The 131,301-nt window shown below is 62.6% G+C and overlaps 13 protein-coding genes and 1 long non-coding RNA gene across 29 annotated transcripts in view; 8 read left to right on the top strand and 6 right to left on the bottom strand.

Moving 5' to 3' along the window:
• Window positions 1-13,190: 13,190 nt before the first annotated feature.
• Window positions 13,191-17,909, bottom strand: LCN10 (lipocalin 10). 2 transcript variants are annotated; one of them, XM_058693274.1, is made up of 6 exons: window positions 17,561-17,909; window positions 16,764-16,903; window positions 16,378-16,448; window positions 16,018-16,125; window positions 14,938-15,036; window positions 13,191-14,564 (listed from the first exon to the last, which is right to left on the bottom strand). In XM_058693274.1, exons 1-6 carry the CDS (start codon window positions 17,669-17,671, stop codon window positions 14,536-14,538), a joined length of 558 nt encoding a protein of 185 aa, XP_058549257.1. In that variant the 5' UTR covers window positions 17,672-17,909; the 3' UTR covers window positions 13,191-14,535. The 2 variants fall into 2 exon arrangements, with proteins under 2 accessions (XP_058549257.1, XP_058549256.1); XM_058693273.1 differs by having other exon boundaries at window positions 13,191-15,036.
• A 937-nt stretch (window positions 17,910-18,846) lies between these two features.
• Window positions 18,847-24,290, bottom strand: LCN6 (lipocalin 6). Its single transcript, XM_058693335.1, is given in 7 exon segments — window positions 18,847-19,184; window positions 19,397-19,498; window positions 19,750-19,761; window positions 19,764-19,859; window positions 20,145-20,198; window positions 23,345-23,495; window positions 23,728-24,290. Coding segments are annotated over 7 exon segments (843 nt in total). The 5' UTR covers window positions 23,818-24,290.
• Window positions 24,291-31,954: 7,664 nt separating this feature from the next.
• LCN8 (lipocalin 8) lies at window positions 31,955-34,729 on the bottom strand. The gene is made up of 5 exons (XM_058693334.1): window positions 34,688-34,729; window positions 33,683-33,813; window positions 33,140-33,205; window positions 32,573-32,853; window positions 31,955-32,474 (listed from the first exon to the last, which is right to left on the bottom strand). The coding sequence occupies exons 1-5, from the start codon at window positions 34,727-34,729 to the stop codon at window positions 32,410-32,412; spliced, it is 585 nt and encodes a 194-aa protein (XP_058549317.1). The 3' UTR covers window positions 31,955-32,409.
• Window positions 34,730-36,708: 1,979 nt separating this feature from the next.
• On the bottom strand, window positions 36,709-41,688 carry LCN15 (lipocalin 15). 2 transcript variants are annotated; one of them, XM_058693490.1, is made up of 8 exons: window positions 41,066-41,688; window positions 40,530-40,714; window positions 40,012-40,151; window positions 39,856-39,926; window positions 39,534-39,644; window positions 38,751-38,852; window positions 38,428-38,494; window positions 36,709-36,859 (listed from the first exon to the last, which is right to left on the bottom strand). In XM_058693490.1, exons 2-7 carry the CDS (start codon window positions 40,629-40,631, stop codon window positions 38,460-38,462), a joined length of 561 nt encoding a protein of 186 aa, XP_058549473.1. In that variant the 5' UTR covers window positions 40,632-40,714; window positions 41,066-41,688; the 3' UTR covers window positions 36,709-36,859; window positions 38,428-38,459. The 2 variants fall into 2 exon arrangements, with proteins under 2 accessions (XP_058549473.1, XP_058549474.1); XM_058693491.1 differs by lacking the exon at window positions 36,709-36,859 and adding an exon at window positions 36,868-38,228.
• Window positions 41,689-43,224: 1,536 nt separating this feature from the next.
• On the top strand, window positions 43,225-46,949 carry LOC131490932 (nascent polypeptide-associated complex subunit alpha, muscle-specific form-like). Its single transcript, XM_058693333.1, has 5 exons — window positions 43,225-43,423; window positions 43,497-43,910; window positions 45,094-45,484; window positions 45,909-46,041; window positions 46,463-46,949. The coding sequence occupies exons 1-5, from the start codon at window positions 43,225-43,227 to the stop codon at window positions 46,733-46,735; spliced, it is 1,410 nt and encodes a 469-aa protein (XP_058549316.1). The 3' UTR covers window positions 46,736-46,949.
• Window positions 46,950-48,550: 1,601 nt separating this feature from the next.
• Window positions 48,551-50,468, top strand: TMEM141 (transmembrane protein 141). The gene is made up of 5 exons (XM_058693494.1): window positions 48,551-48,684; window positions 49,003-49,069; window positions 49,231-49,314; window positions 49,538-49,645; window positions 50,024-50,468. Exons 1-5 carry the CDS (start codon window positions 48,631-48,633, stop codon window positions 50,035-50,037), a joined length of 327 nt encoding a protein of 108 aa, XP_058549477.1. The 5' UTR covers window positions 48,551-48,630; the 3' UTR covers window positions 50,038-50,468.
• A 2,436-nt stretch (window positions 50,469-52,904) lies between these two features.
• CCDC183 (coiled-coil domain containing 183) lies at window positions 52,905-61,651 on the top strand. 2 transcript variants are annotated; one of them, XM_058693489.1, is made up of 14 exons: window positions 52,905-53,018; window positions 53,448-53,569; window positions 54,036-54,113; window positions 54,331-54,498; window positions 54,717-54,821; window positions 56,719-56,841; window positions 58,124-58,249; window positions 58,342-58,396; window positions 58,945-59,045; window positions 59,657-59,817; window positions 60,092-60,260; window positions 60,349-60,456; window positions 60,527-60,623; window positions 61,379-61,651. In XM_058693489.1, exons 1-14 carry the CDS (start codon window positions 52,949-52,951, stop codon window positions 61,495-61,497), a joined length of 1,602 nt encoding a protein of 533 aa, XP_058549472.1. In that variant the 5' UTR covers window positions 52,905-52,948; the 3' UTR covers window positions 61,498-61,651. The 2 variants fall into 2 exon arrangements, with proteins under 2 accessions (XP_058549472.1, XP_058549471.1); XM_058693488.1 differs by having other exon boundaries at window positions 58,342-58,408; window positions 61,379-61,649.
• Window positions 61,652-61,958: 307 nt separating this feature from the next.
• On the top strand, window positions 61,959-86,421 carry RABL6 (RAB, member RAS oncogene family like 6). Of its 3 annotated transcripts, XM_058693486.1 has the most exons (15): window positions 61,961-62,328; window positions 70,388-70,522; window positions 72,225-72,272; window positions 74,193-74,245; window positions 75,173-75,264; window positions 77,015-77,155; window positions 77,514-77,619; window positions 80,693-80,796; window positions 82,733-83,037; window positions 83,251-83,401; window positions 84,279-84,473; window positions 84,543-84,771; window positions 85,076-85,247; window positions 85,596-85,654; window positions 85,742-86,421. In XM_058693486.1, exons 1-15 carry the CDS (start codon window positions 62,199-62,201, stop codon window positions 85,931-85,933), a joined length of 2,112 nt encoding a protein of 703 aa, XP_058549469.1. In that variant the 5' UTR covers window positions 61,961-62,198; the 3' UTR covers window positions 85,934-86,421. The 3 variants fall into 3 exon arrangements, with proteins under 3 accessions (XP_058549470.1, XP_058549468.1, XP_058549469.1); XM_058693487.1 differs by lacking the exon at window positions 70,388-70,522 and having other exon boundaries at window positions 61,959-62,328; XM_058693485.1 differs by having other exon boundaries at window positions 61,960-62,328; window positions 84,279-84,771.
• A 95-nt stretch (window positions 86,422-86,516) lies between these two features.
• AJM1 (apical junction component 1 homolog) lies at window positions 86,517-94,915 on the top strand. 7 transcript variants are annotated; one of them, XM_058693480.1, is made up of 3 exons: window positions 86,517-87,949; window positions 89,676-89,759; window positions 89,835-94,915. In XM_058693480.1, the coding sequence occupies exon 3, from the start codon at window positions 89,894-89,896 to the stop codon at window positions 92,840-92,842; it is 2,949 nt and encodes a 982-aa protein (XP_058549463.1). In that variant the 5' UTR covers window positions 86,517-87,949; window positions 89,676-89,759; window positions 89,835-89,893; the 3' UTR covers window positions 92,843-94,915. The 7 variants fall into 7 exon arrangements, with proteins under 7 accessions (XP_058549463.1, XP_058549464.1, XP_058549461.1 ...); XM_058693483.1 differs by lacking the exon at window positions 86,517-87,949 and adding an exon at window positions 87,968-88,459; XM_058693481.1 differs by lacking the exon at window positions 89,676-89,759.
• A 751-nt stretch (window positions 94,916-95,666) lies between these two features.
• PHPT1 (phosphohistidine phosphatase 1) lies at window positions 95,667-97,070 on the top strand. Of its 2 annotated transcripts, none has more exons than XM_058693492.1 (3): window positions 95,667-95,910; window positions 96,242-96,366; window positions 96,643-96,821. In XM_058693492.1, the coding sequence occupies exons 1-3, from the start codon at window positions 95,751-95,753 to the stop codon at window positions 96,760-96,762; spliced, it is 405 nt and encodes a 134-aa protein (XP_058549475.1). In that variant the 5' UTR covers window positions 95,667-95,750; the 3' UTR covers window positions 96,763-96,821. The 2 variants fall into 2 exon arrangements, with proteins under 2 accessions (XP_058549475.1, XP_058549476.1); XM_058693493.1 differs by lacking the exon at window positions 96,643-96,821 and adding an exon at window positions 96,837-97,070 and having other exon boundaries at window positions 95,684-95,910.
• LOC131491036 (uncharacterized) lies at window positions 96,890-100,867 on the bottom strand. The gene is made up of 3 exons (XR_009251279.1): window positions 100,731-100,867; window positions 99,659-99,807; window positions 96,890-98,236 (listed from the first exon to the last, which is right to left on the bottom strand). It is a non-coding gene; the product is annotated as an uncharacterized LOC131491036 (long non-coding RNA).
• MAMDC4 (MAM domain containing 4) lies at window positions 98,314-106,310 on the top strand. Of its 2 annotated transcripts, none has more exons than XM_058693477.1 (29): window positions 98,314-98,381; window positions 98,898-99,008; window positions 99,089-99,262; window positions 99,342-99,467; window positions 99,661-99,791; window positions 99,875-99,959; window positions 100,099-100,224; window positions 100,324-100,458; window positions 100,540-100,628; window positions 100,713-100,886; window positions 101,238-101,322; window positions 101,396-101,575; window positions 101,664-101,792; window positions 101,949-102,080; window positions 102,193-102,314; window positions 102,403-102,514; window positions 102,691-102,807; window positions 102,910-103,044; window positions 103,154-103,290; window positions 103,360-103,579; window positions 103,649-103,786; window positions 103,877-103,995; window positions 104,079-104,169; window positions 104,372-104,518; window positions 104,681-104,815; window positions 104,927-105,054; window positions 105,152-105,260; window positions 105,746-105,921; window positions 106,055-106,310. In XM_058693477.1, exons 1-29 carry the CDS (start codon window positions 98,342-98,344, stop codon window positions 106,094-106,096), a joined length of 3,645 nt encoding a protein of 1,214 aa, XP_058549460.1. In that variant the 5' UTR covers window positions 98,314-98,341; the 3' UTR covers window positions 106,097-106,310. The 2 variants fall into 2 exon arrangements, with proteins under 2 accessions (XP_058549460.1, XP_058549459.1); XM_058693476.1 differs by having other exon boundaries at window positions 102,886-103,044.
• Window positions 106,311-108,219: 1,909 nt separating this feature from the next.
• Window positions 108,220-111,967, bottom strand: EDF1 (endothelial differentiation related factor 1). The gene is made up of 5 exons (XM_058693475.1): window positions 111,788-111,967; window positions 110,172-110,223; window positions 109,654-109,814; window positions 109,261-109,354; window positions 108,220-108,630 (listed from the first exon to the last, which is right to left on the bottom strand). Exons 1-5 carry the CDS (start codon window positions 111,863-111,865, stop codon window positions 108,569-108,571), a joined length of 447 nt encoding a protein of 148 aa, XP_058549458.1. The 5' UTR covers window positions 111,866-111,967; the 3' UTR covers window positions 108,220-108,568.
• Window positions 111,968-124,602: 12,635 nt separating this feature from the next.
• TRAF2 (TNF receptor associated factor 2) overlaps window positions 124,603-131,301 on the top strand; it is a 22,943-nt gene continuing 16,244 nt past the window's right edge. Inside the window, exon 1 of one of the 3 annotated variants that reach the window (XM_058693472.1) lies at window positions 124,603-124,688. Coding sequence is in view for 2 of the 3 variants with exons in the window: in XM_058693471.1 (XP_058549454.1) it covers window positions 124,978-125,168 (191 nt within the window). In the remaining variant the exon portion in view is untranslated. Of the gene's footprint in view, window positions 124,689-124,917; window positions 125,169-131,301 lie in introns of those variants that run through there. The other 2 variants (XM_058693471.1, XM_058693470.1) reach the window with 2 other exon arrangements.

Here is a 131,301-nt window from a genome sequence, read left to right as displayed (position 1 = left end):
CGGTCCTCCAAGCCCGCAAGGCTGCCCTCCACTCAGAAGGACCCTGAGGGAGTAGGAAGTGTTTTCCCAGGAGGGGAGAACAGAGGGCCAGGGATGAAGATCCCAGGACACAGAGTCGTCTATGAGCCTGTGGGACACTTGAGACACTGTCTATGCAGCCCAGTTTAGGAGGAGGAAGCTGAGTCCTTCTGTGCTGTAGCCCCATCCGCACTTCCTAGCTCCAGGGGCCCAAGGTGTTGGACACAGGACCCCAGACCACATCCTCCTCTAGTTCCTGGCAATCCCCCCGGACACCTTGGGGACCTCCTGACCCTCAGCCGGCATGTCCTCCTCCCCATGCTGTGGGTCCCGGGCTATTGCCAAGAATCCTGATGTCCCTGCCCCATGGCCCCACTGCCTCCAGCCTTTCTCTTCTTTCCCCTGTATTACCCACCCCCTCCCAGTGTGGACTCCCCTCTGATCCCCAGCTGGGCAGTCAGTGTCAGCGTGTGCGTGTGTTTCTGTGCGTGTGAGCCTTTCTGGAGATGCCCAGAGGTCACAGCCTCACAAGGACGGGGTGGATAGGGAAGCCCCAGCCTCTCAGGGGCTCTCATTCCCAGGGGGAATGCCATGTGGGGGTAGAGGCTGGCCTAGGACTGGAGACCAGCCCTGCTCCTTGGACCATGCACACCTCGCATGTCCTGGGCCAGTCCTTGCCTCTCCTAACCTCAGTGTCCCCACTGTCCCTGAGGATCAGATGGGGAAGTGCATCAACATGCACCTGCACCTGGCAAGCTGCGATGACCCCGACTCCTTACCTGACATCCGGAGCCCCCTGAGAACTGGTCCAGATGCCCCCCCAGTGTGTTCCCCTCCCCCCTCCCTAGTGTTTTCCTCCCCCAGGGAGCCCACCATCCCTGGCCCCTCAGAGCCCCCTGCTACCACTGCCTCACTTCATGGCTCTTCTTGTTCCCTGAGCGCAGAAGGGACCTAAGGCTGTGAGTGGTCCAGGGAAGCCAAGTCAGCGTGATGTTGGCCGTCCGGCCAGGCAAAGGAGGGGTCCTGGACACAGCTGCAGTGTAGGGGTGGCCTGGGATGCCAGCTGAGGTAGAAATTGCCTGGAAGCCTCATCCACTCCTGTCTGTAGTTGCTTATCTACCCAACAACCCAGACCTGGACAGTGGCCCTGTGGATGGCTGGTGTCCACAACAGGTAGAAGGTTCCTCTGGGTAACTAGAAAAGAGATCAATGGCAACCTAAATATCTTAGATCGAAAGAAATTATAACGATAGAGGAAACAGAGGAGCCCTCGAGAAAATCGGTGAAAACAACATTCTTTCTTCTAGAGATTTACAAAATTGACAGAATAGACAAAAACTGAACAATTTCGTACCAGGAAATTGGCTGAGACGAAACGCATCAATTCTGAGACACACACAAACTACCAGAACTGACTCCAGAAGAAACGGAAACCGCGAGCAGACCTAGAATACGTGCAGAGACTGAAGCGGTACCAAGAGCTTTCCAACAAAGCCAACCCCAGAGCCTGACGCTCTCACTGGTGCTTTGGTCCACACGGTTCAAGAAGGATCCATCGTTGCAGGATGAGCTTTGACAAAATCTACAACCTTTCATGACAAGTGCTGCCAATGAAATAGAAATAGGAGATTGCATTATGACAAAGGGTATTTAGGAAAAAACTCACATGTGTGTCATTCTCAGTGGTTAAACACTGACCGTTCTCCCCTTATGATGGTGAATAAGGGAAGGATGCCCTCTTCCAACACCTCATTTCAACAGCGTAATGGAAGTTTGGTCACAGCTACTACACAAGATGGATAATTTAAAAATTCTCGAATGGACAAGAAGAAGGAAAATACATGTATATATTCCATGACCTTACGGGCAAAATATCATGGAATAAAAACATTCTGTGTGAGATTATAATACTTTCACCAAGCTATGGGCAGAGAAGTCCAACACATAGGGATCAATGGAATCCAACTGGGAATCAATGAATAAATCCGTACGGGTATGGTCACTTGTTTATGAACATGGGTGCCAAGACCGTTCCGTGCGGTAAAAACGGAGTATTCGCAAACGGTGTTGGGAAACCAGATTCCACACAGAAAAGCGTGAACTCAGAACATTACCTGACACCACGGAAAACAATGATCTCCAGGGGCACCTGGGTGGTTCAGGCAGTGAGTGGGTCATCCAACGTCAGCCCACGTCATACCTCCCAGTTCAGGAGTTTGAGCCTTGTAGCTGGCTCGTTGCCGTCATCATGGACCCCGCTTCGGATCCTCTGTCCTCCCCCCCACCGCCGCTTGCCCACTCATGCTCTCCCTCTCAAATATAAGGAAAACATTTTCTCAAGGGCAAAAATCTTAACGCCCCAGAAATCAATAAAGAGCACTTAGAGGGTAATCTTCATTCCCTTGGGTTTGGCAGTCGTGTCTCTAATGTAGCACCGGAGGCAAGGCAACCAAGGAGAAAAGAGACACACGGGACTTCATCATTGCCAAAACGTTTTGTGAATGCCTGACAATCTCAAACGAATGTAAAGAAAACCCAAAGAATGGTAGGAAATGTTGGCGCACCGTAATTCTGATAAGGGTATTGCATCTGGAATATACAAAAAAAGGGAAATGCAACCCGACACGGCACCACCACAGTAACCCGCCTTCCCACACCCACAAGGAGGGGCTCTACTGAATACACCGACATCACACCTGTTGGGGAGGATTTCGAGAACTCGGAACCTGCTTACGTAGCCGAGGGAGACGTAAAATGGTGGAGCCTCTGTAGCAGAACGTTTGGCACGTTCTCGAAGAGTCGGGCGTATGCGTATCATTTCACCCAAGTTGTCTATCGTATAACCAGAAGAATCGAGTTCGGGTGCTCTAACGAAAGCCTGTACGTAAATACTCATAGCAGCACCATTCACAATAGCCCTTTATTCGTTCGGGCACAAAGGACTGAAGTGTGGATACGGGCTACAGTGTGATGAACTCGGTGTTTGTTTCTTCAGAGAGAGAGAACGTACACAGAGTGTGAGGGGCAGAGGGAGAGGGAGAGAGAATCTGAAGCTGGGTCCACACCCAGCACAGAGCCCGTCTCTGGGTTCCACCTCGTGACCCTGAGATCATGACCTGCGCTGCAGTCAAGAGTCTGATGTGTAAGCAACTGAGCCTCCCAGGCGCCCCCGACGTAGGCGAACTAGAAAACGTTATACTAAGTGGCAGAAACCAGACACAAAATACCACACGCTGTAGGATCCCACCCGTGTGAAAAACTCATAATGAGAAGTAAAGAAATAGTGACGGGAGCCACGTCGCTGGTTGCCGGGGAGCACGGGGGGTCGGCAAGAGCAAGCACCTGACCCTCGGCGGGGACTGGTTTTCTGCCTGGGGTGATGGGGATGTTTGGAACTAGATAGCGGTGATGGCGCCCGGCAGAGGAAGCCTAGTTAAGGTCAGGGACTTGTACCATGTTAAATGTTTAAAAGGAGAAAGTCGAGGGGCACCTGGGGGGCTCAGTCAGTGAAACGTCCGACCTCGGCTCAGATCATGATCTCACGGTTCGTGAGTTCGAGCCCCGCGTCGGGCTCTGTGCTGACAGCTCGGAGCCTGGAGCCTGTTTCAGATTCTGTGTCTCCCTCCCTCTCTGCCCCTCCCCCGCTCACACTCTGTGTCTCTCTCTGTCTCAAAAATAGACATTCAAAAAGTTAAAGCGAGAAAGTCGATTTTATATTACATTTAAGACATCAATACACGTACTCATGAAAAGCAACAAACCAAGAAAAGAGAAAGAATGCCTTCCCGGATGAGGACGGGAAGACTCCGGTCTGGAGCTGGCACTGGCCGTGTCTCGTAAGCGGTGCCGAGGCAGGCGGGAGCCGGGTCTGGCTCTGGAGCTGGTGCTGGCGGGGGTCTCGCCGTGTCGAGGGCACCGGCTCCGCGTCAGGAGGGGATGCCAGAGCGAATGCGGGGCCGGCTCTAGTCTGGGCCTTTCGCCGGCTCTGTCTCCGCGAACGTGTCAGAGCGGGTCACGGCCCTGGAGCTGGGAGCCCAGCTGACACCGGGGCGGGTGACAGAGCGTCTCTGTCTCTGGAGTCTCCAGGCATGGTGGCGCTCGGGCTTCTGGGAGCTTCTGTGTTGGACCTAGAGCTTCTCTGGGGGCTGGTGTTGGCCCTGGAACTGGCCGGGCTCCAGCTTGGAACTGGGCCCGAGCTGGTTCCGGACCCGGCCCTGGCTCCAGATCTGGAGCCACCATGCCCGGAGACTCCAGAGCGGCTGGAGCACTCCCGGGGCCTGGCCATACACCTGCCTCTATTTCTGGCATTGGCGCTCGAACTGATGCTGGTGCCTTCTGCCTCCAGCTTTGGCGTCAGAGCTGACGCGGGAACTTCGTCTCGCTCTGGAGCTGGCACCGGAGACCCCCGTCCTCGGACGTCGGGCCCGGGACTGGTGCCGGCCCAGGTGGCGATGTTGGAGCTCCTGCTGGAGCCCGTGCTGTGGCCGGCCCGTCCTCTGAGCCTGGCTCTGAGGAGTCGTTGCGGAGCTGGTTCTGGCTCTAGGGCAGTCCTGCCTCAGTTTCCTGCTGTGTCCGGGGTGGGGCTAAGGCGTCCCTCCTCCCGGGGACGGGCATGCTGCCAGGAAGAACCGACTGGGCTCGGTCACGAGGAGCCCTTACAAAAGAGGACCGTACGGAGGGAGGAGGGCACCGAGAGGCCTCGCCGCCCGGGGGCGCCCCAGGCTGCTCTCGTGCAGGTGGCCGTTGTCCACATCCAGGGTGACGCAGGTGACCCCTTGTTGTCTCCGGACCTGTGGCTGCAGACCCCCGAGACAGAGCGTTTGCGGGTGCGTGTGGCAGGCAGGGCCTTGGTGGCAGCTGAAGACGAGGGGCTGCTTGAGGCTGACGGTGCAGAAACCACCGGGGACAGAGGTGGGCGCTTGGCGCGGTGGGGTGGGCGCGTCCGGCAGAGGACCGGACCCTGCAGGTCACTGCAGGCTGGGCTCCAGCTCCTGGGCCCCGGCGCCCTCGTGGGTGTGGGCTGGAGAACACGGCACCGGGAGGGGCTGTCCGGGAGAAGGGTGGGAGTCACCTTCTCCCCCAAGCTGTCCAAGGCAGACACCGTCCCGCGGCAGGACCTGGCCCGGGCGTGTGTTCTTTCGAAACCCCCGTGTTCGGTGGGCGCTGCCCTGTCTCCAGGGCTGAAAACCCCTCAGCCCCCAGAGCCCCCTGGGAGTGAGGGGCTGTCTCCAGCCCTGGCCCAGGATCCCGCCCCGGGAATGACCCTGTCTTTGGGAGGACAGGTCTCCATCAGGACCAGGGAGGGGACTGGCCCCACCCCCTCCCCACGTCCAGTAGGCTCAGGACCCTGCGAGAGCTCTCTGTTCGAGGAGTCCTTGAGAGCACGTGTGTCCCCTCAGCCTGGCAAGTGGAAGATCCAAGCCACAAAGCTCAGGTTCCAGCAGAAGCAGAATTTCAACCTAACAATCAAGTGTAGACTCACTGTTTACAGCCAGTCTACACCCGCTGGCCCCCAACCCCCGCCAGGGAAATAGTCACGGGGAAGAGCTCTCTGGGCTGGGGGAGCGCTCCTCCCATTTCTCCTGGCCTGGGGGGACCCCAGAGAACGTCTCCATTGTTCTCTTTCCCTCCGAGGGAGGAGCTGCCCCGAGCACCCCTGCACCCTGGGTGTCCCCGCCCCCGGGTCCCCACTGCTGAGAAAGAGGCCACAGTGACCTGTGTCCGGAGTCTGGTCGGCCACCGCTCCTGGGGCCATGCCAGGCCCTGGTGGCTGCATGGAAAGGCTGGATGGCTTTGGGGGCGGGGCCTCACTGGCGTCCCCTCTCCCCTTCCCCACTGCGGTCTGCGATCCGGGCCCTGTACGGGTGCTCCATCCGTCACCGGTACCTGCCTTGTTCCTGCCATGGGAGTGATCGCTCTGCATCACCCATTTCACAGAGCAGGAGAGTGAGGCCCAGAGAAGGGAGGCAGGTGTTTCTGGGCACAGGGCTGGTCAGCAGAGCGCTGGAATACCACCTCCAGAGCCCCCGCCAGCCCGGCAGGGACCCCCCGAGCCGAGGGCGAGCCTTCCCCTTCTGCCTGGCCACGCATTCTTCCCAGACCTCGACGGTGGCCTGTTCCTTTTGGCCACAGACATTGCTGGCCGAGCAGGAGGGAGTCCAGCTGGTAGGACAGGTGTAGCTGCAGGGCACAGGGACACCTGTGAGCTACCAGGAGCCACATTGTGGTCTCTGTCCCCGAGCCTGCCCGGCAGCCGGGGTCCAGGTGCCCTAGGGGTCAGCACACACCTGGGTCTGGGCTGAGCAGGAGGCCATGACCTCAAGGAGACTCCACTCGGCCCTCTCCTGGCTCCTGCCCGGTCTCCCCTGTCCTCCTGAGGGGCTCCAGGGCCCGGATCCAGGCCCCTGATGGCTGCTCGGGCTCCAGCCGCGAAAGATGTAGAGCCTCTGGAGCCGCGGAGTTCGTGGGGCTGGAGGGAGAGCCGGCCACCGACGGGGCCTCGGCTGGGGAGGATGCGGGCCTCGTGGGATGAAGAAGGGGCCGGGACTCGGTCCCGGGGTCACGGCTCATGTATACAAAGGGCTGACATCACCGAGTGCCCGGGAGATGGCCAGTTACAGTAGCCCCCTGACACTTGGTCATCCTGGAGGTGGCCCCCGGCCTCCCCGGGCAGCTTGCCACCCTCTGACTGCTCACGGGGCTGCCGCCAGGCACAGGCTGGACCTCTGTCCAAGGTCCTGCCAGGAAGACAAGGCGGAAGGAGGAAAGGAGAAGGGCAAGGGGCAGACCGACTTCTCCCTGCCCTGAGTCGGCCTCCACTGCTGCCTCCAGGAGCCCTGGCCCAGCCATGTCCCAGGGTCCATGCACCTGGACCCTGGGGTGGAGTCTGCGGTCCAGGCCAGCTGGGTGGGATGGGTGTAGTCACTGGCCATCGTGTCCCCAGATGTCCAACCCACCTTGCCTCGCACCCTGAGGCCTGCCTGGATGGGGCGGGCATGCTTTTGGAGCTGAGGAGAGGTTCGGTTCCCAGAGCAGTTGGCGGAGGTGGGAACATGGGGGACCAGCCAGGCGGGGAGCGATTGGATTCATGCACGTCAGCGTCACCTCTGGATCATCCACAGGTGCTGGGTGCAGGTCCCTGGGCACACGTGACCACCCCACGACCCAGACGGCCCTGGGGAGGGAGGCCTGTGTACCCAGGGCACCTCCCCTCCACTTACCCCTGGGGTGAGCCTGGGCCTTGGCCACACTGATGCACTTCCCCGTCTGACCCTCAGGGACAGTGGGGATCCTGAGGTTAGGAAAGGCAAGGACTGGCCCAGGACAAATGAGGTGTGCAGAGTCCAGGGAACAGGGCTGATCTCCAGTCCTAGGCCAGCCTCTACCCTCCCATGGGGTTCTCCCTGGGAATGAGAGCCCCTGAGATGCTCAGGCTTCCCTATCCACCCCATCCGTGTGAAGCTGTGACCTCTGGGCATCTCCAGAAAGGCGCATGTGCGCACACACACACTCTGACTGTCCAACTGGGGATCAGAGAGGAGTCCACACTGGGAGGGGGTGGGTAATACGGGGGAAAGAAGAGAAAAGCTGGAGGCAGTGGGGCCCGAGCCCAAATGCAACGGGGCCCCTGGCGTGCGTGTCCGGTGGGCCCAGGGTCTGAACGAGTTCACCTCCACCTTTCCCCGGGCCTGGGACCCAGGCAGGAGGGGTGGCTGTGCCTGGACCCGGAGAGGACCCAGGCCCACGTGAGTGTGTTCCGTGCCAGGCCCACCCCTTCCTCATCCTTCCACGGCCACGTGTGCCCACGAGCCTCATGGGATAGCAGGCACGGGACGTGTCTACAGGTGGCTCCCTGATGGCGCCCCTACAAGTAGATGCCAGAAGGACCCCACTGTGCAGACGGGGAGACCAAGGGGACCCAGGAGGCACAGGGTGTGTGCGGGGTCCCAGCACTGGTCAGGAGGAAAACCCAGGTCTGAACCCAGCTCTGTGGCCCCAAAGCCGCGGCCCCGGCCGCACCAGGCCTCGCGGGGACGTGTCTGGGCTGTGTTGGTGTCACTGTAGGGACAGGGCATGGGGTGGAGGGGAGCCCTTTGCAGCCTGGGAGGGGCTCTTGTAGGAGCAGGAAGCCGGGTAAGGGGACCCCAGGAAGTGACCTCACCTCCCTGGTAACAGAGCCCAACAGAACTCGGAACCCGGGTCACCAGGCACCCACGTTCTGGAGACAGCGTCCGACTGGGCTCATTCGTTGGGACACCTTTGCCTGACGAACATGTTGTCCTGTTGTGTGCCCGTGTCCCGCGGCTGCCGGCTCAGGGGAGCCCGCGGCCGCGACCCTTCCCGACCCTGGAGACAGTGGGTCGGGTCGTGCACAGGACGCCTCAGGTCTCTAGCTCGCGGGGACCCAAAGGTAACACAGGGAGACCCAGAGACAGCCAGTGCAGCCTGACACCGCTCTGATCTGACCTGTGTGGCCCCACGTCCCCTCCCGTGTGTGTGTGTGTGTGTGTGTGTGTGTGCGTGGAAGGAGGGGTCGTGTGTGGAGGGCCCACCTGAGCAGGTGCAGGCTGATGAAGGGGTCAGATGCCTGGTGGGCGGGTCAGGCTCACACCCGGTCAAGGCTGGAAGGCAGGGACAGGGTGTGCTGGGGTGGCCCTCTTGTCCTCGAGGTTCATCCCGAGCCCTGCTGGTGGATGTCACTGTGTCCCAGGGGCAGGTCTGTGCACATTCAGGTCTGTGTCCGATCTGGGAGCCGAAGGGGGAGAGGGCGGAAGGACTCATCTGAGGATGACTGGGCGGGGCTGTGATGTCTCCGGGACGGCCGCGGGTCACTGTCTTTACAGAAATCAACCGATGAAATCGGGAAACGTCTGGCCGAATCCCGATTCACCTGCCCTACAGAGTTGTGCGTGTGCCCCGTCGCCCAGGAGGGCCACCCTGGACCCAGGGAGAGAGTGGCCGCACGGAGGTCTCGGGAGGCAGGGCCTGGAGTTGGCCTGGGAAGGCCTCCTTCACCGCCGTGGCCCCTCCACAGGGTCCTGGTTCACCGGTCCTGGGATCAGGACCCGGGGCCCCCGGAGCCAGAGCCCGAGGGTGAGAAGGCTGGGGTGGCAGATGTGTGTTTATGGGACCAGGGCGGTGCTGGGCCTCCCAGGGAGAAGCCCCCAGGGGCTGGTGTGGGGCCGGGAGCAGAGACTGAGAGCCCAGGGCTGCGGCCTGCAGGGGGCAGAGGTCTTGGTGTGGGTTCCTGGCCGCAGCTTCTCGGGGAGGCTCTGGGGTGAGTTGTGTCTCTGCAAAGGCCCCTGGAGAGGCCCGCGCTGGGTGGGGGGGGGACCATCCCTCCTCTCACCCTGAGGCCTTGGAGCCGCTGCAACCGTCACTCTGTTTCCTTCTCAAGAGTCCGGGGCTGGAGCAGAAGCCGGTGCGGCTCCAGAGCCCGGCCCAACAGCATCGGGGTCCTCGGCGTCTCCGCAGGCAGGGGTGGAGTCTGGGGCGACTCCTGCTGGGGCCGGAGAGCCAGCAGGTGACCTGGGACCTGTGCTGGGACAGCGGGCACCTGAGCAGAGTCAGCTGGGTCCTGCTTCTGCTCCCGACACCGTTCCTGCCACCGCCCTTGCTCCCGCAGGGATGCCGGCCACAAATCAAGGGCCCGAAGGCCTTCGAGGGGTGTTTATTGTATTTCTAATTCTTGCTCCAGTCCCAGTCTCCGCCCCCCCACCAGAATGAGTCTTCCTCTTCTCCCTTATCCTCTCTCTCCTCTACTTTGTAGCTGTTACTTTATTTGCTCATGGTTTGCTTAAAATCCACATTAATCTTCAATAAAAATTTATTTATTTTACGTTGTGCAATTCCTGAGCACTGGGCACGCTCACGACACTGTGAACCACGCCACAGAATATTGTTGTAGAAAATCTCGGTCCCCAAGGGTCACCGTGTACCCCGAGCCCTCACTCCCGATTCGTCCCCCACCAGCCCCTGGGAACCCCCAGTCTGCTTTCTCTCCGTGTTCCGTTACCTACTCTGGAGGTTTCCTTCAAGTGGAATCTCGCCAGAGATACCTTTGGGTCTGCACCGACTTTTCAGACGAGACAGATTCATTTTTGTACTTTGTGGTCGTTTGAAATAGACTTTTTCTCGTTTGATATTGAAATCACAATGGATTAAAGATTAGGTGGGAAAAAAGAGGCCCCTTTGGTGACAACGGGCACAGTCTCGAGGTGGAGACCCCTGTTTGTGCCGTGACACCACAGCCTGACACGAGAGAGGACACGGCTGGTCCTCTGGTGGCCCAAACAGAAACTGGGAGATGCAGAAGGCTGGACGGTCACACCACAGAGGGGAGAGCATCCCTCACGACCCAGGGCCAGAAGGTTCACAGGCCTCTGGGCCAAATGCGCCAAAGCCAGTGCGTTCCCCGGGATGGAGGCCAGACCCGTCCCAGTCCAAGGGGAGGCGACCCCCATGGGAGCAGGCGTCAGAGATGCGGGGCGTCCCGGGGAGGGACTCGGGCAAGTGAGACCCGAGGGAGGCATTGGTGGTCTCTTCAGACGGGCAGGTTTCTGGTCTGGGGACCGGCCGCCCAGGTGACAAGGTGAGGAAGCACAGGTCCCCAGAGACAAGTGTGACGGAATCCCATCTCCGGGAGAGAGTCCTCAGGCAGAGAGGAGGGACCGGGGGCTCCAGGGGGACGCGGCCAGCCTGCCGGGAACCAGCCCCTTTGGCTGCAGGTGCACTCAGGTGGCAGAGGGACCTGAACGGGACAGCAGTGCGTGGCCGGCCTCGCTTTCCCCATCCAAGGCCAACGTCCTCTGCAGCCCTTGCCACTCCGCCCCTCGTCTCAAAGCAAAATGGTCTCTTCACTCAGGTTCCCTGGTGCCCGTTCAGGACAAGGATGCCTCCCGGCAAGAAAGAGGAGAGCCGGTGGGGCTCACCCAGCGCGGGGGCCCTGGCAGACAAGCCGGCACTGGGCCTGTGGGCCACGGCCCTCTCCTGCCCCCACCGGCACCGTCTACCCTCTGTCCGCTGACCCCCACCTCTCAGGAGACGAATCCAGCCCGAGGACCGCCTCGGGGTCGGCCTGGGAAGAGCTGGGTGGAAGGACAGGTGAGGGAAGACACAAGGGGTGTTCTCGACTCCCAAATCTAACGACCCAAGTCTGGGAGGCGAGAGGAAGATGGGAGGAAATTCAGGGTGTGCATTTGCACGTCTTCCTAAGAGTAGAGGTGGGTGGGTGACCCAGGGACTCGGGCGGAGACCTGACGCCTTCAAGGGAGCCGGGAGGAGGATCCGAGAGAACCAGAGCAAACCCACAAAAGCACAGGGGCGGCGGGAGGTGCCGGAGACATACGTGTGCGGGTCCTCCAGGGCCCCCACCATTAGCTCTATGTGTGTGTATGTGTGCATGTGTGTGTGTGTGTGTGTGTGTGTGTGTGTGTGTACGATGGTTAAAAACCTTGGTGAATATGGCTTACGTGTCTTCTTAGGGTGAGGAGGGCCATGGGGACGGCGCTCCCCTTGCTGGTTGACGGGTGAGAGGCCGTACCACCTCCTGGGTGGGGTCCGGGGCTCGCTTTTGGGATCCATGTGCGTGCACACAGCGGGGAGCAGACAGGGTGCTGAGGGCAGGCATGGACGCATCCACAAAGGAACAAGGACAGAAGTGGTTTCTGTCTGGGGGGTGGGGCAGAGGCTGTTAGGGTCTTGTGCTTGGATTTGGGGAACTGGGGCTGGCAAGGCACAGCTGTCCCGGTGACGCCCCCTCAGGGCGCCCGAGTCCACCTGCCCCTGGGGGAGCACCTGCGACCCTCCGCTCTGCCTGAGGGCTCTGCCCTGCCCCAGGGGCGCCTCCTCTCCTGCCAGCCGGGGCCAGCCTGCCACCTGGGAGCGCAGGTACCCCGAATGCCCTGGGGACAGGGCCGGTCCGGGTAGGATACCGTCTCCCAGCGGACTTGAGCGCCAGGCCGCCACGGTGCTCCCCCTCCTCCTCCGGGCTGCGTGGGCCCAGGTCCTCCTCTGCTCAGGGACCACCCTCTGTCCAGGCTCCACACGCTGGCACTTGGGGCAGGTCGTCTGGACCTTCTGGACTCGTGCTTCCTTGTCGGGAACGTGAGCAGAGGCCTCCCTCCCAGACTCGCCAGAAGGGACACGGCCAGGAACATTCAGACCCTGGAAAGGAAGATGCCACGTGGGGGACCTATCGGGTCGTGCTCACTGAAGAGGTCACGGTGCTCGGCACACGGCAGGGACCTGAGATCGCTGGCTGATTTAGGCACGGAGGGAGGGAAGGAGGGAGGGAGTGAAACCACAGAAGCGGGGTCCACACCAGGTCAGGTCAGAGGTCCGGTCAGAGGGCGTCACAGCTCGGGCCCTGGAAGGGGGCACGGGACACGTCCTTCTGTCCCTCCAGCGCTGACCTTCCTCCACGTGGGACCTGTTGACAACCTGGATCGTCTCCACCTCCTCCGCAAACAACGCTGAGTGTTCCCAGAAGGGGGACAGCGGGCAGGGGCCAAGGAGGGGCTTCCGGAATCCTGTGCCCTGAGGGACTCTGGGACAGCCTTCCAGGTGGCCCTTTATGTCCTCCAGGCACCAGGCCACGATTCCACCTGATGTCTCAGGGAATGCGCCAACCCATCTAGAAGGCCCGTTACGTCCCCATGTCACAGATGGGGACACCGAGGCTAATAGCACAGCCTGGGTCACTAGTAAGACGAGCTGGTCAGGAAGCCCATCTCCTTGACTTTGGATTGTCCTACCCGCAGGCGTGCATCTTGGCGTCCTGGGGCTCGGGGTCCCTCCTCCTGGGGGACCTCACCACCCGCCGAAGGCCCCCCCACACTGATCTCAGGGGAGCAGAGCTGACCAACCTGCCTGGGGCCCCACATGGGGCTGGGGAAGGGCCGACCAGGCTTCAGTGGGCTCTCCCAGTACTGGGCCGGCTGGTCCCCTGCAGGAGGAGGAATTCTCACTGGGGATCAGCTGGGGCCTCTGCTTCCTCACGTTGTCACCCGGGCTGCCGGTCCCCAGACCAGAAACCTGCCCGTCTGAAGGTGACCGCCACTGCCTCCCTCGGGTCTCACTTGCCCGAGTCCCACCCCAGGACACCCTGCATCTCTGACGCCTGCTCTCATGGGGGTCACCTCCCTTGGACTGGACGGGTCTGGCTTCCATCCCGGGGAAAGCACTGGCTTTGGCGCATTATTTGGCCCAGAGGCCTGTGAACCTTCTGGCCCTGGGTCGTGAGGGATGCTCTCCCCTCTGTGGTGTGACCGTCTGGCCTTCTGCATCTCCCGGTTTCTGTTTGGGCCACGGGAGGACCGGCTGTGTCCCTGCTGGCGTCAGGCTGTGGTGTCACAGCACAAACAAGGGTCTCTGTCTCCGACATGTGCCCACTTTTGCTAACACAGCCTCTTGTATCCTCGTGACATCCCCTCCCCTCGCCGGTGGAAGGCCCGTGTGATCGGTTCTGAGGGAGAGAATATAACGATGGGTGTCGCTTACAAGGTGGTTCATGAAAGCCTGTGGTTTCTCCGGGTTCCTTTTCTCCCGGGTCCGTTCTCTGTCTCTGTGTCAGTCTGTGTGTCTGTGTGTGTGTCTCTCTCTGACGAAGCAAGAGCAGACAATATGAGCTGCCCCAGGAGGCCCAGTGCCAAGAACCTGCAGAGGCTCCGGGCTGAGACACAGAAGTCCTGAGACCCCCCAGTCCCGGCTGAATCCTGCCAAGAGCACGTGCCCGGTCGCGGTCTTGGAGGCGGACCCTGCCCCAGTCGAGCCTCCGCTGAGGCTGCAGCCCTGGCTTCCTGGGTGACCGTGGGGCTGAGGCTCCCAGCCGAGCCGAGCCAGGAGACTGGCACAGAAAGTGTGAGGTGGTCAAAGCCTCTTCCTGCAGGCACCTCATTAGGGTAACGTCTTTGTGAAGACTCTGGAAGAATTATGGTGTGCGTAGTCCTTGTGCAGCTGTACAGAAGGCATCTAGGACTCTCGAGGCCCTCTCCCTCAGAGGCGGATAGTCCCCAAATTCTAATAAGCTATTGCCTGTTTTGCTCACTGCCCTCTCGCCAGCAGCAAGCACGTGCCTGGCGTGTCACGGGTGCTTATATGTGTTTCCCGAAGGAGTGAGCGGCTTCCTGGGGAAGTGTGGGGTGTCGGGGAGCCCGGGGAGCGGTGCGCAGACTCACTGCAGAGAAGACACGCGGCAAGGATTACACTGGACCGGTCCGAGGTCTATTTCCCAGCAGACAGGAGGTGACAGCCCCTCTCGGCCGTGGAACCTGGAGGGCACGAGCTGACGGGCCAGGACTGGACTCTCCCTGCCGGCCAGCACGTGCCCTCCTATCCCCAGCTCCTGAGGATCATCAAGGATCCCTCTTGGGCTAGAGCCACGGCCCTTGGACTTCACCCCATCAGCGGCCCGGGGTCACCAAACACCTCTCAGCGTGCGAACTCCCGGAACCGCGAAGAACGCTCCTGGGGTCTCGGAGGGCCACGAGCAGAGCCCCAAAGTAAAGGTGGTGGCCCTCAGGGCAGGATGGTGTGCGCACAGGAGGCTGTGGAGGCAGAGGGGCACTGAGGGGGCACTGCCCGGTGGGGGCCGGTCTGCCCACGAGCGTTCCCTTTCTCTCCCCGGTTTCTCGTGTGCTGGTGTGGGACACTGCCCGGGTCCTCCAGCCACGGCCACAGAGCCCAGACCAGACGGGCTGCCCGGTGCCACCCACCCACGCCCGTCGGCAGGACAAGCCTGGTGCTGATGCAGGACAGGGCCGTGGAAGGGGAGCACCTCCCACGGGGCTTGGAAGAGACCGCTGTCACCCCTCCTCTCTCTGCCCCCGGCGAGCCGACCCTAACAGGCGGACGGGGCCAGGCATGGCGCGGACCTGGACAGTGGTGGGGGTGGGGGGAGGGCTCTCGACCACGTGTTACCGTCTTTCGGAAGAACGGTCACACCATCGGCGAGCTCCAAAGTCTCACATATGTCTACGAATCTTTTCATGCTCGGGAAGCTGGACGTGTTCCGTCTGCCTGCGGTCAGGAAGCACAGTCACGTCAGTTACTAGTTCTGGCCGCCTGCACCCCGACCCCCACGGACACCGCCAGGCCCTGGCAGGACAGAGACGCGAGGGCGCTGCCACGGGAGGCAGCGGCAGACAGGTGATGGGGAAATGTCCTTCTGTCCCCTCTGTGCCCCGAGGCGGGCGGGTGTCCCCAGCGAGGCCCTGGAGACCGGCTCGGGCAGCCCCGTCTGCTCACCCAACCCCTCTGGCTGCAGCCCTTCCCCCCCCCCCGCCTCCCCCCCGTGCGTGCCCTGCGTGCCCCGCGTGCCCCGTGCCTGGAGGGGCCCTTTCCCGACCCCACTCCCTTCCGTACCGCCCCCGCCCAGCACAGAACCTCTCCCCATCTGCCTTCCCTTCACCACCTCCACCTGCCCTGCCCCCAACTCCCCCCATCCTGCCCTCAGCGCCAGGGCCTAAGCCTCCCGTGGATGGCCAGCCCGACGCCTGGCCTCTCCTCCTCCGGGCTCCCCGCCCCCGCACTGGACTCCCCCACTCACCCCTGCAGCAGCCACCTCAGAGACCTGCCCACGTGGTCTCCCGGCTCCGCCCTGCCACCTGCCACCAGCCTGCCCTGCAAGGGCTGCGACCCAAAGTATGGACTGCCCGTGTCCTCCCAGATTCATACACCAAAGCCCCAGTGTGACGGTGCGAGGGGTCGGGGCCTCCGGTGGTGCGCAGGGTTAGCTGGGGTCCTCGCGACAGGATCAGTGCCCTGGTAAGAAGAGGAAGGGACCGGAGCCCCCTCCCCAACACCTGACGCGGCGAGACGGCGGCCGCCTGCGGACCCCGGCCCTCCATCGGGTCCGCGCCCTGAGCCGTGAGGATCGGTGTCGGTCGCGGGCGCCCTGTCGCAGAGCCCGAGCTGCGGCAGAGGCCTCCCTCTGAGCCTGTGCCCCTGCGCGCCCCCCTTACCTGCCCCCGCACACCCCCTCCCCCAGATGTCACTCACTTAAGAACAGTAGCATCTTGGCGGTCCGGCCGGCGCGGCCCAGGTGCAGGTAGACCACGCCGAAGCTGTAGTCCGTGGACAGCACGTGGAAACCCTCCACCCCCTTCACTGGGCGGGAGAGAAGCAAGGCAGGGGCGTGCGGGAGGGGTCGAGAGCCCCCTGCTCCCCCCGGGGCCACGGCCCGCCTGACCGCCCCGTGTGCCTGGCGCCCATCCCGCCCCCCCCCTCCACGTTCCCCAGGACGGAGGGGCGGCCGGGGACGGCGCCGGCAGAGGCACCCTGTCCCGCGTCTGGGTGACGAAGCCGAGGGGCACTGCCACCCCAGGCCTCCCTCTCCTGGCCCCGGGCTATCATACGCACGTGTGTTCCTGAACACCGCCTTCTTCCCATCTTTCCGAAGAATTAACGTGTATGCCTGGCACCCTTGTGACCTAGGGGGACAAGGCGGGACGCCCATTTCTGGAATTTTCCAATTTGGACCGGGACCGGTCCCACAGCTTAAGGGAAACACTTCCAACACCCAGTGCCTGCTGAGTGACCCCGTGTAGCGTGGGGGCTTCTCCCAAAATCAGGCTTTTGAATTTTAGGGGCAGGAAGTGATGGGTTTCAGGGATGTGGGGACCGTCACTCTAGGCTTTCCCGGTGATCCGGCTCTGGCACCCCCACCCAGACAGGATGATGCCCCAGGCTGCCGTGGCCAGGGCTCTGGGGACGCTGTGCTGGGCCCCCCGCCCTGCTCCACTCACCGGCTAAAGGCCAGGACCACCTTCAGCTGGCCCACTTTGTGAACCTTCACCGTGGATGCCCCCAGCTTCCTCCTGTGTCTGCCAGGCAAGAACCCCTGGCCATCGGAGGCAACAGCCAGAATGTACCAGAACCCTGAAAACTGTGCAGAGGTGCTGAGGAAGGCACTCCTTCCCAGGCTCCCAGCCAGGCTCCCGGAACCCACCGGACAAGGGATGCCTCCCAGACACCCAGCCCACATCCAACACCCACAGACCTGCACGGCCCCTGGTTAGGAGCCCTGGTGGGCAGACTCCAGACTGTCCGGGGGTGTGGGGGCTGGGCAGTGGGAACCGTGTGCTGTAACTTTCTTTCCGTGCGGGGCCTCCGGGGGGAACCCATCCCTCTGATTTCCTGCCACGAGCCCACCGTCCCAGACACCGCCACAGCCCGCTCAGCCTGTGCCCACAGCCACCCCCGCTGGAGGGTTCCACCTGCCAGCGATCTCCTCGTTCCAGAACACGTCCTGCTGATTCCACCTCTGCCCACCTAGCATCTCTGGGTGCACCTGGCTGGGGCCCTGCGCCCTACCCACCCCCCATGGCCGGCAGCTGCTCTGGGAGACGCCAGGGGGCAGTCCCACTGGGCTGGCAGGGGCTTGTGCTGGAGACTCCTGCCAGCCTCGGGGCACTGCCCAGGGCCCCGGGAAGGCCCTTGGAAGATTTTTAGGGAGCGATCTTCCAGCTACCCACACTCGGACGACCCCTGGCCCCCACGGCCTGGGTGCCTGGCTCGGGGGACAGCAGGCCTACGGCTTTACCTTCTTCCAGTTGAGGCTGTGGGCCTCCCTGGGCAGCTGTTCCTGTGGCTGGGACCCCATGGCCAGCACAAGCGCCAGGACCAGCATGGGCACCAGCCTCCCCGGTCCCATCTTCAGCCTCCTTCTTCGGCCACCAGGGCACTGAGTTTAAATCTCCCCACCCATGGACCCTGCTGTGGCCGTCCAACCAACCCGGAGCCTTGAGCCGGCCTGGGGTGGGCCGATGGGGAGGCCGGGGGGCTGCGGGCCCTCTCCTGCCCTGGGCACAGAGGGCCGGCCCAGGTGCTCAGCCTGGTCGGTGCCGCCTGCCTGGGAGGCGTCAGACAAAGCCATCGCGTTCCCGAGGTCACTCCCCCCAGACCTCAGGTCACCACATGTCCCCTGGAGCCATCCCTCCTCACAGTGGGAGCCCTGGGCCTCTCACACTAGCTCCCCACCCCTGGAAGAGAGACAACAGCCAGCTGGTGTCACTATGAGTCACTTCATAAGGTTATCTGCGTGTGAGAAGGAGGACCTGACCGCAGGGTCGCCCTGAGCGGGTGCTGACGGGGGGTCTGCCCTGAGCGGGTGCTGATGGGGGGTCTGCCCTGAGCGGGTGCTGACGGGGGGTCTGCCCTGAGCAGGTGCTGACAGAGGGGGCAGCCGGTGTGCGTGCACAGGCACATGGGGTGCGTGTGCGTGTGCATGCAGCTCTCCTGTATGTGCCCACCTGCCCCCTTCCTGGCGTGCACCCCACCTCACCATGAGGGATGGGCAGCCCCCACCCCAGCTCCTGCCAAGACCTCAGGCAGGGCCCCACCGGACCACAGGAGGACCCACAGGCCAGGCCTCTGCAATCCTGGGCCCCTGGCCTTGCCCCAGAGCCCTGCCCCGGACCGAGGTGCCCCAGCCTGGCACCCCAGTGGGCACCAGTGCCCACCTCGTCGGCCCAGCACCCTGTCCGAACTCGAACCGCAGGCCTGCTCTCACTCAGGCAGACGACCCTCCCGTCGGCCCGGGGCTGTGTGATCCCTCCCCGGGGAGCGGCTGCCCCCGGCCCAGCCCCCACTCCCCAGCCAAGACCCGTGTGCGCGGGTCCCCCCACCCAGAGGGACTCTGCCGAGGGACACAAGTGCAGGCCGGCCCTCTTGCCCCCGAGCTGGCTCTGTGCCGTGTGGTTCAGCCCTAGGTGTGCCCACCGCACCCTATCCTCTCCCTGTGCGGCCCGCGCCCCACGAGAGTGGCGCCCCATCCATCTCTGTCCGCCCTCGACACCGAGCCCAGCCCAGCACACGAGTGAGAGGTAACTATAGCGGTTTGTGGAATCGCTTTATTTGGAAACGCAGCAAGATTCCCTGGGAGCACCTGCCCAGCACCCAGCACCCAGCACCCAGCACCCAGCACCCGGGTGGCTGAGCAGGTTGCCAGCGCCTGGCCGGCCTCGCCTGGACACGGTGGGCACTGTCCCCACTGGAGGCGAAGCATTCACTGAAAACCAGGAAGAGCACTGGAGGACCCCAGGTTCGAGGGGCGTCTGCCTCCACCCGGGTCCCCGGCCCCTCATGGCTGCAGAGCACTGGGGTGTAGGACGCGGGGTGATGCTCGGGAAGCCAGCTTACCTGGAAGGCCTTGTGCGCACAGGTGACTGGGGGGACAAGAGGAGCCGTGAGGTCAGGCCCACAGCCTCACCCGAGACGGGCCCTCCCCTGTCGGCCTGACTTCGGGCAGGGAGCAGGTGACTCCTTGAAGAACTCACCCCCCCTAGTCCTGCCTGACTCACTGAGGCCGGGAGGCTCCCCGAGACCAGCGGAAGTGAGCCGGTTCTTGGGCACGGGGGCGGCCCCAGGGGACACTCACGGTCCCGCTGCAGCGCGGCCTGCTGCTGGGACAGGAAGCCCAGGCCCCTGCTCCACCTGGTGAAGAGGCACACGGCCTCCTGGCTGGCCAGCTCCGTCCGACCTGCGGGGCAGGAGGGGACCCTCACACCTGTGCCCCCGCCCCAGCTGCCCCTCTTGCAGCAAGGGGAGTGCAGGGATGGGGCCCCAGGCAGAGAGGGCCATGGCGAGGCACCGGGTCCCTGGGGTCACAGGGGCCAGCCCAGGCGGCGGGCCCCTCTCTCTAGCCCCGACCCTGGGACGATGTGCTTCCCGCACAGCGTGGCTGCGGCCGGCAGGGAGTTTGTGGGCGGGCCCGGGGTCTCCTCCACTTACTGTATAGCTCCCGGTGTTGAAGGCCTCGTCCTTGAACTCCAGCTGGGTGAAAATGACAGCATAGTCCCTGAAGTCGGTGCCCAGCACCCAGTAGTCTGACACGCCCAGGGCAGGGAGACACGAGAGGCCCCCAGGCAAGCTCAGAGCCCCAGAGCACCGTGGTCCCCTGGTCCCCGGTGACGGATGGCCAGCTGGCGAGGGCCTGTCCCAGCTCATCCGGGGTCACACTCCCCCGGTCCTGTCCCCACGGGGGCGGAGGGCCACCCCCCTGCATACCACAGAGGGAGTCTGGGGGTGACCGATCCCCTCCCCTTCCCGCAGTGCTGGCCAGGCGAGCGAGCCCATCCCCACGCTGCCCCGCACCCCATGGGACACCGCGGAGGCTGCCGCCTTACAGGGGTTCACAAACACCCATCCAGAGTTCTGTCTCCACAGCAGCACCGTGCCCACTCAGGGTCCAGAGTCGGGACCACAGGACACAAGGGTCCTGTCGCCGGGGCCTGGCCTGCTACCAGCGGGGGGATCGCAGAGGGGATCCTGGCTTCCTCTGAAGGCCCCCGTTACCCAGAAACCTCGCTCTCCAGTGAATCCAGCCTGGCTCGGGAATGAGCCACAAGAGAGCCAAGTGCAGATCAGCTCCCTCCCCAGGGTGGTGGGGGCACAAAGGGCGCAAAATGAGCCTCAGACAGACGCTGGGCCCTCTGCAATTTTGGGTGAGGAGCCCCTGCATCACAAGGGACCAATCAGTCCCTAAAGTGAACGGACACAACAGACAGGCAGTTGGTCTTGGGGCGGCCGGGGGGCTCAGGGGGTTAAGGGTCCACTCCAGATTTCAGCTCAGGTCACGATCTCATGGTTTGCGGGATCGAGCCCCGTGTCAGGCTCTGTGCTGACAGCGTGGGACCTACTTGGGATTCTCTCTCTCTCCCTCTCTCTCTCTCTCTGACCCTCCCCACTCACAATTTCTCTCCCTCTCAAAATAAGTAAATAAACTTTAAAAAATTAAAATTAAAAAAATAAAACAAACAGAAACAACCCGTCTCAATGTTATAAGAAAAATTACAAACTGGGAAATATATTTGCAACTAACTTTTACCACAGATGAGAGGCTAATATCCCGAACACTCAAGGGTTCTTACAAACCGGTAAAAACACACCTGACAGAAAAATATGCCAAAGATACGAACAGGCAGGGGCGCCTGGGTGACTCAGTTGGTTAAGCGTCCGACTCTTGATCTCGGCTCAGGTCTTGATCTCAGGGTTGTGAGTTTGAGCCCCGTGTTCGGGAGGAAGCACAAAAGGCACGTTGGCATGTCCCAGGATGCCCCTGGCCCTTGTCCTTACAGAAGACGCATAAAAGCTGACACAGGGCCATCTGCTGCCCATCAGATGGCAAAGAACAAAGAGTAAGGGAATGCCCGGGGCAGGCGCCAGTTCAGGGGACCGGCCACGTGTGATGTGGAGACACGGGGACTCCGAGAGATGTATCCTTCGGGTAGACCCCTGGGCCCACTCCCCAAAGTGTGTTTCCAATTGCAAAAGATTGGAGACCCCCGTCTGCCCAGCAGCAGGGCGCCGGCAGAAAGCCTGCTGGACCAGTAGGCAGCTGTAAAACAGAGCAGAAACTTAACAGGAGCCCACGGGGGAGGGGAAGGAAAAAAAAAAAGAGGTTAGAGTGGGAGAGGGCCAAAGCATAAGAGAATCTCAAAAACTGAGAGCAAACTGAGGGCTGATGGGGGGTGGGAGGGAGGGTGAGGGGCATCAAGGAGGGCACCTGCTGGGATGAGCACTGGGAGTTGTATGGAAACCAATTTGACAATAAATTTCATGTATTTAAAAAAAAAAAACAAAACAGAGCAGAGTGCCTCCGAAAATGTGACATGGAATCGCCGTGTGACCCCGCGGTCCCGCCGCTGCGCGCGCCCAGAACCGAGAGCAGGATCTGAAGGGAGACTTACACGCCCACGTTCACGGCAGCGTGGTTTGCAAAACCAAGAGTCGGAAGCGGCCACGTGCTCCGGCCACACCAGGGAACGTCAGCCTCAAAAAGGAGGGGAATCGCGGCACCTGCTGCCACGTGGGCGAACCTGGAGGGCACCGCGCTGAGTCACGTCAGCCCGTCACAGGGGGACACGTCCTGTAGGAGCGGACGCTCACCGGAGGCCCTGGAGGAGTCGGAGCCACGGACACCGAGAGCGGGAGGGTGGGGCTGGGGGAGGGGAGGGTCCGTGTGTAACGGGACAGAGTCCAGTCTGGGAAGACGAACACGTTCTGGGGACGGACGGGGGGGACGGCTGCTCGACAGTGTGAATGTGCCCAACGCCCCCGAACTGCGTCCTTGAAAGTGGTTACGACGGCCGTTTCTGTGCTGCATTTATCTTACCACAATTTTTAAAAATTCAGTAAAGACAGAAGAGAATAAAAGGTGAAATGTTCTAAAAGAGAGCAGAGGTGGGGCGCCTGGGTGGCTCGGTCGGTGAAGCGTCCGACTTCGGCCCAGGTCATGATCTCGCGGTTCGTGGGCTCGAGCCCCGCGTCGGGCTCTGTGCTGACAGCTCGGAGCCTGGAGCCTGTTTCGGATTCTGTGTCTCGCTCTCTCTGCCCCTCCCCCATTCATGCTCTGTCTCTCCCTGTCTCTGTCTGTCTCAAAAGTAAATAAACTTAAAAAAAATAAAAATTAAAAATTAAATAAAATAAAATAAAAGAGAGCAGAGGCTGTGTGGACGGATACGGAGAGGTTCCCGGCGTGCATGGCTCGGTGACACACGTGTGCTGGCGTGTGGCCGCCCGTGTCTGAGGAGCCGCCACGAATCACAAGCATGGGTCACCTGCAGGGAGGGGACGGGCTGGCTGGGCAGGTGGGAAGGACCCGCTCTGAGTACCTTTGGGGACTCTGATTTCTGAGCCATGCAAATGCACTTCCTATCCGAAGGCCAACAGATGACTTCAATTCAATTCAATGTAAGAGGACCCACTTGCAGTCCTGGTGGGGAGGGGGGCTCGGCACCATCCGTCTTTCCAAACCAGCGTCTGGCCGCGGTCCCCAGAGGTGCAGGTGACACAGCACCAGGGGGCGCTGCTAACCAGTCACACCAGAGAGCGGACACCGGAATGGCGACCCAGCCCCGCGGCCACCCCCGTGGCCCTTACGTCCACCCCCGTGGCCCTTACGTCACCGGTGGCTTTTCACAGACCCTGAGGCTCTCCAGACGCCTAGTTTCTGGATTTGGATGTCTGATTCCGCCAGCATCACCGGGACACAGCCAGCCACGCGGCTTCGTGGCCCACACCGTGGCACATGTGACCGTGTGTGCTCACCCAACATAGCGGGGCCGCCATCGGACCCCAGACCTCCTCTGTCCTTGCTCGTCCCACGGCCAGGCCCGTCCCAGCGGGACCCGGGGCCCCACGGCTCCCGAAGGCAGACGCGGGTGTGGGAGGAAGGTTACCAGCGGCTCCGAGACACCACGCGCGAGCCCAGTTTAGGCGGCAGCTGAGGGGGGGGGTCTTGTCCCGAGAGGCCCCTCGCATCCACCATGATCCCACCCAGAGGCCCGCCAGACCTGCTCTCCGGGGACACAGGCGCACAGCGCACAGCTCACTCGCCTGTGCCTGGAGGACAGCATTTTCAGACTGTTTTCGGCAGTAAGGGTCACCACGACACCCTCGATGTCCTTCGTGGCCTTCTCCACCGCAAAGCCCTTCTCACCGGAGGCCACGGCGAGAACGTACCAGGACCCCAGAAGCTGGTAGGAGAGGAGCAGGTGAGGGGGGCCGGGTCCCCCAGCCATTGAGGCGTCCTCTTTGTCTGGGAGTCCAGGGCCCCTGACTCAGGCGGACCCGTCCCCCCGTAGCCGGCGCCGGTCTGGGCCGGCACCAGGAGGGTAACCCAGAGACTGTGGCCCCACAGGAGGGGCCTGGGCCCCTAGGACCGACGGGGCTCTAAGCCAGCACTGGCACCAACGGATGGGCCGTTACCTGCCTCGGGTCCAGCCTTCCCAGCCACACAGCCTGGGCACAAGGCGCTGAGACCGACGTCAGAAGAGCAGTGAGCAGGACGCTCCCCATCTTCTGGAAGTCTGTGCACCAGCACACCTGCCGTGGGGCCCGGGGCCGCGCAGTCCCTCCGGCCCGTGTAAACCCATTCAAACGTCTCTGCGTGGGTCACTGTGGGCGGCCACTGACCACCAAGACACCACGCTGGCCTGACTCCTTGCAAGGTGGTGACATTTCCCGAGGAGGTGGCATTATTATTCAGTGGTGGCCCCTGTGCCCCACCCCGATGCGCTGGAGAATGGGGGGTGGGCCCCAGGGAGCGTCAACACTGCCGTGCCGATCCCTGCTTCTGTCTGCTTCTGTTGGGCGGTTCCAGAATGGGCATCCTAACCCCCGTCAAACCACTGACACCACTGGGGATTCAACACTCTCCCTTGCTCAGTCTGGGAAGGCCAGAGACCCTGGTCTTTGACCGTGGCTGGCAGCAGGCCAAAGTCAAGACCAAGGGAAGGCACAAACAGTTCTTCTAGAAGCTGCACTTCAGATCTTTTGTCTCAATCATTAAAAATAGGAAAAAAAAAAAAAGCTCCCACTCCCCCCTGGCCCACCCATTACTCTGCTCTCCTGGCCTTGGCCTCCTGCCCCCACACACAGTCAGCAGCCAGCCCGGAATGTCCCGTTCTTTCTGCCCCTCCGCTCCACCTGTCTGGACTCGCCCACTCTCCGGCCAGGCTTGGCCTGCTGCCCCCCACCTCTGTACTCCATGACCCGGGCCAGGAGCTGCACGTCCCCCAAGTTTCCGTGAGAGTTCTCTGTGGGCCTGGGTTTCTCACCTCCGGGTCATCTGAGCCCCTACCTGGGAGCAGAGGGCAGAGGGCTTGGCAGGATCTGTCTGAGCCCCTGAAATCCAAGGGGAGGCAGCCGGCAGGATCCTTCCCCGGGGGTGGGGGTGGAATGGGCAGACTACATTTCCAATGGCTTTGCCAGTCGGCTTCCAAGGGTTCTAACAACACAAAAACAAGCGAGATGCAGAAGGTGAAGGAAAGATAAAGCCACGTGTCTTGCCAGGTCTAAGGACTGACCCCTGATGAGCCACCACCCGGCCCTTGGTGAGCCCCGTGGGGAAGTTGGACACAGGTAAACCAGCCAGCCCCGGCACAAACATGCATCTAAGCTCCCACTGCCCCGGAGCCCGGGGAGTGTCGGGCCTCGAACGTGGATTAGGATGGCCCCTGACTGCCAGCTTCCCCGACGCCTCGCAGCTGGAGATGACTCACAAGGACAAAAATATCACCCTACTCTTCAGAGTAATCCTATTTGCTGTTTTTTCACATAGAGATTCCTGACAAAACATTCGGGGAGACTAAGGTGAACGGAGAGAAACACAGCAGAAGAAAGAGGTAACAGAAGCCCCACGACGCTTCCTGCATTGGGACCCCAGGCGGCCTCCCTTAGTGCCCCGGGGCTGGCATCACAAAACCACACACCGGGCGGCTTACGCGCAACAGACACTGATTTCTCCCAGTTCTGGATGCCGGGTGTTCCAGTCAGCTGTGCCTGCAGGATGGACAAGGGCGTCTCGGTGTCCTACGGCGGGGGGACGTGGGGGGCTCCGGCTGCACCGATTCCCCTCGTGGGCACTCCACCCCCATGACCTTGTCACCTTCCAAAACCCCACCTCCCAGCGCCATCATGTTGGGGGTCAGGATGCCAACAGGAATGCTGGGGGCCGACACACACATTGGAACCACACAGATTGTGAGAACAGCCACGAACACCTGGTTTAACAAGATAAGAGCCACATTTGAAATTACACCGTGTTCTTTAAATTCTCATAATGTAGCTGGAAACCATAAAACATGGTAGAGATGAAAAGACATCTGGGCAACCCGAAATGATCTTACGGAATGCAGATTTAGGGAAAAAATATTATACAGTAGGCTCTCCTGAGCCAGATTGAACACGTTGTGCTGCAAAGGAGATGCCTCAAATCCCAGGAAAAAATCGGTTTTTGTAAATAAATGCTGTCAGGGCAACTGAATATCCATCTGGAAGAAGATTAAAATGAAGCATATTCGCCTCATGTGCGAGAGTAAACACCAAATGGATCAGAGATCTGACACTAAATGTGGAAATAGAACCACACGAGTAATGAATGAAATCATTGGTGAATTTCCCTATCACATGGTTGTAGGAAACGGCTTTCTAATTGCATCAGTTCACTCCTAAAAGCAGAACCACCAGGAGGCATATGAATTCACAAAAAAGGGATTTAGGGCAGGAGTTTGACCCCATGTCGCTGTGGGAGCTCATTCCATAAGCCCTGTATGGCTGTCGCCTTCTGGGAATTCTGGGAAACGCCCTGCAGCTGAGGCAAATCAAGCCATTACAAACCCATAGGCCACACTAACTTGCATCAAAATCCAGATGTAATTTAAAAAAAAAAAAAGTATTGATAAATAACCCGTCTGTATTTTTTAAACTTTTTTTTTTTTTTTTAAACGTTTTTTATTTATTTTTGGGACAGAGAGAGACAGAGCATGAACGGGGGAGGGGCAGAGAGAGAGGGAGACACAGAATCGGAAACAGGCTCCAGGCTCCGAGCCATCAGCCCAGAGCCTGACGCGGGGCTCGAACTCACGGACCGCGAGATCGTGACCTGGCTGAAGTCGGACGCTTAACCGACTGCGCCACCCAGGCGCCCCTTTTAAACTTTTTTATAGCCAAAACAAGCCACAAACAAAGTCAAAAGATGAATGACAGATCTGGAGAAAGTATTTCCAACATATATCACATGCAAGGGCTCATAGCCATGCTCTATAAGGAACTTTTAAAAATTAAAGAAAAAGGGCACCTGAGTGGCTCAGTCAGTTAAGTGTCCGACTTCAGCTCAGGTCAGGATCTCACAGTTCCTGAGTTCAAGCCCCACATTGGGCTCTGCACTGGCAGCGTGGAGCCTGCTTGGGACTCTCTCTCTCCCTCCCTCTCTCTCTGCCACTCCCCCACTCGCTCTTTCTCTCTCTCGAAAATAAATAGTTAAAAATTAAAGAAAAAAGGGCCAAAAACTCATCAGAAAAATGGAAAATGACATAACCAGATAATTCATGCAAAAAAAATTAAAGTGATGCCTAAACATACAAAAAGATGTTTGCTATGAATTGTGTCCCCCCCCAATTTCTCTGCTTAAGTCCTGACCCCAACGCCTCAGAATGCAGCACTATTTAGAGATGGAGCCTTTGAAGAGGGATTAAATCAAAACGAGGTCATACAGGTTAAATGTAACTGGGGTCCTTATGAGAAGAGATTAAGACACCACACAGGGGAGAGCGTGTGGGGACACGGGGAGGAGATGGCCGTGAGAGAGGCCGAAGGAGGACACAGCCCAGCCACACCTGCATCTCAGACTCCAGCCTCCAGAGCTGGGACAGAATCCACCTCTGATGTTTAGGGCTGTGGTCCTTCGGAAGGGCAGCCCCGGTGAATGGAGACGGTCTCCATTTTCATTCACCGTCGGAGACGCGCAAATTAAAACAACACCGATAAGTGTTTATCACCTATCACCTGGTGAAAAATCGAAGAGCTTGGCCCCACCACACGCTCCCTGGCCAGGCCGTGGGGCCCCGAGCATGCCACGTTCTGCTGCTCAGACCACAAAAGGGTACAATTCCTATACGGGGAAACGTGGCGACATCTAACAAAACCCGTTTATCTTCTGTTCTAGAACCGCGCTCAGGAACTTACCCTAAAGAATCGCCTGCCACGACACAAAAAATGGATGTGCGCGGTGCTCACTCACCGAAGCATGGTTTCTAACGGAAAGCCGTTGGAAGCCACCTAAATGGCCACGCACGGGAGCTTGGTTGGCGCAAGGACGGTGTGCCCGCAGCGGAGCCCTACGCGGCGACGCACGCAGTGGGAAGGCTCCGTGAACTGGTGTCGGGTGACGTGACACGCGGGTGTACCGTCAAGTGAAAGAACAAAGTGCCAAAGGGCACGCGAAGCGGGCGGGTGAGACTCAGAACGTGTGTGTCTGCCTCCTTCTGCCAGAAGAAACCCAGAACAGAGAAATCGGAGTCTAAGGACTGCGGTCCCCCCCAGGGGCAGGTAGGGTAGGTAGGGCCGGGGAGGAAGTTACACCCCCTCCCTCTGCATGCCTCCTTGGTGTCGCTTTGACTTTGGGATCTGGGTAACCCATTACATCAAAAGCAAACGAGTGGAATTCAACTGCACAGGGGCGCCTGGGAGGCTCTGGCAGTTGAGCGTCCGACTTCGGCTCAGGTCATGATCTCGCGGTTCGTGGGTTCGAGCCCCGCGTGGGGCTCCGCGCTGACGGCTCAGATTCCGGAGCCGGCTGCAGATTCCGTGTCTCCCTCTCTCTCTCTCTGCCCCTCCCCATCTCGCACGCCATCTGTCTCTCTCTGTCAAAAATAAACAAACATTTAAAATTTTTAAAAAGGAGGGGCGCCTGGGTGGCGCAGTCGGTTAAGCGTCCGACTTCAGCCAGGTCACGATCTCGCGGTCCGTGAGTTCGAGCCCCGCGTCAGGCTCTGGGCTGATGGCTCAGAGCCTGGAGCCTGTTTCCGATTCTGTGTCTCCCTCTCTCTCTGCCCCTCCCCCGTTCATGCTCTGTCTCTCTCTGTCCAAAAAAAAAAAAAAAAAAAAAAAAAAAAAGTTGAAAAAAAATAAAATTTTTAAAAAGGAATCAAACTGTATAATAGACGAATGACGTAACACCCGAACGGGGTCAGCGGAATCAGGCCTGATTTTTTCTGTATATTCTCAGGCTAAAGAGTAAAGGAACCCCAAACAAACCCTGAGTTCTGGATTTTCTGAGGCTCGTCCTTCGCGGCGGTTTGGGGGAGCAAGCCCAAAACGGCTTTCTGCGCGCTCCGGGATGCGTCAGAGGGCGGCGGTCTTCTCAGGGTTGGAAAGCGGGGGGCATCTCTCTGCCGAGGCCAAGCCCATGCCAGCCCAGTGAGGAGGGAGCGGGGGGCACCTGGCTCTCGGATCTTGCTTTCTCAACACCGCTCTCTGCAAGAAGGAGCCGGCTCCGTGGGGGGATGACTCCAGGGTGGGGTCACGGACAACAGGAGAGGACTCGGAGTGTTTCCAGTAAACGCGTGTTTGAGGAATCAGGGAAGTGGGTCAAAAGGACTCAGCGGCTGTCCGGGAGGAGCCCCCACTGGACAGATCTGGACGGGTTTGCGCCTCTAGAGGAAAGAAGGGAGCGTTCCCGGGTCCGTACTGACAGGCAAGAAACACGTGTCAGAGAAGCGAAGTCTTGCGATCACGGGAGGTCACTGACCCTCTGTCCCCGCTGAGCGCGCTCTCCCGGCATCCCCTGAGCCTCCGTCCTCCCCGTGGACCTCGGGGGGCGTCGCCCGCAATTTCCCTCCGCCTGAGGAACATGCTAGCAGTAATTTATTGTGCCGCAGGTAAACGAGGGACAAATTCCCTCCACGTTGATTTCTGGAAGCGTAGCTTTACTGGGGCCCCCGGGGGCTCAGTCGGCTAAGCATCCGACTCGTGATTTCGGCTCAGATCATCATGTCACCGTTTGTGGGTTTGAGCCCCGCGTCGGGCTCTGCGCTGAGTCAGCTTGGGGTTCTCTCCCTCCCTCTCTTTCCGCCCCTCCCCTGCTCGTGCCCCCCACCCCAAGAATAAATGAATAAATTTTAAAAATACATTTAAAAAGCATAGCTTTATTTCCCAGAACTCCAAGTTGGTTTCAGAGACGTGCCTGCGTCCCGTGCCACGAGAAGCCAGCTGTCACGGCCTCTGTCTGTGAAGCGCCTTTCCTCTGCGGCTCCGTGAACGTCGTCTCCAAGCCGCTGTGTCCACTTGAGCACGATGTCCCTGGGGGTGGTTTCTTTCATCCTGCTTAGGCTTCCCTGCGCCCGGGATGTGTTCGGTCCAGTTTGGGCATATCTTCGCCTCTCTTTCTTCAAATCTTTTTCTGCCCAATTTTCACTCCCTTCTCTTTCTGGGAGTACTTCACACACCCGACCCCGGCCACTGGCGGTCATTCTCTGCTCCTCAGCTTAGACAGTCTGTGCCGGTGTGTCCCAGGCTCACGGCCACTGGCTCGTGCCCCCTGCGGTCCCTTACGCCCGTCCGGGCAAGCTTTCGTCTCGGCTGCTGTGCCACGCGGCGTTGGCGTCCCCACCTGGCTCTCCTGATGGCCTCCGTCGCGCTGCGCCCCGGCCCCGTTGGCTCGCTCGTTCTGGGTTCGTTAGCCAGCTGTTTAATTCTGCCGTCTCGTCGGCGAGTTAGTCCCTTGAGCCTGCCTTCCTTTCGGCCCTTTGCGTCCGTACCAGGCCGCTCTCCACCTGTCTTCTCGCTCGGCCCACGGATCTTCTCCAGCTCACTTTTGTTTTTATTTTTTTTTTTAATGAAAGACAGAGCGTGAACAGGGGAGGGGCAGAGAGAGAGGGAGACACAGACTCCGAAGCAGGCTCCAGGCTCGAGCCGTCCGCACAGAGCCCGACGCGGGGCTCGAACTCACGGACCGCGAGATCGTGACCTGAGCCGGCCAGATGCTCAACCGACCGAGCCGCCCAGGCGCCCCCGGGTCACATTTAGCCGCGCTCCTGTTCGTTGTGTGCAGCTCAGCCGTCCTTTTCTGTTTCCTCGTACGTCCGGCAGCGTGTGCGCTTAGGACGCAGTGCGGAGGCCCTGGACCCAGAGTCAGCCTCTGCATCCCGCTGGCTTTCGTTAGGGACTGAATCGTGTCCCCAGAAATGCAACTGTTGAAGCCTTAATCCTCACTGTGGCTGTGCCTGGAGACGGGGCCTCTGAGGGGGTGACGGGGTGGAGGGAGGTCGTGAGGGTAGGACCGGCGCCCTTCTGAGAGGAGGGAGGCAAGACACAGAGGTCTCTCCGGGGTGTGTGGGGCGGGGGCCTGGCGAGGGCACAGCCAGAAGCCCACGGGCTCCAGGCCGGAGGAGGGCTCTCAGCAGAGAACAACCCATCAGTACCCGGGTCTCGGGCTTCCAACTTCCAGATGTGTGAGAGATAAACTCTTGGTGTCGCGTTGCTCCCCCGAGCCCCACCGCCCCCCCTCCAGGCCCGTGGAGCTAGTGGTGGCTGCCCGAGCCGGTGAGCCCACCGGCACGCGGACCACCTAGCACTGTGAGCTTCGGGCGGACACATGCGTGGAAAGTCCCAGTTGTCCCCTCTAATCTGTCAGGGGCAGCTTCGAACAACATGGGTCTTTCGGGAGCCTGGCTCGGGATTCGGTCCGGCAGGTCCCGGGCAGGCCCCCGCCTCGGGCAGGCCTCCCTCCAGCCAGGCCTTGGTGGAGGGTGCTGGACGCCTGAGCGGGGGCGGTTTCTGCTGGGGGTGGGCCGGTCCCCACCAGCCCCCCAGCACTACTTGGCCTCACCCGTGAGGCAGCTGCTCCCTGGGAGCCTTGGGCATCCTGGGCTGAGACCTTCCCCACTTTCTCTGCCCTGACCAGGAACCCTGTCTGCCCTGTGGTCTCAGCCCCCGCTGGTGGAAAGGAAGTGGGGCGATCAGTCAGTGTAGGACATGGGGTGACAGCGTGCATGAGGGGACCCGGACACTGAAAGGGCTGAGCTGACCACGCAGGGGAGGGTGGGAGGAAGCCAGCGGGTGGACAGAAGAGCAGCCTTGACTGGAGGACTTTGGACTGCATGCCTGTGGGATCTGACTGTGGGGCAAGAGGGAGCCATGGGAGAATGTAGGCAGAAATGCAGTGTGGTCCCTTTCATCTGAGAGACGAAACCAGCAGCTCAGCTCAAGGATGCCCGGCTCGGGGCCGCTCAGGCTCTCTGGGAGCGGGACGGTGGTGGGAGGATGGTTTTGGGGCCCACACACCCGGGCAGCCTGGCTCGTGGGCCCCGAGCAGGGCAGGGCCGGGTGAGACCCTCAGGGCGGGAAGGGGGGAGGTTCCGGGGGCTGTCACCCTGCATCTGAGCTGTGTGGCCCCCGGGCCCCACAGGGAAGGAAACACGGGACAGACGGGGAGCCAGCCTGCCCAGAGGCGGCCCCCCAGCTCCGCCCTGTCTGGGCAAAGGTCCAGCCAGGGACGGGACCTGAGTGGTTTACACGCACCACCGTTCACGGTGAACAAAGAACACCCAACACTTAGCTTTGCTGCTGCTTCAGGGAAGTCATGGGACACACACCCACTGCACCCACCTGTCACCCCCCGGGCCCGCCTCCCCAAGAAAGACACTCAGGGCAGTGGGCTTGGCATGGGGTTTATTCGGAGCGGGTGCGAGCCGCCCCCTGGGGCCAAGGCAGGCCAGGCGGGAGGGGCCTCGGACCATGCTGGCCTGGGGTCAGGGGATCCTCTAGATCAGCTCCTGAGACACAGAAGGGCAGGGCCTCAGGGCAGTGGTTGGGGCCACAGGTGGGAGCCCGTGTCTTAGCTGCATGACTGTGAGCAGCCTCCCTGGGCCTCAGTTTCTCTACCTCCAAAGCAGGGTGATAGTCCCCCACCTCTCGGGGCTCAGGCAGGGGATGGGCCAGCACAGTGGGAACCTGAGACACGAGGTCTGTGTCCCCACCCGGGTGGGACGTACCGGCTCCGCCTCTCCCCTTCCCTCTCCCAGCCCTGTCCTCAGTCCCCCAGCCTCCAGGGTCGCATCTGGCAGCGTGGATCCAGAGTGACCCAGGCCCCCTGTCAGGCCGGGAGACTCAGCCTGGGGGCTCGGCGCAGCGGGGGGCGAGGCTCACCTCCTTCAGGAGCTTGGCACACCTCCCTGCGGGACAGGGGAGCGTGAGGTGCTGTGGGACTGGCCCCCGGATCCCACCCTCGGGGTCCCCAGCCCAACCCCCGCCCGGAAGGCCCGGGGCTCACCGTGCCGGGCCACCAGGTACAGCCCTATGTCTGTTGTCAACTCCCGGAACCTCCAGAAGCCTGGTCCGTACTCGTCCTCAAGGGTCCGAGCTGTGGGGACACCAGGGGGCTGGGCTGGGCCGTTTCCGGGACGCGGGAGCGAGGCCAGCCCCCACCGCGGGGTGCGCTTACTAAAGTATTTGAGCACGTGGAAATCCTGGCCCTGCCAGTGCAGGGACACCCTCAGAATGGCGTCCTGCTCGTAGTCCGTGCCTATCACGTGGGTCTCCCTGTGGCCTGGGGGCCGGGGGGAGGAGAGCCCGCGTGCACCGGACTGGGCAGGGTCTGACTCCATCCCGTCCCCGCCCAGCACCAGACCCTCCAGTAATACCAGGCAGGGGGCCGGGGGGACCCAGCCCTTGAACGATGGCCCAGTTTGTGCTGAGAGAATGGGAGAGTCTGGGGTATGAGGAGGAGCACAGGGAACATCATGAGGAACAGCGCAGGAAACGGCAAGGCCGAGGAGAGCTGGCGTGCAGGGCCAGGGGGTGGTCACTGTGACAACAGGGCAGCGGTTCTTACCAGGAAAAGCAGGATCTCCCCAAAACATCTATTTCTGAGCCCACTATTTTTTCTGTCTCACAACTTCCTGAGCTGGAAGGGAGCAAAGCGCCCATCAGGGAAAGGCCAGCCTGCGTTCTTTCTGCCGGGCCCGTCACAGGGGCGCGGAGAGGGGAACGCGTCTTCAGAAAGGGCTCCAGCCGCGGATCCATACCCAGGAGGGCCTGGGGCAGGCTGAGGGCGGCGGAGGGGCGGAGCCGGGGCCCCGCCAGCCTCTGCCCCCCGGGTCTGTGACCCCCCGCGGCCCCAGGACTGTTTTCTCTCTTTTCAGTTAATGGGGTTTTTTCAAAACTCTACGCTCATCTTCAGGTCTAGGAGCAGATCGACGTGTGGCAGCTGTGGGAGCCTGGGGGTGTGGGGCTGGGGAAGCGGGTCAAGGTCTGGTGTTTTGGACACAGCGGGGACCGGTCCACCAAAGGGACACCGTCCAGCTCCCGCAGCTACAGCCAGTGCAGCCTGGGGCTGGCCTCACGTGCCTGTTCCTGCCGGGAACCCCCCGGGGCCCCTCACCTGTCGTACGCAGCCTTCCCGGTCAGCTCATCTCCACTCAAGGTCAGGAACAAGGCCTCCAGCCTCTTTGGGGTCTTTAGCGCCAGGTTTTGGCTGGAGGCCACGCCAGCTTCTCGCCAAAATCCTACAATCTAGACAGAGAAGCTGGAGCCCCGTCCAAGGGAACAGAGCCCACACCACCTGGGCAGGGGCGGGGTCAGGGTCAGGGAGCAGGCCCACATCACCCGGGCGGGTCTGAAAGGTCAACAAGCCCTTGTGGCAAAGCGACGGTCACCACCCTCCTGACAAGCCCCTCCGGCCCATCAGACGGCGATGCCCTGTCCTTGGGGCCAGGACGCCAGGGGCAGCGGTGGCTGGAGCCCAAAAGACAGGAGGGGGCAGCCAGCAACCGCCCGCCGCAGGAAGGGCACAGCTGGGGAAGGGGACTTCTGCCTTCGGACACCCGCCCGGAGCCCAGAACTTCCATCTGAAACTCAGAAACTGATCGTTTTGCAAGAGAAAAGAATTCGTGTCCCCAACGTCTGTGATCTCTGGGCCTTCTGATGTGCTCCTGACTCCGCAGCCAACACAGACTGGCGAAGAAGCATCTAGACGGGAACCAAAGGCCCCACGCTGGGAAAGCCTCTTCTGGGCACCACGGGGTGTGGCGCCATGGAGGGTGGGGGCGACCCCACCGATCCGGGAGCAGGAGGTGACCACGCTGAGCCCCGGTCCCTGGAGACCCCGCAGGGCCAGCCGGCCTGCCCACAGGAAACGCTCAGGGAGGGCTCTGGCCCTGCCGGTCCCTGGGTCCTTGCTCTCGCACCCCGTCTCCAGGAGAGCCTCGTGCCCTCAGCAACCTGGGTGGGCCCCGGGGCCCCCGGGGTGGCTGCTGTGGCATCGGCTGGGGGCTGGAGGGACGGAGGCGGGGCCAACGGAGCCGGACACGCTGGCCCCTCCCTGCCCGACCTGTCCACGTAAGACAGAAGAGCCCCCTTGTGTAGATTGAGCCGTCTCCACCCGCACTAGGACAGTGCCCAGGATGACACTCAGCAGCCCCGCGTCCATCGCGGCTCACGGAGCCTCTGCTGCCCAGGCACCTGGGTTTATATCGGGACGGTGTTGCGCAAGCTCCCGGGGACACCCACGGCCCCACGGTGGGCCCGCCTGGGGTCCCCGAGAGGAGGAGGGAGGAGGCGGCTCGGGACCCCCCACCCCCATGGGGCGGCTCGGGACCACAGCCCCAAGCCCGAGGGGCATGCTGGGCCCAGGCCCCACGGGCTCAGAACACCTTTCTCTTTCTGGCTCTTTCAGATCAGCCTTGGGACAGTGAGGAAACGTCCTGACGGCCGGGTACATCCGGCCGGCGCAGCACCGAGCCGATGGGGGCCCTGCCCTCCAGGTGGGGAAATGAATGAGGGGTCCCTCTCCCCGCGGAGGTCTCCAGGGAGGAGGCACAGAGCCCCGGTGAGGGGGAGGACTCATGGGAGATTTGGGAGGGGCCGAGGCTCGGGGACCTCTGCAGACACCTTCCTATGGCCTGTGTCCTCTGCCACCGTGACAGGAACCAGGCCAGGCCCCGCGCCCATTCCCCACCGGACTCACTCAGGCCTCGGTGCACAGCCAGGTAAGACCCGGAGCCCAGAAGGCCGGCCCGAGAGCGGCCCTGTCTTGCTGACGCTCACCAGGACACGAGCCAGGACACGAGCCAGCGTGGCGGGACCCAGCCCCACCTCCTCCCCATCTGGACCCCCCCCCACAACTTCAGTTTATCCCAGTTGATGGTTTCGGTTTCCCCATGTGTACTGGCGACAAAGCAGGGGGACAGTGCCACGTGGCCAGGAGGGGTCTGAGGCTGCATCCTGGTTCTTGACCGGTAGGAAGGATCCTTCCCAGCTTCGGGGCCAGAAAAGCCCACCCTGGAATGGCCCCAGGCTTGGTCAGCCGAAGGGGAGGTCCCACCCACCAGGGGGACCGGCCACCTTGGACCCTGGACACTGCCCTCCCACAAAGGCTGTCAGTTTAAGGTCAGGCAGGTGTGGAAAGGTCAAGCTAGGACGGGGCGGCCCAGGGCTGGCCGGCACGCCTGAGGCCGGGAGGGGGGTGGGGGGCATCGACACAGCGGGGGCGGCGGGGCCCCAAGGAGGCTGAGGACCGGCCGATCTGAGCCCCAGGCTGCTCCCGGCCCAGACTAACAGGAGAGGGCCCCCCAGGACGTGCTTGGCCAGGCAGGAGAGGGAGGACAGGAAGCGCGGGGGACATGTCTGTGGATAAGCAGGAGCAGGGCTAGGACGGATGTCCCCCATCTGATGTGGCTGATGGCCTCCAGCTCCAGCCCGTGAGCCATGAAGCAGGACCGCCACTACCTTCCTGCCCCACCCCCCCCCCACCCCTTTGAAGTGTGTTCACTGGATGCAGCTCCTAGCAGGGGGGGACAGCAGCGGCCAGGGCCCCAGGGAGGCCTCTCCTGCCCCCTACGTCTCATGGAGGCTCAGCATGGAGCCCAGGCCCTGGAGCCCGACCCCGGGGCCTGAACCTCAGCCTGGCTCCTTGCCAGGTAAGTCACCGAGCTCTCTGTGCCTCAGTTTCCCGAACAAGGAGCGAAACAAGCTCACCGTGTGTCCAGGGATCCACTGTGGAGCATCTGGGCCGGGCCAGCGGCGAGGGCCCCGAGGGCACCAGCCATGACCATGACCCGTCTCCAGGCCTTACTGAGGTTTGTATGACACGCCCAAGGTCAAGGTCACCCCAGCGGCAGGAGGGCGCTGTGCCTCCAGGGGTCTGTGTGTGCACCGCGGAGCCCCGGCTACAGGCGCCGTGAACGCGCGGGGGCCAGGCCAGTGGCGTTAGACGCTGACCGCCTACGGTGCAGCCCCTCACAGGTGCCAGACGGGCTGGAGTCTCCTGTCCCCTCAAGCCAGGAGGTGCCCAGTGGCCAGTGGCTCCTGCATGCCCGCCTCCCTGCCTCAGTTTCCCCAGGAGTTCTGGGTCAAGACGGGGCTCACTGTGCCCTCCCCAGGGGCCTCTGCAAAGAGGTGAGGACCCACTAGACTGCAGAATACGTTTATTGAGCAGAAGAGGGAGGCCCAGAGATGGCGAGGAGGCAGCCACCCAAGGCAGGGCGGGCCGGGGGGGGGGGGGGGTGGGGGGGTGGGTCCAGACAGCTCAGGACGACAAGGCCGGCTGCCCCAGCTCACCCTGCAGGGACAGGAAAGGCACCGTCACCGCGTGCACCCAGCCACTCAGCAAACACTCGGGCCCCTCTCGCGGCCCCGTCACACGTCGCCTGCCCGGCCATGGCAAGCCAATTCCACCACTGCTGCCCCGGAGGCCCCAGGCCGAGTCCAGCACCTTGCCGTGGCCTGGGCACCTGCCACACTCCCGGAGCCTCACTTGCTCGCTGTCAGGAGATAAGGGGCTGGCGTGGCAAGAAAGCCCCAGAATGGCCACTAAGCCGCCACGACACCCCATATTCAGCACCGGAGTGGCCCAATTGGGGCACTTTACCTTGAAAGTCAGGGTATGGCACGCAGCAGGAAGATGGGGCTCACACGCTCCAAAGGCAGAGCCTTCCAGAAGGTGAGTGATTTGGCACAATTCCCTCCCTCCTCTCCTCCCGCCTAAAACAGCTGCACCCGTGGTAGGGGCAAAGCCGGGAGGCTGGGCAGGCGTATTGCAGAGCCACGGGGAGTTAAAACAGCCTGAAAGCCCCACTGGGTGTGTAGCCAGGACGGCCAGGGAGAGCGGGACGACGGGCACGCACGCTGAGGAAGACGCATCCCCCACCACCCTCTCCTGCCAGGGCGGCCGCAGGGTGGCCTCCCACGCTGCAGGACTGTCACGTCTCACCTGTCATCTATTGTCTAACGTAGGTTCCCAAGTTTTGCACTACGAACTTGGTAAGGGGCGGCACGGGTTCCTGGTGACCCCTTTGGGGGAGGGTGTCCCCAAGAGTCCACCCGCGTCCATGTCCCAAGGGCTCCTGGGACCCAGCCCCGTGACGGCAGTGAACAAGAAGACGGCGGGCAGCACCCACCTCATGAGACCCTCCCGGAGAGACTGAGATCCCAGGCCCAGCACCCCAGGGAGGGAGCCACACACTGTGGGGACACACAGCACACCGGACTGCGTCCCCCCCGATTCACGTCCACCCAGGACCTCAGAACGGGACCTTACTTGGAGTCTGGGTCTTTGCAGATGTGGTCGGTTAAGGACCGAGACGAGACCGCCCTGGGTTAAGGGCGGGCCCGCATCCCGTGACGGGTGTCCTCGTTAAGAAGAGGGAAATTTGAACACAGACACAGAGAGGGAGGGCGGCCATGTGACAGCCGAGGCAGAGGTGGCAGGGACGGGTCTACAAGCCAAGGGACGCCAAGGACCTCCGGCACCACCAGACGCCAGGAGAGGCCAGGTTCTCCCCTGGAGCCTCCAGAAGGGGCCAGCCCTGCCCCCTCCTTGACTTTGGACCTGCGGCCTCAGAACTGTGCAGGGGATACATTTCTGTCCTTTGAAGCCACCGGTATGTGGTGATTTGTTATGGCAGCCGTAGGAAGTCAGAGGAAGCTTCCTGGAGGAGGTAACGTGTGAGCTGAGGCCTGAATCACAAGAGTGGACGGCCAGGCCGAACAGGGGGCGGGGGGAGTGGGGGGTGGGGTCCGCACGTGCAGAGCAGGAGGCAGGGTGACAGGCAGGCAGAGGGGTGGCCAGGAGCTGCCCGGACAGGTGCCGGAGAACAGGACAGAGGACGTACCCCATCTGCCTCCTACCTGGGAAGGGCCACGGTGGGTCTCCCGAGGAGTCAGGGAGCCTCTTTGTCCCCAGAGGAGCATGTGTCTGTGGGAAGGAAGACAGCGGTGAGGCTGGGCCGGCCGGGACTGCCCACGGCCTCCTGCGGCCCCTAACCCCTGGGGGCCCCGGGCCCCCAAACAGCCCCACCCTCTGAAAGACTCTCCCTTCCCAGCTGCCTGAAACCTCTTCTGCAGTGTGTGTTGTGGGGAAGGAGGGGCTGCGGGCAGGAGGGCGAGGGCCTGCCAACCTAGCGGGGAGGGGGGCTGGGGGCTGGGGACTGCGTAGACCCTGGCCCGTGTACCTGACTTGGGCAGCATGGCCACCATGTCGTCGGGAAGCCCCACCGTGGGGTAGAAGTCCCGGAAGGCCTTCACGGCTTGGGGACTGGCTTCCTGGGTCCGGCCTGGGGCAGAGCAGGGCTGCTGTGAGCTCTGTGGCTCACGGAGGGTGGGGGGCAGGGGAGACAGAGGTCCCTTCCTTGAGAGTTGGGAGCAGGTTCGCCACCCAAGATTGCACAGGTTGTGCACTGCACAAAAGTGCCTGCCTGGCTGAGAGCCCAGTGGGGACTGGAAGCCACCCAGAGGGGTGTCCTTTCCTAATTCACACAAGAGCGTCTGGGAGACTGGGATGGCCTGGCTGTTTCCCAGGGCCACATCCCCTTGGGCCCCTCATCCCTCGGGCTCCCGAAACCAGCCTCCAGCCCTCACCCCAACCTCTGCACCTTGGGGAGCCCCTGGCCCCCCTCTGCCAAGGCCCTCAGAAATTAAAGCGAAACAGGATCTCAGCCCCCACTTAGCTCTCAGGCAGTGGGGCCGGGCAGGGAAGGGGGAGGGGGGTCCCCACCCACAGGGGGCCAGAGAGGTACCCGAGCTTCCGCCCGGGTGCCTGGGCCCCAGAGGCCCCTCGAGCCAACCTCGACCCGTCCGAAGAGCTGTGGGGTCCCACCACCCCACCACCCCCAGTCCTTCTCGGCTTGGACTTGGGGGAGATGGCTGAGGGGAGGCCGGTCCCGAAGGGGCAGGGCCGGCGGGGGGGGAGATGGGAAGGCGGGGCCTGGGTGGGGAGGAGGGGGGGGGGGCCTCACTGTACAGCTGCACCATGGTGCTGAGCGCCCCCTCCAGCTCCTTGTAGATGTAGACCACGGCGAAGGAGCTGTAGTCGGTGTCCACGACCCGCACATCCAGGTAGCCCAGGGCTGCAGAGGAGGTAAGCCGGCCAGCCGTGGCCAAGTGCTCGGGGCCCGGGCGCCGACCCCCACCCCCACCGGCCTCCGCGTCTGGGCCCAAGGGAGGGGCGGAGGGCGGAGGGCGAGGGCGCGGTCAGGAGATGGCGCTGGGGGGTGGTCCGGGTCACCCCACGGAGAAGCCGCGTCAGGGGCCCCTGAAGGCGGGCGGGGCAGGACCCACCTGGGACCCTGAAGTGGCCCTGGGAGCCCACCCTCAGGTACTCGGCGTCCGCCTGGTTGCAGCCGTCAGCCCTGGGGGTGCAGGCCCGGTGTTCACTCCCGGCCGCCGGCCCGGCTCGCCCACACCCCCCCCTCCTCCCCGGCCCACCGCACTCACCGGGGGAACTCCATGTGGACGCTGAGGTTGCCACCTGCCGTGGCCTTGATGACCCTGGAGGACATCAGCAGATGGTCCTTCTTGCCCAGGAAGACCTTGCAGTCGGAGACCATGGACACCACGTACCAGCGGCCTGAGAACTGTAAGGAAGCTCGGTGGCCGGCAGGCCGGACCCCCTCGCCCTGGGCCCCAGGGCCCCAAAGCCACGTGGCCACACGGGCCTGTCGGGAACCACGCGGCCCGGGGTCTCTGAGCACCTGTCTCTTGGTCCGAGCCCCTGTTCTGCCACCTACCTGGGCGGGTTGCGTGGCCTCACTTCCCCCGGCTGTGAAATGGCTCAGTAATTATCCCCACGGGGTCGTTTCAGGATGAAATGGAGAGACGACCCCCAGGTTTGCAGGCCCAAGGCACAGAGCAGGCGCCCGTGGCCAGCAGCGGCAGCCGTCACCCCGTGGTGGAGCGTTGCCGTGGGCTCAGCCCCCACCCCACCTGTGGCACAGTGCAGCGGCCTCTGTTACCTTCTTGGCATCAAAATCGGGCTGCACCAGGACCTCGGCCCAAGCCACGGACACCCAGAGCAGCACCAGGACGCGGCCCAGGAGGACGAGCTTGGCCGCCATGTCTGCCCTCGGTCTCGGTCGGAGCCCCAGGAGGCCAGGCTTTATAGCCCGGCCCACCAGCTGGGCTCAGAAGGCACTTGGCTCTGGAAACCCCAGTCCCCTTTGTCCATTGTCTGGCACGATCACTCAAGGGCGCCCCCCCCCGCCCCCTCCCCCGCCCCAGGGGTCATTTCCTGGAGGGCCCCAGAGAGGTGAGCTCTCCCCTCTTCTGACCCGGTCTGAGGATCTGTGCCCCAGGCCTGCCAGGCAGTCGCCGAGGACGAAGCAGAGACAGCAGCCTGGCCTCCATCCACCTCCAGCCTGGCTGGGGCTCGGGACCCCCTCGGGGATGCTCCAGCCAGAGGGCCCCACTCAAGGTCTGGGCCCCCAAAGTCCTCAGTCCCTCCTCCCCACACTGCAACGGAGTCGCCATCGGCCAGGCCTCGGGGCCTCACCTAGGAGCAGAGCCTGCCCGGGCCAGCTGTGACAGAGGGGACGTCGGAGGCCTGGGTGCCCCTCACTCTAGACCCCACCGCCCCCTACCCAGCCACCAACTGGGCCTCCAGCAGCCCGTCTGGAGGGTGGAGCTGAGCCGCCAGTCTGGGTGGATTATGGTATCACAACCACCTTATCAAGGGTTGCATAAGCCTGTAGGCGTGAGCATCACCAAGGAGGCGCCAGGGGCTGGTGGGGGCTCCCCAGTGACCTCTTGGGTGCACACACGCAGAGCACCCAGAGACACTACTTGTGATCACCCTGTGTCCTCGGGGGCACAGCGCCCCGACACCTCTGATCGGGGGCAGGGGTCCCAGGGAGGGCCGACACTACTGAGTGCTTCAGAGAAGAAGGGTCCCCCCGCTGGGGTGGGTGGAGGGTGGGAGGGGGGTGCTTCCGAGTGCGGCCAGGCCCCAGAGTCACTGGGTACAACACAGGAAAAGCCTTCCCATGAAAATATTTTCAAAACACACATCTGATAAAGGGCTTAAATCCTGAATGTATAAAGAACTCTTGAGACAGACGCAATGATAAGAAAAACAAACAATCCAAGTTAGAAAAAAAAAAAAACAGGCAAAAGATTTGAAAAACCACTTCACCAAAGAACACATCAGGAGGAAAGTAAGCACGTGAAAACACGCCCATCAGTCAGGGGACAGGAAGGGGGAGCCGCTCCGACGCGAGACGCACTGCGTGGCCCTCAGGTGGCAGGGCCGCCTGCAAATACACCCTCCTGCGGCCGCTGGGCGGGAAAAGCCAGGTGCCACCCTGGAAAACGGTGTGGCAGATTCTCACAAAGGGAGCCGGTCCTGTCCCAGGCAGTCGCGCACCTCGGCACTGACACAAGAGAAATGAACCCGCACGCGGATGTTCGGAGGGCTCTAGTCACAACCACTAAAAAGCGGAGACAAGCAAACGTCTTCAGTGGGTAAGTGGACGAGAGGGGTCCCTCCGTGCTGGGAGCGAATGAGAAGCCCAAACCATCCGCTCAGGTAAAGAGCTTAGACAAATCCCAGATGCGTCTGCTGAGTGAGAGAAGCCTCTCCGGAAAGGCCACGGACCTGCCAGAATAGGCACGTCCCTGGGAACAGAAGCTGCTCTGGTGGCAAGAACAGGGGTGGTGGAGCGGCAGAGGGGCACGCGGACACTTTTGGAGCCCGGACCCTGGTGGCCATGTGCCTGCATCTGTCAAAACCCGCAGATCTGTCCCCAGAAAGTGAGTCCTACCGTACGTAAATCATACCTTGTTTAAAACACACACGCACAAGCTCCGAGATCTTCCTCAAAAACACACCCCTTGGGTTGGGGGACAGGAAGGCCAAAGTGCCAAGTTCCCAAGTCCCCACGCCCCAAGTCCAGAGCTCCAAGTCCCCACGTCCCTAAGTCCCCAGGCCCCAAGTCCCCACACCCCAAGTCCCCAGCCCCAAGTCCCCAGGCCCCAAGTCCAGAGCTCCAAGTTCCCACATCCCCAAGTCCCCAGGACCCAAGTCCCCACACCCCAAGTCCCCAGCCCCAAGTCCCCAGGCCCCAAGTCCAGAGCTCCAAGTTCCCACGTCCCCAAGTCCCCAACCCCAAGTCCCCACACCCCAAGTCCCCAGGCCCCAAGCCCAGAGCTCCAAGTTCCCACGTCCCCAAGTCCCCAGGCCCCAAGTCCCCACACCCCAAGTCCCCAGCCCCAAGTCCCCAGGCCCCAAGTCCAGAGCTCCAAGTTCCCACGTCCCCAAGTCCCCAGGCTCCAAGTCCCCACACCCCAAGTCCCCAGCCCCAAGTCCCCAGGCCCCAAGTCCAGAGCTCCAAGTTCCCACATCCCCAAGTCCCCAGGACCCAAGTCCCCACACCCCAAGTCCCCAGCCCCAAGTCCCCAGGCCCCAAGTCCAGAGCTCCAAGTTCCCACGTCCCCAAGTCGCCAGGCCCCAAGTGTCCAGGCCCCAAGTCCCCAGGCCCCAACTCCAGAGCTCCAAGTCCCCAGGCCCCCAAGTCCCCACACCCCAAGTCCCCAGGCCCCAAGTCCCCAAGCCCCCAGGCCCCAAGTCCCCAAGTCCCCAAGCCCCAAGTCCCCAGGCCCCAAGTCCCCACACCCCAAGTCCCCAGGCCCCAAATCCCCACACCCCAAGTCCCCATGCCCCAAGTCCCCACACCCCCAAGTCCCCAGGCCCCAAGTCCCCAGGCCCCAAGTCCCCAGGCCCCCAAGTCCCCAGGCCCCAAATCCCCACACCCCAAGTCCCCAGGCCTCAAGTCCCCAAGCCCCCAAGTCCCCAAGCCCCCAAGTCCCCAGGCCCCAAGTCCCCAGGCCCCAAGTCCAGAGCTCCAAGGAAAGGGTGGGGGCAGGACAGACGTGACCTCCAGCCACAGGACTGCTATGCCAGGGTGGTGCTTCAGTCCTTCCTCCAGCCAGCGAGGACCGAGGGACAGACCCCCCTGAGGAGCCTCAGAGGTGTGAGGCAGCGCCCCAACCCACAGAAGACACACCTGCCACCGGCGTGCCCCTGACCGGGGTCTTGAGTGCCATTCGGCCACCCACTGGCCCCCCTGCTCCTCACCCCCAGGACGTGCTCTCCACACTGTGGCCGGAGCGAACCCTGAGGGGCACAGATCTGGCGCATCCCTGCTTACGACCCTCCCGAGTCGTCCGTCCCCGAGTCATCGGTCGGGGCACTTGGGATGAAACCCAGCCTCTGGCGGCATCGGCCCCCTGGCCCTGCGGCCCTTCCATCACCCGCGGGAGCCTGCTGCTCCCGGGGCGGCTTCCGGCCTCTGCCTCCTCCAAGCAGCCCTCCTCGCACCCCAGCGTGCACCCCACCCCTGGTCTGTTTCCTCCGGGCTTTGAGCTTAATATTTTCCTCCGTGTTTACTTACTCTCCTCCTACTGCACATGCTATAAACTCGGTGACAACGGGATTTCTTGGTGGCCCGTTGGCTTCTGAGGCCCCACAGGGGATTCTCTGTTCACAGTTGCGGATGAACGAGGGAGGAAAGTCACATCGGCCAGCAGGGGGCGCTACACACCGTGGCCTCCGGAGACATGGCAGCACTCGCGGCCCCGGGCACAGGCTGTGTGGGTGGCCTCAGCCTGCCTTGTCCGTGGCCGCAGCAGGCCCTCGAGGCCGCGGCCTCGTCCCCCGAGCCCCCCAGAGTCCACGCAGGGGGCAGCTGCCAGGCCTCCCCCGTCCTGCCCGCCCAGCGCCCTGGAGGGCAGTGCTCCACAGGCACACACAGCAGGCTCTGTGCGTGGGGAGATGGGGGGGGTGCTCCCCTCTGGCTGGACCCTGAGCTGAGGAGGGGCTCGGACGGGGCGTCCGGCCCGCCGGGATCGTGGTAGTCCTGGGACTGGAAACCCGCTTCAAACCGCAGGCGGGCTCAGCGGCAGTGAACAACAAACACAGAGTGGGGGACGGCGCCCAGAACAGGGAGGACCGAGGACCGACCGGCCGCGTCGCTGATGAGCCTCGAGCGCATCGTGCAGAGACACAGAGACCCGAGCCACCCCGTTCTGTGGACCCACAGAAAGGCCATCGGTGGCTGCCAGGGCTGGGGGTCCCGAGTGACTGGTCAACGGGTCTGGGTCTCCCCCAGCTGGGGCTGCCCGGCCCCTGCGCACGCTTATGGCTGAGCTGTGGGGTCGCGAAGTAAACCCCACACTGTTAGAAGTGACACATGCTGCCGGAGGCCATCCTGGCCTTCACGGACGACACAGGTTATGACACAGACAGAGCCAGAGACTTAATTCCGGGAAAAAGAAAATGCACACGTGAAGCTCGCCTCTTGCCCCACCCCTACTCCAGCCGGGGTCAGGAGGGCCCGGGCACACAGCCCACCGGGGGCAGGCATGCACAGAGAAGGCCCAAGGCACTGAAGGGTGGCCTCCCTGGAGGCAGGGGTGCGTCCGGCTATGGCTTCTGCAGCCTCTCCCCCCTCACCTGCAGAGACACCCTGGCCCCAGGGCTGGGGTGGGGGGGGGGCTCTTTCTTGACAATGGGTGGGCACTGAGCAGGTGGCATCGCCCTCTCAGCCCCCCAGGGCAGACCAGGGGCACAGAGGAGCAGGGCCCCAGCCCCAGTGCTGCAGGGGTGGGTGCCATCCAGGAAAGGCCAGTCTGCCCTCCAGGGCTGCCCCAGACAAGCTGAGCCCCTATGCCCTGCCCACTCTGCCAGGGCTGGTCCAGCTCCAGATGTGAAAAGATGCAGGGAAGGCGAGCTCTCCGAAACCCGGACCACACCCTGGCCTTTCCTCCGTGTGCCTTCTGGGGCCAAGTCAGACAGAGATGCCCTGCGGGCTGAGGAGGAGGCCCCACTGTGGGTCAAGGAAGGCTCTGGCCATGAAGAGGCCACCTCCTCCCCTCTCAAAGGGAAGCAGGGACTTCCAGCAGCTCCTGGTGAGAGGTAGGGAGGGGTGAGGGCGGGGGGACCCCCTCCCCTGCAGGCTGTGTGGAGGGGTGGGCCCTGGGCCCCGCCCAGCTGCAGCACAACCACCTAGGAGTCAGGAACCGGGGCTCCCCCGAGCACCCTTCACCTGCTCCTGCCCTTGTGCCAAGCTCAAGCCAGCAGCCACTGAGGACAGAATTGGTGGGCAAGGGGCCGTCTGGCTTCCCTGCCTCGGCCCCTCCCAGAGTCATGCTGTGAAGGCCAAGGGGACAGGTGTGGGGTTGCCACCTTGCCCAGCAGCGCCTTTGCCCCCACCCTGGGGTCTGAGCCCTGCGGGCAGGAGCCCTGGGACTCAGGGGTTGGTTGGAGCCGGCACCCCCAGCGTGGCTCAGACCCAACACTTCCCTTGGAGGTTCTTGTTCTGTCCATCTCCACTCACCAGAGCTGTCCCAGACCCCACGGGCTTGGTTCTCCAGCTTCCTGCCGATCCAGGAGCCCCAGGATCCTTCCAGACACTTCTCACTGGTTTTGGTGGCTCAGGGCTGCTGACCGTCTCCCCCAGGCCCAGCCGTCAGGTTCGTGGCACTGCTCTCTGCCCCCAGACCTCTGCCCTCGGGGGAGAAGCAGTCTCCAGGTCTCCGTGCCTCCACCCCGCTGACCACAGAGGGAGCCCGAACTGTGCTGACATGTCAAGGGCCCCCTGGACCCCTGCCTAGTCAGACTCCACCCCAGGGAGCCCTTGCAGCAGCTGGGAGGGCAGAGGCCAGATCCTCCTTATGGTCACTGGGGGCCTCACCTACACAGTTCACCTTGACCTTCTAGAACCGGTCCTCCCCTGCACCCTTTGACCTGGGTGGGTCAGCTCTGCTGCTCCCAGCTCTAGGTTCCTGCACGGGCCCTCAGGGCCCCCTGCATCCCACCCACGTGCGCATAGTTTCTGTGTAAACACACAACCCACTTTCTCCTAATCTGTGGGTGTCCTCTGTGTCCCTCCAGGAAATGGGTCGGGGCTGGGCATCTCTGCCGGGGCTTCAGGAGGGGCCCCTGCCCCCACCCTCACCTGGAATCCAAACCAGGCAGCTGCCTCCAATGCTCCTGTCCCTCAGGTACCTTCAGCACCCTGATCACAGGCTGCAGGCCACCGTGACCCTGCCCCAGCTTCAGCGTGCAGGGCAGTCAGGACGTGGGCTCTGCGGGCCTGGGTCGTCCCAGCCCCCACTGTTCAGCAGTCAGGCCCCCCTGCCTCCTCTTCTTGCCAAACCTGGGTGACGTGTCATGCACCTGATGGCAGGCCCTAGAGCTCGCACCCATGAGAGCACCTGTGGGGCTAAGTGGCGACCTCAACCACCAGGTTGCCTCAAGTCAGCCTCTGGCCCACTGGCAGCTGCCCCACCCAGGATCTGGAGATCCTCCCATGTGCCGGGCCTCCGGTTTTGTTGGGGCAGCCACACTAAGTATGGGAATGAGAAGAGAAGGAGGAAGAGGAGAGAAAGAGGGAGGGAAGAGGGGAGGGGGGAGTGGAGAAGGGAGGAGGAGGAGGGGAGGGGTGGGAGGACAGAAGGAGGGAGAGAAGGAGGGGAGGGGAAGAGGGAGAAATGGGGAAAAGGAGAGGACTAGGGGAGAGGGGGGAGGAGAGGGATGTGAGGAGGGGAGGAAGCAGAGGGGAGGAGGAAGGGGATGGTGTCCTCCAGGCCAGAAGAAGGCACAGCCAGGCAGGAGAGGGGCTGACCCCACCTCGTTAGTGAGAGGCCACTGTGGGGTACCCGACCTGGAACCAGGGAGCAGCACGCGCAGAGAAACGGGGTGGCCTGCTCTCTGGACCCTTGTGTCTCTCCTCCGTCTCTTCCCCTCCAGGGCCCCGGGCCAGGAGGGAGGCCCCTGTCCAGGTGAGAGGGGCTCGCGCAGACGTGTCAGCACACGCACACACACACACGTGCACAGGCACAGGCACACCCTCTAAGGAGTGGGCGTGTGGGAGGCAGGGGGTAGGAAGAGCAGGAGAAGCCCATCCTGGCAAAGGGCGTGTGGACGGCACAGGATGGCCTCCTTGGGGTGCCGGGGAGGGGGCGGGGGCACCAGCCGGCAGCCCACCCTCCCCTGTTGTGTGCGCAAGTGAAGGTAGTGGGTCTGGGGGTGAGGACAGGGCTACCACCCTCCAAGTCAGCCCTGCCTCTCCCGGCCCACAGAGGAGCCACGCCATACAGGGTCAATCGGGGAAAATCACGAGTTACAGGCCCCATGGCAAAGAGCTACACCACCCCTCCTACAAGAAATCCAGGCCCCTGCAACTCAGCCTGTGAAAAGTCTCCATCACCCTGAACCCTTGCTTTTCTCCAGTGGGCTTTGGTTCAGGACCCCTCCCATTTCCTTCTTCTCCATAAAACAATGTTTCTCTCCTTTGTTGGACTTGTCTGTGGTTTTGCCGTTAGCTTGCATATCCCAAATTGCGATTCTGTGCTATTCCCCAATCAACCCCTATCTGCTGGTAAAATAACTTTCATTCTTAAGGTCAACATGACCATTTAGTAAAGGGCCGGAGCCTCAAAGGAGGGGTCTTGCCTCACCCAGAATGCCCAGCCTTGGCCACTGGACAGGCACTGCCCCCGAGTCAGGAAAACAGCTCAGGCCTGGCCTCATCCTCAGGCCAGGAGGTAGCTTTGCCTCTCCACCGTGGCTGGGGCATACAGGTAAGCTAGACCTGCCCACATGTCACACAGGACCCAATAGCCCAGGGAATCTGTCCATTCCCAGGTCCCTGTGCCAGCTAGGACTTCAACGTTCTGACCAGCGATCTAAACTGATGGTCAATCTCCCCCAGAAGACCTGGCCAGGACCCAGCCTCACTCCCCTTCTACTTCAAAGGCCACCCGAGTCCCATCGCCCAGACTATCCACCATCACCCCCACCCTTTCCCACCTTCTCACAGGACCCTAGCCCCCCCCACGCCCCTCTTCCGACAAGGCTCCGCCCCTCTTCTCGCTCCCGCCCCCTCCGCGTGTCCAGAGCAGGCCCCGCCCCTCTGCTCGGCCCCGCCCCCCGCCGGGTCCGGCGCAGGCCCCGCCCCCTCCGCCAGATCCTGCGCAGGCCCGCCCCTCTGTTCGGCCCCGCCCCCTCCGCCGGGTCCTGCGCAGGCTCGCCCGCTGGCTCCCGGTGACCCGCCAGACATGGTGAACCTGGGCCTGTCCCGGGTGGACGACGCCGTGGCCACCAAGCACCCGGTGAGAAGGCCGCCTGGAACGCGGGCCCCCGACCTCAGCAACTGACCTGAGCGGAGCGGGTAGAGGATCCGTGCGGGGGGGGGGGGGGGGGGGAGGGGGGAGGGGTCCTCGTCAGGGAAGAGGGACAGGGACAGAGGGGGGGGAGCCCCTGCTGTGGGGACCGGGGCATCCTGGGTGGACATGCAGGCAGGTGGGATGTGTCCAAGCCCTCAGGGCCTCACGATGAGGTCTCCTTCCTTACGGCCCGAAGGAGGGACGGGAGGGACGGTAAAAGAAGCGGGAGGGGAACTGAGCCCTCAACCCCCTCCCTCATCCCAGGGACTCCGGGGGTATGCCGCGTGCCAGTCGAGCGCCTTCGTGAAGGGCATTTTCACCTTTGTCACAGGTAGGCTGGGTCCCCGTGTCCTAGGGTATGGAGAGACCTCGCCCTCCTGTCTCACCCTGACTCCCCGGCAGGTGGCGTCAGGTGCTGGGAGCCTGACAGGGGCCGGGGGCGCTCGGCACCTCGTGGACAGGCTGGCTGACGGGGACCTTGGCTCTTGGCAGGCACCGGTGCAACCTTCGGCCTGCAGATGTTCCTTCAGAGGAAGTTTCCGTACCCCTTCCAGTGGAGGGTGCTGGTGGCCGTAGGTGGGTACTCCGGGGCCTGTGCCTATGGCCTTGGAAATGCACCTGATTGCCAGAGGGGACGCTGGCTCTTCGGCACGGGTGGGAGGCATGCCTCCTGGGATGGGGTCCCGGTTCTCAGTGGGCGTCCTGCCGAGTCCACCACCACCACCTGCCCAGGTCCCCTTTCCCTGAGAAGTGCGGAGACCCAGGCCCACAGCCCGCTGGCCCCTGCCCCTGGCCCCGGTCACAGGCTCAGTGGCCAGCTATTGGGTGCCCCGAGTGGAGTCGCACAGATGCAGCAACCTCTGGCTCTTCCCGGAGACGGGGCGGCTCCCCAGAGACCTGGGCACAGGTGAGAGGCTTCTAGAGACCGGCGGCTCCCCAGAGACCCCGGGCACGAGGGGGAGGCTGGGGGCAGCGGGAAACAGAACCTGAGGGCCCAGTGCCAGGGGCTGAGGCGGCGAGCCCAGGGCCCAACGTGCAGGCTGGACAGGGCCTCTCCCTGCTGGCCTGTCCCTCCTGCAAGGGCGGGAGTGGGAGGCACGCCAGACCTTCCTGAGCCCTCCGCGCAGGAGGGGTCGGGGGCCCTGAGGTGGCCCTGAGGTGCGGGGAGTGCAGAATGAGGAGTGTGGGCGCCCCGAGAAGAGCGGCCAGACACCAAGCTGACCGATCTCAGGCCTGCTCAGCAGCTTAGGGTGCGGTTCCAGCCGGCTCCCTTTATCTCCTACAGATCAGCGCAGCTAGGAGAGCTCCAGCTGGGGCCCAGAAGACCTGGGCCAAAGACTTCCGGAACACGGCCCTCAGGGCGTCTGCACCCCGAACTGGCCCTCTCCCCCCACAGAGACCCTCCCCACACCCTAAGGTGACCCGGCGGGTGTCCCCTGCACACAGGCGTGGCCAGATCTGCCGAACCTGTGCAAACTGCTTCCACGCCCGCCCAGGAGGTCAGACCAGAGGGGCTGTCCCCATGGCGGTTGGCTCCCATAGGGCAGTGAGAAACACGGTGGCCACCGAGAGCTGCAGGGGGTCAGAGAGGCTCTGGGCACTTGGCGGAAGGGCCATCTGCATGCTCTGGTGCTCTGACACTCCCTGTCTGGCCCCGGCGTCCCCCACAGTCCGAGGTGACAGCTGCTGCTGGGGGTCGCCAGACAAATAAATGCCTTGCCCTTCTCCAACCTGAGTTCTGCAGCCATCGGGAAGCACGTCAAAGCAGCAAGATGAGAGACAGATGTCACCTTAGCATCATACACGGGAGGACCTGCCGGGGCAGTTCCTAACACTGAGCCCCAGAATCAGGCCCTGCGGGCACTGGAAGGCCACCACCACGGCCTTGTCCTATGGGACCCACTTCCACACAACCAGTCCCGGAGGGGCAGAGCAGAAGGTGTTCGGCCAATCAGCGCCTGACTCCCAAGAGACGAGGGGCAGGAAGCGGCTGTGCCTGCCTGCCTGCCATTCCGAACCCACCTATCAGACACCGTCCTTCTCTCCAGGAGAGGAGGAAGCGAGGGGTGGGGGCAGGCCAGAGCTGGCTCGCAGAAGCCCCACCCACACGGCAGGCAAGTTCTGGAGTGGGTAAGATGACACACCCCACCCCACCCCCCCCCCCCAGCAGAGGAAGAGGCAGAGATCACATAAAACCTGGGCAAGTCCACCTTCCCAGTAACGCTGAGGACACACAGGCACAGGGCCACGCCGCCCCAGCCCCGGCTCAGCTCCCGTACCTCTCGGCCTAGCCAGTCGTTCGAAAGAATATTGTGCACCTACCGTGCAGCAAGGAATCTGTTAGCGGGAAGGCACAATGACGGGAAGCCCGGGATAACCACGGGGAGAGCAGGCCAGGGTTTAAGTTTTCTTTCGTGTCCAAGTGGGTGGTCGGGGACCCACAGGCCGTCAGGGGCCCGGGCTCCGTTTGGCCCGCTCCCTGCTGTGACGGCCTCTATTCCAGACCCACCTCGTGGTCCGAGACGGAGGTGCTGGTTCCAGTCCCTGGGGAGGAGGACAGCTCCCTCCCCACTTGTGCTTACACTCCACTGGCCGAAACAGAGTCCCACGATATCCCTGGTGCCAAGGGGCCTAGGGGGACAGCCTTGCTCTGGGCCACCACGTGCCCCACTAAAATTCAGAGGGTGTACATCTGCGGAAGAAGGGAGAAGCAATATTGACGGACAGTGAGCAGCCCGGCCTCAGGCCCTGGGAGAACAGGGGGCAGAATTGGCACTGTAGGGAGCAGACCAGGCCCTTGACGGGTCCTTCCAACCCCCTGAGGTCTCAGAGGGAGGGCAGAAGCTGAGCGTGGAGTTTTAAATGGGTCTGGACTCCCCTTTGAAAAACTGGCAATGACTTGGGGCGCCTGGGTGGCTCAGTCAGTTGAGCGTCCGACTTTGGCTCAGGTCATGATCTCGCGGTTCATGGGTTTGAGCCCCACATCAGGCTCTGCGCTGACCGCTTGCTCAGAGCCTGGAGCCTCCTTCGGATTCTGTGTCTCCTTCTCTCTCTGCCCCTCCCCCACTCACACTGTCTCACTCTGTTTCTCAAAAATAAATTGTAAAAAAAAAAAAAAAAAACTGGCAATGACCAGAAAGCCGAAAAGGTCTGTGAGGTCGTGGAGGACCTGCACGTGACAATATCTGAGTGAAGGCCATGGTCATGAGCGGGGTCCCCAGATTTACATGTTGCATCCCTAACCCCCAGGACCTCAGAACATGACTGCACTTGGGAAATCAGGCCTTTAAAGAAATGGTTGTGTTGAAACGAAGTGGGCCCTGATCCACTCCGGCCTGTGTCCCTGTTAGGAGAGGAGGTCACAGACACGCACGGAGGGACGGCCATGTGGGGACACAGCGAGAAGATGACCACCTACAAGCTCAGGAGGAGCCAGCTCTGCTAACACCTGGCCTCCGGGATATGAGACGAGCAGTTTCCATTGTTTCAGCCACCTGCCACTTTGCTGTGGCGGCCCCTGCAAATCCATGCGTTGCTGGAAAAAGTAACCTATCCGGTGTGCCTCCCTCAGAGTCCCGGGCTGGCAGGTGTTTGGAGCGCTTAACCCCACCGGAAGCTTGGGCTGCACACGACCCCGCCTGGAGTAAGCAGCATCAAAACTAGACCCGGGAATTGCCCCAGGAACGTGGAGGTGGAGCAGGGCGGGCTCCAGGCAGCAGGTGGAGGTCAGGGAGGGGTGAGGTAGTCGGGGCTGACAGCTGAGGTCTCGTGAGCCAGGTCGCCCTGGGTGTGGAATCTGAGCTTGGGGTGGGGTGAAGAAATGGAGATCCCACAAGGCAGAGATTAGAGGTTTTAGGAGGCTCAGTGGAGGACAGCCTCGGGGTATGGAGGGGATGGGGAGGGTACAGGGGGCTGGTGTGAGGTGCCGTGTCAAATCACCACAAATCACTTCCCTATGGAAAGTGCCTTGACCCCAGCAGTGCTCCTGAGCAGACAGCAGCTGACCCAAGCATGCAGGGGACAACCCCAAGGCTGGCTGGGGGCACAGAAAGGGGGCAGGGTGGGCCAGGAGCTCCAGGGCTCCGTGGTTGAGAATCTCGGCCCCCATCACAATGGGCTGAGATTCCGGGGGCGACGTGAACTGCTTGCGGCTCTGTTGAACAGGGAGGGCGGGAGTTGCACGGGGGCCTGGAGGACCCTGACGGCCACCATGAAGGCATGCAGTGAGGCAGATGTGGAGGGGCAGATCCAGGAGCTGAAGACAATCACTCGGCTCCAGGGTGAGCCCTCCGTCCCCACCCCCCCCACACCCCCCCCCCCCCCCACTGGACCAGCCTGCCTGGCCCCATGCAGGGCCCAGGGGCTTTCAGATCTAACACAGGGCCAGTCCAGGGCAAACAAGGGCTAGAGGCCACCCTCCCCCCCCCAACGGACCTGAGAGGAGGGATCAAAAGGGTCTGCCATGCAGGGGGCTTCACGGAGATTTGTGAGCACAGTGAGCCCCAAAGCCAGAGGGGACATTCTCTGGCCATTGGGTCTGGAAGGGAATCACAGGACGCGCCCACCTCTGGCTGCCACCTCACGTCCCCCGCTGCGCGGCACAGCCATCACTAAGAGCCATCCAGATAAGCACTGCTGGGCAGTGAAGCCTGTGGCCCTCGAGTGGGGGCAGGAAGGAGCATCTCCGTGCCCACCCCTCCCCCCACCAGAGCAATGCCGGGCACTGCAGATCCAGGCCGTAAAGGAGAAGACGGTCAAGAACAGAGCCACGCTGGCTCTCCTGCACAGCACCATCCGCCGTGGGGCCCAGGACTGGGCTTTGGCCCAGAAGGTGAGCAGCCCTGCTCCCCCAACCTGCTGACCACGGGCTGGGGGTGGGCACATGCTGAAACAGACCCACACACAAGGGGACAACAAGGACCTCCCCCTTTTCCCACTCTTACCTCTCAGGAGCCAGGGGGCATCTTGGGGAGGGGCTCCCCAGGACCTGTCACTCCAGCAAGCCGGATGGGCAGGTTCCCCACCGCCCACCCCAGACGGCAGGGTGGGCCTGATGGGGAGCTTCTCCTGGGCTCCCCCTACAGCAGGGGCCCCTCTGGCTCTCTGGCCATGGAGGGGACACCTGGGTCCTCTTCTCCTGACTCCCATCACTTCTGAGCTGGGATAGCCTGGATGGGCCCTCGCTGCTGGGCTAGCACGGGCTAGAGAGGCCCGGGGAGAATGCCTGGAGGGAGGGACTGGTGGCTGGGGGTACACAGGGAGACCGGGGTCCCAGCTCAGCCACCACCGCTCTGCAGTATGACCAGCAGACCATCTCCAAGGCCTGCGGGAAGGACACGTCCATGAGGTTGGCGCACTGCCGCTGCTCCATGGAGGTGAGGTGGCAGGAGGGATCCCTCGGCCTCGCCCGGCCAGCGGACCGCTCCCCCCCCCCCACCCCCACCCCGACCACCACCACTAAACCACGTTGCGGAGCCGGTGGCGGGCAGAGCGAGTTCCCAATCCCAGGGGTCCCGCCCCGCCAGCCCCGCTGTGCGCGGTCCCCGCGGCCCCTTGCGCACCCACGCGCGGGCCGTGCCCTCCCCGACCCAGGTGGCGCGGGAGAAGCTGCGAAAGTACGTCTTCGACCGCGTGAACGTGCACAACGTACTGATCCACCTGGTGCGACGGCGGGAGCGGAAGCTGGAGAGCATGAAGCTGGAGCTGGCTAGTTTGCGGAGGCAGCCCGACAACACCAAGGAGGAGCAGCGCCTGCGGCAGGTGGCGGGCGGGGCGGGGCCTCCGGGGGGAGGGGCGAAGCTCCTCCGGGAGGCGGGGCCCCGGGAGAGAGGGATGGGACGCCGTCGGGCGGCGGGGCTAGGAGAAAGCCACACCGGCCAACCCTCCCTGGAAGAAAGCGCAGCCTCCCCCGGTCGGCCTCCAGGTGGGCATCCACGCGGTCTGTCCCAAAGCACTGTGTGCCCTCGGGCGACCCCCAGGTCATCCGCCAGCTGGAGAACAACATTGAAAAGACCGTGATCAAGATCACCGCAAGCCAGAACATCTACCTGCTGTACGTGGACCTGCTGGATTATCTGAAGAAAGTGAGCCCCCTCACCCCACACCTCAGCCCAGGGAAGTCATCTGGCCCGGAGGGCGGGAGTCTCAGGCCCCAGCCTGCACCGCAGGGCTAGGATCTCAGTGGGGACCTCAGCCTCCGGGGCAGGGCCACCCCTGCCACCACCACCCCCTCCCGTGGGGAGGGGGCTGCAACTCTCCTCCAGGCCGGTTTGCCTCTGGGACAGAGCCCTGCTTTAGGCCCCAGCTGAGCAGGGACACCCTGCACCTGTAGGTGGAAAACATTCCATCAAGAACGTGTAATTTGCTGTTTCAAAAAGGCATATTATGGGACACATCAGAATTGTTTGGGTTTTCTTGCACATGCTTGATGGTTCGGTTTTTATCTTGCCCCATCCTTTATCGTTGCCTGGCCTCCGAGGGCAAAAGATGGGCCCTGAGCCTTCAGAAAGTCCCTCATCCCAGAGGGACTTCATAGACGGCAGGCCAGTAACCTGGAGCTTGCTGCCCAGCTCTTTTAAGCCAGCCGCCCTGCCCCCAGCAGAGGAGGCCTGGAGGAGGCCCCCAGGGGCCACAGGTCCCACCGGGAGGGAAGGCCTCTTCATGGGGAGGAAGAGGACCAGAAGATGGGAGGACCGGACGGTGGGGGCCCTGGTGCCGAGAGGAGGAGGGGCACAGGGAGAATGAGGAAGTTGTCCACACTCCCTCACCCCAAGGCTGGGGCAGGGGGAGTCCTGGAGGGCAGCGCAGCGAGCCAGGTGACAGGTGGAGATGTGGTGGGATGGGCAGACACCGGCACTCTTCCTGGCTGGGGTCGCAGCCCCCCAGGCTCTGCCCAAGCTGCACAGGCAGGTGTCACGGTCCTCCTGCCTGTCCCTCTTGCCTCAGCCCCCTGTTCCTAGACTCAGCCGAGGCCCTGCACACCTCGCCTTCCTGGGCCCACCACCCCACTCCGGCTGTTACCTGGGGTCCAGACCTCCTTCACGTGACCAATTATGTCCCCCGGGGGGTATGTTCTTTTCAGAACATACGCAGTTTTTAAAAATAACTCCTGGGGTCATCTGTATTTTTTTTAAAAAACTAGGGAAATTCTACATTATGTAGTTATTAACAACAAATGACTAAGGGTCAAGATACATTAGATATTGGGGCGCCTGGGTGGCTCAGTCGGTTGAGCGTCCGACTTCAGCTGAGGTCATGATCTCACAGCGCATGAGTTTGAGCCCCGCATCAGGCTCTGTGCTGACAGCTCGGAGCCTGGAGCCTGGAGCCTGCTTCAGATTCTGTGCCTCCCTCTCTCTCTGCCCCAACCCACTCACATTCTGTCTCTGTCTCCATCAAAAATAAATAAACATTAAAAAAAAATTTTTTTAAGATATATTAGATGTATATGAGCCTGGCTCTGAGCTTAATACTTCATTACATATAGATTCTGACAGCAGCCTCGTGAAAGAACCAATTATCAATAGGTGGGCACACTCAGAAGTTAAGTGGCTTTCCCAAGTCCCCCTAGCCCGCTGGTCAGGGCAGCCTTGGCCTTGAGCCCTAGTCTCTGACCCCACGTCCGTGTTTCGAGCCCCTCTGCTATGCTTCAGACAGCAGCCACTCCCCAGCCGCAGGCTCCCCCCAGGGTGGGGCACAGTCACCGCTCACCCGGTGCGACACCCCCATCACAGCCTCCTTGGAAGTATGTCTGAGTGTCCTGGGCAGTGGGAAGGCCCAGCAGGGAAATGCCGTCTGCCCTCCTGAAACGGTGCTTTCCCTGCTCTGTGCCTGGTGGGGGCTGGGGCCCCAGGCCGGACCCTCCAGGGTGCTCAGGGCCCACACTGTCTGGGGTAAGGAGTGAGGGGCAGCATCTGCTTGGCCTGGAGCCCCGGGGCCATCAGTTTCTGTGCCCACCTGCTCCCGCCCCTTTCGATGCAGGAGCTGGCCAGCTACCCCACAGGGCTGGACAAGCTACAGAATCTCGTGAGTGACTACTGCTCAGAACTGTCAGACATGACCGTCATGTCCCAGGATGCCATGATGATTACAGATGAGGTCAAGGTAAGCTCAAGTCCCAGGCCTGGGGATCCCGCAGGTCCCTGTCTCTGACCCGTCTGGCCCAGGGTCTGCAGGGACACTCACAGCCTGTGCTGCCCACAATCACTGGAGGGACCCAGCAGCCACCTCACTGGCCTGCTCTGCTCACACACTAGGCCCCTGGACAGAAAGAGTCGCCCCTGGGCATGGAAGCCAAGAGGTAGACACAGGAGGGAGAGAGTTCGCCCGGTGCAGACAGAGGCCATCCATTCACCAGGTCTGCACCAAGGCCTCCTCAAAGCCCTTGTAAGTCAGGCGTGCATCCTCCTCCTGATGGGGGCAGTGTAAGGAACCATCCAGCGGTCCATGAAGAAATGTCACACAACCACTGGGCCATGCTGCAGAGACGAGTGGGTGATGTGGGGCCACTGTGGGGCCCTTAGCTGCTAAGGGAGGCAGTGCTCAAGTAGGGCTCTGCATATAACCGAGCGGTCCCAACCCTAGAGGACGAAGGACAACCAAGGTCCTGGGGCATAACGGGGCCAAAGGAGGCACGGCTGGCTGGAACAGAGCAGGTGCAGAGGAAGGGAGCCTTTGAACCGGTGGAGGCAATGGGGCGGGGGGGGGGGGGTTAGGTGCTGGCCCCCCACCCAACCTGGAGCTCTGGGAGGAGAAATTTGCGTTTCAAAAATGGCCATGCTCTGGCTGCAGAGACTAAGGGTGAGCAGAATCCAGGTCCTGGTTGCATGGAACAGACCAGCGGTAGAGCTGGGTGCCTGGTCATCACTGGGGCCCCAAAGCCTCTAAAGGTCACCCGATGAAGTGTGGGGCCAAGTCAGATGTGGACGGGGGTGGGGAGGGCAGCATGCAGGACGCAAGGGCAGGTGTGGAGGGATGACAGATTTAGCCGCCAAAGCAGGACACTCGGGAAGAGACGGGGCCTGGGGGAAGACGTTGGCTTCCTTTTTAGACTGGGGCATCACTCCGGTGAGTTGTCAGTGGAGCCGGCTGAGGCAGCGGGGGGCCCAGGCTACAGAGAAACGGGGTCCCTGAGCCGAGGCTGCAGTTGCAGAAGGCAGCACCCCCAGGGGCCAGGCGGGAGAGGCGTCCAGAGAGGAGAACGGAGGGCCGGAAGGACTACGAAAGCCGCGGGCCTGGGCACGTTAGAACGAAGGGGACAGCCGAGAGCTTCCAGCACTAGTCCCAAACCTAGAAGATCGGGACTGAAACCGCCGGCGGCCGGCCGGGCTTAGCACCACGGAAGCCGCGGTGAGACGTACCCCTGCCCCACCGCCTGCGTCCCCAGATGAACCTGAGGCAAGCGGAGGCGACTTTCATCGAGGAACGCAGGGCCCGGGAGAACCGGCTCAACCAGCAGAAGAAGCTGATCGACAAGATCCACACGAGGGAGACCAACGAGAAGTTCCGCAGGGTGAGTCCCTGCAGGACCCTGGGACCGCAGGGCAGCGGGAGGCCCCGCCCCCACAGGAGACGTCGCTCATCCCCTCCTCCCCCTCCTCCCAGGGCCGGCGGGACTTGGACTTCCCCTCCAGTCTCGTGGGTGCAGAAACCGTGAAAGGTAACCTGAAAGGTAACCGCTCAGCTCTCCGCCCGCCCCCAGCCAGGGTCCCAAAAGGCCGGCAGGGACTCAGGTCTCTGCGAGGGCTGCCCGGGCGAGGGAGACAGACGGGCCCCCTGCCTGTCCCCACTGACCTGCAGAGGCCGAGTGCCAGCAGCCACAGCGCACTCTGCAAGGCACTGCTCCCAACCTTGGGCTTGCTGCTGAGTGTGCTCGAGCCCCCAGTTTTCTCAGCTGTAAAATGCACTTAACGGTGCGGTCCCCTGGCTTCCCAAGGCTCGACCACCCGGTGATTCCTCAGAAGGGTTGTGTCAAGCCCCCCCGGGGCCCTGTGCTGCCTCTGAGAAGTGCCAGGAGGCACCCATGCCAGGCACCCGCTGGATGGAGCTGCCCTGGGGCATCCTGAAGGGCCCCGCTGAGGGGGCGGGGGGAGCAGGGCAAAATGCAAGCAACTCCGGCAGCCACCTGCTCGGCTGGGCATGCAAGGAGATGTCTGATGGCCTTTGCCCTCCTGCATGCTGGCCACCCTTCCCCTCTGCTCCGCCCAGTGAGGAAAAGAGAGACCTCCCAGGCTGATATCCAATACCAGACGGACGTGACTGCTTTGGTGGAGAAAGCGAAGATAGCTGTACAATGCTCCCACCTCTGGGTACTGCCCCCTGGCACTCCCGGGGAGTGAGTGGAGGGCAGGGGGCCCCCGCCCCAGCCCAAAGCCTGCCGCGGGTACCTCTCGAATGAATGCGGGCACAGAGCTGTGGCTGCACGGCTGAGAGCGGAGAGCACGCCGGGAAACGGTTGGCACAGCCGAGCCTCATTCCAAGGGCCACACAGGGCCCGCTGGGACTGGAGGGAGGATCCAAATGCCGAGACCTTCCCCTACAGCCCTGTCCCTTCCTAAACTGCCGGGACCACAGTGAGAGGCTGACACTGCCTGGCCCTCCCGTTTAATCCCATCTGGCTTTATCAGTAGTAAGCTTAGCTCCCATCCACGGCCCTGACTTTGGACCAGTGGCTCAGAGCCCCCGGCAGTCTCTCAGGGGTGATCTCCTCGCCTCTGCCTTGGGGTGTCTGCCCTCTCTGCTCGTGCTGTGAGCGACACGCGGGGCCTCACATAAAGCGCTTCACCCAGTGCCCGGCCGCGGTCAGCATCGTTCCTGACCGCTGGGGGGGGGGGGGGGAGGGACCCCGGAAGAAACCAGTTCTGGGGGGACCCACGCCTGCCTGGCCCACACCCGCTTCTCTCCCCACGGGCCCGGCCAGGACATCGCCGGCCGCTTCCTGGCTCAGAGGAACACGGAAGAGAACCTCGGGCGGCAGGTGGAGGGCTGCGAGTGGCGGCGGGTGCGGCCGGAGGCCCTGGTGAAGAAGCTAGAAGCAGAGGAGGCCGCGCTCAAGTTCCGCCAGACGCCCAGCTCCGCCAGGTACCCCAGGAGGCCCCTGCCTTCGGCCGCCGGGGCCACCCGGTGGGGCCCTCGTGAACAGCCCGTGTGGGCGGGGCCCGGCTCGGAGCCCAGTGTGTCGGCTGCCACCGGGCCTGTGGGTAGCCTGGCAGGTGGGCGGCGAAGGCCCAGCCGGGCGATGCCACGTGCCCACAGCTGAGCTCTTGAGCCCCCGAGTTTAGCACGACACCCGACGCAGGTCTGTGGCCGCCTGCCCTCGACTCTGTGCCACCTCCCTCCCCACCGTCCTCAACAGCTTCAAGTCTGTCGAGAAGAAAATGAAGGACATGCTGAGAGAGGAGGAAGAAAGGCTCCAGCTGGCCTACTCCAACATGACCAAGAGCCAGAAGCTGCTGCTGACCATCCAGATGGGCATCGACAACCTCTACGCCCGGCTGATCGGCATTGCGCTGCCCACGGCCCAGGTACCAGCCGCAGTGGGGCGGAGCCGTCTGCACGGAGGGTCCCCGGGAGAAGCCAGGGTAGAGATGAGACCCTTCTCCGGGCCTGCAGAAAGAAGTGCTCTCCAACACCCTCGACGTGTCCAGCAAGCTGGCATACTGTGAGGGAAAGCTCCTGTACCTGGCCGACAGACTGCAGGCGCTGTCCAGGACCGAGGAGGTAGCCCGAGGCTGGGGGTGCCTATTCGTCCCAGGTACCCTTGGAGCTGACAGCGCCCTGTGCCCTGCAGGTCAACGCAAAGGTGAGGGATACCCTGGAGTCCTCAACTCTGAAGGAGAAGCGGAACCAGAGGATCAGCTTTGAAGACCTGGAGGACGATGTGATAGGTACAGGCTCGGGGCTGGTGGCCAGGCCGCCCGGCATTGGGGAGGGGGCGTGTGGCAGATGGTTCTTTCTGGCCAGGACAGCCTAGAGGCACGGGGGGGGGGGGGGGGGGGGGCTACGAGGACGGACAGGTGCGTCTCTTGTACCCATGGGATTTTAATTCACGGAAGGGACTTAGTGAGGACATGGAGAGGCTGATGCTGTCGAAAGGAGAATTTACTAACTTTCCTGACACATGGGAGCATCACTGCCTGCGAGGCGGCGGAGAGGAGCAGGGGGAAGACCGAGGCCAGAGCCTTTATGGGGTTTCTGTGGGAAAGGCAGGGGAGGGCAGCTTCGGGTGGGCTTTTGGAATAATTCCAGTGGGCTTGCCGTGTAGGGGCCGTCCCCAGTTGTCTGGTGCCTGGGTCTGGGTTGGTTCAGGCGGAGGATTATTGACCTGGTGTGAGAGTGTGACATAGAAAGGGGGCCGGGGGGGGGGGGGTGTGCTCTGGCTCGCTCCGTTTGCAGGAGAGACGCTCCCAGCGGGCGAGGCTTCTGCTGTCTCTAAGGACTGGCTAGCCCTGCGAGGGGACAGCCTCTCCCTGGGTCTGTAAGACCCCACATGCCAGGGCATCAGGAAGATAGAAAATAAGAAAAAAATGCTAATAGCTGGCCGGGTGATGGTGCAGGCCAACAAAGCCCGCACTGTAAGCGAGTTCGCTGGAGCAGAGGGGCTGCAGAGTGCAGCTGCCCTCCTCCTGGACCTCCCTTCTAGAAACCTTCCAGTTCGCAGACGTGGACCACAGCTACGTCCCCTCGCGGGCCGAGATCAAGAGGCAGGCCCGGTGGCTGATCGAGGGGAGGCTCAAGGTGGCCAAGAAAAAGAAGAAGTAACCCGGAGGAGGAGCCCCTGCCCCGCCCCGCAGCCCCCGCCCCCCAGCCGGCGCTTTGTTACACAAATAAACATTTTTCCAGGACTGCCAGGGGGGACCGCGGGAGAGGAGTCGCGGAAATGAACCCTGCGGGGACGCAGACGTGGGGGGATCACGTTGGGAAGTCTGCGGAAACGTGTGGTGCTGGGTGAGGGGCCAGGGTTAGGGGGTGAACGGCGGTGGGGGGGGGAGGGGTCAAGCGCCTTCTGCGAGCCCGGGGACCGCCCCGAAGGCCGGCCGGTCGGCCGGCCGGCTGACGTGGCTCCGCGCGCACCTCCGGCCCACTGCCCCGCGCATGCGCACACCCCCAGGCCGCCGCACAACCGGGGCACTGGCGGCGCCCCTCAGAGGCGCGCCCGGCCAAGTCCGCTTCCGCTCGCGTTCCGCCGCGCATGCGCGCACCCTCTTGGCCCTCGCGGCGCCCCGTAGCCGCGCGCCCAGCCGAGCCGGCGCCAAGATGGCGGTTCTGACAGACGGAGGGCGGCCGCGCCGGGGGTCCCCGGGGCTGGAGCGGAACCGCCGCGGCTGAGCCCCCGAGCTGCCCTCGAAGCAGGCGCCCGGCCGCCGGGACCCGGGACATGGTGCGATCCGCGCCGGGTCGCCGTCGTCGCCGCCGCCGCTGAGCTCGCGGGCCGCGCCGGGCTCGGACGTGGGAGCGGGAAGATGTTTTCCGCGCTCAAGAAGCTGGTGGGGTCGGAGCAGGCTCCCGGCCGCGACAAGAATATCCCCGCCGGGCTGCAATCCATGAACCAGGCGCTGCAGAGGCGCTTCGCCAAAGGGGTGCAGTACAACAGTGAGTGCAGGCCGGGCGCGCTGGGTTCCTGCCGGGGGACGTGGAAAGGGGGGTCCGAGGGCACGGGTGGAGGAGGGCGCTGTCCCGCAGGGTCCGCAGGCCCGGGCTTTGGCGACTGGGACTTGGCAGAGACCAGGGCCCTGTCGCGCCCCCAGGGCCTGGCGGTCTGCGGGGAGATGTGGCAAATCCTGTTGCTCCGTGTGAGATGTGCTGAGCCCTTACCTGTGGCAGGTACCCTAGGGGTGTTCACTTGGGCTCAGGAGGTGATGTCGGGAGGTGATGCCAGGCTGGAGACGAGGTCCTGGAGGACCCAAGGGGCCGGAGTGGGGGCGCCTGGGCCCGTGGCGTTCCCCTCTGACCGGTGGGTCATTCCCGAGGAATACGGGCACGTTAAGAAATCTGTGCGTTTCGTTTGCACGGTAAAATTCGTCCAGGCGGTTCCTGGTGCGTTCTGCGGTGCCCTGATTGGCCCGGATAACCTCGTCCAAGAGTGATTCTTACATAACGTGGGGAGAGCTCTGTGGTCTGTGACGCTTGAAGGGGTGATGGGCTCCCCGTCAATGAACCACGTGACAACCTGCCCAGGGGCGGTGAGATCCAGCTGGATGTGGTGGTTTGAGCTTTGGGATTTTTCTTTGTAGACTTCGCATTCAGTTTGAAGAGAATATCATCTACGCCACGCGTTCCTGCCCCCCTCTTCTTTTTTTTTTTAAGAAGCATTTGTAAGGGATATATTTGGAAAAAGCTCCAGAAGGCACAGAGACTCTTATTGTAGGAGACTTCTCTTCCCCCGAGGGAAGGAGGAGTTATTTTCAGACGCCCTCAGAGCCCAGGACGTTTCCAGTCCTGTCATAAATTATGTAAAATGTATAGCTCCTGAGGCTGATGGTCCTCTTGGCCTCTTTTAAGGTTTTCCATCTGGCTGGCCTTTTCCTAGCATTACTTAAAGGACTTTTATGTTCTCTGGTTTTAAATTGTTTTCCTTTCAAGTATTTGCATACATTGCTACAAGATTGTGGGTTCCTCCCTACCCCCGCCCCCTTTGCCACTTTAAGGGGAACTTTCTGGTCCCTATGATGACATATTGAGGTGGTAACGTGCAATATTAAACTAATTAGAAAGACCTTTGTGCAGGTTTAATTTCTTTACATTTATTTATTTTTGAGAGACGGTGCATGAGTGGGGGAGGGGCAGAGAGAGCGAGGGAGACCCAGAATCTGAAACAGGCTCCAGGCTCCGAGCTGTCAGCACAGAGCCCGACGCGGGGCTCGAACCTGTGAACCACGAGATCATGACCTGAGCCAAAGTAGGATGCTTCACCAACTGAGCCAACCAGGGCCCCTAAAGACCTCTGTGCAGGTTTTAAAGAGAGGTATTTTAGATGTAGGTGTATTCAACTCTCAATTTTGTATGTGTCACATTCAGAGGAGAGAATGGTAAGTCGAGTTACTCATTTGTGCAAAGCTTTAGAATTTCCATTTGGCTCCCTTATTTACTTTTATTACTTAGAGTATTATTTTAAGCTTAATTCTAGTTGTGTGGAAATCAGAGCTGGAAACTGTAAACTTTTCACCTTCTGAAAAGCACTCCCTGACGGCACATCCCCTGGCAAGGGTGGTTAGGAAAAAGGGGGAGGTGCCATAGAGTTGTTCCAGAGAGGTGAACCCAGCCTCGGGTGGTTGGGGGACAGGCTGTGACTCCCTACAACTGCAGCAAAGGTGGAGAGATGGAGAGAAATCTCATTTAGAGGGAGATTGGCCCAGTAGGTGAACAGTGTGCAACCTGGAAACTTTGATTTCCTTCATTTATTTATTTTCCAAAATACCTTATTTAGGGGAAACCAGCCAGCAATCTGATGACTATAGGTTCAAGATATTTACACGCAAGGGCTGATGGTTTCCAAGTGTATCTGTTGCCTCTTACAGAACCTTGTCTCCTAGGGCAAAGTTTTCTTTTAAATTGCTGTGATAATAGAAGTGATTCATGTCATATATGCAAGAGCCCCAGCACACACATCAAACTTAGAATCAAACCTGAATGAGACGTTGGACCATAATTATAGTTTGAAAGTTAATTGCATTCAAAGTGGAAGAAAGGATGTTACCTGACTTGGTCTATCCTTTCTGCTCTGGACACGATTTACTGGCCGCGTTTAGTGAAGAAGCTTGAACTGGGGCACCTTCCCAGGTCAGGAAACGCCAGTCGTAATGGAACTTGTCAGGACTGCACTCCTCACAAAGACAGCGTCCGGACACTGGGACAGCCAGAGTCCTGGCCAGTTGGATCTCAGTGCTAGAATTTAGAAATGGACTTAAACACTTTCTCACTGAAAAACCTTCTGAAAGGCTGATTTCAGGGTGAGAGCTTTTCCAGGGTAAGAAGGAAACGGCTTTAAAATCATATCAAGATTGGGGCGCCTGGGTGGCGCAGTCGGTTAAGCGTCCGACTTCAGCCAGGTCACGATCTCGCGGTCCGTGAGTTCGAGCCCCGCGTCAGGCTCTGGGCTGATGGCTCGGAGCCTGGAGCCTGTTTCCAATTCTGTGTCTCCCTCTCTCTCTGCCCCTCCCCCGTTCATGCTCTGTCTCTCTCTGTCCCAAAAATAAATAAAAAACGTTGAAAAAAAAATTTAAAAAAAAATAAAATCATATCAAGACTGTATGAACAGACAAGTCATGTTTGAAAAAGAACCAAAAAGAACAGCTAGGAATGAGAAACACGGCCGTTAAAAGCGAGAAGCCAGCAGTCAGGTGAATCAGCGTAATAACCACACTAAGGAGAGAATTCACACCTGGAAGAGAGTTGTGTGGCACAGGAATGGAGCACACATGGGGTACGAGTTTCACACAAGATTAGCAAGAACGGGGAAGAAGCAGTATTTGAGGGAACGAAGACAGGGTTTTCCAGAATCCATGAAGTACGTGAAACTCCCAAGAAGTCCCGGTCCAGGCTTTTAAAAACATCCTGCGAGCGTTTCAACATCGAAGTCCAGGAAGCAGCCAGAGCCCAGCCCGCCTTCAGAGGAGCAGCACACACGCCACACGCCACCGAGGCAGCAGTCCCGTTTGCGGCCTGAGGGAGGCCCTCACCCGAGGAAGCAGTTACTCGCGAGTGTGTGTGCTTCAGCTCGTTTGCAGTCTGAGCTGGACCGTTTGCTGTGCGCAGGCGCCCGCTGAAATAATACCAAGGGTGTGCGCCGGGCCAATGGAAACGGCGCTCGGGACACAGGGGTAGGGTCCAGAAGGCTAAGGTGAGCGCCGAGACCGGTGAATATGTGGGGCGAGATCCAAGCAACTGCTGGTCGTGGCCATCACCGCGATGGTGACTAACTTGGTCCAGGTGGAAGGAGGGACTGAACCCCTGGAGAGCCTCACGGAGCCCGGGACCGAGCCGATCCGAGTTAAGGCATTGGAAAGGCCTCGCGCTGTTTACAAGGAAGATAAAGAGATTAATTAACTTGAGATGTATCACGGCAAATGTGAATGAATGTTAAAAATGTAAGTTACTGGGCGGGAGCGCCTGGATGGCTCAGTCCGTTGAGCGTTCCACTCTTGATTTCGGCTCAGATCACGATCCCAGGGTTGTGGGATCAAGCTCCGTGTCAGGCTCCGCACTGGGCATGGGGCCTGCTGAAGATTCTCTCTCCCTCTGCCCCTCTCCCTGGTGCTTGCTCGCTCGCTCTCCCTGTCTCTCGATGAATGAATGAGTGAATAAAAATAAATTTAAAACAATACAATTCAGTGATCATGACCACCCCACGTACTTGTGGTCACTGACTTAGGAATACAGTTTGAAAATCTAGGAAAAAAACAAAGAATAAGCCCCAAGAAAGGAGAAGAAAGGAAATGACCAAGAAAAAAGCAAAAACCAGTGACTCTTTTTTAAAAGAATCAATTGAAATGTTCACCAGAATGTAACATGGTGTGTGTCTGGTAAAGCAGATTCTGGAGAGATTGATAAAGAAAAAAGACAAATGTCACGAGTGATCAAGAGTACGCAACTATAACTGCAAGGTTTTAAAATACAAAATGTTCTGAATAATTTTGCGCCAGTAGAACGAAAAACTTAGAGTGGGCAGTGTCCTAGAGAATGGCCCCTAAAGCCGACCCTGAGAAATACAAAATCTGACATCGGAGAGCCGAGCATCACACTGATGGAGAAGACACAGAGGGCAGGGGCACTCGGCCTGCTTCCTGCACTTGGTAAATCCTGCTGCCAAGACAGAGGAGGACAGTACCAAAAGGGCAACCGTCCGGTCCTGTCCATGAGCACAGAGGGAATAACCCAGTGAGAAGCCAGGAAATCGGATCTAGAAAGTCATCAAAATATTCATAACAAACCATTGTATCGAGACCAAGTAGGACTGCCCAGGAGTGCACAGATTCATAGAAAAGATACATTCCACGCCTTACCAGCGGGTTGAAGGAGAAAAAGCATCATAATCTCAGTAGGTGCAAGAAGATCTGATAAAATTCAACGCTCATTCGTGATTGACAGAAAATAAAAAGAGAAAACCCACTTTTTTTAAAGATTTTTATTTTTTAGTAATCTCTACACCAACATAGAACTCGACCCCACAACCCCAAGATCAAGAGTCACATGCTCCACCATCTGAGCCAGCTGGGTCCCCTGAGAAAACCCACTTGCTAAGAAGCAAACTAGGAACAGAAGGAGCTTCTTTTACCTGTTCAAGAGTATTTACGAAAACCTGCGTCCGTATGTACTAATGAGACGTAGGAAGCGTTTCTTTTCAAATCAGGACCAAGGCAAGGACTCCCCTCTTTCACTGAGCTTTCCACTAGGATATAGAATTCCACCCAGCACAAGAAAAAATACAAGTGTGGAGCAGGGGCAGATACGTGCCCTTCTAAGAAATTAACATAAAAATAATGAATTTTCCCAGGGTGCCTGGATGGCTCAGTCAATTAAGCATTGACTCTTGATCTCAGCTTGGGTCTTGATCTCGGGGTCATGAGTTCAAGCCCCACGTTGGGCTCTGCGCTGGGCATGGAGCCTACTTTAAAAAGGGGTGTGTGTGTGTGTGTGTGTGTGTGTGTGTGTGTGTGAAGTCTCCCTTTGTTGGGACACTGTTATGTGTAGGAAATGGACTTCTCATGCCTTCTTTACCACAGCGCCCAACCTCTGTTTCTGGCAGCGTGATAAAGTTAGTAAGCTGAACAGCCCTTCCCTTAAAAAACTTTAAAAAAAAAATTTTTTTTAATGTTTATTTTTGAAGGAGAGAGACAGAGTGTGAGTGGGGGAGGGGCAGAGAGACAGGGAGACACAGAATCCGAAGCAGGCCCCAGGCTCTGAGCCGTCAGCACCGAGCCCGATGTGGGGCTCGAACCCACGAATGCGAGATCATGACCTGAACTGAAATCGGACACTCAACCGACTGAGCCACCCAGGCTCCCCAAAAAGCATTTTAAAAGTTTGAATAAAACATTTAGGGAAACGTCGACGCATCACTCAGTTCTGAACTCGGATAAAGGTTGTGCAGCTGTCTAGTGCACGTTTCTTAAAAGCAAAGGGGGTGATGTTGGGAGGGAGGCCAGCTCTGAAGCTGCCTTCTCCCTGAGGCACCTGCCTGACCCTGGCTGGGTGCTGGTCCCCGTGGGGCAGGAGGGAAAACCCTGAACCCATTCTAGAAGGGGCCTCTCCCAGGAGAGCCCCGCCCAAAGCCGGGTCTGTGCAAGCCCAGGGGGTGGCCTCCAGGAGGGTTTGCGTCTGAATCATCCGTGTGGTCCCAAAGTCTGAAATGGAGGATTTACTTAAGGCCTTCCCCGGTCGTTAGCGTTCCGAACGACGGGCAGAAATATCACAGGTGCCTTCGGACGGCGGCTCCAGCCCAGACCTGGGAGAGGCTCCGGGGATAAAGTTCTAAGAAACCGGAGCTGCTGGTGGGAGATCAGGAAGCCGGCAGACACAGCAGCGGGAGCAGGGCAGGCTGACAGCAGGCCCTGGCGGCTTCAGGGGATCCGGTCGTGCACGTCAGCAGCACCGCGACAGCTCTGAGCGGTGAGGTCGCGACGCGGAGCGCGGGAGCGTCCTGTGGTGCAGACAGCGTCGGGTCCGCCGCACGCCTGAAACTAACGACGTGTGGTGTGCCGACTGCCCCTCAGTGACAAAGTCAGTACGTGGAGTGTGTTTGAAGAAGTGGAAGAGGTTTCGGGAAGTAAGCGGGAATCCGAAGAGCATAGAGAAAGGCCAAGCAGGTTTGGAAAGGAGCCTGCCCGGGGAAGCTGAGCCCAGGGAGAGCGCCACCATGAAGCGAGAGTCTGACGCCATCAAAAGCAACATCCGGAGGGCGAAGGACAGCCACTCCTGGCCCGCCGCGGGGACGCACTGGGGGCTCCGCATCCGTGCTCCCGCCCTCGGGGTGAGCTGCGCGTGGTCTCTGTCCACCCACCCTCACCGAACACGTGTCTCGTGTGGGTCCTTAACGTGGGGGGTGCTCCCCTAAAGCGACACGCTTCCTGCAGGGTGTTCGGGCTCGTGACAGGGACCCAGGGCATCCCCAGGGCTGCGCTGACAGCACAGACACGTCCTGGTGGCTCTCCCCGGTTCTGCCGGGTGTTTGGCTTCTGGCTGGAATCGCGTCTAGACTGCCCGCGGCCTTGAGGGCAGTGGCTTGTTGTGTCCCATCTGGTGATGGGATAAAGTGGGAGCAAGAGGAAGGCCCCTGGTCTGACTGGAGGTGCTTCAAGTTGAAAACAACTACCACGTCCTGATGGCAGAAGCTGGGGAGGAGGGGGGGGTTGGGGGGGAGTTGATGTCCTGATGGCGGAAGCTGGGGGGGGTTGTTGGGGGGGGAGTTGATGTCCTGATGGCGGAAGCTGGGGAGGGTGGCCGGGGGGGGGTTGGGGGGGGAGTTGATGTCCTGATGGCGGAAGCTGGGGAGGGTGGCGGGGGGGGGTTGGTTGGGGGGGGGAGTTGATGTCCTGATGGCGGAAGCTGGGGAGGGTGGCCGGGGGGGGGGGGGTTGGGGGGGGAGTTGATGTCCTGATGGCGGAAGCTGGGGAGGGTGGCGGGGGGGGGGGGGTTGGGGGGGGGAGTTGATGTCCTGATGGCGGAAGCTGGGGAGGGTGGAGCGGGGGTGGAGGGGAGCTGACGTGGTGACCACGCTTCGCGGGATGAGTAGCGAGTGTCCGAGAACAGGGGGCCTTGGAGCAGGACGGGTTGCAGGAGAAAAAAGCCGGGCGGCGGCTGTGGGGCCAGGCCGGGGCTCTGGACAAGCCCCTGCCGGCCTCACCCAGCCCCAGGCTGTGAAGCACCATCTGCCGTCCACACTGCTGCGCCGGGCACCCGCACGGGGCCCAGGAGCATCGCGGGGTCCCGGCGCGGGCTGCCCATCTCCTCCACGGCTGCCCCGCCTGCCCCTCGTGTCCCCACACTCGCTGCCTGTGGGCTCGCTCACTGCCGCGTGCGCACACCTGGCACACGGGCCGCCACGTAAATCCGTGTTGGACCGGTACGGCACGGAACACGGGCTTGCTGCCGTAACCCCACGTGTACGGCCTGGAAAGTGCTGGTGCTCTACAAAATTGTGTGCTAAAAATACCAGGGCTGTGAGAAAGTGGGTTAAGAGCAAACTACCAAAATCTAGGGAGCCTCCTGAGAACATCAGCTGCCGCCCGACCCCTCCGGCAGCCTGACCCTGACCCTGTGAGTCAGGGGTCCCCAGGACATCTGGCTCTAGGCGAGACCGCTCTCCGGCAGGTGTGAAGTCCGAGCCCGGTTTGACTCCATCAGCACGGGGGGGGGGGGGGGGGGGGGGTGTTTCAGGGTCGTGGACAGGGAGGGAGAGCAGAGGGGCCGGGCTGCCGGGACACGGACGGTGTGGTCTCATCCACGGGCCGAGCAGGGGCCCGACCCCTTGCGGGTGGTCCCCCAGCCAGGCCGCTCCCCGACGCTGGGCTCCTCCCTGCTCGCCAGCCACGCGGGCCACACTCTGTGTGGAAGGAACATGGGTGGCACGTGGGCTCCTGTCGGTGAAGTTAAAGTCTGCCGTTGGTTTGATTTGTTTACCCGATCTGTCCTCCCCCCCCCCCCCCCCCCCCAGTGAAGATTGTGATCCGAGGAGACAGGAACACGGGCAAGACCGCGCTGTGGCACCGGCTGCAGGGCAAGCAGTTCGTGGAGGAGTACATCCCCACGCAGGAGATCCGGGTCACCAGCATCCACTGGAACTACAAAAGTGAGGGCAGGCTGGGGGCAGGGGGGCGGGTCGAGGGTCCGCCCTCCCGAGTTGGGGGCCAGGTACCGCACCCTTTGTGCGGTCGGGGCTTCTGTTGAGGCTCCCTAGGCCTCGGTCCCTCGGAGACGCCTCCCCGGCTGTGGTGTCCTCACAGAAACCCCGTAGACCTTGAACGCAGAGGGCCGCAGTGGGGGCACCCGTTAAAGCCATGCTTGGGTTGTCCTGAAATCCCCTCCCGCGGGAAGCTGCTCCAGAGACACAGACGAGGCAGTGGTGGGGGCGCCTCGTGGGGGGCTGTGCCAAGACCCACTCGGTTCTGAGACCCTAGAGGCCACCAGAGGGCTCCAGTTCCGGGTTTACCGCATGTGACGCATCAGGGAGTGCCCGGGGGGGGGGGGGGGGGGTGTGCTCCCGTTACAGCCGGCACTGCGCCCACATATGCTCCACCAGCAGGAAGGACCCCTCTGTCCCTTTGAGCCCCGCCCCTTCACCTTTGCAAGGTTGAGGTCACGCGACAGACAGAGCACGGGGCACCTCGAGGCCCCTGGTCGCAGCTGAGCTGCAGGCGCTGTTGCCCCCAGGACAGTACAGCGGCCCCGTGGGCGGCAGGGCAGTGGCTTTGCGGGTTCAGAAATCATGAAACCAAAGTCCTTTGAACCATTTTAAACATCCGTTTTTGTTGAAAAAAAAAAATGTAGTTGTCAACACACGGGGTCTTTGTGGAAGTTCCCGCTTCCCGCCACATCCCAGGACGGCTGCGTGGATCGGCGCCACCCCAGTCATCAGCTGGGGCTGGCGGGGCCTGAGGGCAGCCACCCGCGGCACCCCTTCCCAGCAGGGGTGAAGCTGGCCGTGCCCCTCAGCCTGGGGCAGGTGTGTGGCAATTCCCCACCTCCCCCTTTTCCCCTCGGAACCCGGGGTGGAGCGGCGAGCCACCGTCCTGCGCTTGGGCCCTGGGCCCGGACTGGCCATTCGCGGGGTCGGCCCCCTGGGTCCCCCGCACCCCTCCCAGGTCGAGCACCGCCAAGGAGGGTCTGAGGGTCCCTTCCCTGTGAGGAAAAGGCAGAGCACAGAAAGGCCAGTGGTTCTCAGCAAGGCTGGCAGAGGTGTCCCGACGACCTGCACGAGGGCCCCTCTCCCCTCAGGGGCCTGTCCTGGACCAGCTCCACCCACGGGTTGGGTGGAAACTTGATGCCGGGGGGCCAGCTAGAGTGGGCCCACGTCCTGGGGAGTGAAGTTGAGGCCGGTTGCTGGGTGAGAGTCGGGCCTGAGCACCATCAGGCCCACCGAGGCCTGACCCAGCACCCAGAGCCTGCTCCCCAGGTGCACCTGCAAAGAGCACCTGGCCATGTGGACCCGGGCCAGGGACAAGCCCGCCCCAGGGACACCCGCCGGAAATGGGTGGCATGTCAGCTGAAGACAGGCCAGGATTGCTCACTGCGCCTTGAGCAGGAGCCTGAAGGAGCGATGAGTCTCCCTGCCGTCCCGGGAGGGGCCGTGGCCCCTACAGAGGCCGTGGGGGGTGGGGCGGGGAGGCTGTCCTTGGAGAAGGTGCTGAGGGAGGAGCGCAGTGTCTCCTGGCGGGGGACCCACCCTTGAAGAGTGGGAACAAACCTGGACACCTGGGCAGCCCCTAAAAGCCCCTCTGCCCAGAAGGTCGACGGTCATGTCGGGCACTAATCTTTGTATCCCCCCGTCGTAGCCACTGACGACATCGTGAAAGTTGAGGTCTGGGACGTAGTTGACAAAGGTAAGTCCTGTCTCTTTATTACAAGTACATTTTCCTGATGCTTCGTCCATTCTGCGGAGCAGATGTCCCCCCTCCCCACGCTCACGCTTTGGGCGTGTCCTTGTGTGAGTCACGGGAACCTCTGGGTTCTCCGCAGTCGCAGGGCGGACACAGGAGTGTGTGACCAGAAGGTCTGCCCCCAGGAACAGCCAGGGGCTGTAGGAGGTCTGGGCTTGTGCTGCTCCCCTGAGTTTCTGCATCTGAGGCCGCTCCCTCCTGCATCCAGGGTGGTGGGGCGGACGCACAGCAGTGACCTGTAGGGACCTCGGCCTCTGCTGCTTAAATGCACATTTCACGCACTGGGACAGAGCACGTGGCCGTGGGGCAGACACGGACCGGCAGCGGGTGGGCCCCAAAGCCAGATGCCTGCACGAGGCTGTTCCAGAAGCCCTTCCTGCAGTGCCCCTCATGTAGTGCCCTGGGCCCGGAGCTGAGGACCAGCTCCTGGGCTTCTGAAGCTGCCACCCTCTAGGGGCATGCGCCCACGTGACTGCTGCCCCATGGTCGCTGACGGCGGTGGTGTCTGTGCTCTCACAGGGAAGTGCTCCAGCTGTCAGGACCACACCCCAGTGCGCCTGGTGAGGGGGGCGGGCATGCTCCCCCTTCAGAGCCCTCTCCTTCCCTCCTCTGTGTTTCTGGGCAAGAGCCCCTATTCCTCCCTGGTGCCGGTGCCCCGTGTGTGCCCTGTGCTCCCGAGCACGGTGTCACCCCTGGCCTGGGAGGCTTGCCGTAGCCACGGGTGTCCTCAGCGAGAAAGGACAGTCTGCTGTGAGCTCTGGGTTCTGGTGCCGAAAGTGCACACCCCTGTCCCCTCACCATCGTCTTCGGGTTTAGGTGGGTGTAGGTTCCCAGGCCCGACCTGGCTGCTGTAGGACAGCCTGAGGGTGAGCGGGAGCTCCAGGCAGGCCAGGAGGCTTAAGCCGCGGGGCCCCTGGTGAGTGCTCATCATCCCTGCAGCTCCGTGTCGCCTGGTCCCCTCCACCACCCCAGCCCGTTGCTTGTGGGACAGGGTGTGAGCATGCACAGCAGCAGAGGGCATCGGGTTTGAGAGCCTGGTGGGAAGTGCAGAGTGGCAAGGAGGCGAGGCCCGGCGAGTCTTGGAGCGCCCCGAGAAGGGAGGGCACCTGGGATGCAGCCCTGTGGCCCGGAAGCGGCCACCAGGAGGGCACACTGTGGCCAGCTGCCGTCAGACAGGGACCGCCCGCTGCGCCCCATGGGCCCCAAAGGCGGTCAGAGGGTCAAAAAGAAGCTGTGGGGACAGGCAGCAGCTGGTGTGAACGCGCCCAGTCTATAACGGTGATGGTGTGGAACTCTTTATTCCTCAGGACCCGCTGGAGTTGGCTTTAGCTCCTTGGGGCCTCTCAGGGCCGGGCCCAGCTCGGCCAGCACCAGCACCAGCTCAGAGAGCCTCTCTGGCCTCCAGTGCAGCACCTCACAGGCTGGGCCATGCCAGCCTGCGCCAGCTGGCAGCGCCCTTTCAGGGCTGGGACCTCTGTCGATCCGGGAAGGAAGTGCCCGAGTTCGAACCAGAGCCCGGGTGGGCTTTAGGTTCGCCCCGGCTTTAGGGCGATCTTGCTGAGCGGCCCCGAGCCCTGCCGGATGTCCCTCCAGTCTAGGCCAAGTTCTTGGAGCCCCTCAGGGCCTCTCCTGGTGAGGTCGGCGGCTACAGCTGCCAAGAAGGTCTCGGTAGGGTGGCAGCCGCTTCCTGGCGCTGGTGGGTTTGCTCCAGTGCCTGCTGTGGGGGCGTGGCTCCCCGGGCCTCCTCCTCAGTAGAGTACGGCGCCTGCTGGAGGTGGGGGCCGGGCACAGGGTGGGATGTGGGGAGCCGCGTCCCTCCCTGGAGCCACAGTTCCCTCTGTGACTTGTCTGTCTTCTGACCAGGGAAGTGCAGGCGGCGAGGTGACGGCCTGAAGGTGGAGAACGACCCCCAGGAGGTGGGTAGGCCGTGTCCGGCCACGGGGCCCACCGCTCAGATGGGGGTTGGGACCCTCCCCGGGACTCCAGTGGCACCAGTCGGCCCCACTCCTCGTGCGAGCCTGTGCCGCCCACAGCTGTATTTGGGGATGGCTGGGCCTGCCTAAGCTGCTGGCCTGCAGGGAGTTTGAGCTGAGGGCTGTCGAGGTGCACTGGTCAAACCGTGTGGCCCCACGCGCACGTGGGCACGAGTGTGGCTCTGAATGGGCTCTCGCTGTGGCCACCGCTCTTGACACAAAGAAGTCGGGCAAACCGGCACCCCTTCCCTTCGAGGGAGGCCTTCACGTTGTTCCCAAGGGCCCTGCTCTCTGTGTCCTCCTGCCCGTAGATGGTCTCACGATTGGCAGGCAGCCTCCTTGATCCCCTCTAGGGCAGGAGGGGTAAGTGACCACCTGGTCCAGGTCCGTCTGGCCCTTTGCGTGACACTTTGCCCCTGGCCCCAGCACCGCAGCCTGTGTGCGTGCAGCCCGCGGCCCTGTCTGTGTGCTCTGGAAGGTTCTTTGCAAGTGTCTTCCTCAGTTCTGGAATGTACACCTTGCAATGGGGCACCGGCTGCTCCAGCCCGCTCGTCCCTCTGTGTGGCGTGAAGTCTGTGAGGCCTGCGGGTGGGATGCTGTTGGCTGGTGGAGAAGGCCCCGATCAGAGACAGAGCTGATGTGGCCCCGGAGCCTGAACTGTTCACTACTAGACCTTTTGACGCAAAGTTTTCTGACCCCCACCCTGGATAATCTTGTCTACGTGGTTTTTTTTTCCCAAAACGAAAATAGCTGTTGTCTTTTCAGATTGTGAAAGTCCTGTTCAGCCATTTCCAGGAGGAGACCGGGTTCTCGCCCCTGGGACTCTGCCCGGAGCACCCTCTCTTACGCCCAGTTCTCTCCTGTCCCTAGGCGGAGTCCGAGATGGCCCTGGACGCCGAGTTCCTGGACGTGTACAAGAACTGTAACGGGGTGGTCATGATGTTCGACATCACCAAGCAGTGGTAAGGGGGCACTGGCCGGCAGCGGCCGTCGAGGCTCCTAGGGCCTCGCCACCCGGAGGGCTCCCCCTGCAGCCCAGCGGGCGGTGGTTACGCCGGCATCGCGGCTGGTGCCAGACCACGGGACCCTGTCCGTGGTCGTCGTGGGCTCCAGCAGTTCAGCCGCCGGGAAGCGGAGGCCCAGCCGTCTCTGGACGTCTCTGTGTGGCGGGCGGGCCGGGTGGGGGTCACGGCCCCGGGGGAGGCACACCTCCCACAGCCCACGGCCTTCCCTGAAAGTACCACGTGACGTCTGGCGGGATCGAGCGACCGCTTGTTTGGGGCTCCCCGAGGACACACCCCACATCCTTCGATCACGAGGGGGCGCGTAGCTAGAATCCCAGCGAGACGCTACAGAGCAGGCTGCGGGGAGGAGCGTGGGAGCGGGCCACACGGGTGACACGAGCGGACTCCCCGGTCCCGCCTCTGCATCAGCCCAAGGTGGGGGCTGGTGAAAATGGCCTGTGGGGTCATCACCGCATACGTAATCCCGCCACGAGAGGCTGGCACAGGCGTCACTTGGTGCCGGCCAGGTTTTCCTCAGGGCGCTGCACACACAGATTCCATCTTCGGGACACAGGCTCTTATACACGCATCCGCAGACGCTGCGTTTATCTGAGGGCACGTTCGCGCACGGTCGGAGGCGCCAGCCTTGCGCAGGTCAAGCTTTCACTCTCGGGGACCCGGAGGGTTCAGGCCCAAGGGATCTGACGGGGCCTCCCGTCAGCCCTCCGGCCTGCGGGGATGCGGTCCCTCCCGCCGGGGACCCATCACTAGCACGTGCATGGGAAGCCCCTGGGTGGCAGCAGGCGCACCTCGGAAGCGTGCAGAGCAGGGCGGTGGCCCCCACGGACAGACGTGCCTGTGCGAGAGGCGGCCACCCTGCTCTCCCAGGGTCGGCGCCCGGGAAGGCCGGCGTGTCTCCCGAATGAGCTGCAATGGTCCCTGCCGCCAAGGCACCTAGAGGTGGTTTCCCCGCCTAGAATCTGCCAAGGCGCACCTCTGGGTAGGCCCTCGGCATCCCCGAAGCTCCCCGCGGCCTTTGCCCAAGGCCAGGAAGGACCACTGGCGGGAGCGGGGGGGGGGCGGGGGGGAGGGGGGGTTGCTGTGTGTGAGGGGCAGCAGGAGCCCACCCGCGGGCCTGGGGCAGGGACGGCAGGGGCAGGTCAGCCCGGACGGGAGCAGCCGCGGCACCCTGCTGGCGGTGCCACTCTGTCTGGAGCCTTCCCACGGCGAACGAGAATGGCTCCTCTGAGCCCTCGTGGGGGGGGCGGCGGCGTTTTCGGTGGACCGCGTGGGCCGGAGCCAGGCCCGAGTCGCTGGGCCCCGTGGCCTCGGACAGAATGCTGGAGACGGGCCCCAGGGCGGGAGGCGGATGCCCTTGGTCCTTTGATAACAGTTTCAGTTACTGTGCCTCCCGGGAAAATGAAGTCCAGTCTGTGAGCACGGGCGTGCGTGTCCGCATCGTGCCCGGTGGCGGTCTCTGGGTCGGGACGCGCTTCGCACCACGTGCTGGCCCCACGGGGCAGCCGTGCCCCACAGGGGGTGCAGAGACACCTCACCAAAGGGACTCCCAGGAAAGGAGGTCGAGAGAGGCGGGAACCAGCGGAACCGAGGGCTCGGCCCTCCCGGCTCCGTGCGCTCCGGGTGAAGTGGCGGGTGGTCGTGTCACAGCTGACCCTGAGGACGTCTCTCCTCACTTGTACCCCCTCAGGACCTTCAACTACATTCTCCGGGAGCTTCCCAAGGTGCCGGCCCACGTGCCGGTGTGCGTGCTGGGGAACTACCGCGACATGGGCGAGCACCGAGTCGTCCTGCCCGACGACGTGCGTGACTTCATCGACAACCTGGACAGGTGGGTGGGTGGCCGGGAGACCTGGCACCTGGGACGCCCTCCTGCCCTCCCTCCTGCTCCTCGGACTCGAGGCCCAGCCGCATCCCAAGGGGCTCAGACTCCTCCCCTCTGCTCCAGCAGGGGCCCTGCTGCGGGCAGCGAGGGTCAGAGAGTGACTGGCAGAGGGTCTGCAGAGGGCAGAGTGGCTTCCTGGCACCAGGCAGGCCGGGTCGGGGCTGGGTGTCGGGGTGATGCAGTGAGGCCCCCCTCGGGGGCGTGGAGGGCTGGCTGGCCCGGGTGTGGTCCGCGTTCCAGAGGGGCTGAACCACCCCCCCACCCCCACCAAGCCTCTAGAACCTTCTGTTCCTCCTGCACACAGGCCCCCGGGCTCCTCCTACTTCCGCTACGCCGAGTCCTCCATGAAAAACAGCTTTGGCCTGAAATACCTTCACAAATTCTTCAACATCCCGTTCCTGCAGCTCCAGGTGAGCCCATCCCCCGGGGGGTAGAGCGGCAGCGCTCTGCCCGCGGGTGCCGTCCCAGTGCAGGGCCAGGGCCACCCTCCCAAGCAGAGCCAGAGCCGTCTGCCTGGAATGCGGCCGCCGTGAGGGCTCACTGGGCCGGTGCCGGCGGCCCCGTGACGCCCGCTCCGTCCCCCTCCGTCCCCCTCCGTCGCTCTCCGTCCCTCTCCGTCCCTCTCCGTCCCTCTCCGTCCCCTTCCTCTGCTCTGCTGCTAGCCTGAGACCCAGGCCTTTCTAGAATTTTCACAGATGCGGCTGCAGGAGAATGCAGGGATCCTTAAGACGTGTCAGGCCGTCTCTGACCAACAAGCCAGGAACTAGACGTGCGGGCCGGCGGGTGCCCCAGCCCCTCTCCCCCTAGACCCACCCTGACCCCTGCCACGGGCTTCACCAGGCCTGCTCGGGTCCCTCTGCCCCGTGTGGGCACAGCCTGCCCCCGAAGGCCCACAGGAGGGCTCTGCTCCCCGGCTCCTCTGACCCCGCCTCGTGGCAGGGGTGGCCCCCCGCCGGTGCATAGCTGCGGGGAGAGCCCCGCCACGTCTCACCCCCACACACACCGCGAGCACAGTGCCTGGTATGCAGCCTGCTGAGTCCAGGTAGCACGCCTGCCCTGTCTCGTTTCCTTCCTCCTTCCTTCCTTCCTTCCTTCCTTCCTTCCTCTCCTCCCTTCCTCCCTCCCTTCCTCCTTCCTTCCTTCCTTCCTTCCTTCCTTCCTTCCTTCCTTCCTTCCTTCCTTCCTCTCCCCCCTCCCTTCCTTCCTCTCCTCCCTCCCTCCCTCCCTTCTCCCTTCCTTCCTCCTTCCTTTCCTACCTTCCTCCCTCCCTTCCTCCTTCCTTCCTTCCTCTCCCCCCTCCCTTCCTTCCTCTCCTCCCTCCCTTCCTTCCTCTCCTCCCTCCCTCCCTTTCTCCCTTCCTTCCTCCTTCCTCCTTCCTTCCTTCCTCCCTCCCTTCCTCCTTCCTTCCTTCCTCCCTTCCTTCCTTCCTCCCTTCCTTCCTCCTTCCTTTCCTTCCTCCCTTCCTCTCCTCCCTCCCTTCCTTCCTCTCCTCCCTCCCTTCCTTCCTCTCCTCCCTCCCTTCCTTTCCTCCCTCCCTTCCTTCCTCCCTCCCTTCCTTCCTCCCTCCCTTCCTCCTTCCTTCCTTCCTCCTTCCTTTCCTTCCTTCCTCCCTCCCTTCCTCCTTCCTTCCTTCCTTCCTTCCTCTCCCCCCTCCCTTCCTTCCTCTCCCCCCTCCCTTCCTTCCTCTCCCTTCCTTCCTTTCCTCCCTCCCTCCCTTTCTCCCTTCCCTCCTCCTCCCTCCTTCCTTTCCTTCCTTCCTCCCTCCCTCCTTCCTTCGTTCCTCCTTCCTCCCTCCCTCCCTTCTTCCTTCCTTCCTCTCCCCCCTCCCTTCCTTCCTCTCCCTTTCTCCCTTCCTTCCTCCTTCCTTCCTTCCTCCTTCCTTTCCTTCCTTCCTTCCTCTCCCTTCCTCCTTCCTTCCTCCTTCCTTTCTTTCCTTCCTTCCTTCCTCCCTTCCTCCTTCCTTTCTTTCCTTCCTTCCTTCCTCCCTTCCTCCTTCCTTCCTTCCTTCCTTCCTTCCTCTCCTCCCTCCCTTCCTTTCCTCCCTCCCTTCCTTCCTTCTTCCTTCCTCCTTCCTTTCCTTCCCCCCTCCCTCCCTTCCTCTCCTCCCTCCCTCCCTTCCTCTCCTCCCTCCCACCCTTCCTTCCTTTCTTCCTTCCTTCCCAGACTGAGAGCGAGTGGGGGAGAGGGAGAGAGAATCCCAAGCAGGCTCCACACTGAGCACAGAGCCTGATATGGAGCTCAATCTACGACCCTGGGATCATTACCTGAGCTGAAATCAAGAGTCAGACCCTTGGGGCCCCTGGGGGGGCTCAGTCAGTTAGGTGTCCAACTTCAGCTCAATTCATGATCTCGCAGTTCGTGAGTTCAAGCCCCGCGTCGGACTCTGTGTGGACAGTTCAGAGCCTGGGGCCTGCTTCTGGTTATCTGTCTGTCTCTCTTTCAAAAGTAAAAGAACATTTTTAAAAATTAAAAATAAGTAAATAAAAGAGAGGGACACTCAACCAACTGAGGCACCCAGGTGTCCCTCTGTTTTCTTAATAAACGTTTTACTCTGGAGCAATGTTAGGTTTACACAGAAGGGACAGGGACGGTGCAGAGGGCTCTCACACTGCCCACTCAGCTTCTTTGGTACCTTCCTCCAAACCACAAGCAGCGAGGGTCCGCTGACTGCCACACGCTGCCCCCCGGGGTGTCCCGCTCAGGCCCGGCCCCACCTCCCACGTAGTCCTGAGCCTGGTCTGGGCTGTGCCCCGTTCAGGGTCGAGGCTCTGGGCTTTCAGGGAGAAGCCCGCAGAGGCGACTGCCCTTCCGGGCACATCGCGGCAGGACTCGTGACATCTTGTCCCTGGGATGCTGGCCCACGGCCCCTCTGCAGCCACAGTGGTTTCCATTCTTTGTCCAGAAAGGCGTGGGCTTGCCCGGGGAGGTGGTGGTCTTTCCTCTCCTGTCCTTCTGTCTTTGGAAGGAAACCAGGGCCCTGCAGACAGGGTGGTTGCCATTTGCGGCTGAGGGAAGGCTGGCGTGGGCCCATTTCAAGGCAGTGTCCGCGGTCACTGCACCCTGCTCTTCCTTCGGGGAACCCGCATCGTTGTCATAGATCCCTGTAGCTACGACCCGCACACCGATGCGGAGGTGTCTCCTGTACCTGGCGGGCCACACCGCGTGTCGTGTCGCTGGAGCAAGCGGCAGAAGGTTGTGCGGCGGAGGCGCTGAGGCGCTGAGCTCCGGCCCCACAGCTGCATTCACTCGTCGGAGCCGCCTGGACCTCTGGGGCCGCGTGTGGGCGGGGGCGCTAACATCAACGGGGCCCCGGGGGGGGGGGGGGGGGTGCTAACATCAACGACCTCGTCCTCGGAGCCACGGCGAACCGCCTGGGTGTCGGACGAGGCCTTGGGCGCCATGCCCCGTGCTCAGCTGCTGCTTAATTCCTCGAGGGCTGGCCGAGCAGGGACACGAGGCTGAAGGGGTCTGCTTCCCCCGTAGAGAGAGACGCTGCTCCGGCAGCTGGAGACGAACCAGCTGGACGTGGACGCCACGCTGGAGGAGCTGTCGGTGCAGCAGGAGACAGAGGACCAGAACTACGACATGTACGTCAGCCGGGGGGGAGCACCGAGGGCGGGTTCGCCACGCACGCCTCTGAGCGGGGGTGTGCCTAGGAGACGGCAGCGAGGAGAGCCCCCACCCGGGTAGACCCGGCAGCTTGGGCCGGTCGTGTTGCTCAAAAAACCCGAGTCACTTCCTCCTCGGATGTGGCCGTGCACAGACTGGAGCGCGGGCTGGGGGAGTCCAGGCCCCCGAGGGGAGGGAGAGGAGGGTGGCCCTCGCGGTGAGATCAGCCCCGCAGCCCTCCCCGTTCCCTGTATCGGGGTTCTTTATCATTTAACGCACAGCAACACCCTTGCTTTCTAGAACAGGCAGCTTACGTGTCAGGTGGAGCCCACCTCACCTCAGGAAGCAGAGGCTCCCTGGGGACGGACACCCTGAGGCCCTGCCCCCTCCTCATGCCCACCCGGCAGATTGGGGCCAGGCCTTAATTGACCTGACGGGCCCCCAGGGGGCCCCAAGCTGACAGGGGTAACCGGGGTACAGCTGACCGTCCGTTTGCCAGACACGGTTGCCGTTCTGCGCCGCGGTTCCCGCCACCCCGGGCCGAGTGTCCACCTGAGCCCCTGGCGAGACTGGCCGTCCCCGATGTCTTCCGCTGGGGCTGCCGTGGGTTTGAGTTCGGTTTCCCAGATCGATGGCGATGTAGGGTAGGGCTCTCGGAGGCCTGACTTGGGGGAGGCTTGTGGGGCAGGAGTGGGAGCTCGGTCCTCGGCAGTGGAGGGAGAGTGGTCCAGGGCAGAGCGTGTGCCCTGCCAGCAGCGCGGCTGAGTGGTGCTAAGCGCCCCTGTCCGCTGCGTGCTCGGGGTCCCGTCCGCCCTCCACAGTTCCCCGGGGAGGCACGCGCTCTCGGGCAGGTGTGACCTGAGCTGCCCCCGAACAAACAGATGCTCGCGTTTTGTTTGGTGCGCAGAGATGGCACGTAAACATCGGAGCTGAGGCGGGGCACGCTGCTTCCCGGCCTGGGCTCCTGTCCTGGGAGTGCCGGCACCCCAGTAGGCGTCTGTCCCCCCCCCCCCCCCCCCCCCCCCGGGAACTCCAAAGGGCCTTAGGGTCTCCCTGGAGCCAGATCCGTTCGCTGGTTCTGGAACCGGCTCCAGCGGTTCTGGGGGAGTGAGTTTTCACACACTTGGCTGCTTGGCCGGTCCGGGTGGGAGCCCCACCCCGGCGAGCAACTGCCCTCGCCGTCGAGCCCGTCCCGGGGTTGACCCGCTTCCATCAGCTCCTCTGGCCGAGGGCGCGGGCACCTGGCACCACCCGGCCCCCGGCCCCCTGCCCCCTGGGGTGATGGCAGCCGGAGAGTCCCCTGCACTCACCCCACAGCCAGCCCCGGCATCAGGCGGCACTGCCAGGGGCCTGGCGGAGACGTCTCTGCGACGCTTCCTGGAACATGGGGTATAGGCCGCCGCAGACGTGGGCGGGCAGTCGGGTTCCGCCCTCGCCCTGCCCTTCTTTCTCACGTGCCCCGGAAATCCTAAGTCGGAGGTGCCGGTGCCCAGGGAGCTCAGCCAGCAAACGGGCCAGCTCTTCGCTGCAGACCTCCTGTGGGGAAGCCTCCACGGGGAAGGCGTTGCCACGGGCTGGTGGCACTCCCCACGGCGGCCCACGAGCGGCAGGGCTCGTCACTGACCTCCAGTGGGACTTGGAGCCCCTGGTCTTGGCTGCTCCCTGTCTCGGGGGTCGGGGGCCTCCCCAGCGCAGGTCCTGTGTCATGGGTGGAGAGCTCAGGGCGTGAGCCAGGGGGCTGCCACACCTGCCTATCAGCACCCGCTGGCACCTTCCCTGTGGTGCTCTGCTTGAGGTCTGGGGGGCAGGAGGGCTGATAAGCCCGAGGGTGAGGACTCTGCTGTCACCCGCAGCTCAGAGGAAGAGCCCCAGGGGAAGGCAGGTTGCTCACTGCCTGCCCTGTGTCCCCCCCAGTTTCCTCGAGATGATGGAGGCACGCAGCCGTGGCCACGCGTCCCCACTGGCCGCCAACGGGCAGAGCCCGTCCTCAGGCTCCCAGTCTCCGGTGGTGCCTCCGAGCACCGTGTCCACGGGCAGCTCCAGCCCCAGCACGCCCCAGCCGGCCCCACAGCTGCCCCTCCAACCCCCCTCGGCCTGCCCCTGCCCCCCAGCCCCTGTAGAGGCCCCACCGCCTCCCGCAGCCCCCGCCCCGCGGCGCAGCATCATCTCGAGGCTGTTCGGGACGTCGCCAGCTGCCGAGGTGGCCCCTTCATCCCCAGGTAAGCCCCGGGAGCAGCTCTTCGGGGTGGGCGTGACGGGCGATGTGGCGGGGCGCCCGGCCTCCCTGGCCCCGTGAGCTTGGAGACCAGGAGGGGGTCCCCGTCCTTCCTCCTGGCCAGGCAGCCCCATGGCCGGTCACCTACATACAGCCTGGGACAGGCCCGGCGGGGGCAGGCGTTGGACAAACAGGAACCGGCCTGTGCTGTCCACAGAGCCAGCCCCGGCCTCAGAGGCCCCGGCAAAAGTCCAGAACGTGGAGGATTTTGTTCCTGAAGATGGCCTTGACCGCAGCTTCCTGGATGACACGGCCCCCCGGAAGGAGGAGAAGAAAGTCGAAGCCAAGGTCTCACAGGACAGTGACAGGTGAGAGCAGGGGCCAGGCAGGTCGGGGCCCTCAGCCTCCCCTCTGCCTTCCACATCCCTGGGTGAGCAAAGAGGACAGGCCTCACCGGTCCAGCAGGACCTCGAGGGAAGGGCTCAGGGAAGCTTCCACGCTCCAGGAGGAAGCCCGCTCAGACCAGCCATCGGGCTGCTGACTGGGGGCTGGACCTGGGGCTCGTCCCCCTGCCACAGGGAGGGAGCAGGGGCAGCGAGGCTGGCCCGTAACACAGGTGGCCCGACCTGGCATATCTGTGGTGCCCCGTGACCTGCCTGTCCACACGTTCTTGGGCTGATGCCATTTGAGAGCACTGGCGGAGGGGCAGCCTGTGAGGGCTCCCCGGGAGGTTGGGCCCGGCAGGGGGAGAGAGAGAGAGAGCAGTTCAGGCCTGGCCGCCCCACCCCTGCCGCTCACCCTTGTCACGGGTCCCGGGCCCGTCCTGCGCGGGCTCCCCCGCGCCACACTGACCCCGGGTCAGACCCGCCGGTCCCTCCGGGAGCGAGAGTAACAGAACGGAGCCGGCAGCCGAGCCCCTCCACACCCACACCCTCCACACTGCACGTAAACGGAGCAGCCCCCCCCCACGGCTTCCCGGTGTGTGGCGGTATCCCTGCCCCTCCCCCGGGCCCCCACCTCGCGCCCCGTTCCGCCAGCTTGTGCCACTTTCCTGCCACACCGGTGGGTCCCCTCTGTGGCCCGCGTCCTCACGCAAGTGCCGAGCGCCAGCGGTAGAGTGGCTCCCGGCCCGGTGCCCACACCCGGCAGAGAGGACATCCAGAGGTGTCCGGGGGGCGCAGGGTGGGAAGTCGGACTCTCCGTACCCGCCTTGTGTCGTCTGACCGCCCTGCCCCTCCTTTGCAGCGATGGGGAGGCCCCGGGGGGGAACCCACTGGTGGCAGGCTTCCAGGATGACGTGGGCCTTGAAGACAGGCCGCCCGCGGGCCCTGTCCCCAGGAGAGACACCACTGCCAGCGAGGAGGAAGCAGCGGGGATGGTGGGGCACACCAAGGCCACCGCCGCGACCCCCCAAAAGTGCGCCGAGCCGGAGACCAAACGGTACGTGGAGGGGATGTGCCCTGGGGTGGGGGCGGCCGAGAGCCCCCTGACCTCGTCCTTGTCCCGAAGGCCATCCACACAGGCCTCGAGGCCACCTAGGGCCGTGGAGTCCCGCCGGCCAGGTGTCCGCAAGTCCCACCGCCAGGACCCCTCAGGAGGCCGCGAGGAGAAGAGGGGTGAGCAGGTGGCATCATCATCGTCATCAAGTGACCCCGAGGGGCCCATCGCCGCTCAGATGCTGTCCTTCGTCATGGACGACCCTGACTTCGAGAGCGACTCAGACACTCAGCGGAAAGCGGTGAGGAGGGGACGGTCTCGGTGGGAATGGCAGGATGGAGCAGAGAGGGCCAGGTGACGACATCCTGGGTTGAGAGCCCCAGACCAGCATGTGACCCCAGGGCGGGGTGCTGGGGCCCAATCCCATGACAGCAACCACAGAAAGGCTGCGGTGTCCCGGCTGCCACACCCGGGCCCCGCTGGCCACCCCAAGTCCAGGCTGGGCGTGGGGGCCCCCGAGGTGGCTGTCACCTGCCCGAGAAGCGCAGGAGCCATCCCGCAAGGGTCACGTGACAGGTGGCCACCCAACCCGCCCCCCACTCCAGGAGGAGTTCCCGGTGCGAGAGGACCTCTCTGACGACACGGACGAGGACGCCCGCCCTGCCCAGCCGCCCCCGCCCCCCAAGCCCCCCGTGTCCTCCTTCAGACTGAAGAATGACTCGGACCTCTTTGGGCTGGGACTGGAGGAGACGGGCCACAAGGAGATCAGTGACGAAGGTAGTTGAGGGGCTGGGGGTCCCACCGCCACCTGCCGAGTGCTTGCCCGGGAGGTACCTGGTGGCCAGGAGAGTTGGCCTGCTGTGTAAACCCCCGGAGCACCCATGGCTCCCTGTGGCCCTGGGCCCCGATCTGTAGTGTCACCTGGGACACGTCCCAGAAGTTCCTTGTCCCCCAAAGCGGAGGAGTGGGGGTTGTGGTGGCTCGGCCCCACGGCGAGAGGGCACCCCGGCCGCCCCCATAGCCTGGTAGTACCCCTGTGTGCTCTCCAGCCGGTGCGGCCCAGCCCAGGGCGGGGGGTGTGCACTGGGGAGGCCGCGGGGCCCACGCGGTGTCTCCTCTGTGCAGAGAAGGAGGGCAAGCCTCCCTCGAAGGAGAAGAAGAAGAAAAAGAAGAAAAGCAAAGAGGTAGGAGCCCTGCCTCCCACCTCCGGGCGCCCGCTGGGCAGTGTGGGGTCCCGGCGTCCACACGGCCTGAGCCACCCCCCTTCCCAGGAGGAAGAAAAGGCCGCGAGGAAGAAAAGCAGGCAGAAGAAGAGCAGGGACAAGGAGGAGGGCAGGCAGGAGCGGCGGCGGCGGCCCAGGGGCACCACCGAGAGGACCGCAGCCGACGAGCTGGAAGCCTTCCTGGGGGCTGCAGCGCCGAGCGGCCACCTCCGCGGGGGCGGGGACTACGAGGAGCTCTAGGCCTGGCTCCGCTGACGGCGGCCCGGCGCGGGGATGGCCGCGGGCCTGCTCCACACTCGCTGGGGAGGCTGGGCCCGCCCTGCACCGAGCCGGCCAGCGGGCAGCAGGCAGCGGGCAGCGGGCAGCGGGCTGGGCCGTGCGGGGAGCCGGCCCCCAGCGCTTCTCAGGGATGGGACTGAGGCCGAGGAGGCCGCAAGGCTGTTTACAGGGCGGGGCGCGTCCTCGTCACCGGCCGGCTCCTGCTTGCCCCCGGCCCCGCCGCGCTCGCTCTCCTGGGCCCCCCACTCACGGGCGGGCTCCGCTTCCTGCCCCTTTCGGCATGGGGGGCAGACGCCAGGCGGCACTGGCGCCTTTTCCCGGGCCCAGCGTCCAGCTTTGCACCTGCGCTCGGGCTCGCTGCCGGCCAGGCCTGGAGGTCGTCAGACACTGTTTCTCTCGTTTTCTTCCACCACTCCACTCTGACCATAAAGCTCTCCTGTTTTACTGCATCTGTGTGTGCTTCTCCCTGTGAGCCGCCCCGCCTGTCCCGGGTGGCCCTGGGTTGGTGGGCAGGTCCTAAGTCCCCCCCCCCCCCCCCCCCCGCCCCCAACCCATCGGAGGCCTTCTGGCACCACGTGGCCCAGGGAGCTGACCTGCAGGAGACTTCCCGGCAGGCCCGGCCCCACGTGTGCCCCGTCTTGTGCAGGCTGGCCAATGCAGCCATTGTCCTTCACGCCGGTCCCAGCCCCCCCCCCCCCCAGGCCAGGGCTGGGCGGCTGCACCCAGGAACACCCGAGGGCCTCTGGCCTGCCGAGGGCAAGCGTGCATCTGCTCTGCCGGCCTCTGGAAGGCACTGTCCTGTCCCAGCCACCGTTCTGCCTCTAGCCCTGCTGCTCCCTGCATACCCCGGCCCCTCTAGCTGCCAGCAGCGCCCACCCCCCACCCCACGGTTGCCATGAGAACCAGACACACAGAGGGAGGCGGGGGTGGTAGCCAGGCCATCCCCCTTTCGGTCTGGAAAGCCTCCCCTTCCCCAGTTCCTGTGCCTAGACTAGTCGGTTTCTCACCCTGGAGGCTGCAGGCAGGGGCTGGGGACCAGGCACCAAGCTGACGTGGTAAGGACTTCCTTCAGCCCACAGCCTACAAGATCTCCTGTCCTCGTGGAGCCCAGTAAATGTGCGGATCAGGCTGACACGAAATGAACTTGCCCAGGGCCCTGGATCTAATGGACCTATGCGGGGCAGGTCTTGGCCTTTGGAGCCAAGGGCATCCATGACTCAACCCTCCGCAGTTGGACGGTTCCCCAGCTCAGCATCTGGTTTGGGAGGGGCTGGTGGGACTGGAGAATGGAGATCACCACGTGGTTTGTAAGTGGCCCACGTGCAAACCTGCCCAGGGCAGTGACAGTCCTCCACGCACCTCGACTCTGATCCCAGGGAGCCTAGGAGCGTGCCCCTGCCCTGTAGAGCCCCAGCAGCCTGGGGACAGGAGGGCTGCAGGCCCCACTCAGCCGTGCCCATCTGGCCCCAGGAACCTTCAGAGCTTGGCACCTCCGGCCTGGCAGAGCGGAGCAGGGCCCAGCGGGGCTGGGAGCAGCCCATCTGCTCCTGTGAGGCCTCAGCGGAGGTGTGAATTCCGGAGCTTGGGGCTCCTCCAGGGTCCTGCTCCGAGGCCACCGCCAAGCCACCAGGTGCCCCCGGGGTGGGGGCTGGCGGGACCGGCAGGCTGCTCCCTGCCTGTGGGTACCCCGGTTGGAGCCCAGGCCCGCACCCTGAGAACGAGGGAGCGCTTTTCAGCTGGCGCTCGGCACAGCCCAACCAACTGCCAGCAGGCCACACGGGTCCCAGGCCCACCGCACGGCCCCTTTAAATGCGGCCCCGCCGGCCGCCGCCAGGGGCAGCACTGAGCAGCCGGCGGCCTCCGCGCCGCTGCCTCGAAGCTTCTGCCGGTGCCGGGGACGCCGCGGAGCGGAGAAGGCGGAGCGGGCGCAGGCCTGCGCAGCCCACCGGGCGCGCGCGGCGGGGAAGCAGCGCCCAGGTAAGGGATCGGGGGCCGCTGCCCCGCGGGCCCTGTCATGGGGGGGGCACCCGCAAGGATGGGGTCCTACTTCAGAGCTACACCGGCGGGTCCTCACTCCGGGCGATCGGGGCGGGGGGCAGGGCTGGGCCGCGGGGAGACCCGCGGGAGGGGTGCGTTAGGCCTGGGGCCCCTGCAAGGACCGACTGCCCCCGTGCCCACGGGGAGGGATGTCACCCAGCCCAGCTCCATCCTTACCGCCGCAGAGGCGAAGCGGAGCTGTCACCTCCCTGGGGCGGAGCTTCATGCCCTGTCATCGGACCCCCAATTCCAGCCTGGCTTTGAGCTTAAGATGGAAGGGGGTGGGAAGGGGACAGTCCTATGAGCAGGGACAGAATTGGGGTGGGTGCAAGGCTGCGATGGGACGGGCCGCTGGGACTTCATGACCCTGACCCAGAAGGGCAGCCCTGCCGGCAGAAAGCCCCTGGCACACCTGGGACACAGGGTCGGCCTGACCAGAGACCCTGGCAGGTGAGCCCCCCCCCCCGCCCCCCGCCCCGGGCTTCCCCCAGCTCGGCCAGGAGCACGCTTCCCCAGCCCGTGTGAGGTGGGGGCCCTGTCAGCACCGTCTGAGACCCTACACAACCTGTCCAGGCCCCGGGTACCACAGAGGGGCCGGTGGCCCAAGTCTCAGCATGAGCCCAGTGCAGAGGGGTGGACCCCCGCCCAGCCCCCATTGCGGGGGCAGCAGAACCCCAGGTTGCCATGGAGCCTTCCTGAGCTGCTGTGGAGAGGGCTCTCTCCTGAGAAGCAGTGAAGGGGGGGGGGGGGGCTTTACCCGCCCACCACCCTGCCTCCCCTGCTTGCGGCCTCCTGGCCCCATGCTGCTCTGGGGAAGAGGGGCGGCCCTGAGCGGGTGGCTCCCGCCCCCACATGGTCCCTGCGGCCGGCACCGGTTTCTGAGCTGCAGAGCACAGGCCGCAAAGCTGGGGTGGCTGCTCCCCGGGCCTTGTCACGACGGCCCCAACAAGCTTAATGGGTTCCAACCACCCTAAGACACCAGGGATCAAAAGAGGTTTCTGCAAGGGAAAGGGGGCTTTAGGGCCAAGGGATGTTCTTTGTGGCGTGTGCTGGCCTGGGCCACACAGAAGGGCGAGGGTGGGGCAGGCCAGTCCGTCAGCCTAGGGGCGGTGCCTGGACCTGATGGGGCCATCTCCATGTCTGCTGGGGCCTCAGGACTGGGGCTGGTTCCGGGGACTGTTCCCAGGGCAGCCACCACTGCCGTACTGGGGGAGGGTCTCCATGTCCCACCCGGTCAGCAGGTGGCCAGGGAGACTCAGCAACTTTGTCACGGTCCAGGGACTCCCCCTCAGACCACACCATCAGAGGGCTTGCCCTGCACTGGGCGTGAGGACGGGGCTTAAGTCACCCATGAGTGTTGTGAGGCAAACACCCATAAAGAAATTTGTAAATAAGGTTTCGAAGGAGCCTACCGTCATCCCAGCTGGGAACACACCCCCGTTCTTCCTGCCCCAGGACACGGCTTCTACCCAAACCTGCCGATGGTAGTGGGGGGAGGGGGAGGCCCCCTGGGGGCACGGGCCTGGCAGCAGGAGCTCGGGAACCACAGCGACGGCCATTGCCTTTCTGCCTGATTGGCTACACCCCAGCAGAAAGTGGCCCAGAAAGGGTGGCCCGGGGCAGGGGACAGACCCTGAGTAGCTGGACGGCTGGGTTCCTCCCGCAGGTGCTTCTGACGCCGGCATGGAGCAAGTGCCTGGGGCCTCGGCCACCGCGGGCAGCCAGGACTGCTCCGCCCACTGGGTCCCAGGTAAGTCAGGCCAGCGTAGGGGTGTAGCCAGCTCTGGGCTGCAGAGGGGTCACCCTGACCCGCATCTCCCACCAGGGCAAAAGCCCGGAAAGGCAGAGTGAGCTGCGACCGCCAGCCTGGGGACCTCTTTTAAAATGACCCGCACGGACCCGCCGGACCTGTTGGTGTCGACCGTGTACCAGGACATCAAGGTGGCGGCCCCCGGGCCCGCGTCGCGGCGCCCGCCATGTGAGCGCCCCGTGCCCCCGCCAGCTGCGCCCGCGCCTTTCAACAAGCGCCACTGTCGCAGCTTCGACTTCCTGGAGGCGCTGGACGGGGAGGCCATGGAGGCCCGACCCGAGCCGCCGCCCCCGGAGCCGGCCGCGCCGCGCGCCCGGCCCCGCGATGGCGAGCCCCGGCGCCGCGCCCGCTCCAAGAGCGCGCCCCGCGCGACCCCGGGCCTGGCGCCCGCGCCCGCCTCGCCGCCGGTGCTGCCTCGCCGAGGCCGGGAGGCCCAACGGACAGCGCGGGGCGAGGCATCGCCGCATCGGGAGCCCGCGTACCCGGCGCTGCGCGCGCTCGCCAATGAATTGCACCCCATCAAGCTGCAGCCGCAGCGGGGCGGCCCCGGCCGCATCGCGCCCCTCTGCGCCGCCACGGGCCGCTGCGCGCCCCCCGAGCCGCCCGCCGGGCCTGCACCCCACGTCCGCTGCCGCCTGGACATCAAGCCTGACGACGCGGTGCTGCAACACACCGCCCGGGGCTCGCGGTCCTGCGGGCCCGCGGAGACCATGCCCTGGGCACGCCCTGCCCCGCAGCTCCACGGCCTCACGGTGCCCGGACCTCGCCACGTGGCGCTGTCGCGCACCCCCACCCCCAGTGACACGTACTGCGCGGATCCGCGAGCGCTGTACTGCGACGGTCCCCTGCCCGGGCCCCGGGACTATACGGAGCGCCGAAGTCTGCCCTTCACCACGCCGCCGGGTCCCACCCAATTCTTCTACACCGAGGAGCCCGAGAGCCACGCTGGTGGCTTTACGGCCAGCCCTGGGCTGCCCTTCGACGGCTACTATGCCAGGCCCTTCCCGTCGGAGGAGCCCCCTGTGCCCAGCCCAAGGCGCGGCGGCGGCGGCGGCTACTACGCAGGTGAAGTGCGCACCTTCCCGGTCCAGGAGCCGCCCTCCCGTTCCTACTATGGGGAGGCCGCTCGAGCCTACGGCCCGCCCTACGGCCCGCCCTGTGGCCCCCGCTATGTTCCCGAGGAGCCGCCGCGGGCCCACCCCGCTCTCCGCCCCTTTTACACAGAGGACTTCGGGCGGTACCGCGATCGCGACGTTCTAGCTCGGACTTACCCACACCCACGAGGCAGCCCCGCCTGGGGTGACTGGGGCCTGCGGCCTTACCGCACCCTGCAGGTGGTGCCTCCCCCGGACCCTGGCCCATTGCTCGCCTCTTGGCACGGCGGCACCGGCACCAGCCCGCCCCGGTTGGTCACTGACAGCCGCCACTACTCGCGCTCCTGGGACAACATCCTGGCGCCGGGGCCGCGCCGGGAGGACCCCCTGGGCCGCGGCCGCAGCTACGAAAACCTGCTGGGGCGAGAGGCGCGGGAGCCGCGAGGCGCATCCCCCGAAGGCCGGCGCCCGCCCGTCGTCGTGAACCTCTCCACCTCGCCCAGACGCTATGCGGCGCTGTCTCTGTCCGAGACGTCGCTGTCGGAGAAGGGCCGCGCGGGCGAGGGCCCGGGCCGCAACTGGTATGTCACGCCTGAGATCACCATCACCGACAACGACCTGCGAGCCGGGGAGCGACCGCCAGCCAGGGCCTGGGAGCTGCCGGGAGGGCGACCCCGGCCGTCTCCGCCCGCCGCCCCAGATGGGCCCACTGGTGGCCGCCAGCGAAGCCTCGAGCAACTGGACGAGCTCATCACCGACCTGGTCATCGACTCTCGGCCCCCCGCGGGCCAAGCCCCGGAGCCCGCGGCCGATGGACTGGGCCGCCAGCTGCGCCGCCTGCTGGACTCCAGGCCCGCGGGCTCCGGGGCACCCGCGCTGGCGCCGCGCTCGCCACCCGCGTCCGCCGGCAGCGCCGAGGAGCCGGCCGGCCAGGGGCAGGCTGCCGACGCGTCCCCGGAGCCCAGCGCCGACGAGGACGACCTGATGACGTGCTCCAACGCACGCTGCCGGCGCACCGAGACCATGTTCAACGCCTGCCTCTACTTCAAGTCCTGCCACAGCTGCTACACCTACTACTGCTCGCGCCTGTGTCGCCGCGAAGACTGGGACGCGCACAAGGCACGCTGCGTGTACGGCCGCGTGGGCAGCGTGTGCCGCCACGTGCTGCAGTTCTGCCGCGACAGCGGCCCCGTTCACCGCGCCTTCTCGCGCATCGCGCGTGTCGGCTTCTTGTCGCGCGGTCGCGGCGTGCTCTTCCTGGGCTTCCCGAGCCCTGGCTCTGCAGACAACTTCCTGCGCTTCGGCCTCGAGGGGCTGCTGCTGTCGCCCACCTACCTGTCGCTGCGCGAGCTGGCCACGCACGCGGCGCCCCTGGGCAGCTACGCGCGCGAGCTGGCCGCCGCCGGGCGCCTCTACGAGCCGGCCGAGTGCTTCTTGCTCAGTGTGTCGGTGGCCGTGGGCCCCGGCGCCACGCCCCCCGGCACCTCCGCCCGGCCCGCCCCCGCACCGCGCAGCCCCGGGCCCACGGTGCGTAAGTTCGCCAAGGTGGCGTTGGCGGCCGGCAGCCCGGCTCGACCGCCCCCGGCTCGAGGTCGCGAGGCCGACATGGAGACGCTGATCCTGACTCCGCCGCCAGGCACCGCAGGCCTGGACCAAGAAGGCGAGGCAGGCCGGCGCGCGCGCGAGGTGGCCTTCATCCACATCCAGCGCGAGCTGCGGCTGCGCGGCGTCTTCCTGCGCCACGAGTTCCCGCGCGTCTACGAACAGCTCTGCGAGTTCGTCGAGGCCAACCGGCGCTTCACGCCCACCACCATCTACCCCACGGACCGGCGCACCGGCCGCCCCTTCATGTGCATGATCATGGCTGCCTCCGAGCCGCGCGCACTCGACTGGGTGGCCAGCGCCAACCTGCTGGACGACATCATGTGAGCGGTGGGGTCACCCCCGGCCTCCGCCCAGCCCGCTCAAACCCCGCCCAGTCCACATTGGGCCCACCCCCGGGCTCCACCCAGCCCGCTCAGGCCCCGCCCAGTCCACGTTGGGTCCACCTCCGGGCTCCGCCCAGCCCGCTCAGGCCCCCGGCCAGTCCACATTGGGCCCACCCCCCCCGGGCTCCGCCCAGCCCGCTCAGGCCCCGCCCAGTCCACATTGGGCCCACACACCCCCTCCGGGCTCCACCCAGTCCACACTGGGCCCACCCCTGGGCTCCGCCCAGCCCATTCCACATTGGGGCCTCCCCGGGCTCCGCCCAGTCCGCCTAGGGCCCACCCCCGAGCTCTGCTCCGCCTACTCAAGACACCGACCAGTCCACCCAAGGCCCACCCGGAGCCCCACACAGCCCTCTCTGGGCCTGCGCAGTCCACCTAGGGCCCACCCCCAAGCTTTGCCTGCCCACCCAGACCCCGCGCAGCCCACCAGGAGCCCAGCCCAATCCCTCAGGCCAGGCCGTGCTCCTCTCGTCTTTCTTCTGTTTGCCACAAGCTCTGCCCAGGTCCCGCCCCATTGAGTTCGCCACAGGCCCCGCCTTTCATTCCCCCTCCTCCGGCTCCCAGCTCCCAGCCAGCCCTGGGGCCTCCCGGGAGGTCGGTCCTCAGCCGCTTGGTGCTCCCCGCTGGGAGGCGGGGTGGGCCTGAGGACCGCCCGACCCTGCCTTCACGCGGAGGGGTCACTACTGCAGACCCCACCGCGAAGATCCGGTCAGTCCATTTCCTGACGTCCGCAAAGCCTCCCTGCAACCTCCCCAACCCTGGTTCGCCCTGATCCAGGAGCCCCGGTTGCCCAAAGCCTCGTCCCGTCGCTTCAACGGTCCCCCGACCCGCCTTCTGTGGTTTAGGGTGCATCCTGCTCAGAGGCCTTTCCTCTCTGGCGGACACCCTGATTAGTCCCAGTGTGTTCGTGTCCCGAGATGACAAGGCTGGAGGGGGCCCCAGCAAGATAAGAGCACGGCTGGACCCTGAGGCCGCACACTGGCGACGGAGTCCACACATTGGCGACGCTACCCGCCCTCCGGTCCTCTCACCTCCAGCCGCCCTAACATGGGTCCTACAGGAGGGTTTGGAACAAGCAGCAGTGGAGGGGGATAGTCGGAGGTCTTCAACCAAGGCACAACACACCCAGACAGAGAGAGGGGCCTGGGCGGGGTGGGCGGGAGGATGTGGGTGGGGGCGCTGGCAGGATCCGGCCCAGAGCTGAGAGGTGAGGAGTCCTAGCTGTGTGTGAGTCGGCTGCCGGCCCACACGGACAGAAGGCCCCCTAGGTGGGTGCCAGAACAGAGAGGGGGTGAAACCGGCAGCGCAGGCCCTAACCTCACAGGGAGGAGGGAAGCAAATGCAGAGGGCGGATGAACAGGAGGAACCACACATGCCCAGAAGGGGCTCGTACCCACTAACGTAGGGAGGACAAAAAGATTGGACTGCGGGGAAAGGGTGTCGGAGTGAGCCAGTTGATCAGGGCAGGGGACGACTGGAGGTGTGGGGGCTTGACTACACGAACATCCCGCGTGTGCTCGCTCTGGCCTTGCCCTGTGCTGAGGCCTGGAGACCCGAGGCAGGGGACTGGGCTCTGTTCCCAGGAGCACACACTCATTGGCCCACAGCCCTAGCTCCATAAGGACAGAGTGAGAGGGGACCAGGCCGGCCTGGCAAGCTCCTCCTGGGGCTCCCAGCACTCCCTAACGGGGCCAGGAGAGGACATCAATTGAATTGTGAACGTCCCCCACACCTCTGTTCCCGGCTCTCCTTCCGTGCCATGCACCCTAGCCCATCCCACAACGTCTGCGCGCCAACCTTGGCCTATCAGCCTAGCGCGTTTGCATCGGCCACGCGCCCCGCTTGCCCTACCCGCCTTCGTGGCCTCCCAAGTCCAGCCGCCATGCCCCCTGCCCTAGGGCCTCAGCTTTCAGCCCCACGCCTGAGGGCCGGCTGGCCAGGAATGATCCTGGCTGGACTGGGATTATTTCCAGGGGGCGAATGCTTTCAAACCAAGTAAAACAACTCGAATGTAGCCATTGCTTCCTCCTTGATGGCGGGGCGGGGGCGGTCCGTGGGTGGGACTGGTGGGACTGGGAGAAAGGCCCTTGACCACGCTGAGCTGGGCAGGCGCGGGAGGGAAGGGAAGAGGGCCTTGAGGCCTTGGGACGCCTTGGGACGCCTTGGGAGGGAGGGGGAGGCCTCGGGACGCGGTGGGGGGCAGGGAGGGAGGCCTTGGGACGAGGTGAGAGGAGGGAGAGGGAGGCCCTGGGACGTGGTGGGGGACAGGGAGGGAGGCCTTGGGACGCCTTGGGAGGGAGGGGGAGGCCTCGGGACGCGGTGGGGGGCAGGGAGGGAGGCCTTGGGACGAGGTGAGAGGAGGGAGAGGGAGGCCCTGGGACGCGGTGGGGGACAGGGAGGGAGGCCTTGGAACGCGCGTTGGGAAGGCGGACGGGGAGGTCTTGGGACGCGGTGGGGGAGGGGTCGGGACGGGCGCTTGTCGCTTGGGCCTCATGAGCCGCCCAGCCCCTCTAAAGGAGCCTGCCACCGTTCCCGCTACCCACTCCGCCTCCCAGTCCCCACTAAAAAAGAACTGTTAAGTTAGCTTGATTTAATCACCGCCCACTCCCGGGTCCCTGTTCCCCTTTAAGCGGGACCGGCGTGGCCTCAGAGTGGCAAGGAGCTAGGTTGCCATTGGCCAGTCTGTGTTGCGGGTCGGCGACACGATTGGCTGAAGCTCCGGGCCCGGGCAGCAAGGCCCCGCGGGATTGGGTCCGGGCTCCCAGGGCCCGCCTCCCGCACGGTCTACTCGACCCAGGGTCGCTGCGGGAAGGGCCGCGGGCTGCCGGGGCGGGCGGGCTGTGGGAAACATGGCGGCGGCGGACCTCGCCCAGATAGCCGATGTGGACATCGATCCCGACGGCGTCTTCAAGTACGTGCTAATCCGAGTCCACGCGGCGCCGCCCTCCGACGCCCCGGCCGGGAAGAGCAAGGAGATCGTGCGGGGCTATAAGTGGGCCGAGTACCACGGTGAGGGCGGGGCCGGCCGGCGTTTTCGGGGCGGGGCTGAGGGCGCCTGGGGGCGGGGCTGAGGGCCCTGGGCGGGGAATGAGGCGGCGTCGAGAGAGGCGGTCCTGTACCCGGTCTGAGGGCGAGGGTCCTGGAGGGCGAGGGGCCGCCGTGGCGCGACCCGTGTCTCCTAGTCCCAGGACTCCTGCCCGGGTGCACGCCTTCCTCCTTTCATGGCGTCCCAGCCTGGAGGGGCCCCTCTCCTGGGGAAGGAGCTGCCCAGAGCCGGAGCTCCAGATCCCCCGGGCCTCCGCGGGCCGTGGCACGTGCTGAGCCGCCTTCCCTGTCCCAGCCGACATCTATGACAAGGTATCGGGCGAGATGCAGAAGAAGGGCTATAGCTGTGAGTGCCTGGGAGGCGGGCGCATCTCCCACCAGAGCCAGGACAAGAAGATCCACGTGTATGGCTACTCCATGGTGAGCCCCGGCCCGCGGAGGGGGGCGGGGGGAGGGACCAGCTCTCACAAGCCCTCACTGCCCTGCGCTGAGGACACCTGCGGCACTGGGGGTTCTCTGGCTGTCTGGGCCGCAGACCCCTCCCGCCAGTGGCTTCCCCATCTCCCACGAGTAGTGGGAGGGAGGCCACTGCCTGCCCCTCAGCCACAGTGGGCCGCGTCCCGTTCCTCCACGAGTCCCTTCACGAGGCCACGGTGGAGACCCAGGGGCATTCACACAGCGTCTCTCGGCACCTAGGATAGGCTGCGCCCTGGGCTGGAGGGCCCACGCGCAAGGACTGCTCACCTTGGCGGCCAGCTTACCCTGGGCGGTCAGGGAGGGCTGGCCACGTCCGGCTCCAGCGGGCCCCCTCCATAGCCGCCTCCTGGGTGCTGCTGCCGATGGACGCCCAGAGCCAGGACGGGGCTGTGAGCGTCGGCTTCTGTCTTCAGGGTTATGGTCGTGCCCAGCACTCAGTCTCCACTGAGAAGATCAAAGCCGTGTACCCGGACTACGAGGTCACCTGGGCCGACGACGGTTACTGAGGCCTGCCCGAGCGGCCCACTATACCCCCTGGCGCTATGCACCCCGGGCCAGGCCTTGGAGACCAACAGCAGCCGGGCCCGAGTGCCCAGGTTTACCTCACCTGCAGGAATTAAAAACGTTATCGCCCCTGCTCTTCCTCAGATGTGTGTGTGTCTTGATCTGTCTGCTTCCCGGTCACCCCTGGGGACCCCTGGCCGGAGGGTGTGGGTGACAGAGAGCTGGAGGCGGCCCTGGTAGCCGCAGGGCCCCTACTGGCTGTCCCTCACCTGGCTCCACATCTGGGGGCCCCTGGGGGGGGGGGTGGCGTGCACACTCAGCCCTTTGTGCTCTGATAAGGGGGCCCCTGGGCTGCTGCCCCCATTTATGGCCTGATTGCTCCTCTCCACCCCTCCTGTGTCCAAGGACATCTGGGAGGAAACTCTTTGATGAGCCCTTGCGCAAGGAGTTAGCACCAGGTCCCCCAGGGCCAGCTGACATCAGTGTCCCCTCGTGATCTGCCGTTTGAAGTCACATGAAGTTTCCCAGACCCCTCGTAAGACCGGGTCCCATGGCACCCGCCCTGCAGCCACAGGCTCTGAGGGTTCAGGCTTGGAGCCGGGAGCCCCCCTGCAGGACCCCCTCCTCTCCTCCCAGTGCAGGGCTGAGGGGGGACGAGCTGCGGCAAGTGGATGTGTGGATGAGGGGACAGCCGAGCACAGCTGTCCCTGTGGCTCCCCGTGAACACGGGTGCCATCTTGGGGCAGGCCTTCCGTGAGCTCACGGTGGCCTCTCCAGGCTGTTGTGACCACATCTTAGTGATGAGGAGACAGGATCTGGTAAGACCGAGGTCACGTGGTGGTAAATGCCCTGTGCCCGGCAGCACCCAGCCACGCTAATCAGAACACTTGTTGATGAATACATGATCGTCCCTTACAAAGGAATGAGCAGCCACAGGCAGCCACAGACTGTGGTGGGGAAGGACGAAGTCCCTGGTCACTTGGGGCAGGGAGGCACGGAACGTGGGGCTGGGGGCACAGGTGGGGGGTGCGTGCTGGGCTCCTGCCCCAGCTCTGGGAGACAAAGCCCGAGTGGGTGCTTTCTCTGGTGGGGCCTCCGCCAGGCAGGGCTGGGACGGTGGGCCTGATGACTGAAGCCCGACCTTTGGTCAGAAGTATCCGGGCGGGTGGGAGCCTACCTGGGCCAGGGGCCCCTCTCCTGGACGCTTTTACAGTCGGACGTTCGTCCTCATCAACACAGGGCGGGGCCTGCTGACGGGCAGCGGGTACAGAAGGGGCCAGGTCCCCCCTCCAAGCAGAGCAGACTCAGCCTGCGGGGCCACAGGCAGATAACCGGGCGAAATCCCCGTGAGGCCGCCTGGAGTGCGCTGTCCCTCGGCCTCGCTGTCCCTCGGCCTCACTCCCCCCGCCCAACCATGCGTCTGCCCCACCACCTCCTGCTGGCCTTGCTCCTGGGTGAGTGTCAGGTCTCCTCCCCAGGAGAGGGGCAAGGCCCTGGGTGGCCTTCGGGGGGTGCCCGGGACAAGCCTTTGGGGGCCTGGGGGTTGCCCCATCGGGGAAGGGGCACGAATTCTGCTTTACCTGGCCCCAGTGTCCACCCGGGTCCCAGGGCGAGAGGGCCCTGGGAGCAGAGCCTAGTCTGCCACTCTTGGACCAAATGGAGCCTGAGGGGGCCGGGGGCATTTCCTTGTTGGGTTCCTGCTCCCTTCCTCGGGGGGCGTCCCATGTCGGGGACCGTTGGTCCCATGCTCACAACCCCCCCCCCCCATCCTGACGTGCAGCCCGCCTCTCCCGGGCCAGATGCGTCCTGCCTGGCCCTGACCAGGACCCCCCAGCTGGCAGGACCCAGCCCCCTCCCTCCCTGACCTCTTGGCCTAGGCCTCAGAGCAGGTGAACAGTATCCTGGGCCGCCTGGGATTGGCGGGGGGGGGGGTCACCCCGCCCCAGGCCACCCGCCTGTCTCTCTCCTAGCAGCAGGGCCCCCAGGCCGGGCCTGGGTCCCCAACGACTGCAGGGCCCCCAGCGAGGCCGCGTGCAATTTCGTGTGTGACTGCCCAGACTGCTCTGACGAGGCCCAGTGCGGTGAGCCGGGGCCCGGTGGGGCGGGCAGGGGGCGGGCAGGCCAGCCCTCTGCAGGCAGCCCTGAGCCCCCCACTTTCCAGGTTACCACGGGGTCTCGCCCGCCCCGGGCGCCCCCTTCGCCTGTGACTTCGAGCGAGACTCCTGCGGCTGGCGGGACATCAGCACCTCAGGCTACAGGTGGCTGCGAGACCGGGCAGGAGCCACACTGGAGCCTCTGGGGCCGCGCTCAGACCACACTCTCGGCACAGACCTCGGTGAGGCCCTGGCGGGTGTCCGTGACGCCCCCTCCCCCCTTCACTTCCAGCCCCATTTCCTGACCTCTCTGCCGGCCAGGCTGGTACACGGCTGTTGGCACGCACCGCGGGAAAGAGGCGTCCACGGCAGCCCTGCGCTCCCCTGTCCTGCACGACGCCGCCCCCACCTGTGAGCTGAGGCTCTGGCACCACACGGCCACTGGAGGTGGGTGCCCAGAACTCCTCCACCAGGGTGGGGCACCCCGAGGGGAGGGACTGGGAAAGGACGGAGGGCCGCTGCAGAGACCGGGAAGGTACCTCAAGGGAGGGACAAGGGTCCTACGGCAGGGCACAGCCAGCAGGCTGCGGGAAGCAGCGGGGCCCAAGCCGCCCCAGGACCCCCCGCCCCCCACTTACAGATGTGGCTGAGCTGCGGCTAGAGCTGACCCACAGGGCCGAGACGCTGACCCTGTGGCAGAGCTCTGGGCCCTGGGGCCCAGGCTGGCAGGAGCTGGTGGTGGCCACTGGCCGCATCCGGGGCGACTTCTGGGTGAGCTGGGGGTGGTCTGGATGTGGAGGGAGCAGGGAGGGTCTGAGCCCTGACTTAAGTCCTGAGAACCCCACTCTTTTCAGGTGACCTTCTCTGCCACCCGAAATGCCACCCACAGGGGCACCGTGGCCTTGGACGACGTGGTCTTCCGGGCCTGTGGGCTGCCCAGTAAGGCCCCCGTGCCGCGGACCCACACCTGGGGGGCAGTGGGTTAGCAGGACCCAGATGGCCTTGAGCCTCTCCCCCAGCTGCCCCGGCCCCCGGGGTCTTGGGGTCACGGTGACGGGCTGCCCCTCCCCCATGTCAGCCCCCCAGGCACGCTGCCCCCTGGGGTACCACCACTGTGGGAACATGGCCTGCGTGGAGCCCCACCAGCTGTGCGACGGAGAGGACAACTGTGGGGACGGCTCAGATGAGGACACGCCCACCTGCCGTGAGCGGGAGGGGCTGCTGGGGGTCACCAGGGAGCATGCTGGAGCGGGACAGGCGGGGTACGGGCCCTGCCGGCAGCCTGACCCTGCTTCCCCCACAGGCCGCCACACGGCCACCGACTTCGAGACGGGCCTGGGCCCGTGGAACCGCTCGGAGGGCTGGGCCCGGAACCACAGTGCCGGCCCCAGGCCGCCAGCCTGGCCGCGCCGGGACCACAGCCGCAATAGCGCGCAGGGTGAGGCCCACGGGGGACCGCCGGGGAGCACCCACCGGGGCCCCGCCCGGCCACCCCGGCCCACGTCTGGTGTCTCCCCAGGCTCCTTCCTGGTCTCCGTGGCCGAGCCCAGCGCCCCCGCTGTCCTCTCCAGCCCCGAGTTCCAAGCCTCAGGCCCCCACCACTGCTCGGTGAGGTGGGTCGGGGACACGGGGCCGCCCGACCTGGCTGCCCAGGCCCGGGGGTCTCCCTGACCTTCCTTGGCTTCTTCTCAGCTTATCTTCTACCACTACCTGCACGGGTCTGAGGGTGGCTGCCTCCAGCTGTTCCTGCAGATTCAGAGCCCAGGCTCCCCTCAGGGCCCCGTCCTGCTGCGCAGGCGCCACGGAGAGCTGGGGGCCGCCTGGGTCCGAGACCGGGTCGACGTCCAGAGCGACCACCCCTTCCGGGTGAGGCCCGAGAGGGCGGCGGCCAGGGGTGGGCGAGCGGGAAGTCCCAGAAGGCCCCCCCGCCCCCCGGAAAGCTGGGCAGGGGAGATCAGGGCCCCCCCCCCCCCCCCAGGCTGTGTCAGCAGGAAGCTCTGGGAGCAGGCCCAGGGAAGGAGGGGTCGCTTTCAAGGCCTGCCTGGGGGTGGTGACAGGGGAGGGTATCCGGTGACACGAGGCGAGGCGAGGCGAGGCGAGGCGAGGCGAGGCAAGGCAGGGGGAGGGCTGGCTGGCGGAGCCGACCTGGGGATGACAGAAGGATGCGGGGTGGGGGGAGGGCGGGGGGGGCACACCCTGAGTCCCCTGTGCCCTCAGATTCTGCTCACTGGGCACACAGGCCCAGGCGGTGTCGTGAGTTTGGATGACCTCATCCTGTCGGACCACTGCCAGCCAGTCCCAGGTGGGCCCGCTGAGCCCCTCCCTCTCCAGGAGAAGCACAACCCACCCCCCTGACCCCTGTTCTGTCCCCACAGAGGTGTCTGGATCACCTCCTGGGCTCTGGGCCGCAGCCCCCTGGCGCCAGCCGTCCAGCCTGCGGCCCCGGGACTTCTGCGAGCCGGGACATCTTTCCTGCGGGGACCTGTGCGTCCCCCCAGAGCAGCTCTGTGACTTCCAGCAACAGTGCGAGGGGGGCGAGGATGAGCAGGACTGTGGTGAGGGGCGGCCGGAGCTGGCAGGAGGCCGGGGGGGCCCTCTCTTCCTCCAGACCCTCCCCGACCCTCCCTGCTACTGCCGTTCCAGGCACCACGGACTTTGAGCCCCTCACAGCGGGGGGCTGGGAGGATGCCAGCGTGGGGCGACTGCAGTGGGGGCGTCTCCTGGCCCAGGAGAGCCGGGGCCCTGGCGCAGGCGCCCGCAGGACTGCTGCTGGTGAGGCCCGAGTCCCCCCATCTGCGAACTGCACCCCCAGAGGGGACCTTGCTGTGCCTCCTCTCACCAGGGAGTGTGCCTGCCTGGGGCAGCGGGGTGAGGGGGGCGGGGGGGCCCTGGCAGGAATTGGCTCTGAGAGGCCTTGCTTTTCCTCAGGGCACTTCCTGTCCCTGCAGAGGGCCTGGGGACAGCTGGCGGCAGAGGCCCGGGTCCTCACACCTCCCCTGGGTCCCTCGGGCCCCCGCTGTGAGCTCCACATGGCTTACTATTTCCAGAGTAACCCCCAAGGTACCCACCCCCCCCACCCCCCGCTGTCCCTCTGGCCCACCCCGCCCCGAGGCACCCTGCGGGAGGGTGGGGGAGGAGGGCTGGGCAGACCCACAGTGACCCCCTCGGCCAGGCTTCCTGGCCCTGGTCGTGGTGGAGGACAGCAACCGTGAGCTGGTGTGGCAAGCCCCGGGCAGCAGCCAGGGCTGGAGGATGGACAGAGTCCTTCTTGGGGCACGCCGCCGGCCTTTCCGCGTAAGGAGGGCAGCCTGGGGGGGGGGGGGGGGGGGGTCACAGAGCCAGCGCTGACTCGACAGCCCCCTCCCTTGTGCTCCTCACGAAGCTGGAGTTTGTCGGCCTGGTGGATTTGGACGGCCCTGGCCAGCAGGGCGCTGGAGTGGACGATGTGACCTTGAAGGACTGCAGCCCCGTGACAGCCACTGAGAAGGACTCAGGTCCTTCTGCCCGCTCCCAGCCCCTACCCAGGGGCCTCTCCCCGCCGCCCCCCGTCACCACCTCGAGGGACCCTGGGAGCCCCCACCCCAGAGAGCAATTCTCACACTCTCTAGGGACACAGGGCGGGTGTGGGGGTGCTCGGGGCGTGCTGACCCCACCGCGGCCCCGCCCTCAGAGGTCTCCTGTAACTTCGAGCGGGACACGTGCGGCTGGTACACCGGCCACCTCACAGATGCCCACTGGCGCCGGATCCAGAGCCACGGCCCCGGGTACGACCACACCACAGGCCGAGGTAGGGCAGGGGCACCCAAGCCCGGGGGGCGGCTCTCGGTCTGGGCCAAGCCCCTCCTGGTACCCGGGGTCTCTGCAGCTCAGCCCGGTGTCCCTGCCGCAGGCTACTTCTTGCTTCTGGACCCCACGGAGCCCCCAGCCCGGGGCCCTGGTGCCCACCTGCTCACCCAGCCCCAGGTGCCCACAGCTCCTCAGGAGTGCCTCTCCTTCTGGTATCACCTCCACGGGCCCCAGATCGGTGAGCGACCCTGGTGCCGGGCAGGGCCTCCTGGGTCTGGGCCCCTGCAGGGGCGGAAGCCTTCAAGAGTCGGGCTCTGGTCCCCTCCTACCCCCGCCCCCCTGTCTAGGGACACTGCGCCTGGTGCTGAGGCGGGAAGGAGAGGCAGACACGCTCCTGTGGTCACGGACCGGCACCCATGGCAACCACTGGCACGAGGCCTGGGCCACCCTCCACCACCAGCCGGGCTCTGGCACCAAGTACCAAGTGAGGCCCCGCGCCAGGGCGGTGGGGGACAGGGCCAGCCCACAGCCGCTCACCCCCCTCTGCCCCCAGCTGCTGTTCGAGGGCTCCCGGGACGGCTACCACGGCACGATGGGCCTGGACGACGTGGCCCTGCGACCCGGGCCCTGCTGGGCCCCCAGGCGGTGCTCCTTTGAGGACTCAGCCTGTGGCTTCTCCAGCGGGGGCCAAGGCCTCTGGACGCGCCAGCCCAATGCCACGGGCCACGCCGCCTGGGGCCCCCGCGCTGACCACACCACGGGGACGGCTCAAGGTTCGCATCGGGGGTGACGGAGGGGTGGGCAGAGGGGGCCGTGTGGGGGCTGACGCTGGCGCCTCCCAGGGCACTACATGATGGTGGACACGAGCCCCCGGGCCCTGCCCCCCGGCCACGTGGCCTCCCTGACCTCAGAGGAGCACCAGCCTCTGGCCCGGCCTGCCTGCCTGACCTTCTGGTACCACCTGAGCCTCAGAAACCCAGGTGAGGGGTCTGCAGCCCGGGGCCCCCGAGCGGCCGTCAACCCCCCCGCCTCTGCTGCTGCTGACCTGGGCTGGTCACTCGGCATGGCAGGCACCCTGCAGGTCCACGTGGGGGAGGCCGAGAGGCAGCAGGTGCTCAGCATCAGTGCCCACGGAGGGTCCGCCTGGCGCCTGGGGAGTGTGGACGTGCAGGCCGAGAGGGCCTGGAGGGTGAGTGACGGGGGCAGGCGACCTTTCGCTTCCGGGGCCCGCCCAGACCACGCACGAGGCTGCCCTGCCCTGTCCCTGCCCAGGTGGTGTTCGAGGCGGTAGCCGCCGGCGTGGAGCACTCCTATATCGCGCTGGACGACCTGCTCCTCCAGGACGGGCCCTGCCCTCGGCCAGGTGGGAGCCCCGCGGCCGGGCCCCGGGCCCCCTTGTGGCTGATCCGCGGCTGGTACCAGCTCCAGTGCGGACCGGCAGATGCCTGGCCTGGGCCCCTGGCCCCCCGGCCCCAGCAGGACAGAGAGGGGAGGCAGCAGCGCTCACTGGCTGGGCTCCCCGGGGGCGTGGGGGCACCCCTGCCCACTGCCCAGGTCTCCCGCAGCTTCCTGTGACTTTGAGGCTGGCCTGTGTGGCTGGAGTCATCTGGCCTGGCCTGGCCTGGGAGGGTACAGCTGGGACTGGAGCAGTGGGGCCGCACCTTCCCGCTACCCCCAGCCCCTGGTGGATCACACTCTGGGCACAGAGACAGGTGGGTCCGAGGTGGGCAAGGGGCCCCGGGGCCACACACACACACCCCGGGGGGGCACGCACCCCACCCCGCCCCAGGCCAACCGGCCCAGCCCGTGGGGGCTCCCATCAGAATCAAGGGCCACGGCCAGTTAGCCAGGCACGCTGTCCCTCTCACCTCCAGGACACTTCGTGCTCTTTGAAACCCACGTGCTGGGCCCGGGGGGCCAGGCAGCCTGGCTGCACAGCCAGCCTCTGCCCGCCACCGAGGCCTCCTGCCTCCGCTTCTGGTACCACATGGGCTTCCCGGAGCACTTCTGTGAGTGGGGCCGGGCCAGTAGCGATGGGCGCTGGAAGCAGCGAGGGCGGATGGGGGCAGCCCTGGCCCACCGGGCTGGGGACCTGAGCCGCCCCGGCCCCCTTCTTGCAGACAAGGGCCAGCTGCGGGTGCTCCTGAACAGCGCCCGGGGCCAGCTGGCCGTGTGGAGCATGGGCGGGCGCCTGCGGCACCAGTGGCTGCTGGGCCAGGTGGAGGTGGCCAGCGCAGAGGAGTTCCAGGTGAGGCCGGGCCGCCCGGAGCCGGGCGGTTGCGGAGGCCCCAGGCCCCGCCCTCCTCCTCCAGCCCGCGCAGCCAGCCCCCTCTCCCTCTGGTCAGATCGTGTTTGAAGCCACTCTAAGCGGCCAGCCAGCCGTGGGGCCCATCGCCCTGGACGACGTCGAGTATCTGGACGGACGGCACTGCCAGCTGCCTGCACCCGGCCGGGGTAAGCGCTGCCCAGGTCAGCCAGCCCCGCCCCAGATCCGGGACTCCGTCAGGCTTGGCAGCCTGTGGCTTGCACGGCTGCCCAAGGAGCCAGGAGAGCCACCGAGGCGGGACCTGCCCCGCCCCTCCCCCTGCCCACTGTCCCCTCCCTTTCTGGGCCGGGCCACCCCTGCCCTTGGTCCCTCAGGAGCCGAGTCGGCTCTCAGCCCGCCTCTGCACTCCACGCCCTCACTCCCAGACCCTGGAGGAGGTGCCCGGCGGGCCGGCGGCCGTGGCCAGCCTGCCCGTGGAGCCCACGCGGCCCACTGTCTCTTTGTGATGGAGGGGCGGCTCTAGCTTGAGGCTGTGACCCCCGCCAGGTCTGGAGCCTCGTGCTGGCACGACCTGCCAGGGTTTCAAGGATGGGCCGTCCCAAGTGCCACCTCAGGGGACAGGGCCGACAGGCAGGGCTTGAGTCCTCGGGCTCACACGGCCCTCGGACCACAGGGGACACGGTAGTGGCCACATCGGTGCCAGCCGCGGTCGGCGGTGCCCTCGTCGTCCTTGTCCTCCTCGTCCTGCTAGGACTGGCGGGACGACGCTGGCTGCAGAAGGGGGGCTGCCCGTCGCAGGGCGAGACAGCGGCTGTGGCCCCCGGCTTTGACAACATCGTCTTCAATGCGGTAGGAGCCCCTGGGTAGGGACAGGTGGGCAGGGCTGACTGGGGAGAAGCCCCCTGGTCCGCTCTCCCTGGCCAGGGCCGTCCGCACGCGCAGCGGCCACCCAGCAGTCAGAGGCCCCTCTCCTTCCTCCTAGGACGGTGTCACTCTGCCGGCCTCACTCACCGACAGCCAGTAGATGACGCAGAGAAGACTCTGGCTCCTCACGAGACGGTCGCCCCCCACCCCCTTCCCCCAATCCCTGACAGACAGAGCCCAAGGAACAACCCCTGCCCCTCCCCCAGGACGCACTGAGCCCCCACACGGTCACCCAAGCACCGAGACTGCCACCCGCGTGCCTGGGTACGGTCCTCACCCCAACAATAAACGCCCTGGCCCCCGAGGGCAGCCCCCACTTATTGGCTGAGGTCTGTGCACCCTGCTCTGTCAGCGGGAAGGTGGGCTCTTGGGGATCCCCAGAACTGACCCAACCTGCCTGAAAGGATGTGCTTGGGGGCACCTCCCACAGGTCTCAGTGACTCAGCTGACAGGTAACAGGCAGGCCACACGGGACGGGGCCGAGGGCTAGAGGCACCAGAGGCAGATACAGCGGGACCCTGAGAAGCCCCTGCCCCTGGCCGGGCAGGCACCCCAGCACTCAGGCTATCCAGCCCAGCCAGTGGGAATCTGACCCAGGCCCTGCCCAGCCCTTGCCTCGCTGGGTGATTCTTTTTTTTTTTTTTTTTTTTTAATGTTTATTTACTTTTGAGAGAGAGAGAGAGAGAGAACACAAGTGGGAGAGGAGCAGAGAGGGAGACACAGAATCCGAAGCGGGCTCCAGGCTCTGAGCTGTCAGCCCAGAGCCCAACGTGGGGCTCGAACCCACGAACCGTGAGATCATGACCTGAGCCGAAGTCGGACCTTAACCGACTGAGCCACCCAGGTGCCCCTCGTTGGGTGATTCTAATTCAGGACAGGGAGAAACCCCAGACACGGACTGACTAGCAAACGCTGAAGCAGCTGTCAGGGACATAAAGCTGGTCTGGTGAGGAAATGCCCTTCTTTGTCCGTGATTCCACATAAAGGTCCCACGTCCACTGTCCCATGGTAAAGGGTCCGTGCCGTAAGTGTCCCCGAGCTCACCATCCCGTGGGCAAACCCAGTGGTCCCCGGAATGATGTGTCTCAGAGGTCACTCGGTGCCCTGGGGATGCTGCTGAGGTCACTGGAAGGCAAACCCAAGGCTCCCACCCTCCTGACCTCACGGGGTCCAAAGATGAAGGCAACCCCCCTCTCTCAGAGGTGTCAAGGCCCCTGGTGTGCCTGCATTCCCTCCTTGCCTAGTAAAACGGAACTGAATCTTCCTAACCCAGGGAGGGTCCCCGGCTCTGCTCTTCCACAAGGGAAATTTTTTTTTTTTTTTTCAACGTTTTTTTATTTATTTTTGGGACAGAGAGAGACAGAGCATGAACGGGGGAGGGGCAGAGAGAGAGGGAGACACAGAATCGGAAACAGGCTCCAGGCTCCGAGCTGTCAGCACAGAGCCCGACGCGGGGCTCGAACTCACGGACCGCGAGATCGTGACCTGGCTGAAGTCGGCCGCTTAACCGACTGCGCCACCCAGGCGCCCCGGGAAATTTTTTTTAAAAAATCACTTATTCATTAAGTAAGCTCCAACCAAACCCAACGTGGGGCCTGAACCCACAACCCCTGAGACCAAGAGCCTCACGCTCTGGGGCACCTGGGTGGCTCAGTCGGTTAAGCATCCAACTCTTGGTTTCTGCTCGGGTCACGATCTGCCATGGCCTCATGAGTTCAAGCTCTGGGTCAGGCTCTGTGCTGACAGCGTGGAGCCTCCTTGGGATCCTCCCTTCCCCCTTCATTCTCTCTCAAAATTAATAAATAAACTTTAAAAAAAAATCACACGCTCCACCGACCGAGCCAGCCAGGCACCCCCACAGGAAGTTTTGACACGGCCCTGCCCGGGCCTGGAAGGTCCCACTGGGCACGGCCGTCCTGGGGAAGGGGAGACAGCCACACCTGCACAGCCAAGTGCCCCCTCCTGCCTGGGGTGAGACCACGTTGCCGTCCAGCCCACTGGAGACTCCAGGCCAGGGGAGGGCACGGGTCCGGGATCAAGGGGCTGACTAAAGCCTGTGGCCTGTCCCAGCAGACGGTGACGAGGAAGCGGCACCACAGAGGGTGACCTTCAGGGTCCCTCAAGTACTCCCCAGGGCATGTCAGGAGAGCCCTTTCTTCCCTACATCGTGGGCCAAAGAGAGACACACGCGGGGACCCGGCAGATCAGACCGGACACCAGCAGGAAGGGCAACACGTTTATTAGCTTCTCTAAAAGCCGACTGGAGAAGACATCTTCTCTTCTGGGTCAGGCCACCCCACCCCACAGCCCCGCCAGCGTGAGGTGGTCCCGCTCAGAGCTCCCCGGGGAGCCGCCCCAAGGCTGGGCAGACACCAGGGGTGGGAAGGAAAAAAAATCAGGAGAAGCAATACTTTGCAAGGTTTTGTTTGACAGCAGGGTAGAGGGGGTTCCCGGGCAGGGCTGACGCCCCGCGTTCCGCTCGGCCACGTGAAGAGACCACGCTGGCACCGGTGGTCAAGGGGAACCAGCCAGGCGAGATCAGCCGGAACGCACTGATTTCGAGGCTTTGTGTTCATTTCGCCCTGGGCCCCTTCTCAATCGGCTTCCCGATATCCTTCCCCCGGAGCTTCAGGCCTGAAAGAGCCATTGGCCCGCTCACCGCCACGGCGCCCCGTCTGGGACCCAAGAGGCGGGGCGGCGCCACAGCGTCCCCACCCATCCGCCCTGACACGGCAGCATTGCGCGCACGACCTTCTCCATGGGAAGGAGGGAAGGAGGGAAGGAGGGAAGGAGGGAAGGAGGCGAGAGAGAGCAGGGAGGCGGAGGATCACCAGCAGTCCTGGCTGGGCTTAGCCCCCCACGTGCACCTGCCAGCCCCCCAGCGGACAGGGCCGACGCCCCTCCCAGAACCAAAACTGGGACTCCAGCGCTCTGGGAGCTCCCCGTGCTGGGGGCCATGCTGACACCAGAGAGGAAGTCAATGCCCATGTTGGCAGGGGAGGGGGGGACACAAGTGCCTGAACAGGAGGGCCACTGGGCCCTCTGTCCACAGGCCCAGAGGGCGCTGGCCAGCAGCAGAGGGAGGGGTAGACAAGACGTGAAAGGTGAAAGCAGGGGAGGGCGCCCAAGACGGTGCCCTCATGACCTTCTTAGGGGTCTGGAGAATTCCACGGCCTCAGGGGCCATCCTGTGCTCAGCACCTGCTGAGGGCACCCGGTCAGAGGGCAGCAGCGGAGACCCAATAAGGGACCTGAAGACACTCACCGATAGCTCTCTCGATCTTGCCCAGAACCTGGTTATTAGGAATGGCCCGTCCGCTTTCATAGTCCGCGATGACCTGTGGCTTTTCGTTGATTTTCTAAAGAAACATATCACACGCACAGCGGTTCGGTAAGAAGAGGCCACGAAGCTAGCACACAGCCAAGGGAGTCGCCACAAGCACCACCTTCCAGGCAGCACGCGGCCGAGGGCCTTACTGAGCAGCTGGGGCTACACGCGCTGGAAGCCACCTCATGCTGGAAAGGAACTTACGTCCGCCCTGACCCGGCTTCCAGAGAGAATCCCAGGGCCAAGGACAAACAAGGCCTTGAGTCCCGGCCCCCTCCCCCCACCCCCTCCCCCCCGCCAAGCCTGGGAGGACGACCCTGCCGCGCTCACCGTGGCCAAGTCCTTCTGAGTCAGCCCCTTGCTCTGCCGGCCTTGCTGGATCACCTTGCCCACCTCCAGGGTCACCCGGTCGTGGTGCAGCTCCTCAGTCTCCCGGTCCAGCTTGGCCGTGTTCTTGGTGATCGAATGCTGTTTGTTCTGGCCGGCGGCCCCTGGACCAGCACGTGACAAAAACAGAGGACAGGGTTTGCAACAAACCCAAAATAAAGCCGTTTCAAGACGGGGACCAGGCATGACAAGCGACCTGTGCCAGGGAGACACGGGAAGCCAGGTATCCAAACACGGGGAAGTCACAGGCATAAGAGCATGGAGTCCAGAATTCGGTCCTCACTACAGGAAGTGAGGCACAGCTGCTCAGATAAGACCCCAGGTGTCCCCCAGCCCCGCAGCGGCCCCAGCTGCCAGCAGCCGCCCCGACACCCCTGGGGGCAGCACAGGCGAGGCGGGCGCCTGTCACAGAGATGCCCCGACAGCGCACCCTCGTTTTGTGAGGAAGCACAAGTACTCACACTTCTTGGAAGTCTCCACATCTTCTCCCCGTCTCTGAGCTGCTAGGATAGCCTAGAACGTTCACAAAAGGGTTCTGGTCAAAATCGGCCTTGGCAGGGTCTGGCAAACACCAGCTGAGGCCGCTGTTAGCCGGACAGCACGCGTGCCCACCGCAGGCGCCTCTGGAGCCCGGGGAAGCCCGGCTCGGAGCTCCCGGCCCCAGGCACTGCTGCGCTTCCAGACTGACAAGCTCGGCTGGTGCGAAACCCAAGCTCACCTCCTCACCTCGCAAAACCCTCCCTCTGCTATCAGGCACGAGGTACCCCCGCGCCCGCCACCCCCACCCCTCGCTTCCTCACTGCGGACAAGCACAGGCTGACGGGTTCCTCTGAGAAATCCGTGCTCACGGCGGACCTACTCCTCCACTAGGCTCTCCTGCAAAACCAGGAAGGAAGGTCAAGCGCTGGCCGGGTGCAACCTTCCTCCGTGGACCTGACTCCTGAGAGGAGAGCCCAGCCCCCAGACATCACCAACGAGAGCAATACCCTTCTGTCTACGTTTGCCAAAAGTTAACGCAACGGATTTCTTGACAATTCTGATGCTGCGGAGAAGTGACCGGGGCCCTTCTGAGTGTGACACGTTCAGAGATGCTGTCTAGACATGTTCGGGTGACTCCTAGCTTATGGCTATGAAATTTCCTCTGGGAAAAAAAAAAAAGGAACAGCGAATTTGGTTTTGACCATGCAAATGATAAGGTCAGGGCAGGTCAGCGACTGCCAGGTGCTAGGGCTGCATCCAGTCCCGGCCCAGACCGGGCCCCAGGGCGCAGGCCCCAGGCCCGGCAGAGGTGGTCACTGAAGCTCACAGGTGAATTCCGCATAGATTAGCCACGCTAGAGACCGGTTACCAAGTACCTCCCAGGGCGTGTCATCTACACTTGAAAGACCCAGAAGCACTGGGTCTCTAGGCCACCTCAGCCCAGTCACAGGGACCCCCGATGGCCTGAAACGCGCCTCCGCGATGCTCCACAGGCAGCGTCAGGCTGCCCAGGCATCTGCGGGAGAGACTCTGGGGGCGTCCGTACCGCCTCCGCCCCCTATCTGCACCGCGGTCCCCAATCCCCGCCCCCAGGTCCACCTCTTCAACCTCACCTGGTCCCCCAACCCCCCCATCCCGGCTGTCAGAGGCCGCAAGTCCACCCTGTCCCTGTCCCTATTTACAGCCTCACCCCCGACCTGTGTCCCTGGCTCCAAAGACTGCTGGGCCCTTCCGCACCCACCCCAGCGCAGCCGGTCCACGCCCCCACCATCTCCCTCACCCCTCCGTCCTCCCACCACGCCGACCTGTCGTCCCATACCCTGCGGCCGGGCCCTGGCCCTTGCCCGCACCCCGCCTCTGTCGTAACTGTCCGAGCCCGGCCATTTTCCTCACGCCGGTGTCCTGTCTCCTAGCCCCGGCGCCATCCCCTCACGCAGGCCCCTTGCTGATCCGCCACCCCCCTGGCCCACCCAGCCCCGGTCCCCACCCTGCCCCTAGTCCCCGTCCCCACCGGGTCCCCCATCCCCGGGCTCCCCGCCCCGCGGCCGCCCCGCCCGCGCGGCCGCCCCTGAGTCCCGAGGCCCACACGGCGCCGCACCTGCTTGGACTTGGCCTGGGCGGCCGTGGGGCCCTTCTTGCGCAGCACCGTCACCGTGTCCCAGTCGCTCTCGGCCATGGCGGGCAGGCAGGTCCGGCGGTCCGTCCGGCGGCTCCGCGGCAGCTGCTCGAGACCCGGCGACGCGACGTCCCCTCGTCGCTCGGCCGCTTCCGGCGCCCGCCGCCGGCCCGCCCCCGCCTCCCCATTGGCCGGCGGCTCGGGGGGCGGGCACTTCCCTCTTCTCAAGGCCAATCCGCGCCCGGCTCGTCCGAGGGATCGGCGGGCGGCGCGCGACGTGGGGAGGGAGGCGTCGGGGCCGTGCGCGGCCCGGGCGCGGAGGGTGCTCTGACGGCGCCCTGGGCTAGGCCCGGGGACGCTGGCGGCAGGGCGAGGGGACGCGCGGTGGGGACAGCGGATCCCCGCTGGGGGGAAAGTGGGGAGGGGCGACTCGGGGAGGAGAGGGGGCACCGGTGTGCGGGGGAGACCAGGGCCCCTAGGAGGCGGAGGGGTGCGGTGGGGCGATGCGCAGGAAGAGCAGGGGTGCGGTGGGGGCGAGGGCGCCAACAGGAGGGATGGCGTGAGTGGGGAGGGTGCCGGGGCGCGCCGAGAGGACAGGACCGCGGAGCCCCGACCCCAGTGGGGGACTGGCGGCCCCGCAGGCGCTCGGTGGGCCCACACCTAGCTCTCGGGTCCACCTTTGGGCACGGGGAGGGACCACCCCCTTCCCGGTCACATGCGCGGTGGGGATGCGGAAAAGTGGATGCCAAGGGACACGTTGCCTCCTCAGCTTTTCTGTATTTGAGCTCAGTTTCTGTTTCGTGCTTTTTATTTCGTCACCCTGCACGCAATTTGAAGTTCAGTTTCCCTGGAGTTGCGGTCACGTGTTGTAAAGATGTTGGGGACGAGGGTGGATCCGGGTTTGGTGGGGCCTAAAGCATATGCAATTTGGGGTGGGTCTCTCCTTAAAAAAAAAAAAAAAAGTAAAATGATAAAAATAAGCTTAGTTACAAAAGTTAATATTCTTGTATAACGTGTATATTTTGTATAATGTTAAAAATGGATGCTTTGGGGCGCCTGGGTGGCTCAGTCGGTTAAGCGTCCGACTTCGGCTCAGGTCACGATCTCATGGTCTGTGAGTTCGAGCCCCACGTCGGGCTCTGGGCTGATGGCCCAGAGCCTGGAGCCTGCTTCCGATTCTGTGTCTCCCTCTCTCTCTGCCCCTCCCCCGTTCATGCTCTGTCTCTCTCTGTCTCAAAAATAAATAAACGTTAAAAAAAAAAAGTTTTTTTAAATAAAAAATAAAAAAAAAAATGGATGCTTTATTTTACAGTAATTACTAGCTTACAGATAACTTACATAATGAGAAGTCAGTACGTTTTCAAAAGCCGACAAACTCCTCAAGCATCACAAAGTTGGGAAAAATAACATTTGTACGAAGTATCAAATGCATCTCTTTACTGCTTTTGCTTACATTTTTGGCTGTATTCTCTTGGCCACCTCATGACTTTGCAGAATGGTTTTATGAAAACAGCAGAAAGACTCCTCAGACATTTCCCTAGGCCGTTTGACAGAATTTGTATCTCATCTTTGGTATTGACATTGGTTTGGGTAACACTTGGGGCTTTGCATAGATGCGCTCACCCTTGGTGGCATTGCTATGGCTCCCTGCTCCACAGATGGGAATTCGGACCCATGCAGTCCCCGTCTAAAAGAAAAAAGATACACAGTACATAAAATTGTGTATACTGTGTTACGGAATACATTTATCGGAGAAGATAAACGTATCGGGTGCGCGCCCCGGCACCTTCCCCACTCACGCCCTTTATCCAGATGTTGGGGAGAACCAAGTCCTCCGCTCCCAATTTGCAGACTCACTTCTGGTTCAGAGCACAAATCTTGTTTTCTTCCTCACTTCCCCGTGCCTAGACTGTGGGGGTGGGCAATTCGCAGCCATAGAAGACGTAACCACCCAGGGAAGGCAGGCAAAACAGCATCATAAAAATCTCCCATAGGGGCGCCTGGGTGGCTCAGTCGGTTAAGCGGCCGACTTCGGCTCAGGTCACGATCTCGCGGTCCGTGAGTTCCAGCCCCGCGTCGGGCTCTGTGCTGACAGCTCAGAGCCTGGAGCCTGTTTCAGATTCTGTGTCTCCCTCTCTCTGACCCTCCCCTGTTCATGCTCTATCTCTCCCTGTCTCGAAAATAAATAAAAATGTTAAAAAAAAAAATTAAAAAAAAAAAAAAAATCTCCCATAAACCCCAACTAAATGCGTCCCAACTCGAGATCGCCATAGTGGGGTCCCAAAACTGCCGTGGTCTCCCCAGTGGGCCCCAGAAAGAGTGTGATGAAGGAACAGCCTACCTGGAAAGAGGCAGCGGCCTTAACCGATCGTTAACATGGGGTCCGTGGATCTCGCCAACATTTGACCACGTGAACCCACTACAGGGCCCTCGAGAGTCATGGCTGGGATCCCGGCAAGAGAAGTCGCATCAGCCCCGCGGCGTTGCAACTGCCCTGGGTGGCTCAGGCCCAGAGAACGGCTATCCAGACCTAGACGTCCTCTGTCCGCGCGGGCATCTGCCGGTATCCGCACAGCCCCGTCTAGCCTTTGGTCGGGAGTCCAGGCCTGAAGCCACAAAGACTTCCGGTGCCCCTGTCCTTGTGCGTGCTCTCCTACAAGGACACGGGTGGTGCAGGCGTCTGTGCCTCCTCCCACTCACCGGCTCACACCCCCTCCTGGCTCTGGGTGCTTCCAATTGACTCAGGGTCCAGGGAAGAGTAGCCTTGGGGACGGAGCTGGAGCGGGCGTCACACAGCCAGCTTTAGGAGGCCTGGTAAGCAGTGCGTAGCTTTCCGGCGGTGTCCTGCCAGTCGTGTTGGCGAATCCTCTGCCTGCAGTGCTGAGGGTAAGCTGTCTATCAGCGTCAGCCCTTTATCTTCATACAGAGAGGAGAGAAAAAATTATAAAGCCTTCTGGAAAACAAAAGCCCCAGCTGTTGCTATATTTCTAAGATAAAGATTGATTTAAATATTGTGTTCCCACTAAAAGATTAGTGTTAAACCTTATCAACTGAAAACTCTCTAGTAAAATCTAGTAAACGCGAGAGTCTTCGTGAACGAGGGATTATTCACAATGACAATAGACGGACTTTAAGGTGCTTCCGTGATTCCGCCTCCCGGTAGTCCAGCCTTTGTGTGTTTCGCTGCTCTAATTTTTTTGTTTTTTATTGTGGTAAAGTACCCTTAACACAAAATTACCATCTTCGCTATTTTTAAGCATACAGTCCGCTAGTATTAAATACATTTGTAATGCCATGACACCATCACAAGCATGCATCCTCATAACTTCATTTTGTAGAATTGAAACCGTGTCCCCCTTAAACGCTGACTTCCCATTCCGCATGCCCCCCCTTGGATGCCCCCCCCCCATTCCACTTTCTACGATTTCGCCTCCTCTAGGGACATCATATGAGTGGAATCCTGCAATATTTGTCCTTCTGTGACTGGCTCTCAGCAGTGTCCTCAAGGCTCACTCATCGCACAGCGTGTGTCCGAAGTTCCTTCCTTTTTAAGGTTGAATGCTATTCCGTCGTGTGCCCGTACCAAAATTGGCCATTCAGCCAGCCAGCCAGCCACCTGCGGACATGGGTTGCTTCCGCCATTGGCCGTTATGAATGATGTCATGGGTAATCCTGCTGTGAACACAGATGTACACGTAGCTTTTTGTCACCCTGCTTTCAATCCTTTAGACATAAGGAAGTGGAATTGTTGGGTCGTATGGTATTTCTGTCTTCGAGTCCCACCATGTTCGGACTTCCCTTGCTTCCAAATGAGAAGTCAGTGGTGGGTGCCGTCGTGGGTAACATCGTCCTCTGCAAGTCATGTGACATGGTCTCCACTTTCAAGATTTTTCTCTTGATTTTTGGATTTTCCTTTCAAGTGCCCAGGTACACATTTGGTTTTTTATTTGGGGGAGAGACAAGAGTGTGCACGCGCAGGGCAGTGGGGGAGGGGCAGAGAGAGAGGAGGGAGACAGGATCCCAAGCAGGCTCTGTGCTGACAGCTTCAAGCTTGACACGGGGCTCGAACTTGTGAACCGAGAGATCGTGACCTGAGCCAAAGTCGGAGGCTTAGCCGGCTGAGCCCCCCGGGCACCTCACTTTTGTTTTTATTTATCCTACTCGGGTTTCCTGAGCTTCTTGGATACATACGTTAATGTTGTTCATCACATTGGGATGATTTGGGGGCACCTGGGTGGCTCAGTCGGTTAAGCGTCCGATTTAGCTCAGGTCATGATCTCACGGTTCGTGAGTTGGAGCCCCGCGTCGGGCTCTGTGCTGACGGCTCGGAGCCTGGAGCTGCTTCGGATTCTGCGTCTCCCTCTCTCGCTGCCCCTCCCCCACTTGCACTCCGTCTCTGTCTCTCAAAAATGAATAAGTATTAAAAAAAAAAGGGACGATTTTTACTAGTGTTTAGATATTTTAATTTTTCTGTCCCACTCTTTGTCTTGTCTTTTCTCCGGGATGTGATCCTGCTAGTTCTGTCTGTCCCACCGTTCTTTTTTCAATCTTTATTTGCTCTGCTCTTCAGATTGGATAATATCTCCGGCTATTTTCAGGGGCCCTCAGCCTATTTTCTGCTTCTCTGATATGGTATTTAGCCCAGAGAAATTTTCCCTCCAGCTGCTATATCCAGGCTGTCTCCACTGTAGGTGTCACAGGAGGTGACATCTGGGCTTCACCTCCAGTGCACAAGGTGTCGTGGGTCTGACAGTTCCAGACAGACGCCTGCAAAGAAGAGGCCTCTTCGAGATTTGAACACGAATAACCCACTGAGTTTGCCTTTGGCAAAGAGCGCTGTGCCCACAGTGTGGAGAGTGGGGGCGTGTGCGTGGGGCTGGGGCGGTGTCCAGGGGAGTGTGGGCAGTGCTTTGGACTGGCCAGGGCCTAAGGAGTGGACAGGTGCCTGGAAGGGGCAGAACACCCTATGGAAGCCAAGGATGTCAGGTTGGATCCACACACCAACGTGCCTCTTGCTGATTGTTAACTTAAAAGTTACTGGTTGGGGCGCCTGGGTGGCTCAGTCGGTTGGGTGACCGACTTCGGCTCAGGTCATGATCTCGCGGTTTGTGAGTTCGAGCCCCGCGTCGGGCTCTGTGCGGACGGCTCAGAGCCTGGAGCCTGCTTCGGCTTCTGTGTCTCCTCCTCTCTCTACCCCTCTCCTGCTCACGTTCTGTGTCTCTCTCAGTAGTAAATAAACGTTTAAAAAATTAAAAAAATAATAAAAGTTACTGGTTATTTCCTTTGTCAGCATTTCGATGAATATTGTTAATAGCAGATCCCTATAATACACTATGATTGTATTTCCTTTTCCATATAACTTTTTCCTATATTGATGGTTGTTTCTAATTTTCTGGTCAGTCATATGTTTTGTTTTGTTTTGTTTTGTTTTGTTTTGTTTTGTTTTGTTTTGTGTTTTTCTTCTCTCTGTGTCCCCCCTTCCTGTCTGTGAGAGCTGTCATCTCTCAAGGGGGCCCACCCGTCCGGTGACTGGTCATCTTTGTGCTTCCCAGGCCTCGTCCTCTGCCGCCCACTCCCCCCAGCCCACTGCGGGACCCAGATCAGCCCGGACCTGCCCTTCGGAGCTTCCCTGAGCCCGGCTCTCTGAGGAGCTTTCCTCTCCTGGAGCCGCTGCTGGCCTCTTCTTGGCCAGGTGTCGGTGGCTTTCCTGACCTTGGTGGACACGCTCCAGTAGCTTCCAGACCAAGAGTATGTGGGAGGCACATGTTTTGAGACACAGCACGTTTGAAAGTGTCTTTATTACATGAATTATAGATTGGAATGTGTTTTGTCTTGGATTTCAAAAGCGTGTTCCCTTGTCTTCTAGTGTCCACCTTTCTGTTGAGATGTCCCATGCTTTCCCGGCTGTCAGTCCTTTCTGAATGATCTGCTTTGTGTGGGTGCATCCTCTCTCGCTCTCGCTCTCACTCTCTGAAAGTTTGCAGAATCTTTTATCCTCCCTCCTTTTCCTGCAATTTCATGATGTGGCTTTCTTTTTTTTTCATTTTTTTCAATGTTTATTTTTGAGACACACACACACACACACACACACACACACACACAGAGCACAAGCAGGGAAGAGGTAGAGAGAGAGGGAAACACAGAATCCGAAGCAGGCTCCAGGCTCTGAGTTGTCAGCGCAGAGCCCGACGTGGGGCTTGAACTCAGAAATCACAAGATCATGACCTGAGCGGAAGTCGGAGGCTTAACCGACTGAGCCCCCCAGGTGCCCTCTTGTGCTATTTCTTTCATAACTTCTTCCTCTCGATTGTCTGTTTCCACTCTCTGAAACCACTGTTACTAAGATGTTAGAGTCTGGCATTAAGAGTCTAATGCTCGGGGTGCCTGGGTGGCTCAGTTGGTTAAGCGTCTGACTTGGGCTCAGGTCAGGATCTCACGGTTCACGGGTTGGAGCCCCGCATCGGGCCCTGTGCTGACAGCTCAGAGCCTGGACCCTGCTTCAGATTCTGTGTCTGCCCCTCCTCCCCTCACTCTCTGTCTCACTCTGTCTCTCAAAACTAAATCAATGTTTAAAAACATTTAAATTCCTTTTCTTTCTGTTCTACTTTTGGGAGAGTTTCGAATTTTATAATTGTTCTACAGACATTTTTCTCTAACCCGATGGCACATCTTGCATTCCTAAGTGCTCCCTGTTATGTTCCGTGTGCCCCGGTGGGGCCCCCCTGTCTCACAGGGCTTTCGCTCTTCTCCTGTGCGGGTGCTGATTTCAGCTCCGTTCACGTTTTCCTGCGGCACCCGCAGCGCCCCTGCTCTCCTTCCGTCAGATTTGGTGTCTGTGTCTCACTCGAGTGTGCGACAACCCTCGGCTGTCTGTCACACTGCAGAGGAGCAGCTGGGGGCCTTGTGGCGTGCCGGGGTCTTCCAGGGTGGGCTCTTGTTCAGGGTGATCGGGCTGGGATGCAGCGCTTTCTTCCGAGGGTCCCAAACAGCAGTATCTCGCTGACCCACTGTCTCCTGCTTAGCCTTACTGCCAGCTTCCAGGGAGCCCGGCGGCCCTGAGGCCGGAGAACCGCCGGATTCACCGCCCACTGCCCGCCAGTGAGGAAGGGCAAGTCACCCGGATGTGCTGGCCGGGGAGGAGATCGGGGTCCAGCTGTCCTTGCACGGATTTCTGGCCAGTCCTGCAGCGTGCGGCCCCTGCCCGCAGGCCTGCCTCCGCTGACACCACCTCGTCCTGCGGCCCAAAGGCTAGATCGTAACGACACTAGCTAAAAGTTCTGCTGCGTGCTACCAATTCCGGATAACGTCAGTGATAAAATACCGCTCAAGATACCTCTTGACTTAAGCCCAAGTGGGCAGACTTCGCATCAGCACACTGATGGAGACCTATCTTTGGACACGCGCTGCATGCGTGCACACCAGCTACAACTTTGTTTCTAGCGGGATCTCCTAAAGCTTGGGTGCACCGTGTTTCCAGCCCCGATGGGATTGTGTTGTCCTGCGTTTAAACAGAAAACCAGACCACATCGGTGCAGTCACTAATGCGCTTGAGTTCTTTGAGTCCTGTCATTCCGGACGGCCACTTGGGGTTTTCATTTGAATTCACAGTTTTTCAGCAGCAGAGATGTCCGAAAGCCACTAGGATTGCTTGTGGTCGAGTCACAATTTCCAGAAGGTGGCGTAAAGTGGGATTCTTATGACTCTTTGCCAAATGTATCCTGTTTCAAGTTCCCCCTAATCTGTGGCTTCGAGCGAAAGAAAATTACCCAAATTAAGGTTAGTAAAAAGTTGGACCAACTGTGCGCAAAAATAGACAAATACGGCTGGGCTGTCTCTTGAACGTGAGAAGAAAAAGCAGACCAGCCGTGACAAGTTTATCATCAAATTTGCAGATATTGAGGCGGAAAAACGGACTGGATTATAACATCAATCACTGCAGCAAAAAACCTGTACGTTGGTGTAAGTATTCCCTTGCTCATGAAAAAATACAACAATGTAAAGAAACTTCTAATTCATCATTTTTTCCTTGTTTGTATTTTTTAAATGTTTATTTATTTGTGAGACAGAGCGTGAGTGGGGGAGGGGCAAAGAGCGAGGGAGACGCAGAATCCAAAGCAGGCTCCAGGCTCTGCACTGTCAGCACAGAGCCCGACGGAGGACGAACCATGAGATCATGACCTGAGCCAAAGTCGGACGCTTAGCCGACTGAGCCACCCAGGCGCCCCTATCCTTGTTCGTATTTTCTGTCGAACGTATTTCCCTTTCTTACCAGCATGATTGTTTACGTGAGGTTCAGCCAAGGAACATTTGTACTGCTTGCCATCACTGAATATTCTTCGGTTCTGTGCAGGAGGGAGATTAAAAAGGATCCAACCAGTGTCCGGTTCCCCAGCAGGCCGGGAGGACCGGAAAGGCCCGTGTGCAGGAGGACAAGGCAGGGAGGTCACCCTGCGAGGGAGCACGGGCACCGGGGAGCGACTCCCTTCAGCCCCGGTCAGCGTCAGAGGGTAGGACCACCTAGACCAAGCGGGGACAGGGCATCGGCAGATGGTCACTGGGAGAGAGAGATGCCAGCTGGCTGGAGAGGGTGGGGGCTGACAGGTGTGGCCTGGGGTCTGGGGAAGCAAGGAAGGACGGTGGACAGGTGGGAGGACCAGGGTTGGAGGTCCCATTTGGGCTGAAGAATGTTGGGGTTCAGGGTTACAGCTGAACAGGGGAAGCCCCACTGCAGAGGGCAGCAGCGGTGGGCCCAGGAGAGCCCACTGTGGCGGGGTGGAGAGACCCTGGGAGGGCCACTTGGAGCCTCCCAGAGACGGGGCTGCGGACCTTGGCCGGGTGATCAACTTGGTGGGTGCGAGTGTGAGCAAAGCCACCTCACGGTCTGCACGTTTGAAATGAGGCAATCAGAGCAAGGTCCCTGGAGAGAGCAGGTGCTCGCGGCGCCCTCAGGGCCCGGGCTGCAGTTCCGGCCGGGCCCGGCAGAGGGCGGCTGCGGACCTGCTGCTGTGCCCGTTGGGGAGGGGCGAGGTGGGCCAGGAGGAGGGCGGTGGCATCAGGCTCCAAAGACGGCCCTGGGGACCCGAACTCTGTCCAGCCATTAGTTACCGGATCGTGCCTTCATCTATCCAACAAAAACGAGCCAGGAACTGAGCCCCGAATGTGGCCAAAGGGACCACTGCCAAACAGGGACCCATATCTGGGGAAGAGACATACGACCTGATTTGAGTTACATGGGATGTGGGGAGGAGGATCCCTCTTAACTCAAGGCCACCAGGAGAGGGACTCCTCTATCTGGAGACCTTCTAAGGCCTGCAGAGGGCTCAGGGGGTTGCCAAGTGCCTGGGAGAGGAAGGGAGCTGGTCCCGGTAAGGGCCTGGCTGGTGCAAATGCCCTGGGGCTAGACCTGCCCAGTGAGCAGAGGCTAGAGATGCCCCGGGCAGCCTGGGCTGTTTTTTGTTTTTTGTTTTAAGGTAATCTCTATGCTCAAACTCACAACCCTGAGACCAAGAGTCTCATGCTCTCCTGGATGAACCAGCCAGGTGCGCCCAGACTGGGCATTTTAAATTCTGCCCGTGAGGTTGTGGCCTGGGCCTTTGGCTCTGGGGTATGGTGTGGCATTCCTGTTCTGAGGTTGGCCGGAGGGAGGTGGGTGCTGAACGGAGTAGGGAACCCCTGCGGAGTGCGCTTCCGGGTGGGAGAATCGGGGGTGATCTTTGTTTTCTCCGTGGTACTTCCCTGTGTTTTCCAGAGCTTCTGAAGTGACCTTCTGTTGCTTAAAACACACACGGTTTTCAACTGGTCGTATCGTCGGGTGGGTTTTAAAACGTGGGGTGGTGTAGAGTGAACGTGTCCCCTCCTCTTCCCCCCTCACCACTCTTATGACTTTCTGCGCCTCTTTCCAGGTCTACAGGGAATTGAGGTGGGCGTGGAAGCTGTCGCCCGCCTCTGCTCCCAGAGGACGCTGTGTTCTGCACGTGTGGGTCACCACGAGCGACTTCGGCACGGGGTCACTGCTGGGGGCCAGCCCTGGGCTGACCCTTTGGGATGCCGGCTTCTCCTCCTCCTCTCTGCAGCTCTGGGACGCCCCCGCCCTGCGGCTGTCAAGTTAGCACCAGCCTCACCACCCGTGCGTTTCTCCTTTCTGAGGGGGTTGCCCTGGGAGAGGGACTGTGGCAGGTGTGCACTTTGTTGGAGGGGGCGGGGGGCGCCCCTCCCGACCGGCCTTTCTAGAAAGGTTCTGTCAGATGACGGTACAGTGAGAGCAAGACCGACGTCTTTCGGAAGCTGCCGCCCAGGGGGAGCCTTCTCATGTCTGAGAAACGAGACAGGACAGAAACTGGGCTGTGTTTGGTAAGGGAGCCCGTCCTTAGTGGGGGGCCTTTCCGCTGGGGACAGTGCTGGGCACAGGAGGGACCTCCCGTGTCCGGACCCCGAGCGGGGGCCTGGGTCAGCCCTCCTGCCTCAGGCTCCACACGCACGAGCCCGAGTAAAGGACACGAGGCCTCTGAGAGGAGCAGCCTGTTGGGAGAGGAGGTGCCGCATTCAGAGATGTCCCTGGGCACAGACGACCCCGTGGGAAAGGAGAACAGAGGGGCTGCCTGCCCTCTGGAGCTCGGGCCATCGAGTGGAGTGAGTGCAGGAGTCCAGAGACTCACTGGCAGCCGATGGACCCTCCTGCCCCGGAGCAGCGAGTGTTCACCGCAGCACGAACCCCAATCCGCAGCCGGCCCATGCCTCTCTCTGGGGGGCGCTGAGGTCCATGACGGTGGCCTTCTGCGGCCTCCCAGACCCCAGCCTTCAGGGAGCAGGGCGAGCACGGTGCGGGCCTTCCTGGGGCTGCTTGGGGCTGTCCCGGGCCCTCCCTGGGCCCTCCCACTGTGGCTGCCTCGGGTGGAGTTTTGCTTTCTTTTTGGCAGGAAGGAACCTGAGTGGGAATCCCCTGAGCCGCCCGACGACCAAAGTGACTCACCCCTTTCCAGCAAGCCGGGACTGAGGTGTCCCCAGACCGAGCAGGCCGGTGGGGGCGGGTCGGCCACTTCCCAGTCGGGGCTGGGCCAGGGCTTCCTCCCCCTGTTCTTGGCGCTGCAAGCCCCAGAGGCCTGCTTTCATCAGAATCCAATGTTTTAAAAACGTGTGTGTGAAAATCCTTGGGAACAGCAAAGTCTAAAAGCACCTTCAGGCTAAAACCACTGGCAGGTGCTTTAAGATTGCTCAGCGCTTTGGGCACCAAGGTCTGCAGGGGGTTGCCTGCCCAGGAGGCAAGAGCTTGGCCGGGGAAGTCTCTCCTGGACTCTGGGGCCTCTCTCTCAGGCTTCTGCGCTGTCCCCGATCCTGGAAGAGTGAGGTCTGACAGTCTCCAGAACCTGCTGCAGAAGGTAGCCAATTAGGACAGCTTCCTGATCTTACCCTTAAGGAAGGGGGTGGGGGTATACCGCTGCAGGTGAACCTCCTCTTTACAACAAGAGCCATTTCCTGCCGGGCAGCTGGTGGGTACACAGCTCGGCCTTGGCCTCCCAGACGCCAGGAGGAGCTCACTAGGTGGCGGTGATGGGACTTGAATGAAACCTCCACTGAACCCGTAGTTTGGACGGGGAGTTGCCTGTGGCAAACTCAGCCTGGAGGCTCACGGAACCCGGCCGCTATCCGAGCTCTATCAGAGGCAAGACAGCCTTGCTGCCGCATCCGAGGCTGTGGCATTTTAGAAAGGGGACTCCAGACCGCACTTAAATCGAGTAACTTCAAAGCCAGCCTTTTTTTCGGTTTGGACTGTTCCCGTTGCCCAGATGAGCCCCTCAGAGCGGGGGTGCTGAATGTGCTGTGTGACTTGGGGGAAGGAATCTCACCTCTCTGAGTCTCTATTTCTTTTTCTGCAAAATGGAGTGAGCAGTTGCCACCTCTGAACACTGGCATGAGACAAAACGAGATGTTTGTCACATATTTGGCAAAAGCTGTGTTTGGTGAGAGATAATCCGTTTTATCCCAACTGTCCTTTGGCACATCAAGAAACAGACTGGCCTCAGGTCACACACGTGGAGGACGTGATGGGGTCAACATTCGTATCCCCCCTCCCCCCGGCGCTGCCCCCCTTTTCTGCTAAGGCCACCGCCTTGTTTCTGGATGCTGCGTGTTCCACATTTCCATGTGTCAGGAGGCCCTCCGTTTTTGGCTTTGTTTGCTGGTGAAATTCACACAACATAAAATTCACCATTGAAATCATTTTAAAGGGTACGATTCAGTGGCATTTGTACATTCATAATGTTGGGCAACCATCGCCGCTATGTGGTTGTAGAACATTTCACAACCCCGACAGCCGACCTTATGTCCTTCGTACTCTTTAAGCGAGCAGGGTGGTTTTTTAATTTTTTTTTTTTTTTCAGAGTTGTGACCCAAACCGGGGCCCAGCTGTGAGCAGGACTCCGGGGAGAGGGGAGGTGCCACCGCCGTGCCCGCGGCCCGGGCTGACCCTTCGCGGGCATCGGCCAGGCTCTCAGGAGGTTAAAAGCACGGAAGACCTTCGCGCAGGCCGGACCCGCACCGCACAAGAAGCACACGACGCCCGGCACCCACCTGCTCTGCTCGGACAGAGCCTGGGCTGGGCTCAACTTAAGTACCCACGCAGCGGCGGCTCGGACCAATCGGCGCCCGCTGCGGCTCCGGCGCGCTCCTGGTTGGGTCCCGTGTCAGTCTGTCAGGGGGGCGGGCCAACGCGGAGGGCGGGGGGAGATAACTGGCCATTCGGAGCCAGCTGCGGCTGGCTGAGCGCTCCTGGTAGGGCCCCGCGTCAGTCAGTCAGGCGGGCTCGGGGGCGGGTCCGCGGCGGCGGCGGTGGCGGCGGCGGCGGCTGCTGGGCGGGCGTGCAGTTCCGGGCGCGCGGCGACCGTTGGTGAGTCCAGCTGGTGGGGTCGGGGTCGGGGTCGGGGTCGCGGTGGGGGTCGCGGTGGGGGTTGGGGCCGGGGGGCGGCGGCGGTGGCCAGGGCGGCGGCGGGCGGCTCCGGGGAGTCAGGGCCCCGGCGGCAGGGTCGCCGCCCCGCGGGCCTGAGGGGATTTTTCGGAGCCGGGCAGCCGGAAACTGAAAGTCGGAGCGGGGCCGGCGCAGGAAAGTTCGCGAACGCCCGCGGGCGTCCACGGCGGCTCCGGCCGGGGGCCGTGGCGCGGGGTCCCCACGCGGTGACATGCCGTCCGCAGCGCCCCGGCCCACTGTGCGAGGTCACGGCCGGGGGGCCACGACCCGGGGTCACAGCGTTCCACCCACCAGCCTGGCTGCCTTGAACTTTGGTTGCTGGCCTGTGCGCCGCGTACCCCTTGCGTTGACCCCAGCTGTGGGCTCCCCTGCCTACCTGGTGCTCCCTTCTTCCTCCGAGAGGCGAGTTCTCACCTGTTTCAGATCTGGACGAGCTCCCTGAACCTCAGGGTGGTGGGTGGACCTCTGGGGTCACCTTTTCTCACCCTGTTGCGCCCTCGCCCCTGCGACTTATCCTGGAGGTATCAGTGTCTCCTGCCGCCTGTCTTCGTCACCTGCTCTCTGGGTTCCCTGCCCTCAGCCCCCCCACCTCCTGTGGCTCCGGAACCTTCACACTTGACCCTTGAACATACAAGGGGGTGGGGGCGCCAACCCCCTCCCTGCGCAGTTGAAAATCTGCGTGTAACGTTTTTTTCTTCCCTTCTTTTTTTTTTGAAATGGGAACGCTTCCCAAATTTTCGGGTCATCGTGCAGAGGCCACACTAAATGCTGTCTCGTTCCAGTTTTCGGACGTGTGCTGCGGAGTGAGCACGCCTGTGACTCCCGCCTTCACTTAGCTAGCAGCCTGCGGTTGGGCAGAAGCCCTGGCGATCGTGTGAAGAGCCGGCTGCCCCAGACCCCCTTGTGTGTGGTGTGCCGGATTCTGACCGTGCGTGCGTTAGAGGAAAATGGTAAACTCGTAGGGAGGAGAAAGCACGTTTACTGTAACGGGCTGTAAACAGTCTGTGCAGGAGCGGATCCAAGCAGTTCAGACCCGCGTTCAAAGATCAGCTGTCACATCAGGGTGCCAGTCACAGCACTGTCGCGTCCTGCAGCCTGTGAGTAGAGGTGGGGTGCCCCGTGTGTGGGCAGGAGCCCGGTGAGCGTCCCCGTGATGAAGGTGAGGCCCAGATCCTGGAGTGGGGCCGCTCGGAACTGTCTGTTGGAGGAGCCCGGGACAGAGAGAGTGTGTGTGTGTGCGCGCGTGTGCGCGCGCGCGTGTGTGTGTGTGTGTGTGAGAGAGAGTGCACGCCAGCGAGTGAGCAAGCCAGCGAGTGTGGGGCAGAGCACAGGGGGGGCGTGCTGGGCCAGCGCAGCCGCTCTCAGCAGAGGGGGCATCTGGAGGGCAGTGCCGTCTGTCGACTCGGTTGCTGGTTTTAGGTGCAGGTCTCAGTCAACCCGAAATTGTTGCTCGAGTTGTATTTTTCTTGAACAGCTTAATTGCAGTATGATTTACGCACCACGGTATTCGCGAACGCTGGAATCAAGAAACAAGGGGTGGCTGGGTGGCTCAGTCGGTTGAGCGTCCGGCTTCGGTCCAGGTCATGATCTCGCGGTCCGTGGGTTCGAGCCCCGCGTCAGGCTCTGGGCTGATGGCTCGGAGCCTGGAGCCTGCTTCGGATTCTGTGTCTCCTCTCTCTCTGTCTCTCCCCTGCTCACACACTGTCTCTCTCTCCCAAAAATCTTAGAAAAACAAAAATGCTAAGAGTTGATTTGTTTAAAGCCTCTGGAAGCCACAGAGCCCCTCAGTGCTTCTAGAAGTGGCATCTCCACGCATCTGAGCAGACGCAGATCCCTCCCCTCTCCCCGGACACCTGGTTCTCAGAATAGAGCCCAGTCCCCATGGCCGCAGTCCCCAAACGCGTGCACTGTGACCTCGGGCCTCTGTGCTGGTCCTTGCCTCCGGTGTCCTGCTGTGTTGTGTCACAGATCTCTGCATCCTGTGGTCCTGTCCCGTTACCTGCCTCAGTGTCCTGGGAGGGGGGAGGGCAGGCTGTAAACACCCGTGCCGTGTGATGGAGAGAGCCTTGCTGGCTCCCTCGGAGGGGGCTCCAAGGAGAGGGGGCTTTCAGCGAGGGGTTCTCTCTCTCGAGCGGTTTCTAAACTTCCCAGGGAAATAAATGCGAATGTCACTCGGGGACCAGGTTCGTTCTGCAGTATTGGTTATGCTCTGGGTACTAGAGCACAGGATGTACCGTACTCGCTGGTCGCTGGAGAACGCATCTTCTCCGGGAGGATAAAGGCCTTTTCACTTTGTGTTTTGAGGGCCACATCTGGGTCCCTGTCTGGCGGTGGGCAGTTGCCAGGTGGGTTTCCACGGCGGGACATCACGAACATGCCCAGAGGCCAGGGCGGGACGGTCCGGAGAAGAAAACCCGGAAGAAATTACCCACACACCCCGCAGATGATGCCCAGAATGGGGAGCACATCTTCGTCGTGGTCTGGAGTCCAGGCCTGTGGGCGGTGTGCCATTCTCCTTGCACTGGGCCCGCTCCTTCATGGGGATGCGTGCGGACCACTCTCAAGGCCTGGTTCTTGTGTCCACAGGGAGGACAGGTCCCTGTCCCACCACAGGGCCTCACCCCTGCACGGAGGGTGCCGAGCCTGTGAGGAGGGTGCAAGAGGCAGACTCAGCGGAAGCCGTCCGGGGTCTGAGCTGAGATGTGCGAGCTCTGAGTGGGAGCAGCATCGAGGCCGCATCCCCTGCAGGGCCCTGTGGGCGGTGGAGCAGGTGACCCGGTTGTGGTTTAGGGAGGTGAGGACTCAGCGGGTGGGGGCGAGGAGGAGAATAGGGGCATGACTCTGAAGGGACACTCCATCCCGGTTCCGGGATCGGCGTGCCCCACTTTGGAATGGTGTGGAGGAAGGGCCGGCTTCACGGGCACCGGAGTCCGTGGATGAGCGGAAGCCTGGAAAGCCCAGAGGGCGCTCCTGCGCCCCGTGCCCAGGCCTGGGTCCCTCCTCCTGCCCCCTCCCAGTCCCTGCCTCCTGGCGCTTAGCTTTCATTCCAGAGGGACAGGCCCACACAAGGAGGCCAGCACAGTGCAGTGTCGGTGACAGGTGACAGGGAAGGCCTTGCTGAGAAAGAGATGCTTGGACGGGCAGGGTGGAGGAAGGGTGGAGGCTCAGGACACAGTGGATGGTGGCCAAGGCCTGACTGCAGCAATGTGGTCAGATTCCAGGGGTCTGTGGAGGGTAGAGCCAATGGATCTACCGATGCATTGGAGACGGTGGATGAGAGAGAGAGAGAGAGAGAGATCTCTGAGGATTCCACTGGAGCGACCGAAGGGGGGACCCAGCTTTTCAGGGGGCTGGGGATGTGCAGGCACTCACACTCAGAGGTCAGGGAGAGGGGAGGCGAGCGGGGTGGTCAGCTGGGTCAGGTGGAACGAAGGGACAGTCGCTGCATCATGACTGATCATCTTGTCCCTGCTGAGAGCCCTGGTTTTTAATCAGAGGGACTCAAGATCAACATTTAGGTGGTACGAAGGCACGCGCGCCAGCACCTGGGACTAGAAACACGTAGGAGCGCCTGGGTGGCTCAGGTCACAAACTCACTGTTCATGAGCTCGAGCCCCGCGTCGGGCTCTGTCCTGACTCCCGGGAGCCTGGAGCCTGCTTCGGATTCTGGGTCTCCCTCTCCCTCTGCCCCTCCCCTGCTCGCACTCTGTCTCTCTCTCTCTCTCAGAAGTAAATATTAAACACACACTCACCCACCTGCAATGTCTGCTCATAATGCCTTAGTTTGGAGCGTCGGCGCATGTGAAGGTGTCCCCGTGCTCTGCACCCAGGCCGGGCCCCGGGCTTGTGAAGGGGCTGCCGCCAGCCCCACCTGCAGCGGAGGAAACGGGAGGGCAGCACACGGTGCCAGATGCACCGCTCTTTCGGGGCTTCTTCCTGTCAGAACCTGACTTTCGGGTTCTCTGCAATTAAAAACTATTTTTTTACTATTTATTTATTTTTGAAATGGCGTGCGAGCGCGCGCGAGCCCGGGAGGGGCAGAGAGGGGCCGGAGGGTCCGAAGCGGGATCCACGCTGACGACGTAGAGCCTGGTGTGGGGCTCGAACTCACGGACCGTGAGATCATGAGCCGAGCCAAAGTCGGGTGCTTCGCGGACTGAGCCACCCAGGCGCCCTCCTGCTTTACCATTTTTAGTATCATGAGACAGAGTTATTTTGGATAAACGTGTATGGGTATACCGTAATTAGAGATTTACATCTTTTTCTTAGTCTTTAGAACTTATTTAAGTAGTCTCTACACCCGGTGTGGGACTCGAACTCACAACCTCGAGATTGAGTTGCACCTCCTCGACTGAGCCAGCCAGGCTTCCCGAAACTCCATCTTTTCCTTTGGAAGTTGAGGTGCACGTACAGCAAAATACACAGATCCTGAGGGTACAGCTCGGTGCGCGGTCGTCTGCGTACCCGGGCCTCTCCGGCACGTCTGCGTTTCTGTACTCAGCGCTTCTGACGCCAAACGTGGCATTCCTGTGACCTCTCTTTGGGTTCACTGAGCCCAGAGTGGCTCACAGAACTCAGGGAGACACTGATTCCGTGCAGAGCCAGGTGGGAAGATGCACAGGGCAGGTGTGGGGCAGGGCTGCCAGGCCCCCACACTCTCCGGCGTGTCAGCCTCTCGGCACGGTGACGGGTCACCAGTCCGGGAGCACTCTGAACCTCCCTGGTCCGGGTGTTACGGGGGCTCCTTCACGAAAGTACGATCAATTGCCTTATTGGTCATGGGTGGTTAGGTCAGTCTCCGGCCCCTCTCCTCCCTCACAGGGGGCGGCGTGAAAGGGGCTTATGAGTCACAGAAGGTGCTCCCTTGGCCCCGTTGCTCTGGAAATCCCAGGGGTTTTAGGAGCTCTGTGCCAGGAACCGGGAAGGAGAGCAGACGTCTCGTGTGCCACAGGCTCGTGCAGCCAGACGTCATCACTTCCCAGCTTGTGTTGTCGTGGGCTGGTTTGCCTGTTCTCAAACGTCACATAACTGGAACTATTCTGTAAATACTGTCTCGTCTCTGATAGAGATGCCCTTTTAACAAAATGTGAATCTGTTGTACGGAAGTTAACTGGAGCTTGTTTTTGGGGAATCAGTTGATGTGAGATCCGGGGCAGACTGCATGGGAGTCCTCGTTCACACATTCATTGCCAGTGGAGTTGCTCTGGTTATGAGCAACTTACCCGAGAGAGTCAGTATTTGGGAAATAGGCGGGAAGCTTGAAAGGGCCAGCAGGATGTTGAGGTTCCGGGTTGGGGTGCCCACGAGCCCCGAGTCCTGTTCTCCGGTGGCCGCCCCGCCCACCGTCCTTGGTGCCTGTGTCGGGGCTGCTGACTGCGCCGGTCATCTGGGGAGGCCCAGATGGGTGGACATGTGCAGGCCACCAGGGAGTCAAGTCCAGGCGCGGGGATGGGGAAGTTTTCTTCTGTGGTCGGGGCAGCCAGCCCGCCACTGCGGCGGGACTTGATGTATTGGTGGCCTTCAAAGCGTTACATTTTGGGGCAGTGCTTTTGAGTCTCTGTGATGTCTTTCGTTATGGTTTGTAAAAGTTAAAATGCGTTATAAACGAGATTTGAACACGACGTTTAAGGTCGTGAGCACTGAGAACTCCCCAGGCGTGGCATGGGCCACGGCGGGACCCGGGGGCTGGTGCCGTGGCGCTGGGTGGAATCCGTGGGTCCTCCAGGGCCTGTCTCTGCGTTTAGGACAGAAATACCGATCCCCGCCGTCCAGCTGTGTCGGGTAGTAGTGACTGCTGACTAAGCTGTGTTCGCGAGGTCATCGAGGTCTGGCCAGAGCTGACAGAGGTCAAGGCCAGAAAGAGACCACGTCCGTGTGGGTCTTGTACGTCTAATGGGAGCATATGCTGATGGGCTAGGGCAGTGGGACCTGCCGAAGAAGGTGTGATCAGTCGGCCAAGAAGCCGGGTCTGGTTTCTAGAAGACAGAATGTCGGTGCCAGAATAAAGCTTTGTCTCGCAGACTGTAGGGGAGGCTGCTCAGTGAGGCTTTCAAAAGAAAGCATCGCCGTAATCCTCGTACTGTCACGGGGCTGTTGGTTTCTTACTTTAGTCTCCTCTGCCCCTGTGTAACATGGTCGTGTGCTTACACTCCTTTACTTTTGATGTTGGATTTCATTTAAGGTAATAAATACAGAGTAGAGATCTAAAGTGTGGCTTTTTTTTTTTTTTTACCAGTGATTTTTAAAATTTTTTTTAGTGTTTATTTTTGAGAGAGAAAGAGTGTGTGTGTGTGTGTGTGTGCGCGCACGCGCGCGCGCGCACGAGCGGGGGAGGGGCAGAGAGCGAGGGAGACACAGAATCCGAAGCAGGCTCCAGGCTCCGAGCTGTCGGCACAGAGCCCGACGCGGGGCTTGAACTCACAAACCACGAGATCATGACCTGAGCTGAAGTCAGACACTCAACCGACTGAGCCACCCAGGCACGCCCCCGCTAACGTAGTTTAGAGCATTGATTTGTACGTCGTTGATGGCTCGT

This window comes from Neofelis nebulosa, chromosome 12, assembly GCF_028018385.1.
Source record: "Neofelis nebulosa isolate mNeoNeb1 chromosome 12, mNeoNeb1.pri, whole genome shotgun sequence".
NCBI lineage: Eukaryota > Metazoa > Chordata > Mammalia > Carnivora > Felidae > Neofelis > Neofelis nebulosa.
Note: the sequence above shows the minus strand (reverse complement) of the source record. Positions and strands in the feature narration are given on the sequence as shown.

Coding starts and splice junctions, on each gene's coding strand:
- LCN15 (XM_058693490.1), bottom strand. CDS start 40,631: ATGGCGGCCAAGCTCGTCCTCCTGGGCCGCGTCCTGGTGCTGCTCTGG. Junction 39,645..39,855: donor GGGCCACTTCAGGGTCCCAG/GTGGGTCCTGCC, acceptor CCTCCTCTGCAG/CCCTGGGCTACCTGGATGTG. Junction 38,853..39,533: donor CACCATGGTGCAGCTGTACA/GTGAGGCCCCCC, acceptor GCTCTGCCCCAG/GCCGGACCCAGGAAGCCAGT.
- PHPT1 (XM_058693492.1), top strand. CDS start 95,751: ATGGCGGCGGCGGACCTCGCCCAGATAGCCGATGTGGACATCGATCCC. Junction 95,911..96,241: donor TAAGTGGGCCGAGTACCACG/GTGAGGGCGGGG, acceptor TCCCTGTCCCAG/CCGACATCTATGACAAGGTA. Junction 96,367..96,642: donor ACGTGTATGGCTACTCCATG/GTGAGCCCCGGC, acceptor CTCGGCACCTAG/GATAGGCTGCGCCCTGGGCT.
- MAMDC4 (XM_058693476.1), top strand. CDS start 98,342: ATGCGTCTGCCCCACCACCTCCTGCTGGCCTTGCTCCTGG. Junction 99,263..99,341: donor CACTCTCGGCACAGACCTCG/GTGAGGCCCTGG, acceptor TCTGCCGGCCAG/GCTGGTACACGGCTGTTGGC. Junction 105,055..105,151: donor CCAGCGCAGAGGAGTTCCAG/GTGAGGCCGGGC, acceptor CCCTCTGGTCAG/ATCGTGTTTGAAGCCACTCT.
- TMEM141 (XM_058693494.1), top strand. CDS start 48,631: ATGGTGAACCTGGGCCTGTCCCGGGTGGACGACGCCGTGGCCACCAAG. Junction 49,070..49,230: donor CATTTTCACCTTTGTCACAG/GTAGGCTGGGTC, acceptor GGCTCTTGGCAG/GCACCGGTGCAACCTTCGGC. Junction 49,315..49,537: donor GAGGGTGCTGGTGGCCGTAG/GTGGGTACTCCG, acceptor CCCTGGCCCCGG/TCACAGGCTCAGTGGCCAGC.
- EDF1 (XM_058693475.1), bottom strand. CDS start 111,865: ATGGCCGAGAGCGACTGGGACACGGTGACGGTGCTGCGCAAGAAGGGC. Junction 109,355..109,653: donor CTCAGAAGGACTTGGCCACG/GTGAGCGCGGCA, acceptor ATGTTTCTTTAG/AAAATCAACGAAAAGCCACA. Junction 108,631..109,260: donor CAAGATCGAGAGAGCTATCG/GTGAGTGTCTTC, acceptor TGGCTCTTTCAG/GCCTGAAGCTCCGGGGGAAG.
- LOC131490932 (XM_058693333.1), top strand. CDS start 43,225: ATGCCCCAAGTCCCCACACCCCCAAGTCCCCAGGCCCCAAGTCCCCAG. Junction 43,911..45,093: donor CAGCGTGCACCCCACCCCTG/GTCTGTTTCCTC, acceptor GTGGGCACTGAG/CAGGTGGCATCGCCCTCTCA. Junction 45,485..45,908: donor CCAGCAGCTCCTGGTGAGAG/GTAGGGAGGGGT, acceptor TCCACTCACCAG/AGCTGTCCCAGACCCCACGG.
- RABL6 (XM_058693485.1), top strand. CDS start 62,199: ATGTTTTCCGCGCTCAAGAAGCTGGTGGGGTCGGAGCAGGCTCCCGGC. Junction 74,246..75,172: donor TGGAGAACGACCCCCAGGAG/GTGGGTAGGCCG, acceptor TCCTGTCCCTAG/GCGGAGTCCGAGATGGCCCT. Junction 85,248..85,595: donor CAAGGAGATCAGTGACGAAG/GTAGTTGAGGGG, acceptor TCCTCTGTGCAG/AGAAGGAGGGCAAGCCTCCC.
- LCN10 (XM_058693273.1), bottom strand. CDS start 17,671: ATGGGACCGGGGAGGCTGGTGCCCATGCTGGTCCTGGCGCTTGTGCTG. Junction 16,449..16,763: donor GTGGTCCTGGCCTTTAGCCG/GTGAGTGGAGCA, acceptor TTGTCCCCCTAG/GTCACAAGGGTGCCAGGCAT. Junction 16,126..16,377: donor GGCGGTGTTCAGGAACACAC/GTGCGTATGATA, acceptor TCTCCCGCCCAG/TGAAGGGGGTGGAGGGTTTC.
- AJM1 (XM_058693481.1), top strand. CDS start 89,894: ATGACCCGCACGGACCCGCCGGACCTGTTGGTGTCGACCGTGTACCAG.
- CCDC183 (XM_058693488.1), top strand. CDS start 52,949: ATGAAGGCATGCAGTGAGGCAGATGTGGAGGGGCAGATCCAGGAGCTG. Junction 54,499..54,716: donor AGGAGCAGCGCCTGCGGCAG/GTGGCGGGCGGG, acceptor GGCGACCCCCAG/GTCATCCGCCAGCTGGAGAA. Junction 59,046..59,656: donor TACAATGCTCCCACCTCTGG/GTACTGCCCCCT, acceptor GGGCCCGGCCAG/GACATCGCCGGCCGCTTCCT.
- LCN8 (XM_058693334.1), bottom strand. CDS start 34,729: ATGGACGCGGGGCTGCTGAGTGTCATCCTGGGCACTGTCCTA. Junction 33,206..33,682: donor GGGAAGGCTGCGTACGACAG/GTGAGGGGCCCC, acceptor GCTCCCTTCCAG/CTCAGGAAGTTGTGAGACAG. Junction 32,475..32,572: donor GTACCTGGTGGCCCGGCACG/GTGAGCCCCGGG, acceptor CCTGTCCCGCAG/GGAGGTGTGCCAAGCTCCTG.